Raw genomic sequence first — 144,179 nt, 5'->3', positions numbered from 1 at the left:
AGAGTCGTGGTGACAGGTGTATAGATGAAGAAGGGAGAACACATATTTAGGTTGTCAGATGGATGTGTGACTTATAGCAAGGGGATAAAATGAAAGAAAGAAAACACAGCTGACCCTCAGAAAACATTTCTTAGCAACCTCTTTTTAGTGTATTTTCATGCTTTTCTGAGCTATCTGTTGGTATAACAACCTCTGGGGAGTGCAGAATAATTCCTACGGATTATTTTTAAATTTAAGGCTGGACCGAAAACTGTAAGAAAATGCTACTGAGTGAGGATAGATTAAACAGCCTAATAGAGCATTTTCCTCTCTAATTTCCATTAAGGTGATTAGCTGGAATGTTACTTGCAGCATATTAGTGAGAAAACATTGGAAACACGGTCATATAGTGGATCCAGTATCCTAAACTAATGTTTGTAGTAATAACAGTGATATAAAAATCCATCTCAGGTATTTTATTACTCTAATTAGTGCCTTAGAGAATCACAATCTTCAGCGTATGCATATTGCAACACTCCCCAGGAGAAGAGATTTGTATCAACTCTTTAAAAGAAAAGGAGCAAATATAAACAGGGATTTGGTTGTCTGGTGTGCTAGGGCAATCAAGAAAATTAATCTGAATTAACTGAAGCATGAATTTAATTTGGATCCTTCTGCCAAGTTGCATTTTGCACATAATCCTCATTCAGAAGGAAGTGTCTTCCGTTGAGTGCAGAGTATCAGGCTCTCGCCGCGTACCTGTTGACATCGATACCCATTAGCAGTTTACAGTGGATTAGTTGCACTGTCCACTGACTATTAAACTGAGAGTTTGTTTGCATTTTCCTGTTGCTTATGGTTTGGCGGGCAGGCTGCCAAGCATTTTAGAATTAACTGCACAAAACCATCGCCACCTCGACGGTGGGGAAGGCAGAATTGAGAGGGCTCCGTTGGGTTCCCCGTCCTGGGGAACTGTAACTCTCACAGTGCGACTCGCATGGCGAGGGGCCAGCCAGCTGAGAAAACTGTGTCAGATTTGTGTGTTAAACAGATTACGGGTGTAAATTAAAATTACTACCAGCCTTGGGATGATGGGAAGAGTTAGCGCTTTCAAATAACTTCTCTTGTTAAGGTAATACTCTCAAGTAGCTGCCACATAAGCCCCGCCAGTTTACCTGCCCCCTCATTGCGGTGCTCCCTGCTCTGTGCGGCAGGAACGGCTCTTCCTCTCCCTGAATCCTGCTGAATCGAGCGCCAGCCGAAGGTACGGGGGATGCTTTAAGGAAGTGGCTCATTGGGAAAGTGTTGTTTGATGCTTGCTGTTTATAGCTTTACTTTAAACTGGGGCGAATTACAACCCGGGAAGAAAGAAAAAAGGAAAAGGAAAAGGAAAGGAAAATGGAAAAGAAAATGGAAAAGGAAGAGGAAGAGAAAAAATGAAAAGAAAAAGAAAAAAAAGAGGAAGAGAAAGAGGGGGGAAAAGAGAAAAAGAAAAAGGAAAAGGAAATGTAAAAGAAAGAAGAAAAGAAAAACAGAAAAAGAAAACGGAAAAGGAAAGGAAAGGAAAAAGAAAAAGGAAAAATTGCTGCGGGGAGGAAAAAAAAAAAAGAAAAAAGAAGGGGCTACACAAAACCCGCTGTTCTGCAGTGTTGGCGATGCCGCCGCCCGGCCTGACGCTGCTGCACCGCGGCTGCTCTCGGGGCAGGGAGAACCCCCAGCCCCAGAGCGGGATGCCAGCGGCGGGGATCCCCCCGTCCCACTCGGTCCCGGCAGCAGCTCCGCCGGCCCGGCAGGCTCCCGTCCCTCCCCGCTCCCGGCTCGGCGGGATGCAGCCCCGGCCGAGGGACAGCGGCGGCTCGGGCCGCTCCGGGACGCGCTCGGCAGGGCGCTTCACCTGCCGCACGGGCAGCAGAACCCCGGGGCTCTGCCCTGCCGCGCCTCGGCCGGCTCCGGGCACCGCGGAGGGGCTGCGGGAGGCGAGAGGGAGCCGAGCCCGGCCCCGGCACATCAGCCCCGCTCGCCCAGCCCCGGGCCGAGCACCCCGCGGGGGATGCCAGACAGCCGCACCGGTGCGCACCCCGGGGCCGCCCTGCCCTCGCTCCCACGGGGAGAGCCAGTTCCGGGACCGCTCCGTGCCCAGCCGTGCCCAGCCGTGCCCAGCCGTGCCGTCCGTCCCCACGGGGCTTTCCCGCGGCACCGCCCACGCGCGCCCCGCCCGCCCCACGCGCGCTCCTCCCCTCCCCTCGCGCGCTCCCGCCGCTCCCACGCGCGTCCCCGCGCACGTCCCGCCGCGACCCACGCGTGTCCCTCCCGCCCTCAGAACGGGACCGGCCATCCTGCCCCGCCGCGGGCACAGGCAGCCGCCGGCGGGGTTTTGCCGCCCCGCTCCCCGGGCTAGCTGGGGGGCACCGGGCCGAGCCCCCCCGCCGGCCGCCCCCGGCCCAGCCGCTGCCGGGCTGGCGGAAGCCGCAGAGATTTCTATTCAGGACGTAAGCACAATGGGGAAACAAAACCCTTTTTTCCCCCTTTTTTCGTGCGTGCCACCTCCCAGGATGGAGCGGGATTAGGGCTGCGAGTCCCCTGCACACGCGGGATGTGCTCCCCGCCTCTCCCCGGCCGGGCTCGCCCGCAGCCCCGGGTCCCCCGGTGGTCCGCAGCAACCGAGCACAGTGAGGGACGCATCTCACAGCACCTTGGGAAAACCGTGGGCTTGCCTTTTATTCAGCTGAGGGGAAACTAGGGAAGAAGAGATAAATGTCAGGTTGAGTTCCTAATTTTTCCTTTATCTCGTTGTAGAGTAAGAGTATTAAGCATATTTTTTCATGTCAGGAGAAGAAGGGAATGAGAAGGAAGAGAGAGAGAGAAAGAAAGGGAAAGAGGGGAAGAGGGGAAGAGGAGAAGAAAGAGAGAAAGAGAGAAAGAGAGAAAGAGAGAAAGAGAGAAAGAGAGAAAAAGAGAATGAAAGAGAGAAAGAAAGAGAGAAAGAGAAAAAGAGAGAAAGAGAGAAAGAGAGAAAGAAAGAGAGAAGAAAGAAAGAAAGAAAGAAAAAGAGAGACAGAAAGACAGAAAGAAAGAAAGAAAAAGAAAAGAAAAGAAAGGAAAGAAAGAAAGAAAGAAAGAAAGAAAGAAAGAAAGAAAGAAAGAAAGAAAGAAAGAAAGAAAGAAAGAAAAAGAAAGAAAGAAAGAAAGAAAGAAAGAAAACGAGAGAAATAAAGAAATAGAGAAAGAAGGAGAGAAAGAAGGAGAGAAATAGAGAAAGGGAGAGAGAGAGAGAGAGAAAGAAAGAAAGAAAGAAAGAGTGCAGGAAATGGGGCAAATGTAGAAAACGAGGAAGGATGTTTTAACGTGCTCTTTGACAACTGAAATGAATTAATTTATCTTGATCAAATACAATTTTAAGGAGATTTGCGAACCTCCATGGCACATTTATTCGCTCGATAATGTGCCTCGCACGTGGAAGCACAACTAGAATCAGTTTAGGTGATGGTCTGTTATTTGGAATACAGCCTCGCATCTAAAAACCAACTTTGAGATTAAACAGCTTAGAATCACTGAACAATTAAACGGATTTTTATTTATTTTAACAAACTTTTGAGACTTTACGGGTTGCTTTAAAATCTTTCCCCATAACAGTCGGTCGAATTTTGCCTTAACTGAGAGGGGATTTTGAAAGATTTGCGTTTGCCTTTTTTTTTTTTTAAATTTTTTTAAATTTTTTTTTTTTCATAGCCGGTGTCAGGGCTGGTTTCTGAAAAGCAACAAAAAACACTGATTTTTTTTTTATCCACATTTTGTCTGTAAATTTGGTTTCTTTTCTGTCGTCGACAGTCTTTGGGTACCACAGCAGCACAGGGAGCGGGACAGAGGATAACCAAACGGAATAACCGAATATCTTTTGGGTAAAGGAAGAAAAACTTAAATATAACAAATCGAATCGCGCCATCAAATGCTGCAGATAATTTATTTGTGATAATTCGGGAGTTCTACGGTGCCGGCCTCGGGGCTGACCAGGAGGGCAGACACACATCCTGGACACTTCCCCGGCATCTGGGCCGGTCCCAGCACCGGCTGGCTCCCGAAACAGCCTTTTGTTTCCAGGATTTTACACCGGAGCTTCGCCCACATTATTTTTTATTTTACAGGTGGAAAGCCAGAATAGAGAGCTCGTTCCACTCCCGAGAGGCTCTTAAGCACAACCTCTCCCCAGCCGCAGCTTCGTGACTCCCGTTGCAGGAAGAGAGCCTGCGAGCGGACACCCCATCAGCTCCCCAGGCAGGACCTGCCCTGCTCCACCGCTCCCCCTTCCCCTCGCCGCCTCCCGCGGAGCCTGGGGGGCGAGCGCGGTCCAGCGGGGTGCTTAGCTTCCATTTATTTTCCTTATTTTCTCCCTGGGCTCGGGCGGACATCCGTCCCTCGCATCCGCGGGCCGGCCGGGCACACACCGGGGCCGGCAGGGCACACACCGGGGCCGGGCACACATCGGGGCCGGGCACACACCGGGGCCGGCAGGGCACACACCGGGGCCGGCAGGGCACACACCGGGGTACCCCGGCGCGGGGCGGGAGCATCCCCTGGAGCTGCCCGCGGCTCCGCGCCTCTCCTCGGACACTCCCCGGCACAAGCAGCAGCCAAGTCAAGAGGCAGCAAACCCACCCTTGCGCCCTTTCCCAACCCTCAGAGCTGGAAAACTCAACCTGGGGGACCCAAAGCGGAGGGCAGGTGGGGCTCGGAGCCGCAGCACCGCCGGCACAGCGGGCAGGCGCCGAGCACCCGAAGGGTGGAGACCCTCTGCCCCGCGGCACGACCGGCCGGGGATCAGGCTGTCCCAGCTCGGAGAGAGCTCACACCGGGCAGCGGCCCCGTCCAGAGCTCCCGGGCTCCGCGGGGATGCCGGACGAGAGCTGCGGAGTCGGCGCCTTCCTCCTCTCCCGTTCCCGCGTCGCCATCCCCCCTTGGCAGGGGTGACCCTCTGGTTGCTGTTCCTTGCTCCCAGCCTCCCTGTCTCCCTCGACGTCCCCCGAGCTCGGCTCGCCCGCGGCGTTCGGCGCTCCCCGGCGGTGGATGCTGCAGACTGGGGAAGGTTCAGCATCCTCACCCCTCAGTGGGGAGTGCAGGGACGAGCGACAGCACGGCATCCCCGGGGTTACATCCTTTCCCTCTGGCTTTCAGGGATCCTTAGAAACTGCTTGCTCGGGCGTGGCAGGGAGTTTTTACTTGAGCTGCACGAGTGCCTCTCCTTTGGGCAGAGCGAGGTCCTTCCCTCACCTCTCAGGTCGGCTTCTGCGGGTCTCTGGCTGCTGGGAATGTCTAAATGCAGGAAAAGCCTCTTTCTCCCCATTAAATGCTCACTGAGGGTGGGGGAAGGAGGCTGTTCCAGAAGGGATGAAGCCAAGGCATCCAGCAGAAGGTCAAGCAGAGTGTTTTCATCCCAGCCAGCCCTTGCTCACAGCAATGAGGGTACCATGCTCCACTAGAGAAGTGGATTTGCTGCCTCGTTCCTTGTAGAAGAAGCAGCCCCCTCACTCTCAATAGGTTTGTTCCCGTTGGTCACAGCCATCTGAGAAGTGAAAAGTTTCCTTCACACCTTCATGGGAGCACTCTCAAGATTCAATGACAGCTTGGAGGAGATGGAACCCTCTTGTCCCCACCCAGGAGGACACAGAGACCCAAGCAGAGCCGCAAACAGGCCTTTCCCATGGCTTGAAGACTGTGCCCTCTTAGCTGATCCACTGGGCTTTGCAAGGAAACAGCAGCTTTCCTCCCAGGAGGGAGCACCACCCTGCCTTGCACATCTCAGCAGGAAAACGTGTGTGTGTGTGAGAGAAAGCATTCATCTCTCCAGCTAACTCCCACCCTGTATCCCATTCCATCCCCATCCCAGTTGTTGGAACGTTGTGATGTCTTTCAGTCCTTATACTCCTTGCTCCACTCTTGCCCAGGCCAAGACTGCAGGCTCAGATGCTGTTTGAAGGAGAGGAAGGAGACTTTACCTTCCACCCCCACCACTGGACCCCAGACACATTCCCTGTGGGGCCCATGGGAAAGGATCCATGGGAAGATCCATGCTAGAGCTGCCCATCTCTTGGACATCTGTATCCCAAATTCCTGTCAAAGTGCTCCTGGGCAGAGACCTCAGCAGAAAATCTTTAGGACACCTTCACTTCATATCAGGAAGGGCAGCTCCCTCCCTTCCTTCCCCAGTGGATTCTGAGTGACAAGGATAAAAGTAGGAATTGGGCTAATTCCCCAACACCACCTGTCAAAACATCCTCAAGCCCTTCCTAGCCCTTCCCACTGTTGTGACATATTGCAATGCTTCCCTGCCTGGAGCTGTGCCCGGGTCAGCGAGGAGCTCTCCAAGATTTAGTGGCAATCTGGAGTGGCACCTGGTGATTTCCATGTGCAGTGGTCAAGCCACAGTGGCCACCTCACCAGGGTCATGAGCAGCCTGGCTAAAAGCCTGTGCTGTGTGCCTGTGAGCACTGTGAGCACACAAGGGTGCTGGAGCTTAAAAGGATGCTTGGAAGAGAAACCAAGGTTGTGATGAGAGGATGGTTTATGGATTCAGGCAATTGTCCATCATAGCAATTTCTTCCTGAAAACTTCTCTACTCTTACAGGTGAGGGAGGATGCTGCAGGTACTTTCACAGCTCAGAGCTGCAGGGACTTCCAGCCTTCTGAAATGCTCACACCACTTGGCTTGGGCTTCTCTGCTTTCCTTGCATTTAACGTTTGTGAAGAGAGAGGAAGGAAAAGGGCTTGGACAGGCAGAAAACACCTGAAAAGAAGAGAAGGAACTAAAAGAATTGCCAGTGTAAGAGGGAATTGTTAAGGTGCCATTCCCAGAAGATCTTGGGTAACTGACGAAGAGCAGAGAAACCAAACCCAACTGCCTTTCCCCTCCTCCCAAAAAGTCTGAGAATTCTCACCAAGGTGACCTAAAGGAAAATTCTTCCTGACCCCAGCTCTACTGAGTCCACAGCTACCAAGGCATTATGTGAAATGCTCTGCTCATGGCTCTTCCTGGTGTTAAGCACTCATTCCTAAACATATCCAAAGGAATACAAATGAGGAAAAAAGAGCTTAATCACAAGCAAGCAAGGCTCCACCTGCTCTATTAGGCACACCGGTGTTTTTTTACTAAGCATCAACAGGTTAAGAAATAAAATGCAGGCTTTAGAGAACTGTATTTAGATTTACAAACAACATTGTAACTGGATCAACAGGCTATAATTAGAATTTAATAATCCAAATGGAGGAGTAATATGCCCGCTGCTTGAAAAATTGGAGCCTTTCTTTTGCAGTTCTGAATATTCAGCTCTGCAGATTGGACTCCAACTTGCTTGACACAATTACTGTCCTAGTGAGGCGAACATGCTACAAATAAGAACAATAAGATCAACAATAGTTTAAGTCTAATACCATAAACAAAGGAAATAATCAGAACACCTCTTGCCCCAGAGCAATGCGCACAACTGGGACGGCAAATTAGCATGGTTATTGGAAAAAAATACACCAGGAAATGCTGCATTTTATGGACTTTTGAAAAGATGTTAAGGCTGGGAAATATGTTACAGGCAATCCCATCAGGTTCATTGATGGCTGTTAGAGTCAGTCTTTGCATTTACTTCTGAAGTAAATGCAGGCCAGGGGTGACACTCAGCAGAATTGATGAATGGGGCAAAAATGACCTCTGTAAGCCAGATTCCCCTCACATTACATTCAAATATTTCACCTGAGGTGTGTAATCAAGCAAAGGTTAATCCAATGTACTCAACACATTCATGACAAAATGGATACAGTCCCTGGCCTGTGTTGGCATCACAACTGCCTCTGGCAGGACTCAGGCACAAAGCTGACCCCTGGCAAAGCTCCTGCCAGGGAGCTGAGTGCTCAGGGTTGCAGCTCAGGACAGTTTTCAGTCCCACATATTAAAAGGAGACCTCCCCTCTCATTTTGCTTGCTAAGAACACATCAAAAGCCATCACCCACCTGGCTTGAGGTTGGACCTCTCTCCAGCCATGGCCCAAGCTGGCATAAGGCAGATCTGTTCCCAACAGAGATGCTGTGCTGTTGCCATCTGTGACATCTGTGGTTTCCTGAGTGCATCTGGGATCTCTCCTAAATGAATGAAATTGTGGCTGAAGGGAAAGGGAGAACAAGCAGCTCTGATCCCTGGGCAAGAGAAGGTTGACTACAGAAAGGAAAGTGCTACTCAGACGAAGTTTTTCTCCTCCATAGATTCTGTCACAATGATGGATATATTTTCCCATTTTATTTAGATTAGGTTGAAATCCTGTTTTAAAACTCATGCCAAAATCCAAAGAGTAGTTCATGAAATATTACACCTTTGTGAAAATAAGCCATGCATTATTAACTTTCATTTTACATGGTTTCATTTCCACAGGACAGGAATAATCAGAAACAGGATTTGGCCTGGCCAGAAGGTGATTGGAAGGATAAAATAAGTAAAAAATTCAGTAGAGACGATGTGATTACCTAATCTCTAATGAAACTCTTGTTGGAAAGGATATATATTCTCTAGTTTGTTTTAAGATTGCACTTGATTTCTTTAAATGCCCTGACTCACATTTGTCTTCTTGCAAGGGCTTGAAGTTTGCCGAGAAAGTAGTGACATTGTGAAGTTTTCAAGAGACTTCAAGGTGAAAGACTGTATACCCTTTTAGCTAGAGGTGACTGAGTCAGACACAGGATGAGGATGAATGTGACCCATTGGTAAGGCTTCGAGCCCTTGGGGTGTGTCAGGAACACCCAAATTTGGGGTGCTGGAATGTACCTGCAGTCTGCCTAGCTGGCATGAAGATGTGTAAAAATCTACTGATGTGAAGAGACACATAACCCTGGTGAGGGTGAAGAAATTCAGAGATCAGGCAGGAGAGAGCGAGATCCAGATGAGATTCAGGGGAGGGATTAAAGTTATACCAATCTCTTATTTTTTACGTTCAAAATGACACTCCTCAAACTTGCTGGATAGCTTCAGGCTGTTCACCAGGTACACTTGCAAAACCCTGGAGATTTTCTTCGCTCTCTCCCCCATTGCCTGCAAAACCAGGGGCTGCTCTTTGGTGTGCTGCAAACAAGAGCTGTAGGAAAGCAGCCAGGGTGCCCAGGAGAGCAATGGTGAGCACACAAGTGGCACAGTGTCTCCAGGCTGCTGCCTGCCCTCTTGCCACTGCTCACAGCTGCTGAAGATCGAGTTCCTCAGAACATCCATCTGGTCAATTGAGCCAGCACTGACAGATCTTTAAGTGGCAGTCTATAAGGTAATGTGTAAGGGAGGTGACAAGTGATTATGTTTATGTTTGTGTGTATTTGGTGCCAAGAATTCATCAGCATATTCGTAGGAGCTCACTGCTAGCCCAGAATCTTAGAATCATAAAATGGCCTTGGTTGGAAGGGATCTTTAAGACCAGAAAGTTCCAAAACCCTGCCATGGACAGGGACACCTTTCACTACACCAGGCTGTTCAGAGCTCTATTGAACCTGGCTGTTAACTCTTGTGGGGATGGAGCATCCACAGTTTTCCTGGGAGACCTGTTCTGGGACATCACCACCCTCACAGCAACGATTTTCCCCCAGATATCTAATCTAAACCTACTCTCTTTCAGTTTGAAGTCTTGTGCTGTCACTACACGCTCTTGCGAAAAATCCCTCTCCATCCCTCCTGCATTTCCCGGCTCACTTTTCAGACGCCTTTGGACTACGGCAAAGACATGCTCCAGAGGCTGGGCGAGCTGTGCTGGGCTGCCAGAGGTGCTGGGTGTCACTCAGTGCTCCTGGCTGCTGTCGCAGAGCCCTTGGAGCTGCCTGGTGGGATGCGGGACGCAGGATGCGGGATGCAGGATGCGGGATGCGGGATGCGGGATGTGGGATGCGGGATGCGGGATGAGAGATGCGGGATGAGAGATGCGGGATGAGAGATGCGGGATGTGGGATGCGGGATGAGAGATGAGGGATGCGGGATGCGGGATGCGGGATGAAGGATGCGGGATGAGAGATGCGGGATGAGAGATGAGGGATGCGGGATGCGGGATGCGGGATGAGAGATGCGGGATGCCGGGTGCGGGATGAGGGATGAGGGATGCGGGATGAGGGATGAAGGATGCGGGATGAGGGATGCGGGATGAGAGATGCGGGATGCGGGATGAGAGATGCGGGATGCCGAATGCGGGATGAGGGATGCGGGACGTGGGATGCATGATGCGGGATGCCGGATGCGGGATGAGAGATGCGGGATGCGGGATGCAGGGTGCGGGATGCGGGATGCCGGATGCAGGATGCGGGATGAGACATGCGGGATGCGGGATGCGGGATGCGGGATGCGGGATGAAGGATGCGGGATGCGGGATGAAGGATGCGGGATGCGGGATGCGGGATGCCGGATGCGGGGTGCGCTCGGCACTGCTGCCCAGGGAGCGCCCTGCTCGGCTCGGCCCGCGGGCTCCGGGCTCTCTCTGCCGGCAGCTCCGCGGTACTGCGGCCGGCCCGGAGCACGAGCATCCCTTCCTCATCCCAGCTCCCGCTCCCTTGGCAAATTCCAGTCATCTCTCCTGGGAAACAGTACCGAAGGTGGATAACGGGCACACCAGCCGGCCCTGCCCCGGCAGGTTTGCCGGCAGGTGCCTCCCCTCGATGAACTCCTGTTCTTTCGAGGGCTTGGAAACACGTGAAATGGTTTCCTTGCCACAGAAATACAAGCTTCGGCTCAGGAAGTCCATGAACTGCAAATTGCTTGAGGGTGAAAGATTATCCTTGGAAAATACCACTCCATCTTGCCTTGCACTCCTGCCCTTTCCTGAGTAGCTGGATGGATCCTGCTCCTGCTCCTGCCCTGCCCTGGCTGTTCATACCCCTGTGGCAGGGCAGACAGCACTGGCAGACATGCTGTTTAGGAATCACTTTGCAATGGGGATCCTCAAAAAAATGATATTTTAGCCAAGGTGCATCTCTTCTTAGAATCATGGAATGGTTTGGGTTGAAAAGGACCTTAAAGGTAATCTACTTGCAACCTCCCTGCCATGGGCAAGGATATTTTCCATTATCTCATGCTGCTCAAAGCCACATCCAGCCTGGCCTTGAACACTTCCAGGGATGGAGAATCCACAGCTCTCCTGGGCAGCCTGTTCTAGTGCTTCATCATCCTCACAGTAAAGAATTTCATCCTAATATATGACCTAAACTTACCCTCCTTCAGCTTAAAGTCATTCTCGCTTATCCTATCTTCATACAAGGATTTTTGGGCTGTTTTGTTTTGGGGCGAGTTCTGGAACAGGGAAAGTAAAATTGAAGCCAAGCAGGAGAGAGAAATGTGGTGTGAGGGATGAGTCTACAGTCAGAATGTCTACAATGGCTTATAAAATAAAATAAAAAGAAAAGCTCATTCTGCTTTCATATCCATTAAACTGTGTTGCATGAGTTTAAAAGAAAGCAGAATCTGACCAAATTCGGCTACAAACCAGCTATATAAAGGCATTAAGTTGAATGCTTAATTGGTGCAAATGGCACATTTCTGCTATTAGTGTTCGACTAACTCCAGTCTCAAATTAATGAACAAAAATTCTGGTCATTTCAGAAGGGACAGAAAGATCCAAAGCTACAAAGGGCACTTCCCAAGATACTTTTGCTTTTGTAAACATCTGACTGCAAGGAAGAAGAGAGATTTTAAGGAAGAAGAAGAACAATGACAAATTTAAAGGTGGAAGGAAGAAGAGAGAAATTTTGTCCTGTTGGAACAAAATTTCAGCAAGAAAAGCCTCTCTGGCAACTCTCTCATGCATTTGGAAACAAAACCCAGTTATGCCCAGAGTTCCCAGATTTGAGATGCCCCATCCAGGCTGCAGCAATTTGACCAACAATACTAAAGCCAGTCTGTTGCCTTGGTGAGCTCTGGAGCAGTGGTTTTGCTGGCAAGCAGCAGGAGATTTGGTTTGGGCACATCTTACCAATGCAGTTACAGCAGCAATATTTTGTTGAGGGTACTCTAGTCTGACAGTTTACTGCAGCAGTTCCTGTGTGTTTCCAGCTGGGACCAATGACATGTTGAAAGGACACGATGGGGTTTGTGCCCTGGCTCTGTGCTGTGCCTCTGATGTGCTTCACCAGCCAGAGAAGCTGGTCTGCAAATGTCATGTGGTGGGGGTCAGTTTAGGGGCAGGCATTTCAGACAGGTGTTTCAGACACTGGGATGAGATAGTTCTAATGAATTGTTCAGCGTTGTGACCAGACATTTCCTCTGGAAAGTCCTGGCACACAGACTGAGAAATCCTGGCAGGTTCCATGGGATACCCAACAGCTGAAATGAGTTGATACCATGAGACTGTTGGTTAGAGATAAGAGCTGAACAACAACTCTTGAAGAGTGTGCAAGACGACAGCACAGAGTGGCTACCACTGCAGCTCTCCTTCCATCAGCAGCTAGCCTGGAAAAATGATGAAAAGGCAGCAGTGTCCATAAGGCATCCTGGCAAGAGTCTTCCTCTTGCTCCACGCTGAGGACTGCTGGCAGCTTCGTTGTTTTGGGGCACTAGTTTTCCAGCCAGACCCCGGGATGTGGACACGCCCCTCAGCTGAGATCTGGCCGCTGTGCTCCATCCCCACTTCCCCCTTGTTGGGTTAGGAGGCAGTGATGGAGGGAAGGTGCTCAGTGCTGCAGGATTCAGGAGATTCTGCTTCTCCTCCTGCCCAGCACTGCCAGCACTCATTACTTCATGAGGACATGTGGTCACCTCCAGCCCTGCCTCTGTCTTCCTCTGTGTGTGCACAACCTTCAGGGCTTGTCTGAAATCTCCTGTATCTCTCAGCTGCTCAACATTTCATTTCCGATGTGTTTCTGATGTCCTTTTGTTTATACAAAACAGAAATCCCTAAATGCTGCGACCTAAAGCCCCATCTCTTAGAATATGGTGCAACCAGCTGGCTTCGGCAGCCTGGCAGGATTCAAACAATAACCCTCACTGAATGTACATTCATCCTGCAGCTGAGCTGCTCCACCTGTCCATCTCAAACTCCCAAGTGTCTGACCCTGGAGAAGGCCAGGGACATTTAGATGGCTTTTAGCCTGCAGTCTGAGCACCAGGCAGCAGCAGCAGTGGGCAGGCTGGGTGCCAGGCAGTCTTGGGAAGAGCCTGCAGTCCCTGGGTGAATCCACAGGGCTCACTGCACATGGGGACCATGCTCCAGATGGCTCAGGTGTGCTAAATTATTTTTCTTTGTTATTGAGAAGAGTGGAAGGAGAGACTTCATTCCGCACTCGATTTTTGTAAGACATTCCTCAGAAAAGGTGGGCAGTTTTGCATGCGTTTTTTCCCAACTCAAAATATTTTGCAGAAGGTGTTTTCATGGTGTGGTTTTACCCATCAACCTAGGCAGGATCACACCACTGAGGAATTACGTCTTGAGCTAATTAAATATGTGAAGCTACACGGGCCCAGATGCTGAAAGAGTGTCCCCCACTAAGGTGGCAAAATGTTGTTTACTGATTCACTAAAAAGCATTTAAGAGCTATTTCCATGACTGCTAAAACATTTAAAGGGCCAGCATTACAAAGGGTAAGCAATTAATGGTTTATTAGCTGAAATGGGTGGGACAGGATTGGAGAAGTTTATATATTCCTGCTCAGAGCTAGAGGAAATCAACAGAACTGAAACAAATTCGAAGTGTCCACTCAACGTGTTCCCAAGGCACACCCATCTGTGAAAGTGTCTTCCATCCCTCAAATCCACAATGACTAATAAGTGGTAGGATAATGGAGTTGAAACTCTTCTAGGATTACTTTACACAAAAGGGAAAGAGAAATTGCTTCATGTCATTAGGAAAATTGGGATGCAAATAAGTGATGGAAAATTTAGCCTGGCACTCCAGAAACTGAGCCACTGACATGAAACTGTGCCCAGTCTGATTGCCAGGGAGAGGTGTCTGATTGTGGGCATCTCACAGACTCCTGCCTGTGGTTTATAAAGTGCCATGGGTGATTGAGGGTAGAAAATACTGTAAGCAGGGTGCTTTGGGGAGTTACAGTCCTTAATGACCTCAGAGCTCTTCCAGATACACACTTGACCTCAATGTTATCCATAATACTTCCCAACACTACAGCCTGCAGAGGATGTGTTTTTATCTGTGTCCTCTTTGACTGAACTTGTGTATGACATTGGAAATAAGATCAACAGGTTTGTTTTTTCACTAGTATTTTACATGTTGAGAATTGAGACGGTCTGTGCCAGTCACAGTCTCATATATGTGCTGGTGGATATTTATGGCTAAAAGTTTGTTCTCATATTTGGGGTTTTAGAATCCCTTCTGTCAAGCTGCTTATGTACACATGCTGTGACATTAATAATAATAAAGAATAAGCATTTTTTAAGTGCAAAGTAGACATGTCATCCTAAATCTACATGGGTTTTTTGCTGGTTCAAATAAGTGCAAAATTGCTCTGCTGACATGAATCATGTTGCTTAGCTTTCATGCAGCATATAATCTCACATACTCTAATGTTAATTAAATTCCTAAGAAGCAGCTTTCTGATCTCTCTACAGGGAGCTTGTTTGCCTTAAAATGAGCTACTGTGCTGAGATAGTCTCCACTATACCAACATTACGTTCACTACATTAACTCAGTAAAGACTTTGGCATAAGACTTGTAGCTGAACCTCAGTAATCCCCTCTGCTTCTCTGGAAACCCAGGGCTCCTGCCCCGTGAGGTCTCACGCTGGTGGCTCTGGTGATATCCACCTTTCTGCTCCTTACAACACCCTGAAGTTGTGTCACAGCGTTCAGAGGAGTCAAAGAAATGAGCAGAGAGGTGGCTTTGTTTGCAAAACCTTCCCCACCCTGATTGAGAATTGTTGTCCTCTATCTATCAGCACTTGGTTTTGCTTGTCTGTGGCCCTTCAGAAAGGGCCTGGGAGAGTGTTGTCTGTCTGGAGCAGCTTTCCCTCCCAGCCCCAAGTGTATTCTCACTCAGCATGTGTTTCAGAGAGCAGCAGGAGCATGAGAAGCACCTGACACAGAGCTCTGCTGGGCTGCAAACCTCAGCCTTGCAGCAACCAAACCCTCCACACGAGCTGCACCCCTGGCCACCAGGTGAAACTCTGCAGGAAATAAGTTTTTACCAGTTCCTGAGGGAGGAAAGGTAATATTTCCTCATTTGGGGGGTAGCTCTGCTCCTTCCAGGCTGCTGTGGTTGCTCAGGTTTGTGGAAGAAGAAGGCAAAGTGAAGTCTTTCTAGCCAGACAATGATTTGGGGGTGGGGGACAGAGGATCAAGTGGCTGGTTAGCTCCTGAGAGAACAAAGACTGGTCCTGTGCTTAGTTACCAGGTGAAAAAACTCCCAACAAAGGTGTTTTCTGACTGTGTGACTTCATCTTTCACAAAAAGAAAGAGGAAGAACAGAAACTAATACCCAAGCCTTGCTTGGTCCTGGGGCATGTTGAGAGTGTTTTTCTCTCATAAGTGAAGTGATGGGACCACTTTCTTGGCTTTGGTGTGAACAAAGAATGAAATAGGAAATTCTCCTATTCAGGGTGAGAGTCCTGGACATCTTTGAATCCACTTAGCATTCTGTGTAGTGTCAGGATGTTAGTCCTGAGTGCTCTCAAATATTCCCAGAGGTTACAGGCTCAAGCACTTGACTCAAGTAAAAGCTGAGACTTTCAAAGATGGATACAAAGAAAGCTAAACCTTCCCTGGAGGATCCAACACACCCTACACCGCCAGTTAGTGCATTTCTCTCTCCATCCCAGCACTGTGAGGTGTAAGGGCACAGGGGTAAGAGCAGGAGGTGTCAGGGGAGCTCATATTCCAGGGGAATATGGAATATGGGGTTGTGAGGAGAAAAATAATTGCAGGGTGCCTGAAAAGCTTGTGTGGCTCACCCAGCAGGATGTGTTTGCTCTGCACAAATGTTGTGTGTCCATGCTGGGGCTAGGCTTGGACAGCACTGCTCCCAGGCCTCACTGTGGGCTGAAATCCCACAAGGACAGGTCTCAAAGAGCCCCAGAGCTGGGAGGGAGTGGGTTAGGCATTGTGGGTGGGAGGTGGGAGGAGTCCTTCGAAAGCGCTCAGGACGCTAAATGTGAAACCTCACAGACATCACTCGCCCAGCTGACCTCGAGTGATGTGCTGGTGTGTCTTGGGATCAAATCTGATGTTTACACAGCCCTGAGATTGCTTTCTTAATGCAGCTACTGCTGCCACTCTTTTGTTGTTGTTGTTGTTGTTGCTGTTTTGGGGTGATATCACCATTACACTAAAACATTCATTTTCTTGGGGAGCTTAAGTATATTTAGTGCATTCTGGAAATTCTTTCCAGAGGCGTACAGTAGAGAAATAGATCAAATCTTCCACTATCCTTGTTAACATTCAGCCTTGAATGGAATGTTTTTAATTCTTGCAGTCATGAAGTGCTGCCAGGCTGAGGTGTCAGTCCTCTGTCAAACAGTATTCCCATCAGAATCACTGCCAGGTGTAAATAAAAGCAAACAATTTAGTCCATTGCCATTTATCTTTAAAAAGCGCAGTCATCCTTCAAGTCACTTTGATTTTCTCTGAAAAAGGAAGACATTACACTCTCTGTCAGTACGGAATGGTGAACCCAGTGGTGTTTCATAGATGAGGTAACACAGCAGGCCTGTGGCAGATGACTTAATGCAGGGAGAGTTTTACTGATTATTGAAAAACATTTCTCTCTGCCCAAACAATGACCTTCTAGGTTTAACCTATGTAATTCAGAAATATCAGATTAAAGAGGAATTTCAAAGTAAGTATATTTTTACTGGAATTATTTAACCTTGCAGCTGTGGTCAAAAACTTCCCTTTCAAGCAGTACCTTCAGAGCACTCACATTTGCCCTAATCAAAGAAATGGAAGTTAGGACAAGTGCAGGTTTTCTGTCCATTAATGTGAATAGGAAATGTGTATAGCAAAAATCTCTCTCAATACAAGTACCAGTAACTCAATTTGGAATAACTTGTGGTTAGTGGGATTTGCTTTTAAGCAACTGAGTTCAAATATGTAATACAGCAATAGTGGAAAATGGTTTAGATTAAGCAAATAATGTAAAAATCATTTCTGGTTTTATTTTTATTAAATTTTCTTGTTGTCACAAGCTCAGAGCCTGATGCTGCAAATGGCTGAGAAGCTCCTGGGAATTGCTAAATACTCTGCAATACCATGTGTAGGAGGAGGCTGAGGAGATTTTAAAGCACTTTGTAGAAAAGATGTTTATTTCTGAGATGTAGATGAAAAACTGCAGGACAAATGGTATCAGAATTACCATACTGGTCAGTGGAAACCTCTTTTAGAACATCAATGTGAATATGTTGCCTAAGACATGGGGCACATTTGGCCCAGTACAGTCTTCTTTTTACAGCTGCAAACTATTTTCAGTTCAGGGGGGTTATTGAGCCTTGTGTGGTTTGTTGTCAGTATTTATGACTTTTCTTCTAAACACCTCTCCATGCTCTTTCATGTACGGAAACAAAACCTCCTTTGGCAAAAAAATTTCCACCAATATGAGAAACAATCCTGTTCTATTTGTTTCAAAGCAGATTTCTACTTGCTTCATTTGATGGTCCTCAATTCTACTTCCAGAATAGACTACAGAGAGCTAATCCCTCCCCTGCTCTCCCCAGACCACCTGGGAGATTGAACACTGCTGTTATATAGTTCCTCAGTCAAAAAATTTTTTTTCCCAAGGCACTACTCAGTCATTCTTTATCTGAAATCTGTCCATACCTTGTTGCTTTTGAGATTTTCCCAGTTTTTAACTGAGAGCAGGGTGGCAGGACCACGTTGACTCCTCCAGGTGAGTGCAACCCTTGCATTTGGACAGCAGTAAATAGCTGAGCAATGTTTTAGTCTCTGCTGAAACTCTACTCCCACCATAAAGGACACCAAACCTATGTACATTATCTCCAAGTACACCCACTCAGGAAGTTATCTTGCTTTTGACTAATTATGAACATCAGCAGTTTTTAACCCTGTGTTTCAGGCCAGTGGGGGAGAAAAGTAAAACAGAGACTGACTGAATTAAGAAGATTTATAAATCTGCTGTCAAAGACTGAGGCAATGAGGCAGATAACCAGAAAAGTAACAAAAAAAGGCAGATAACCAGAAAAGTAAGAAGAGCACAGGCTTATTTTTGTCTCAGCCCTAGAAGCCTCTTTTTTATAGTGGAGACTTGCAGAGTGATGAACATAAAACATCTTCTGACCCAATTTGCTGAGAGTTTGACCTAGAAGAAATCAGGGTGACCATGTAGGATTTCTGTGTGCACATGTGGACATGTTTCCTATATCCAGCTCAGTAGATCTTGGCTGCACTAGACTCTTTCAATTTTTAATGAAAGGTGCCTGGAGATGAAATATTTAACACCTCTTTCTGTAAAGTCCAACTTCCCTTACTACCACTACAAACATTACAAAGGGCAGTGATACTGCTTGTTGCTCCAAGTGATTTAGAGTGATGGATGAAAAGAAAAGCTTTATTTTTAAAGTTGGATAGAGTTTGAAAAGTTCACTAATCTTCAACTGAATCTTGCAGTTCTTATTTACTAGAGTCAGTGGGAATTTCATAATCGAAACTTCTATTTATATAGGAAGATTTTATTGAAGTGAGAACTAGGCAAAACCTTCTTGACTCTTTTTATTTTGTTTTTGCTGGGGAGAAAAAGAATTTATTATTCAAAAGACCCTCTTTACAGAGCCTGCACAGTATAGAGAGATTCTTTCAGTCCTCTGAAAGAGAAATTGATTGTTCTATAGTCTGTCCAGAGGCAACAATTAGTGCCACCCCTTTCTTTTCATTAATTTTAGATTTCCCTGTTTGTTTCTGGGAGAAATCTTTAAAGAACTCCATCCCTGGCAGTGTGCATTTTCCCTTTTGGGAGCTGGGAGTGTTTCTGCTCTATCAATGGGAAACTCTTGTCCAGGAGAGGAAACTTTAGGCACAAGTTGGCTGCAGTGGGAGGCGATAGGAGCTGGTAATCCATGTGCATTACAGTGCTGGCTGATCAATAATAATTCAGGGATGGAGTGGAGTGGCGTCAACTGAGAAGTATTTCAGGGCTTGATTAGTTGTGCTCCTTTTCCGTGGGGACTGTAGTGCAATCTTCACTTATAAAGACATGTGATCTGAAAGCCTGAGGCAGAACAACCCTTGTTGTTACAGGAGAAGCTTTTCTTGGCTGCAAAAGCTTTTACATCCTCATCCTTCTTTCTAAAAGCTGTGACTTCTCCACAGAATTATATATTAAAAAAAAAAAAAAGAAAAGGGGTGAGTTTAGGATGGCATCAACATCACAGCCTCTGCGAGGTAAAAGAACATGCAAAAAGGTATTTTGGGCAGTGTTTCCTCATGCCTGCTTCATTTTGTCTCTTGTCATCTATGCTTTTCTTGGGGCTCTCATGTTTTCCCACATTGAAGGTACTCGGAGCGACACTTCAAGTGAAGAATATATGGAATTTCTGCAGAATCTGACAAACCTCGCCAGAAAATTCTCAGGTATGTACTGGAATTTCCAAATTACTTAACTGGACAGGGAGATACTCATTCTCTTGCTTTTTAAATGAGATTTCTTTCTGCTTTTGAAGGCATTCTTCAAAACTCTAACAGTTGACCCTGCAAAGAGGATTTTCCCTCTGCCAAGCTAATGACTGCTGTTTTCTTAGCTGTGATTTTTGCCTGCAAGCTTCCCCAGTCCCTATGTTACTGCCTGGAAAGACTTTTCCTGAGGTGTTCCTGAGGTGTTCTTCCTTTTGCCCAGGTTACCTCAGGTCCTTAAGGAGCAGCTGTGATTCCTGTGGTGTTTCCTTCAGTTTGCTGGGGACTAAATCCTCTCAGAAAGTTTCTCCAGTTTCCTCTTCCCTGCTCTGAGCTTCCCCACTCTGCTGATGGGATGGGTGGAAGGAGAGAGGTGCAGTTCTGCACCCCAGACCCAGTGATGCTGCTGGAGGGGGTAGAGGAGAACAGAAGGGCTAGAAATCCTCCAGGTTCTGTGATAGGGCTTACACAGGCTAGGAGTTTCACTCAGGCACAATGATCATTTTTGGGCAATTAAATAATGTGAATAACTTCCTTTCAAGCAAGGCTCAGCCACAGGGAGGAGGAATAAGGCTTGCAGGCTCTGGGGTTCACATCAGGGCACTGGGCAGTGACATCCAAGTGGTTCATATCAGTTCCCTGCTGTCAACCCCACATTTCTCAATGTCTTTGGGTGAGAAGAAGACTAATCTCCTGGGAAGTCCAAAATGAAACAGGACATTCAGGCTGGAAGCTGATTATTCAATTTTCTTGCCCTGCTTCTTTATATTTATTTGTTCCTGGTTTCTTTATTCACCGAAGCCATTGACTCCACCTCATTTTTTCAGAGAGTGAGAGGCTTGAAAGGGAAGGGTGAGAAGGTGAATATTTTTATCTTTTAAGAGAATATGAGCAAATCCTCAGCTGGAGTAAATTTCACTGGAGGAACAGGCTGGCTGCTCCCTGAGTGGTGGTCTGCAAACACTCACTGTGCCTCCTGCTGTGACTGTGACAGATAACGTGACAGAAAATGAGAAGATGTTTAAGAATGACATCCGTACGCTTTTCATCAAAGCTGACCCAGTCTGGTTTATCATTCCAGAAGAAAAATGGAGTTTCTTTGGGTCTCTCTTTTTTTGCTGCACAGTATTCACCACTGTGGGTAAGTACAGAGGTAAAGTAACACCCTTCAGAATCAATTCCTGTTGCTGCTTTCTCTAATGCATTTCTTCCAGAGAATTAATATCACCTTAAACAAACAAACAAATAAATAAACAAAAACACCCCTTCCAAACCCAAATCCCAAACCCCCTTGATTTTTTCTCCTGAGTATTGATGATGAGTCTGCAAGTGTTTCTGCAAACACAGACTGCAGAGACACAGCTGAGTCACAGAAACAGGTCAGAACATAGTAACCAGTGATAATACACTCACTAATTAGCTGCATCATTGCATAGGCTATAATATGTATTCATATAGGACATGTACACAGAACTATTGAATTAAAAGAAAGCTTGATTTTTCAGTCAAACCTTATCCTTCCCACTGTTGTGTGTCCTCTTGGGTAATGTTTTCTTCTCTGGGAAAGGTAATTCATAATGTATATATTGTTTTTTAATTGCTTCCCAGTTACTCATGTCTAATTGATGTTCATTAATCTGTGGCTCTATAATTAACCATGGTGCTGTTCACATTTCTCTGGGTTAACAGCACATGATAGTGTTTAAGTCACAACTCTGAAATCTTTCATTCTGACTTCATATTTCAAAGGAGAACCTAGATCAAACACAAATATCTACTCTGATTTTGGCTCCCTCTGCATTGCTAAATACAACTCCTCATACTCATTCCCAAAGCTACTTTTATCCCTCGGCTAATCTTTCTCAAATGCTGGCAAGTGCAGGCACTGTCTATCCAAATTTGTAGCAATCAGAGCTGGATGGGAAATATTCCCACGGCATTGTAGCAAATTGCAAAGACATTTCTCCACTGCAGTAGGATATGCTCAAGATCCCAGCATGGGTATGCATCTTACTGCAAAACAAAAACTGAACCTTAAAAAAAAGTTTTTCCAAGGGATCAGTAGAAAGCCTGGAATATTTGCTGGTAATAGATGAAATAGGTGGCTATTTCCATTGCAGTGGATTTGTTATTTGCAGAATTAGGAAATGATAAACTACCTCAGGATAAAATCAAATTATCTACCTTGAATTATGTGGGAGAATTGAGGCATCTAATCTGAAATTTGATGGTCTGAACTGCCATGTCTTCACTGCCTGGGGAGGCTGCCTATTGGCTCAGCTAGGATAGATTTCTGGATTGCTAAATCTAAACTCAGGATAAGTTTTGAGCCTTGAAACTGCACAAGGTATTTTTAATGCATGAAAATAGATTTAAAAAAGAGTAAATAACATCACTGTGTGGAGTAATTACAGTATCTTCCCCAAGTGCTTCAACAGTAAAGGTTAGCATTCCCAGTTAGCCCCTGGGAAACAGAATGACCAAGAACAAATGATATTTCAGTGCCTCACAGCAAAGCAGGGACTGAGGTTGGGTTCAGACAAAGGCTGTGGCAGCCACAAGGGGAAACATGACTAGATGAAGAACAGGAAGGAAACCATGCCTCAGCACATGAGCTGATAATCTCACAGGTTAAGTACTTGGCCTAGAAGATCATCTAGAAAAGAGCAGAATTTTTGAAGGGAGAGAAGAAATACTCTGTGTCTTCTGAAGGGCGAGGAGAAAAATGGTTGTTGCAATTTAATATAGTTATGATAATACCAATCTTTTCTCCTACTGTAATGGAAAAGTACTGACTTACAATGTAAGTTTCATATCCAATATGTTAGAGGAAAGAAATAAAAATACCCAAATTTGATTTAGGAAAATGGCATATCTTCTGCTACCATTTTATGTATCACATCTCTCTCTCTCTTTCCCTTCTCTTCCTCTTCTTGCTCTTTTCCAAGGTTATGGTAATACCTACCCTGTGACACGGATTGGGAAGTATGTCTGTATGTTGTATGCTTTGTTTGGGATCCCTCTGATGTTCTTGGTCCTGACAGACACAGGAGACATCCTTGCCACTGTCTTATCCAAGTCCTACAATGAGTTCAGAAAACTGCAGTCCAAAATTCTGGCCTCTAAACTCTGCTCTGGATCCACATGTAGCAAAAGGAATGAGCTGAAATCCAGGGCACAGTCAAAAATAGTCATCAATGAGCCCCTGACGATTATGGAAGTGCTGAGAAACCAGTCAGGTATGAAACGGAGGCCAGTCAAGTATCGCAATGTGGAGCTTTTTGAAATGCTAATTGCCAGGGAGAATGAGAACAAACAACCAGTGAGAACTAAGAGCATGGAGAGATGGAGCTCATGTCCTGAACTAACCAGGGGGAAGGCAGTGTCCAGAGTAATTGAGAATTTTGACAAAATAGGGAAAGAGTTGGAAAAATTAGATGTGCCCATTGTGTTAATGGTCCTCGTTATCTTCGTGTACATCTCCTGTGCAGCTGCTATTCTTCCAAAGTGGGAAAGTAACATGGATTTTCAGGAAGCTTTTTATTTCTGCTTTATCACATTGACCACCATTGGATTTGGAGATACACAACTAGAACACCCCAAGTTTTTCTTGTTTTTTTCCCTCTATATTATTATTGGCATGGAAATTGTCTTCATTGCTTTTAAGCTGGGCCAAGACCGTCTAATTGTTCTGTATAAGAAGGTGATTTCATTTTGTGCAGAGAAAAAGATGCCGACAAAGAAGATATATCCAAAATAAAGCAGCCATTTCTCCTTCCCTTGTCAGCATCAGCCACTGCAATGAGATGAAACTGTTTCTGTGCATTTCTGCCTTGGGCTGGCAGGTGCCATAGTTTATTCTGATTTCCTCTGAGAAATAACTGAAATGGCTGAGCACCTCTGGAGGCACTTGGTGAAGGCATCTCCAGGGAGTACTTTCCAACAGGGTCCCATTTCCTAAAAATCAAAGATGCTGCTTGATGAAGAGACTGAAGGCTCTCCCTGCCCGTTCTCCCTGACATATTTTGCAAAGCTCTGACTTTCTGCAGCCTTTCTGTTCCCCCTTCCCACAGCAAGGTGATTCAGGAATTTTGTTTTCACTGCTTGTCCAAGCAAGGCCTGGCTCACCTGGCAGGTCCTGTCCTGCCACCTTCTCTGCAGCCAGGGACAGCCTGGCTGTGTCTGTCTGTCCTGAGCTGTGTCACCCTGCTGCTGCCATCTGGGCACCATCAGAGAGGGGCAGGGAGGAGAGGCACAGACCCAGTGCTGTGCATGGCAAACATCACGCTCAGCACAGGCCAGGGAAGTGTTCAATGGAAAGCAAGGACACCACACTTTTACCTCTTTCTCTGTCACCTGTCCAGAAACCAGTGAGATAATTGTTCATCTGCTCAGGGCTGAAAGCACTCCTGTTCCATCCTGATTTATCCTGCCTGTGCTCAGCCTGCAGTCACTATGGGTCCCACAGTGTGCAGCTCCAGAGGTGCTCATGGCAAGTTGTGCTCCTGAGGTGGCATCTGGGGAAAGGACACAGCACACCTGGAGTGGCCACAGCCCTGGGATGATGCTCCATGTCTTTGCTGTTGAAGGAGCATGTGGTGAGCACTGATCCCAGAAGTGCCCACTCCTCACCCACACTTCACTCTGCACAGCCTGCTGGATTTCTGGGAGCTCCTTGACCCACCTGTGGAAGGAAAAGCCCAACCTGTTTCACTGGGATGTGAGGAGGATCCCGTAGTTGTGTAATTGTGGAGCACATTGGGATGAGAATATTGTTGTTTCTTCAAGATTCTGCCTGTATTATTAATAATCTGAATTGTCAATAATAGCTTTTCATTAAAAACAAGAATTTGGAATAAAAATATATAATTAAGGTAAAAGAAACCACTGATTTAATTAACCACCTTTTACTTGTAGATGATATGCATGCCCACTAAATGGGCACTATATCTAGATAATAAAAATGCATGATTATGACAGAATGTACAATATTCTCCGTTAGCAAATTTGCCAGTTGAAGCTGAGATTTTCAGAATATTTATATGCCATCTTATGTCTGTTGCACTCCTTGTACATGGCAATATGTATTCCATCCTTATTAATAATTAGATGCAATTAAGCATTGATAACATGCAAGATAGTTAATGACTGCTAGTATATAGAAAAGTGTTTTATAAGAATAAAAATAAAAACTACAGAAATTGGAAGAAGCTTCAGTTAACTCTGTCATTTTTGCTGGGATTTTGTCTTCATGTAGAAAGTTTGTCCATTCATATTACTACTCTCTACTCTCTCCTGGATTGCTGAATTTTATGTCTTCAGATTAAAATCAGTGTAGAACTTTATCACCATGTCCAAGTTTTCAGAAATCAGTGAAAGGACCTGGATGATTTAATGGGCTTTGGATCAGATAACTGCACTTCCTGCCCCTCAAGGTTTTCCTTGTGATATCCTAAACCTGTCAGCATTTTTAATAGCTGGTCTTTATGTAATTTCATTTGTTTCTCTCATATCACTGAGATCTGGTATGGAGAGCAGTTAATCCTGAATTTATGCCCTATAGATTTCTCACTGACACAGTACCTTAATACCTTCCATTTTGCTTTATGGATTTAGGGAATTTTGGCTGGATTTGCAATAAGGATTCTGCACCAAATCATTCTAGTTATGGCCAAGGGATGGCAGTAAACAGCTTTCTTTCCTACAGAACCTGTCAATAAAGGGGGATAAAAATGCATTTTGTAGAAGGAAAGGGAACAAATCACATCACTATTACCCTCTATAAAACAATAATGCACCTGAGGGTTGGATATAATGCACAGGTCTGGTCCTTCACCTCCCAAAGGACATGTAAATTTGGAAAAAAGTTTACAGCCCAGGCTAAAGGATGAACAAAGATAGGGAACAACTTCCATACAAAACACATACAGTAGTTCTGTAGTCTGGAAAGAGGTGAGAGAGTGATGGAGAGATGAGTAACATTTCAAGGGTACAAGAAGGGAAACAAGGAATGATGGAATGATTTTCAAACATCTTTCATTATGAGAGCTTGGGCTGACAAATGAAACCCAGATGTGACAGGTTTAAGGAAAGAAACAGAAAGAAGAGACAATGGTGCTTCACACAACACATAATTTAGCTGTAGATGCTCCTTGACATGGGAGGATGTGGCAGTTGAAAGTTCACATTAGATCAATGAGAGATGGGACTAAAACAATGAAAGAAAAACTTTAAAAGCAATTAAATCCAAAGACAACAATTTTGCCTCAATAATCACTGAGTTCTAAATCGAGAGATGAGGAAAACCCTCTCTATGGATTTTGCTGTCTTTGTTTTCTTCCTTTCCAACCTGCTATCTCTCAGATGCAGAAAGTGTTCTGTCCATCATATTCTGGCCTGATTCCCATGCCTGTAATGTATAGAAAAATATTTTTATAGAGCTAAAAAACTACTCAGCAAGTGTAATGCCTGAATAGACATTTAGTTTCATATTTGTGTGCCAGATAGGCAAACCAGTCCAGTCTGATTGTGCAAAAATTGTGACTGAGGCAACACAACACAACCAGCCTGGAGTAAAAGTAATGTGCTCTTTTGGCTTGTGTCATGAATCTAAAGGAGGGTGGAGAGTTGGACACACATTGCACTGTCAGGTTTAAAAAGGTATTTGTGTCTTCTCTCCAGGTGCACTGGAACAGTGATCCCACACAAACAGCAATGTCTGGCCCTGATTCTCTTACTCCCCAAATTGGGAGCCAGTTTCCAGATGACAGAGCAGGGCTGTGCAGCTTTGTGCTGACAGTGGCAGCAGCAGTTCACACTGCAGAGCAGGATCTGAATGTAAATACAGTAAATGTAGTCACAGAGTTAAGGAAAATGAAATGAAGTAGTGAGTAATGGCTCACTTAGTGAGCCTCAGGCATAAATATTTATGATTTGACTGTTCTTATCATGGACTAAATCCTGGAAGAATTCACAGTCTCTGCCCACAGAAGTTTTTATTCAACAACATTGACATGGAGATCAGCTTTGTTTGCTTCAAAGCTCTACAAAATATTGCTTTTCATAAATTTTTCCCACCACAATCTGCATGAGATGGTGGATTAGATGTGAAGGGCTTCATTGAAGAACTTTTCTATCAGAAAAGACGTGACTGATGGGGAAAGAGTTGCTTGATGTGTAACCCACAGAGGATATGAGTTATTACAGCCCCAGCTGGAGAGATTTGCAGATCAAATGCACTTGATGCTGAAGGCTGCTGGATCAATCACCCTTGATTGGGCCAAGATGGCAACTGTCACGAGCACTTAGGAGCAGAGAGGAGGGTATTCCTGGTGTGGGAATCACAGGGGGAACCACGGAGGAATGAGTGGAAGGAGCAGAAAGCAATCCTTGGGTGGAAGGGTTAGAGGGAGAAAATGAGAGCAACAGTGAGGAAAAAGCCATTTTCTGTGTAGACATAAATATGGTGAAGAGATGCTTGAGACGGAAAACAGAGTGGGGCTGCTGGTTCCTCTAGCTTGGGAGGGTTTGTGCAGCCAGCCTGACTGGAGAGACCTCCTCAGAGCAGCTCAGTGGTTTTGGTTGATGGGCTCAGCACAGATCTCACCACCAGGAGTCACAAGAGGGCAGAAAGCCTGTGCAAGGAATCCTCCTGAAAGATAAAGCATTGCCAGGAAGAAAATACAGAGTCTGGACTGAAAAAAACATTAATGAAACTATCAGAACCATTCATCTTATCCTCTGCTTTGTCATTCAAAGAATGACATTTCATTCAAAAGCATCTTTCGCATGAGCAGTAGGTCTGAGGGCTCAGGAAATTCTTAATGGGATGTAGGACTTGTCATCTGTGTTCCAGGGCTTCAGCTTGAGTCCAGATTTTAGTTGGGTCAACGTGAAAAACATCTGCTAGCACTTTGATGGCTTTTATGCTTTTCCAACTTGTTCCAGGTGGAGATGCACCCACATCATGAGAACACTGCCACATAATGAATGCTAATTGCAGATGTGGCAGGCTCAGCACAGGCAAAGGCTGGGATTCCAGCTCAGAGCACTCCCTGCACTCCTCTTTGCTTCCAGGTTCCCAGCATACCTTGTGATCCAGATTTCCAGACCACAGCATGCAGCAAATGTTGCATGTGTGCTGTTGCATGCAATGTTTGTGTTTTGTGAGCCCAGAGTGATGGGTCTTATCATTTTACCTGGCTTTCATCATTTAAGCACTTTAAAAAAATTTATGGTTCTTACATATAAGTAACAACAATATTTATTACTATTATTATTGTTACTATTACTAAGCAGCTTCTCAGGCTGCATTCAGCAAGTTCTGCCAGGACATGGGATGTTCTAAGACCAACTTAAAGTATTTAGCTGGTTGACCTTCCCCTTTTTTCCTTATCTTATGCATCACATATAAGGTAGAAAAAGTATTTTTCAAGCTATCTGACATGACAGCTTGCATTTACACACAGAGCAAGGGAGATCAGGTTGCTCAGGATAAATTTCAATTCTCTCTGCTGAAGTACATAGGCACAGATAGTGGCAGAAATACAAGGAATTTGCTCCATCACTCACACAGCAAATCATAGCTATGTGAAGACAGCAGATCTCTCATATATGAGGCCAATATTTTGAGGATTGCAGCCTGAGGTCTAAGTGCAAACCTTCATGAGCAATGAAGTCCATGGATGCATTGCTTCTACGTGGCAAAAACTGATTGTCTGCAGGTGGTATTCATTGGAGTTTTAGGAAGTGCTTGAACAAATGGTAGTTGGCTTGTGTGCTTATGAGTTTGCATGTGAATCTGAGCTTTCTTCTTCCTTTTTTTTTTTTTTTTTTAGTTAAAAATTCAGTCTCTGAGTAGATAAAATGGGGTTCTTTTGAGGTTAGTTCAGACTTTTTCAAACTGATGAAGCTCTTTCTGTCTGGCCAGTGACAGACTCCTTCCAACACCGAATTTTTGTGTAAAACTTTATGTCTGTGCATTTTCAGGATACACCGAAAATCAGAGGAAATGGAAAGCAGTGGGCAAAAGGGAAGGGAAAGCAAAGCAAGAAGAAAAGAGTAGAAATTTGACAGTGAAAAATGAATTGCTGTGTTAAGCACCTACTGGTGAGAAATCAGGGTAACGATGGTGTCTAACAACATTGATTCATTACATCATCTACTTCCACAAAGTCCTGTGTGAACAGGAAAACTGAGTGAGAGAACACCACCAAATCAGCATATAAAATTGCCAATGCACTTGATGTGCTGCTGGGAGAGAGTTCCTTGATGTGCTGTGCACTGCAGACTGTCATCGTGCTCTGATCTGTGCCCTGGGGGGGAAGCCACCTCCTTGCTGTCTTTTGTCACACATGTCAAAAAGATCTGAGAAACAGGACCAGAGCTGGAGGCTGGGCTTCTGACTGTGGGTATAGGACACCCACTTTCTCATATTTCCCCCATTTTATGCTTTTCTTGTGGCAAGCAATAGAAGATGTTGCTGCTAAAGGAATGTGGAAGTTTGGGGAATTCAGTTATGTATTAAACCTTCTGCTCTCCAGCTTGATAACACACTTGGTTTTGGGGTGTTTATCTCCATGTTTATCTCACACACAACCATCCAAACTACCAGGAGAGCACAGACTGCCTAGATTTCACCCATGCTTAATGGACAGTTTTCCAAATACACTTGTCAGCCAAAAGTTGTGAGTATTTTCAAAGCAAATCTAGGTGCACAGTGGGATTTTTGGCTGGACCACGAAATGTTGATGGTCAAGGGAGGGCTTCTGCAAAGGTTTTAGCAATTCCACCTGTGAATGACTCTGTGAGATGAGCCATTCATGTGAGTAAGAAGGGAAGGACCTGAAAGATAAAGCTCTTTATGATCTTCCCGTTTTCACACAGAGACATGTCAGCTCACACTGCTGATGAAAGAGGTCTGGCTTTCTGCAAGGCTCAGTCCAAGCTTTTCCATATCTCCCAGGAGAACACCAAAGAGTGGAATCATCTACTTCAGTGAAAGCAATATGTAGCCTTCTTGACAAAAAAATGTTTCTCAAAGAGTTTAGATACTCTTATGATAAGACAGCCTTGTAGTTCCTGGGAAGAGAAAATGAGAGAGCAAAGGGAGGCTCATGAATTTTCCTTGGAGTTTAAGAGCAGGACATAACTTGCTGTACTAAGAATTCTGTCTGATTTTCTGAATGGGTCTGTCAATGGTGCATGCTTGGACTAACATCTCTCAGCCAACAGCACCTCTTTTTTATCTCTCCTGTGAGAAAAGTAATGCTGCCAAATGGTTTTTACAGCAATTTTCTCTGCCAAGGAAATGAATACAATTTGTGTTCAAAGAGATTAAGGACTGGCATGTGTACATGTGTTTGCCTTCTAAAGAAGCCACTCAGAAATGTTATCTAAGGGGAAGAAGAGGGCTGAATTCTGATTGTCTTGATATCCATGGCAAAGCTCACAGTGCTTTAGAAAAATCATGTTTGGAGAGAAGTGACTAAAATAGAGTATGTTTTGCCATTAATCACTTTAATCCTGGTTTTAGAAGAGCCATTTCATGCCTAAACTGTTCTCTCATGGGGAAGTTTTTCCTATGCAAAACTGCTTGAATTACTGATGATTGTTATTTTCTTTTTTTTTTTTTTCCCCTCATGAAAGGGCTAGATATTTTTCCAGGCCAGCAGCAGTGTCCTGAAATCAGGACATGATTGCAGACTGTGGAGACTAAGAAATTTCTCAATAAATCCAAATTCTTCTTGGTCAGAGCCAGACCAACATTCAGACGTGTCTTACACCTACATGAAGCAGTCATGTGGTTATTAATTATGTTTTTCTGTGGCTATGTTTGCCATTGTCATTGAACAGAGTTCCCTGTCTCAGCTCCCATCAATGGTCCAGCATTCCCTGGATCCTCAGGCAGAGCCATGCTCCCTGGGACACCAAGGCTCACCCTGCCATGGCTCAGAGATTTACTTCTTGCTGGGAAAAACCTGGATATATTCCCTCTGTTGGCCTTGTTTTCCATTAAAAGAGAACAGGGAAGCAGCAGCATCAATAATAACAGTACTATAAACACAGCAGCTGAGGTAGTCATTACACTCAGTCTCCAGGTGACTTTAAAATAGATTTTAGGGATGATGTTCCAAACAAACACTTTGACTTGAGCTTAATTGAAGCGCAGTGTTTTTAAAGTCAGGTATTTTATTTGTTCAATTATAAGCTTTTACTGATGGGAATGGGAATGGGAAACTGTGCTCGAAACTGTTCTCAGTGTTTCTTCTGTTTGGAAAAAGGTGTCATAAAAAAAGCATTAGGGAGTCTGTTCCTGTAAAATTCTCCAGCCTACCACTTCACACAGAAGGATTTGAAGTGGCTGACTTTGGCAAATGCTGCTTTGATCTAACAATCTCACCTGCTTTTTAGTCTGAATAGCATCACCAAGGGGCTATACAACCTTTCAGAGTAGCTCAATTATGAATAAGGAAGCCAAAAGATTTGTTCCCTGATGCTGATTGCACTTTCAGCAACTTCAGAGGGAAGCAGCCCTGTTGAAGTCAGAAAAAATCATTAAATTATAAACCCAGCATGGGACTGGGGTCAGGCTCCTTGAATTCTGTTAATAATTATTATTTCTGGAGTTTATTATTTTTATGATGGCAGTTCCTTGGAGCATCTCAGATAAGGACTTTAAATCAGCATTTATCTGAGAGTTTCTAGCTGCATGCCTGCTGCAGAGTGCATCTCTGGAACTAGAGCAGCCCTTATCACTTCCTGCCTGTGCTGGCTGAGCAAGAAAGAGAAACTCCTCGTGGCATGTGCACAAATATGTGTCACTGGGTGATTGAGTAGATCTGTGAAGCAGCTGCAGTGTATTTCAAAAAAAGAAGAAACTCAGTGAAATAGGAGCCATGAATGCAGAAGCCTCCTGCAACACCACGAAATTTCATGACACAGGAAGTGTCTGCATTGCTCATCTGTCCTGCTCCAGCTGTGTCACTTCACCCCACCAGCTGTGGTCCAGCTCATGGACACTTGGCTTGGCCAATCCATCAGGGAATGCCTGACCAATGCATTGGCTTTGGGTGTTAGTGTTTATAAATATCTTTACTGATCTCTGCAGTAATCTCTTGAATGACTCTGAATACTGAGGGAAGCACGAGTTTGTCAGCCTTCAGACGTTAATTTAGCTTTCATGATGATGGATAGCTCTCGTTCAAGGTGCTTGAAGCTGCCTGGAAAGCTGGAAGAGTGATGTAATGCAACACAGCAAGAGTTTGAGAAGCACAGATCGAGGAAATCACTTTTCCCCTCTCGAGAATGGGGAAAGAAAAATGTGATAAACTTGCAAAATTGCAAATCATCAAGTACATTTAATGACACTGGAGTAGAAGGTATGTGTGTCAGAGAAGTTCTTCTAGAGAAGTGTTTATAGCCATATTATTAGTACTATATTGTCAGGATTAAGTGATTTATAGTAAGAGAATCTGTACTCAGGGGTGCATGAGCATCACTTGTTCACAGACAAGAGTTGCCCTAGGACTAAGCTGGAACAGGTACAGAGAAGAGATCAGTCAGCAAAGCAACCACACTTGAATGCTTGTTATTGTTGAGAAGGGACCAAGAGACTGATAGATCCTTAAAGGAGATGTTTTAATTCAGAGTCTTCCTGGCTCACTCCCTGAAATATTTGTCAAAATTGTACAGAGAGATGCTTAGCTGGAAGATAGCTTCATAGCAAAAAAGGCTTGAAACTGCAGGATGTAATAAAAAGAAAAGAAAATCAAAGCAAAGCAGATTATGCTGTCTGAGAGAGAGAGTTGGGCAATGCACAAATGGTCTGATAGGTGATAACTCTCAAACATGGGAGGGAGATGAACTCCTGGACATAGGATGGCCCTTCCTTCACTGCTGCAGTCCTGCATGGATCTCAGGAGCAGCAAAGCAAGGTGCATCCTTTCAGTCTCTCAGCTCTACAGAGAGGTCTCTGGGTCCCTGCAGTCTGGAGAATACACCTCTGCTTCTTCCTCCAAGACTAGTATAGGGAAAACCTCTCTGGACTAACTGCCTTTTTAAATTTCATTTTTAGTCCCAGAAAACTCAGTGAGTGAAGTTAAATTTGTATTCATAAATGGAAAGCAATATGCATAAAAACTGTCCACTCACTCTCAAGTTCTCTTAAAGTCCCAAAACCCTTTAGGCCAAATGGTGTCCTGTTGCCTCTGCAAGGTGTAGGACACTCTTCAGGAGGACACTCAAAACACTTTATGGCAAATAGCCAGTGCTCAAATTCCTAGAAAGTCTTTCCAAGTCACTGTGTACTTATGTTCTAACATGACTCGAAGGCTATTCTGTGTGAAGGACATAATTTATAAAGAATTCTGTCCAAGTGGTTTAGCAGATCATGTGTTTTGTAGTGGATGTGCTCTACTTTCTATATATATTATACTGTCTGGAGGAATGCATCATTTGTATTTGAGAAAGTTGATAAGGATCCATTAAACATAACCTGGAACTTCACATCTAAGTGCCTCTCTCTTCCTGGATGTTTTCCATCCTCTGACACATCCATGGATCTCCATGATGAGAGAAGAAGATGCTGTTTGCATAGCTCAGGTCAATTCCCAAACTCTGACTGACAGCAATTGCAAAACTCTCATTTTCTTCAGTGGAAAAACAAAGACCTTTATAAAGTGACTCTATCCCCAAAAAATGCAGCTCCTGTCATTCCAGTTGTACATTTAAAGTTTTGAGAAATGCCTTTCCTTCCATTCTTCACTCAATAAGAGTGATGAGATACTCTCTGGGTAGCTTTGCTTTCACAGTTCCACTTCCCTCTGGAGGAAAGAAAAACTGCTCTTGAACAACTGCAAAAGGAAGGATGTGTGATAACGATCACAGTCTGACCTCTGTAATATCGACCCTTGGAAGTGAGATTGCACAGATGCTTTCTTTTATAATGCTGTGGAAGAAATATCTTCCTTATTTTATTTCTTAACAATTCTGCTTTTTTTGTGCTTTGAATGGCGGTGATATTAAATAAAAATTGGGAGTAGGGGGGGCGGGGGGGGAGAACTGGTTATTAGAAAATTCTCATTTTATTCCTGCAGGTAAATTTGCTTTTTGCATATCCCGTGTTCACTTAGAGCTACCTGAAACGGCAGATTCCTCGTCTCTGTTTTTATTATCCAGGCTTGCTGTGGGTGATGGCTGGGAATAGAAAATCCCTTTGGCTCGGTTACCTGGAGCCACTAGATGGTGCAAGCAGACCTCGTTCCTTCTGGAGCCCCAGGGCCACCAGATGGCACGGCTGATATAGGGAGTCAAACCTCCCCATTTGCTCCTGAGCGTTCACCTGCCTTGGTAACCAGAGAATGCCTTAGAAAATTCTGTGCGATGTTAGGAAAAAGTTTTTTACTCAGGAATAGTGGGATTGTTAGCTGGGGGCTTTAAAAGGAGAAGCATATGAATGAAGTTTAGGAAGAAAGAATAACAAAATGCTTTACAGAGAATAGTCCATCAGTTATTTGTTTTAGAGCAAAAAGGGCCACAAAGATCATTTGATGTGATGCCCTACATTTGTGCAGATAGGGAGAGAATAGATTTTAAGATGCTCCTCAACCAGTTTCTATTTCAACAGTCATTTTAGACAAAAAATACATAGAAAGCATTGAAAAATCTTAAATTTCTTAATCATGGCCATCTGAATGGGCAAACTGAGGCACAGAGGACTTAGAGCCCTACAGCAGCTCAGGGCCAGAGCCAAAACCAGCAGCTGGGTCTGCTGATTCCACGGTGCTGCTCCCCTGCCTCTCTCCAATTCCTCTCCTGCCCCTCAGGAGGTGAGAGAGTCTTCTGCAGTGGGATCTGGAGATCACTGCCCAAAGCAGGGACAGAGGAGGTGACAAAACTTCTTCAGCCAGACCCACCCAAACCCACTGGGAGGCAGCCCCTGGAAACTGAGCCTTAGCAATCCTTGTTCATGTGCAAGGAGGGCCAGGAAGGGTAAAACTCTGCCAGCATTGCTCTGCATGCCAGCAGGACAAGCACTGCCTGGTGGCAAGAGAATATCATCTACAAAAGGACATTTTATGCTGTTTTTTTATTTTGCATCAATTTGGATAAATGACCTTAAAAAGCAAATTACAGCCTCTCTTGGCTTTATTTGCCCTCATCCATTGAAGTGTGGTAATAATACCTTTGAGGACTGAGGCAAAGCCTAATATGCTGTTTGCTCACCATAAGATAAAAGATTTAATTAATACCAGAGGAGGGGCTAGATTCTAATTCTTTGTTCCCATAATTGATCTCTACAGGCCTTTCTAGCATTAGAAAAATGAATGTCTGACACAGAAGGACTTATTTTGAAGTTTTTTGTCTTGTATTGACAAAAAATCACTGGACACACACAAAAAAAATTTAAAAAGTCAAACCACCATCCATCACACTACAATTAAATTAACGGTCAAAACAAAAATCCTAACACAGCCAGAACAATATTGACTTCAGGGTGTGTTGGAAGACAGGGGAGTTCTTGGAAGTCGTGTTACCAAACACACCCCGTGGTGGTGTGAGGTGGGAAATCACTTCAGGAACTCAATGGGAAGGTGTTTGTTACCATCTCAGGGTTAGGAACAGAGAAGGAAAATGGATCTGGTAAAAGGATACCCTGAATGCACAAGCTTTCTCTTCAGGCAGATCAGCTCCTCATCCATTTCCCACCATGTCCATGGAAACAGCCAGCAAGGAGGATGTTGTCACAACCCCCCTGTAAAGCTGGTGTCACCACTCTGAGTTGGATTTGATGATCCTTGTGAGTCCCTTCCGACTGAGGAAATTCTATTCTGTGAATAATAAATACTGCATTTCAGCCTGGAGGTGAAATTTATGTCTCCACTCATATTTCACACTGGAAAAACATCCTTCAGATATCCCCTCAATAAACACAGTGCCCTTTCTTTTTCTGCTTTGTAGCCCTGGTCTTTGTTGGAAACTTCCAAACATCATTTTTGCTTCCTGGGTTATCTCTGAAGCAAACTCTGCCATTTCCATCCCACTGCAAGCAGCGATTTTCCCTATCCTGCAGCCAGTCAATATTTGAATTAGCAGGAAGGTGGGTGTTTCAAAGGACAGATAATCTTTTATTTGTTCTCTTCCATCCTTGCTTATACTCGACCCAGACTTCTGCTTAAATGTCTCCAGTTTCTCTTATTATTGTAATTTTTAGTGGAATTTAAGTTCCAATGGCAGAGGCCACGGGACTTGAACCATTCCAGTTTCTAGTCCTGGCAGCAGGGCTGATGTAACGTGAATGTGATGTAAACACACAAAATGTCAGCTCCTGCACCACAGCCCCATCCCAGAATAACACCAACCTTTCCACCTCTCTAAATGCTGCTCCTGATGCTGAACTTTCCCTGCCCTGAATGCAGGAGGAAATATAATGCAAACAGAAAATAGAATGGCTGCCAGCAATGGCAATTAGTGCATTGGGGATCACTGATGGAGCTGTGAAGGAGAAGGAGATGTTAACCAGGGATGACATTCTCCTCAGTGTCATTCCTGGGCCAGGGAAATGACCATGTCACCTTGGGTACCTTTCTGAGAGGAGGAGGGAGAATGGGTGCAGATCTCTGCTGGTGTCCCCGAGCTGCCCCTTCTGCTGTCCCCAAGTGCTGCACCTTGCAGGAGTTTCTCTGCTCCTGAAGGAGGGGACAGGGCAGGGGCTGAGCATGCAGAGCAAACACAGCAGCCACCCTGCCCTTCCCCTGTCCTCCCTGCCTGCTCTCTTCCCTCTCCCCCTGCCTCCTCCAGGGCAATTCTCACATCAGTTCCCACAGAAATCTGGGTAGAAGCTCCTGTTGCACAGAGCAGCATGGATTTACAGTGCTGGTCCTTTCTGAGAGGGACCAGGGCAGCATCAGCACTGGAACCCTTGGGCTGCTCAGCAGATCCAGGGCTGCACAGGGGGCTGAAAACTGACCCAAATCCATCTTCCCACACAGATTTATTACCGTGGGCTCTGTCAGTGTCCTCACTTGTGTTTGCTCAAGCCGTGGCTGTGGCTCTGTGGCTTGGGGCTGCAGCAGCTTTCCCAGGCAGTGGTTATTGGCAGATAAGAAAAAGACAAAGCAGAAGGGCTGCTCACTCACAGAGGGAGATGGGGACTGTGCACGTACAGAAAATGAGCCCAAACATTCATTTCACTGTCTGCCCTATGAAAGTTGCTTCTCCTATTTGAAAGGAATGCCTGGAAAGCACTAACAAAAGGCTCAGGGTTGTATCAGAGCAAGCAAATTATTTTGGTGAGTATTGATCAACGTTTGTAGATTCATTTTTTTGAGACAAATTTTAAAAACAGCAAGATCTGTTTCATAAAAGTGCATTTTTTAACACCTATCACAAATGCAATGAGCTTTAAATAAGATCATATATACACAGGCAAATCTTGGCAAGGCTTTCAGGACCCAGAAAGGAAATGTTAACATTTAAAAGATGTCTTAGTTGCTGTTTATTGATCTTCTCTATACATTTCAATCCCTGCTCTCTTTCTGACTCTACAGGTTGTAGAGTCTGAAAAAACCCGACAAATAGAAACAGAAGCATCTTATCTGTGTAATCAAATAGGACTGAACCACACACAAAGGAGTTTCTAATATTATCAGCCTTTTACACTGAATAGCTTATTGTGTCACAAAGAAATTCAGCTGAATTACAATATTTGATAACACCAACAAGGAGTGTTCTGCTTGTGCAATATCCAAAGGAGAAGTTCCAGCTACAGGATATTGTTCTGCTTTTGTAAACATTTCAAACACAGCGCTGCTGAATGGTTGCTAGAAATGCTGTTTGGACTTAGGTGCTCCTGCTCAGTCTGCAAAGGAACAAACTGCTCAGCTTGGTGCTGTCTGATAGAGGGGTGCTTCAAAGAGTATTGATAAATACTCTGTTAGTTCCTGTCTGGAGGGAGCTGCAGTCCCAGCCCAGGACTGGAAATCCTTTATGTTATGCTCTGCATAAATAAATAATGTAAAGGCAATTTATGTTATTTTTGAATTACAAATTATTTGTAAATTTACATTATTTGTAAGTTGTGGGCTGAGAGAGAACAACAGAGATTCTTTAATTCTTCTCTGGAGAATGTTTTCAGTGTAAAGAACAGCAGAAGAGAAAGGACAATATATTTCTTAAAGACATAACAGAGCCTGAGCATCTTCAGCAGAGTGTCCTGAAGCATCCTGCTGGCCCAGAGGCACTCAAGGACACACCTGCAGCCAGGCTCTGTGTCATTTGGAGCAGCCTGGTTACTCTGGCATTCATGGACACAGCCACTGCACTTTCCAGCAGGTGCAGTAAATGCAATTAGTTGCTATGGATATTGATCCTGCCTTTAAAGTCTGATTTTGAAGTTGGTTTGGGTTATCTGAAAAACAAAGATGTAGCACCATGCTTTGCCTTGACTAGGATTGCAAATTATTTCTTTCATCCTTGAATTTTCCCTGTATTACTTTGCTTTCTCCCTTTTATTTATTCTTGTGAAGAGAGAGACTATGCAAATATTGTGATTTGAAAAGAGAGGAGATGGAGGCAGCCTATTGAAAGCTCCTTTCATGTGGATGCAGAGCTAAATCAGAGGTATTTTTTTGCAAAGAAATGGGAGTACCTGATTATTTCTGACAAAGAGAAATCATATGGAAAGAAAAACATAGAGTTTTTAATTACAGGTGAAATTCAAGAGATGTTCAAGATACAATTAGATTCAAACCGAGACTGGGGACAGCCCAGAATTCAGATGTCCAGCTCATAAAAAAATTATTAATATTTAGAAATATCTGGACTTGAATTCTGAATTTACAAAACTCCTGAAGTTTACAGGAGCTTCATTCTCAGATCCATGGTTTGGGTTGCCTGGATCTCAAACTATGAGGGATCTGCTGCAATATACTTACATGACAATCTAAGAAAAAACAGGGAAAAGATTTTACATTTTAAAAATAATTCTTTAATTTATGAAATTAGGAATATTCATTTTAGAAAATGAATCAGTTACAAATATACAATGTTGAAAAACTGCCTTCTGTTAATATTTGGGTGCTTAATATTTCTTATCAGAAGCTTTTTCTTATGATGACTCTTCACAATGTACTACTTCAAAAACTTGCTTCATTTCCCCTGAAGAAGGATTTTTAATCAGAAATCAGGAAAAGTTATTGGGAAACACATCATTACACAGAAGCCAACTGGCCCCTTCATAACTTCATCACCTTTTTTACTGCAGACAATCTACACAGTTAATTATAATTATAATAATAATTATAGTTATGGATATAATTTGCAGCTTTCAATGGATACGTCTTACCTGGAGTCCTCATGAAAAAGGCACAGAAAGAGAAGGAAAAAATGAAAGAAGATATACTCGTCTGTTAAAATCCAAAGCCTTTTTTCCCACGTCAGGGACTTAAATAATGAACTAAACCAGACTGGCAGAGGAGATATTCATCTTTAGTGCAAGTCAGTGTGATGCTCAATCCATTTCCCTCTCAATCCAGCATGTGTGGTCAAAAGGGGATTTATGCTTTAAATCTGCATAGAATTCTCATGTGAAGCATCTGTACTGCCTGGATTTCGTCCCACTAACTGCAGTCATTTCTGAAAATGCAAAGCCTGCTATCTCTGTGGAACAATTTCCTTTAATAAAAACCCCCAAAATATAGCCTGTAAATCTGGGAGTGTCTATCATTAATAAAGCTATTCTTGTCCAGAACTTCTCTCACATAATGGGAGCCCCTAGAAGCTAAAAATCAAGGAACTGTGTGCAAATATTCACCAGCATTGAGCCACAAAACTCAGTAAAGGACCTGAAAGTTGAAGGAAAGAGGCTGTGAAACTGGCTCTCCCTTAATTTAGCTGAATGAAACAAACAAACCTTTGGAAAATGAAAATGAGGAAATCAGATAATGAATAACTAGAAAGGCTCATTAGAACTTAGACGTGCTCCCCTCAAATATAATTACCCTTAATGTGATTTCATCAAATGTCACTGGAGAGCTGGAAACTCATAATGATGAAACACTTCTCAGTCTTTCTGCCCTACAGTGAGGAGGTCTCGTCAGGCTTTATAAATATTGACAATGACTGACTCTTCCTGCGGGGAGAATCTGGTGGCTGGAAAATGGGGATGTTTAATCTAATAGAGAGCCCAGGCAGCGTCACACAGTGGTGCAGGTTGAGCCCCTTGGCCCCACATGGCCCTGCTCAGCTCTGGTGCCTGTGTCCCAAAATCTGCGGGATGTTCCCCAAATATTTCCTGTGTGATTGGCTTTGTTCATGCAGAAAAACTGAAGGAAAAATGGTACAAAACTATATAGGTTAAAAATAATTATATAAAGCCAGGGTTGTATGATGCAGAAGATACTCCATGTCACAAAATCCCTATTTTACATAAGTTCTCTCCTTCCTTTTCAGGAAGGCAAAAATGTTATATAGTGGAAATTTAATACCTTTGATGTCATGCATAGAGGAATCCCTTCACTCCCTTTGTAGGAATACTCTGCTGCTCACAGCCTTGTCCCTGGATAAAGATGGATGTACTGAAGGTTTATGAATGCAGTGTTCAGCAAATCACATTTTTCCATTTCATGGCTTCTGAGGTCTTATCCATCGTGTTGCATTCTGCTATATTGAAGAAAAAAAATCTCTGGTAGCCAAACTAAGCCTTTTAAATGCTTTCAGGGAAAACTCTGGCTTCAGCTTAGTTTTCACAGTTCAGGGCTTCTCAGTTTGAAGAAATTCTTTGTTTGACTCAGGACAAGCTCTGTTATTTGTAGGTTACTTTTCAGCACCAAAGGCTGAATTGCTCTCTCCCTGGACTCTGTAAGGAAGGTTGGTGCTGCTCAGTGGCTCTCAGCGACTGAGTGGAGTTTCACCTGAGAGATGCTCCAAACTCCCATCCCCAGGATGGCCCTTGCTGATCTCTTTTCTCACCTGTGTGAAAGCTGATGGCATTTTGCTTGTTGGTACCACATATTTCACACCTACACATCCCCTTTCTACATGCCAGACAGAACCAGACAAGATTCCTTGCCATTATAATGACACTAATTGCCATTTTTTTACCCATCTGACACCAGGCCAGCTTTGCTCCTCTGTTGTTTTTCTTGGGTACAAAGGCAAAAATAAAGGTATCTGAGAAAGAACATGTGTAAAGAGGTATCTTATTGGACTGCTTTCCATGGAAGATCCATGGAAATCCTCTAGCCCATGTACCATTGAGGGCTCATCCTAGGACTCCTGTGGCCCAAAGGAACTGTCACTGTCAGCAGACCTAACACACCAGGAAGGTTTTGGTCTTTAAAAGTGGAATCTCACATGAAAATGTGCAGCAAGTTCACCAGAACTGCCTTCATTGCTTGGAGCCTGCTGGCTCATATTTGCTTCCTCTTTTTCTGAATACATTTAAAACAGCTTCATAGAATCAGAGTTTATTAATGCTTTTATTCTTTTTGTTCCCTTGGAAATTGTCCATAAAGCTCAGTCAAATATGCTGCAATATAAATGCACCATTGCAATGCATAGTTTATTTTTTAAGTAGGGTTGAAAACAAAACTGTAGAGCTCAGTTTATAGACATAATTTATCCACACATACATATAAATACATGTGTTTATATGTATTCATTCACAATTTCACATTACATGTCCATGCTCATGGACCCCTGCATGTACCATGCAAAATCATCGATCACATTTGGACTGCACAAAGCTCACAAAATCTTGAAACACTGACAGAAAGCAGGAGGGAGCACAGCCAGTTTTGATGGCTTCTGAAAAGAAATAGAAGCCTTTATTTTTCACTTACGTAGCACAGGCCAAAAATCACATGTGTGGGCAAGCCCTGCTATAGCTAAAGGAAATATATCCCTTAACAGCATCAATTTATTCTCCTTTCATTTCAGAGCTCTACAAAGAAAACTAAAATCTGAAATAAAGCAGGCTTTATACTAAATGATATTTAATTTTGAATTTGAATGCATTGATCAGGAAAGAATAATTTGCCCGTGGTTTGGGGTCATTAGTGTGGGAGATAGTGCAGTGCAGTCCAGCAGAGTCTAAGTTTAGCAGTGATATATCTCACAGAGCATGGAGCTAATTAGTCCCTCTGAAAATTCCTTCTCAATCCCTTGTGGATTTCTCTCTGAAAAACCTCAAAAAGTCAATACAGAAGTTCCTCTTAATGCTCTGCATCTCTAGTTAACTCTTTATTTTTCAGTGTAGGACCAGGATGAGTGTGGCAGTTTTGAGGATTGCTCACAGTTGTCACACTTGTAAATACACACACTACTCTGGGCTTTAGTATTGCAGCCATTAATGAGAGAAAAAAAAAAAAAAAAAAAAAAAAAGGTTTGTCCTGGTTTGATTTCCATTGCTAAAGCCACTGCTGAAGAGCAGAGGGTGTGTAAGAACCCCAGGATTTGCACCTTCAGGCCCAGGCTGTTGTTCACAAACACAAGAGCAGTGGTGATAAATACACCATGGATTCCACTGGATCCTCAAGGGAGACCAACAGCTCTGCTCACAAAAAAGCAAATGGTTGCACACCAGAGTCCTCTTTTCTGCTGTTTCTTTCCCTTATGATTGCTCCCTTCCCCTGCTCACCTTCTATCCTGCCCTGCTTCCCAAGTCCATCATTTACTTCTGCCTCCTCAAAGGCTTCTGGAGAACAAACATTGTGAAGACATTTCTGCCAAGGACAGCCCAGGACTTACACCCTGTTATAAACTCAGTCCCCACAATGATTTCCCAAGCAGACTGACATGTTTTCTCTTCAGCTGAGCAGCTGCAAAAAATTACAGGCTCTGAAATCTCTCTGTATTGTTCCCTCTGTGAGTGGTTGGGATTTGTTGGAGCCAAGTTCCCTTCCATATGTGTAAACTGCTCTCCCCAGGAATACTCTTGCTAACTCTGCTCTAACCAGCCACTGCCAGATTATTTCTAGGCATTAAAATGATTTTCTTCAACCAAACACATTTAGGATTTTCTAATAGCAATTTAAACCTAATCTGAGAATGTCTGGAAGTGGAAAATGACTTCTACATGCTGAGGATAGTGTTCCATTACCAGTAATTTATTGTCTTTAAGAGCATCACTGGAACATTTATTGACACAACAAAACACAGACATTTCTGGTTTATTGTAAAATCTCATTGTGCTCAGCCATTTGTGACTAAGCACAGCAGTGCAGTTTATACTCCCAGGCAGGGCTTCCTATTTTTCCAAGTGTGTTTAGACTCATATGAAGATTGTATGATCCAAGGGACAAAAAAAAAATCTCCTGTTGAAAACCAGTGTAAAACCACAAGTGCTATTGGTGGAAGAAAATCAATTAAGGTCTTTAAAAATGAAGAGATTTCTTCCTCTGAAGAAATTTAGTATAGCATTTCCAGTTGTATATGCTGGTATCTAACAGATTTTGACTGGTTTGCTGAAGCAAAGGGTGTCAGTCATCTTAAATCATAAATCATGTTTTTCTGTGTTAAGAATTCAACAACCTCATGTAAGATTTAAAATTAGTTTTTGTCTCTTTGATCCTAGAACAGATATTTCAGAGAAATACAATTTCTGATTAAAAGTTACACAAAAGAGAACTGTTCAGAAAGCTTTTTTGGGTTTTTTTCAAATTCTTAAACATTTGTCATTATTGCTAACACATTTTAGACTGAGTCCTGCAAAGTCACATTTTGAAGTCAGGGATTATACATGTAACTGTGAGAGCTGTCAGAGTATTAGAGCAGAAATCTTCCTTAAATTTCATCCTTTAACAGTGAGTGAGGAAGCAAAACCGTGGATGGTTCTAGGTGTCTAAGGAGATCCTGAGTCACACATGAAGCAGAGAGGTAGAGCTCATGCACCCCACATTTCACTGATGTTTTACTGCACTATTCAGAACAATCTCAGAACTGAATTTTGCAAGGATTCAGAGCTGTACAATGTCAGTTTTTTACGTTCAGATATTTTAGAGACTGTCGTGCATTTTTATTTTGAATATATTTCTTTATTGATACTTTTCACCAATCGACTTGACCTCTATCACCTCCCAAAAGAAAAACCCATTGACTTCTTAGGTTTGTCTGGGATTGCTCCTACTTGCAGATTAGGCAGCAGAAACCTTTTCTTCTGCCTTCCCATCTTTCCTGTAAGACCAAGATAACTCATGTAAGGCCTTGTCCTGTAAAACTAATGTGATTTCCTCCAGAGCAGGCAGTTAACATTTCTCATTGACTGCACTTATATCCAACATATTGCATAAAGGTCTGAAGAGATTTCATTTGTGCCAGCAATATAAACAAGCCCACACAAAAGCTTTTTGTCTCCCAGCTGATCTAGTATCTCTGCTCCTGCATTACAGTTGTTTGTTTTCTTGCAAGCTCTGAATGTTTCTTTGTGCTCTCACCCCATAATTATTTCATTAGGACCCATGGCTGCTGCATCAGCACAGCACATTCAGCCCAGGTGTTGCTAAAATGATAATCTATGGGAAGCAATCACAGTATTCAGCAGCCTGCAGGTCACACCTGCTCTGGGTGGTTGGCTTGTTTCTCATTATGAATTTTCCACAGGGTTTATTCCAGGATAATACATTTAGATGTAGGTCTGGCAGGCAATTCAAGGATTTTAGAGTGGATTCACTTTCCATGACGGATGGGATTTGCACTTAAATGTTAATTAAGCTGACTTTTTGAAGCCACTTTCACTGATGATTGTGGTTTTGAGGGACTCTACTGTAACATCATAATTCTTAACATGGCAAATTAACCTTATTTTATTTTATTGACACTTAACTTCTCCTTTTCAAAAGACAAAATTACAGCTTGGTTTAACATTCTTAAAGCCATCTTCACTAAAACTGTGTTAAAGAACAAGGAATGACCCCACCAGAATTCCCAGGGTGGGTGGGTTGTGCACCATTACCTGAGTATCTGATCTCAGACACACACACACCTCTTTATGCACACGTCTCTGTAAATACAAACTCTCACTGCATTCTTATTGCTAAACATTTTTCTCAATACAAGGAGCTCACAGTTTGTGCCTGGAGGGGGCTGTGCTTTCCTGCAGAGCCACCTAGAAAACACCAGTTTGAAAAGCCATGCAAGCAGTCAATATAAACCCAATTCACATGCAATGACTGAATTCCTCTGAGCTCCAGGGACAGGGAGGATTTTTTTGTCAGGTGCTTTTTAGTTTCAGACAGATTTCTGAAGAAAATAATTAGGTTTGTAAAAGTGAGACCAGCATGTCTTCCCATTGATCACGGAGCTGAGAGTGCCCTGGGGGTTGTGTTCACTCCCAAAGGAGCACCAGCTTGGAAAGAGCAGATACAACAAGGTGTCATTTAGCCTAGTTATTTTCCAACTTTTAAAGTGCTTGGCAGAGCCTCTTTTCTTGTCAGATGAAAAGTGTCAGAGCCAGATCTCTCCATCACTAACCTGTGGTCAGTAATACCAGAGTAGTTAGACAAAGCCTGCCACAGGAAAAATAAAAATAGCTTCCCTGGCCATCTTGCAGGGTGGTGGTTCTGCTGGACAGTTCTTGAGGACAGACACATTAAATCCTCAGTACCACCCAGCCCTTGGTAATTCTGCTCTCAGGAGTGAAGTGCGAAAAAGTTTGGTTTTCTTTCTGGGTGCAAAAAGCCAGCTGAGAAATGATGATGTTCTATGGGACTGAAGGGCAGTGCCTCTTCCTCCTCTCCTGCCTCCTGGTTTCTTTGGGTTCAATTTTCAAGCAAGTCTAAAAGGTGAGGATATACCTGGCATGCCAGGAAATCACTGCCACTGATGAAGCCTCGATGGTGTTTATTCTGCCATTACTTTACTACCATATATATGTACACAATTATTTTCCCATCTCTACCTAAACACTTTTTCATGCTGTAAAAGCACTTTTTTCATGTTAAAATATCCCAGGCTATGTGTTTTCTCCAGGGGTTTAGACAAGGAGCAGGGTTAAGTGGTGTTTTTCTACTCAAGCAGTTCTCCAAGTCCAGAACTGTCAAATGTCTTTTGTAATGTGAATAGCAGAATAGTTTTAAAAATTAATTTTAGAGATGTTTTACTGTAGAATACAATTTCCTAGTTTTGAAACACACTGAAAATTTAAAACCTTCATTGAAACCCTCACAATATTGTATTGTGAGGGTTTCAATGAAGATTTGAAATTTTGACCTCTTGGAGGTTTTTTAATTCATTTTCAGTGTGAATGGTACAGAGCAAACCTGAAGGAACAGCATCTCAGACTGCTACTACTATTTTGAGTCAAGACTTATGAGTGGACAATATTTTAGAATAAGTGCCCTAACTTGAAAAACTTTATTTTTAACAGGTTAAATTATATAGTACATATTGATAGCCTATGTTATAACGTACAGAGGCTCAGGATTTTGTCCATGACATGTACATACATGTGTAATTTTCCATAAGCATCACAACAAAGCATCACCTATTTATGTTCAAATCATCTACTCTTCCACCATAGCTCTCCTACTTCTACAAAAACCTCCTGCAAAGCTTCTTGGTGAAGGGGGAAATGTCTGCCCTGTATTCTGATACTGAACTTAGTGTTGCTGTTTCTATTTAAAGGGAGTAATTGATATTTTACTTTGTCTTAGCAGAGATGCAGGAACAGAGCAATCTCTCTTCCTCTCCCACATCCCCTTTCTGCACCCTGAGCCTTTCCAGCTTTAAAAATTACCCCCTGACAGTGTGTCAGACCTGGTTATCACACTCACAGCTGTTCAGCCAAATAAATTTAGGATTATAGATGAATTGGTCAGTGATTCTCTTAAAAGGGAAATTTCTTCTTTTTTTCTCTCTCCTCTGAACGTTACACACCATAGTGAGTAATTGTATACATAGAAATTCACATTCACACATACACTTTCTGTAGGTTGTAATTCCTGCAGATTAAAGTATAATGCACACCCTCTGTGCCTGGAGGAGATGCATTATTCAGTGGAACTAACTACCACACAGTCTCACTACAGAGTAATTAGCAGCATCACTGTTGGGCACAGAGGGGAAAAAAAGTCTGGAAAAAGCTGCAAAGAATGAAAAAGCTGACTAAGTATATTGCTTGTTATTAGTAAAACATAAGCTGCTAGGTATGCCTTCCAACTTCAATTGTAAGAATTATTTATAGCAGGAATTTTCCCCAGTAGCAATAGCTGCAAATGATTAATTCATACAGAAAAGCTAAGTTAATTATGAAGTATTGCAAATTAAAACTCCAAGCACTAGAAGTAAATGTAAATCTTAAAAAGAGACAGCTTGAAAAGGGATTACTTTTCCCAAAGAAGACAGCAAGGTAGTGCATTTCTCAGGCTGCATTCTGAGAACCAGGCGTGGTTTTTTTTCTAAATCTCAACATTTAAGGAACCTGTAGGCAAACAAGTAAAATTTCACTTCTCCCTGGTGCTTGCAATAGAATCAGAGAGCTGTTTGGGTTGGAAAGAGTCTTAAAGATCATCTAATTCCAAAACCCCTGCCATAGTTCCAAAACCTTCCACTAAACCAGGTTGCTCCAAGCCCTATTCAGCCTGGCCTTGAACACTTCCATGGATGGGAAGTCTTTATAAGTCCTAAAAATCTTTATTTCTAAATAAATATATGCTTTTGGAACTAATTTCAGATTTTGTGTATTTTTAAAAATTCTTATTAAAAGTTTATTTCATATTAATTTCTTATTAAAATTAATAAAGTGATAGCATTATTAAATATGGGTCTAATTAGCATGTGTATAGTCAAAGAAGTCAAAGCAAATAAAAAATAGAGACTTAGCAAAAGAGATGGAGCTGACCAGAATTTTTCAAAGCATGGAAACTGAATATTTTTGCTCTGCTGTTCTGTTGAAAGCTCAAATAACAAATGGGGGGAAAAAAATCCCACGGCTTTTCTTCACTTTTTTTTTTGGACCCATTTTAATTAAAAATTACAGAATAATAAAACCTTCAATAAGAAAACCAAATCATCAACAGCCGATTTGGCTGCTGTTGTTTTCCTCTTCTGCTTGTTCTTCAGCAGACACAGAGATGAGTGGTTAAAGACAAATGGATATTAGTGAAGGAATCATTATTTGGCTGAATAAGTTCACACCTGCAGAATAGAAAATGTATCAGGATTCTGCCCTGCTCCCTTCCTGGGGTTAAACCACAATTTCATCAGCTGGATTAGTAAAGCAAAAGCATCCCAGCACCAACAGGCATTTTCACATGCAAATGGATGGTTTTGAGAGCTCTTCTGCCTACCCATGCCAATGGCACAGGCACGATTCTGCATTCATATTTTAGCATTATTGATCAAACTATTAGCTGAAGGCAAGAGAAACCAGGGCAGTGGAAAAGAGGAGTGGTGTGAAAGTCCAGCAAGTGACCAGGTGTGGTCAGGGTGTTGTGGCACCAGGGAGGGATGAGGAGCAGGAATATGCCAGGAGAGAGGACTGAGAGAGGAGGCAGGAGGAAGGGAAGATTCCCCTGTTGTGTAGATGATGCTGAGAGAGAGAAACAAATTGCTTCTACAGTCATGTCCTTCTTCAGGAATGATTAGAAAAACATCTTTTTTTTCTCTCCACATCTGCTTTTTGACAGGTGACAAAACAACAGCACTGCTGTAGATTAACTCTCCTGTGAACTGTTGGGAGTACAGAATATCCAGACCCATGTTTTCCTGGTAAAATATTGCTGTTGACTGATGTGCATCCCATATCAGTGCTGCTTCTGCTGCTGACCAGAGCTGGTGTTCCCCTCCTATTGCAATCCATGCAGGTTCTCAACCAAATAATGTCATTTTCTAACTAAGGGCTTTCAGTACCTCATACTCAAAAGATGAACCATTTCTCCTCAGTTCAGTCCAGTAGATTGTATTTTTCTGTTTTCCCTGAATACAGAAGTCCTGTTTTGGAAATTCAGCTTCAAATGTGAATGTGTCCAACTTCTGAAGCTGCTGGTTGACAAAGTTTAAAAACCCCAAACCATTTATAAGACATCAAGAATCAATAGCCCATTAATAGCTTTGGGTGATGCTTGTCTGTGCTAGCATAATAAATTTTATATAAAAATAATACATGGTGGACATGTCAAATAAAATCAAAAACTGTGTGCATGCAAACAAAAGAGAGCTGAGCTGTTAGCAGATCCTCTGCCACTTTTCATTTCTTATAGAAAAATCTGTGTATGGCAAATAACCTGCTGTACTGAAAATTTACTCCCATCCCCAAGATCTGTTACACTTCACCCAGGGATGGATTAAGACCTAAGAGAGCAATTCAGACCATAAACAATTATTTTCTACTACAACAGATATTGGCAAAATTCCAGCATCTTTTGCTCTCAATCTGGGTGTTTACAGCATGAAATGACTGCTGCCACAGAGGCACCAGCAGAAGTTTAAGCATCTTTCCTGAGAAACCGGCCTTAGTAATGAAATCACATCCCACCAAAGATGGAAACCACCTAACTGATTAAAATGAACAGTATGGCAATGCAGCTACAGAAATAAATTCCTTGTGTAGTGGTGATGTCATTATCTTCAGTGTGGTGTTTGGATCTGGGGCTACTGAGCTCCTTAAGAGATTTCCCTCCCTTTCAGTGGATTTTTCCAAAAATGAAGCTCAGTGGAGCAAAGAACATTTCACAAAATTCAGTATTTGGTGACTAAAAGAAAATGGTTTGTTATGTGATATGAAAGACAGGAGTTTTACCAAAGTACAAACGTTTGTTAGGATGTGTTTCTTGGCCAGTTCAATGCGGTTAATATCTTTTCTAATATAAAGTGAGAAAGAATTGATATGGTGAGTCAAACACTCAGAATGCCATGCAGAGCAGACAAGAAAAATTGAAGGGAGACCTCACTGAGGTCTTCAACATCCTCACAAAGGGAAGCTGAGGGGCAAATACTGATCTGTGCCCTCCCGTCACTAGTCACAGGACTCAAGGAAACGGCATGAAGCCGAGTCAGGGGAGATTTAGGTTGGATATCAAGATTTTCCCCCAGAGGGTGGTCAGGCACTGGAACAGGCTCTCCATGGCAGTGCTCACAGCACCAAGAAGTGTTTGAACAACACTCTCAGGCACAGAGCGGGGTTCTTGGCATGTCCTGCGTAGGGCTGCGAGCTGGACTCGATGATCCTGATGGTTCCCTTCCAATATTCTATGATTCTACAAAACTCCTAATTTTAGGCACTCGTTCTGTGTGGCTCTCCAAAGGCCACACTGATGTGCTCCGGCGAACGAGCAGTGACTTCTCCCTGCCCTGCCCCTGGTTGGGTACATCCCGCTGGGCACACAGAGGTTCGCTGGGCACACAGAGGCTCTGGCACATCCCGCTGGGCACACGGAGGCTCTGGCACATCTCGGTGGGCACGCAGAGGCTCTGGCACACCCCGCTGGGCACGCAGAGGCTCTGGAGCAGCCCTGCAGCCCGACCCGCCCCGGCTGTCCCGCAGCATCCCCACCTCGGGCGGGGGGACAGAGAGAGGAGGGCAGGAGAGGGCAGAGGAGAGGAATCCCCCTGATCCCCGCGCCGCTGCCAGCTCTCCCCGGGCTCACACAGGGACCAGAGGTGCCGCCCCCTCTCCTCCTCCTCCTCCTCCTCCTCCTCCTGCCGTTCCTCCTCCTCCTCCCCGCTGTGGCAGCAGCTCCGGCCGGGGAGCGCAGCGCGGAGCGGGGCTGCAGGAGCGGAGCTGCCCCCGTGTCCCCGCCTGTCCCCGCCTGTCCCCGCCTGTCCCCGCGGCCCCGGCGGCCTCCGTGTGTCCGCAGCATGGCTTGGGGCGAGCTGGGGCTGCTCCGCTGGCTGCGGGAGAGCCGCCAGTCCCGCAAGCTCATCCTGCTCATCGTGTTCATCGCGCTGCTGCTGGACAACATGCTGCTCACCGTGGTCGGTAGGTGCCCTGGGTTGGTTTGGGCTGATTTCCCTCTCTCCGTGTGTGCCAGGAGTGATCTCCGGCGGCAGATGCACTCTCTGAATGCTTGATTAATGCTCTCAAACCCAACGTGTTCAAGCGCTGATTGATTTATTTATTTATCTAGTCCTGAATTGTGTTCCAGGCATTGCAAACGCTCCGCCGTGGACATCAAAGTCTCGCTTTATTTCCGTGTTAGTTGCGGGATAAGGAATAGTATAAAAATGCCTTAATAACTCTTTTTTCTCTCCTTTTATTTTTTTTTTCTTTTTCCTACTAAACGCCACTAATACTTCACAGAACGACAGATAACAATATTTTTAGCTCATCATCGTTTTTTCTCCTGTGGTCATGCAACTGAAACAACAGGCTAGATAACATTGGAGATGCCTGTTTCCTTGTGATAGGCCCTCTTTCCCCCACATTGGTCTCTAAATGATAGGTTAATAAGAAAACTATCTAACTCACTTTTCAGAAAAGCACTTCCACGAGTTAGTTTAATAAAATAATCCAAATTCAGATCAAAGTCTAACATCCAACTTTTTATGACTTCAGTGGAGGAGTGTTAAGATCCAGGAATCTACTGAAATAAAACAACCGAATATTTTTCACTGGTAGATTGAAAACTCCTCACATTCAAATGTTTATATGAATTTCAAGAAAATGTTCCAGAGAAGCCAGTGGCTCATGGGTGTGCACTCAAACACTCTTGGATGCACATGGTTCTCCTGGAAGCATCTCGGTCTGTGCAGAGCCAGCTCTCAGGTGAAGCTTCTCAGTCAGACTCCTCAATTTTTTGAGGGAGCTTCAGCTTAAAAGTTGATGCCACAAGGTAGACCTTAGCTAAAAACAAATCTATTTTTAGCAAGTTGATTTTGGAATTTTTTTTTTTTTACATTATTACACTTTCTTATAGAATTATTAATACGTAATTACTTGTTTAGTAATGTGTATGCTAGAAGCTCTAGAAATTTTTATAGTTTGCCATCTTGGGAGGGAGGGCTTTTTCAGCATGAAATGCAAGTTGTGGAGGGGTGATTCTGTCACTTGTGTTAAAATGAATGAACCTGACATCTGTTTCCACAAATTTGGAAGCCCTAATATCTGAGATCCATATTAATGCTATTAAATTGCAGCTAAGATACTGAAGTATGTAAAAATGGTTTCTTCTGGGTGATCTTTCCAATGTAAATTTTAAAAAGATTGAGATATACATATATCAGCACATTAGTTCTGATTCCTTGATATAGGACTTTTACCTTTTTTCCTTCTTATGGCTGCTACTTATCAATATTTTTGTGGTTTATTTTAGAAATGTGTTCTATTGCATTTTTTATATTTTGGTTTAATAATCATTCCAATGCTGTTCTCATTGTTCATGCTTTCACAGTCTAAAAAAAGCATTTGTGCAGCCATGAGCCACAAAGAGACTTCAGACATGGATTTTGACATTTCTAATATTTTGCTTAATGATGTCTGTATAGAAAATCTTATGGAAATCTTATGAAAAAGAATAATGTAAATGAACTTTTTTTTTACAACTGCACTTCTGAGTTATGGGTGTGTTTTTCCTGTGAGCAAACTTCTCTTTTAGTTCCATGTATCTGAATGTGCTCTGTAGGAAAAGCAAGCAAGAAAACTTGGTCATTCCATTCACAAGTAACCTGATGGTAAGATGCCAATATATTCTATTTGTTTTTCCAGTGCCAATAATTCCCAGTTACCTTTACAGCATCGAACACGAGAAAAATGCCACAGAAATCCAGACTACTAAGCCTAACCTCCCCTCAGCAACAATGGACAATTTTCAGAGCATCTTTTCCTACTACGACAATTCCACGATGGTCACTGGGAACGAATCTGACAGGACACAACCTGGGGAGCTGCATCAGACCCAGACTGAACAAATGACTGTCAGTGTGACTGCATCCCCCTCTGACTGCCCCAAGGATGACAAGGAGCTGCTGAATGAGAATGTCAGAGTTGGGCTCTTGTTTGCTTCCAAAGCCACTGTGCAGCTGATGACAAACCCCTTCATAGGGCCACTGACAAACAGGTATGGCATTGCTGCTGCCCCACCACTGAGCATTTCATACTCATGCTTTAGCCCAGGTTGGTGCCTCAAATGAATTATTCTTCGTTCTCTTTTGGCCCTGGCTTACTGCCTTCTTGCTTTATCTGGAGGAATGTTTTCGTGAACTACACTTGGTGAGCACTTTTAAACATTCACATCCTTTCCAAAATAGCTGCACATCAGCCATCAGTATCATAGACTTTTCCTCCAGCTCCTGAGATCTTGGGTTTTGATAGAAACTTTTGCTGAGGTGGTGTTGAAATGCCTCCTATGTAGTTATAGGAGGCCAAAACCCACTGTAATGTATTTACAAAGATTGTGAATTGTCAGTATTCCTGTGACACCCACATTAGGCAAAGATGGTACTGAAATTGCAGGGTTCAGGTCCCTCCCTTGCTCTCACTGAGATGAGCAGCTCTTGGTGTGATTTGGTGTGTGATGATTTCGAGTTGTCTGAGGTGAGAATCAGTGGGAAACCTGCATGGATTTTGGTGAAAAGTGAACAAGTGTCCAACTTTGCTGATGCTGTGTTCATCACCAAGCTCAGTGGGTCCCACATGTCCAGCAGTACATGACTCAGCCCAGCCTTTTAATTGTTCCCTCTAAATTCTTGCAAATATATGATGTCCTGAGCAAAATATGTTTAAATGGGACTTCAATGAATATTGGAGCCAGGACCAATTGTATTAACACTTAAATGACCTAATCTCCTCTCCAAACCCAAGAACTGGTGATGTTTGCATCAAGATTAAAAAAGTATATATAACATCATTAAAATTTTTGATGTTAATAATTAATTAGATTTCATTGTTAGCATTTTGTTCCCCACACATGCATCTTCAGTCCTTCCAAACAGACTGTGGGATCTGTGCAGGAAAAAAACTCCAAATTCTATTTAGTTGGGTCATTGATCTGCATATTTCTTGTTTAAGCAGTTTTAATAGAGAAGAATCATTCCTTTCAGAAAATAATATGCAATTTGTCTTTGTAAAACTCTTTTGTTTTAGCAGTCAATGGCCATCATATATGACAACATTTAAAATAACCAACACACTCTAAAGCTAGATATTTCAGATTTGAAGCCAAAACTACCTTGCTTAGGTTTTACAGCCTCTCTCTCTCTATATGTATATGTAGTCTGAGGGTTTTATTTCAATCTCATAAAAGAATAGGCAGCTGAGGGCTAAACAGCATTTGGGCTCACAGTGTTATGTATTCAAAACCTGTGTTTGATCTGTGGAACTGATCTGAACACAAAAGCTTTAGGTGAGAGAGACAGTCTCATTTCTCTCTCATTTCCCCTTATCTCCAATACATATCACCTAAGCAGATATAAGTATGTCACCACAAAATTACTTTTCCACAAATATTGCTGCAATAGGAGCAAAAAGGATTTTTCCTACTTGGCTTTCTCAGTTTGCTGAGATGCCCAATGAGGGTGAGAAGGAAAAACAAGGAGCATATCATCCATTTGTCCCACATGACAAACTCTTCCCTGGCACAGCAGAAGTGAGTGCCTTAATGGCAAAGTGGCCCTAAATTAGATTTAGGGTTCACTGGTTTTCTTTCATGCATTATTTGTATCTTGGTACTGCTATCTGCCTTTCTTCTGAGAAATGTTTAGTGGGAAATATCAGTTAGCACATTTATCAGTTAACTGTAGAAGTTGTTGGATATTCTCTCCTTTTAAGCTGACAAATTCTAGTAGCAATGTATACAATCAGGTAAAATTTGTGATTGTCATAAATCAAACAGAAAATATCTGTGTTATCATTAGAAAAACTCTTCCTTACCACTGAGAAGCTGTTTGGTTACTGTTAAGCTTTCTGCCATTATTACTCCTACAAAATTTCAGCAAAATATCAAATCTAAAGGAGAAATGGCTGCCTGATTCAAGATCACTGTGCACAGTTTGTTAAGATGCCCAGTAAGTTTCTTTTTCAAATAAGTAGCCCAGTGTGTACAGTGATTTCTATTTTTCAATCAAATATAGCTGTCCAAGAGTGGTTTAGGATTTTAATCAAGTGCTGTTTTTTTCCAGGCACTGGCTTTGAGTGCTTGAGTTTGTACAGCCAGCAACTGGATGCTCTACTCATATGAGTCTGTGGAAATAATTACTATTTTTTATGTTTTCTGGAAGCTTCGGGTGCCTTTTTTCCATTCATTTATAATTACTGATGGTATAGATTTTCAACAACAGGTTTCAAAATAGGTTTCGTTCAAGGAGTATGTTCTGCAAAAAAGATTCCTTATTTAAAGCCCAGCTCTTTCCATGGAATGCCAGACACACCTGGCTCAGAGGACTGGTTTGCAATTCTGAAACAATACAAGTTCCCTCTGCCCTCACAAAGTCCTAGCAGAACAAACATGGCTTTGCCATAGGATGTCAACAAGGAATGTCTCTGCCATGTGTGTTCCCGTCTTTTTTTTTTATATCAGTCTGAAAAAATACATTGTTTTAACCTTGTGCTTATTCATATTGGCCTCAAAAATCATTAAAAAATAATAGATATCTTCATTATCTTCATAATTTTTACACCATCCTGGCTGCAGCTTTGAACTTCTTTGCACAATAGAGAGAGAGAGCAGCGAGGACCACAATGTGTTTGTGCCCAAGACACACACAAAGGATGAAGCAGAGAAATAAATAACACTTGTAACTACTTATTTACAGTTCAGTTCCTGCGTAAGCTTTCCTTTGAGGTTTTGGCAGGAGATGGAAGTGACCTGTTCTGCAGGTCACTCTGTCCCTCTGCCTCCCCTGTGCTCCAGCAGGGCAGTGCAGTGACCACACGCCCTGTCCCTGCTGACCATAGGTGTTCTTCTGTGCCTTCACACACTTCCAGGGGTTCACTGGTTCAAAACCTCAAGGAACATTTTCTTCTGGCCATAAATCCTCCCCAGTTTGCCCTGCCAGTGGGGAAGAGAGCTGGACTGGCAGCCAGGACAGAGCTAGCAGGGGTGCTCACAGGGGTACCCATGGAGCTGTGGAACAGCAAGGCTGGAATCAGAGGCTTTGCAGCACTGTAATTGATAATTAGGCTTTAATAATCCACAGCTGCTCACCTGGGCAGTGTAATCTTTATTTTACTGCCACACAGAACCACCAATCTGTTGTCTTTTTCTGGGGTAATCTTGTTAATGGGTATAAATCATTTCTTGAGACTTTTACAATCTGAGGCCATTGTGACTGACATGGAGTGGCACCCTTTCCCTTCCCTCCTTCAGCTAGTGACTCAGACTTTTTCTGAGGTCAGAAATACTTGTAATAAGCACTTCTAGCTGCAGGTAGCCTCAGTGAGACATGCTGGACTTTGCTTCAGAATCACTTGGAGGGTTTTGAAAGGAGCACCCAAAAAAATTACGTGCTTGCCCATAGTAACTAGAAAAAAAAGGAGTAGACAGGCTGTAATATTCTTTGGTGTTGGATACATGCAGAGGAACAAAATACAGAGGTAACTGTGATGGAGGGTGCCATGAGGAGGAAAAACTGCTCATTCACTGTTTTCACTCTGCAAGAACATGAGTGGCCAGGACCAAGGGACAGAATCCCTGAATTGGCTGTTCCAGGCAGTGATTCTCCTTTCTGTGATTATTTATGCTCTGCAGTGCACTTGTCCAGCAAACCTCCCAGGCTGTGCTCTCTGAGATGTGCAGAACAGACCAGGGAATGCAGCTGCAGAGTGGACATTTGGGGTGGCACCACTGCCAGCTGATTATTGCTGCTATTTCAGGAAGAGGCAGGGTTTGCTAAGAGGCAGAGCTTGTTAAGATTGTGCAAGAAAGGACAATCTGCATGTCTAAGTAAATGTCAGCTGGATGTGGGCAAGACTGTCCCCTGAGATTGCCCAGACATGGCTTCTGAAGGTTCAGCAGTTCCATTCAGGAGCAGCACTCCAGGACTGTGCATCTCCACATTGTGGGGGATGCTCTGGGCAGTATTATCTATCCAGAATATTATAAGGATTTAAATTTAACTCCCACCCTCTGCTATGTATTACTTCCCACCTTGCTGTGACCCTGTTTGTCCAAGGAAAAGGAAGAGCAATATTTGTGACTGCAGAAATGAAGAACAATGCTTGAACAGTTTCTCACTGAGCGTTAGAAGTGACTTGCAAAATGCTTCTGTTTTTCTTGCCTTCAACCACCAAAAAGTTCCTGAGTGTAGAAAGGCTATTGGAAGAGTTGAAATCTCCTTTATTTAGTATGATAGCACTTCTCTGTTTTTAACTCATGAATGTTTATGGAAGATCTCTAAGCTCATGTCTCTGATGTAATAATGGAAATGTGAATGGGGGAGCCAATTTGATGGCATTTCTCTTCATGCAAATAACTGAATACTATTTCAATGTACTTGTAGCAGAAGCAAACTGCTGTCTCACAGGCATTGTGTCAAATCTATGAATTGCTTGGCTTCTGTACTGAAAGCAGAATTCTCCCCCACAGTGTCCATCCTGGATACCCCTGGGATGGCCTTGGCAGACACAACCCTACTTTGATTTGCAGTGGGAGAAGGCATAAGGACATTCACCTTCTGCTTTCATACCCCAGAAAAGGCTGATAATGCCCAGCACCAGCAGTATCCATACCTGCAGTGTTTATTTTTTTGTCTCTACTCCTATCAGTGCTTTCTGAAATAGAAAAACTCAAAATCAAAGCAATTATGATCAAACTCTCCATGGCCTGGGCACCACCTAGTCCCACTGGGAAGGGAAGGGCTCTCTTCAGCTCTGGGGCAGTGAGAAATTGGTAAGAGGTAATTTTTTATTTCCTCATGTACCTAGAAGCATCAGTGGAGATCAGCATGGCATTGTGTAATGCCTGTCATACACACAGCAAGAGAAGAGGCTGGTTAAGAAAAATCACTCACTTTAAATAAAGCAGGCAAAAAATATTCCTCTCTTATATATCACAAATGAAGATGCTGGGAGATTGAAGTTATTATCCTAAGGCCACAGAGGAAGTTTTTGATAGGGATTTAATTTGCTTTGGAGACACCAGTCCAGGTAAGTAGCACATGAATAACCAGTCTTTGCTGGATATTTACAACATCCACTTCTAAATATCAACTAGAAGAATCTGTACGCTGCATTTTTGTCATATTTTAATGTGGTGATGATATTTAAGGCAAAATTTTTCTTCTTTAGAATTTTCCTTGGCATATAGAAATGTGGGTTCTCAATTTATTTCACTCACAAGAGCAAGACAAACACTGAACATTGAACCTTGCACTTCAGAAGGTTTTCCATTATCAAAGGTCCTTGGTTGTATAAAAATATAAAGAAAAAAGCAAAGCTCAGAATAATTATTTTTGTTTGCCCATGTCATGACTACTATTATTAAAAGTTAAAAGGGCCATTTCAGACCCTTCCATTATTTGACTAACCTGCTTTAGCCAATAATGCCCATTTAAATCACAACACTGTCAAATCATTGGAAGCTGAAATCCTTTGAAAGTACTCCCCTGAAAAGCATTGTCCATTGTTGAAGAATTTGACCATTAAATAATATCCTGGAAAATACTTTTAAGATGTACAAGCCTACAAAAAAATGAAGCTGTGAACAAAGTGTGGTGAACAGGATATGCAATCTGTCTTCAGGGCTACCTAGGTTTTGACTCTAGAGTAGGTTTTTAATGGTGTGAAAAACAATATATTGTGATTTTTTTTGTTGTTGTTGAATTTTCAGTTTTAGCTGCTCAAAAAATATACTTGCTTTCCAGCCAGGAAATTCTTTATTTCCTGGAAACTTGAAAATACTTGGAGCAAGCAGGAACTTCTACAGGCTGTTCAGAGTCCTAATGAAGAAATGGGCTGATGAAGAAAGCTTTGATCAGCTCCATTTTTACTCCTAAACCCGTGGAAGGCAAAAATATTTTTCTCAGGCTCTTTGGGACTCTTCCAGTGCTCCTGGCTGAGGCAAAACTCCCAGAAAAGCTGATGGCAATTTTTTCCATTAAAAAAGCCATTGGCTTGACCATGTCTCATTATAATCATTGTCTCACGAAGATGAAAAGAGATGAGCATTGAAATACAACTGGGATATTCCAAAGTTCAGCACACTCAGGCAAATCTTCCCTTGGCATGTCTCTGGCAACCTCTCAGAGGCCCAGAGGGGTTTTGTTGGGAACAATTAAGGCAGAATGAGAACAGGGCAATCAGTTTCTAATGAGAAGGATTTCTTCCAGGGATTTCAGATACAAAGTCTGCCGTGTGAGATGAAAAGACATTTGTAGCATGGACAAATATTATCATGTGGTCCACAATAAACAGTTCAAAGCCTACCAAGAAGCTACAGCTTGGGTTTGTGCTGTGTGTGAACTCACATGAGTAAGTCTAACTCAAAACCTCAGTGGGACAACCTCAGAAATGTGAATGTTCATTTTGTTTTCCAGAATAGGCTACCAGATCCCGCTGTTTGCTGGCTTCTGCATCATGTTTGTTTCAACAATCAGTAAGTGTCTGCATCTTATTTGGTCTGACCCAGACGCAACTTTGAAATAGATGATCCATAATAATTATCATTGGGAATTCTTCTTGTTGGTGTATGGGGACTGATGTCCAAGGAGGATTTAAGGAGTCTGCTCCATGCTGATGGTGGTACTGGTGAGATTGAACAAGTACTCTCTGGTGAATGTGATCTGAGGAATCACAACCCTCCATCCCACCTCAGCAGCTCTCTTCCTTAGCTGAATCTCTCAGGTTTTTGCAATCTGAATTTTACAAAATTCAGGCAGCATCAAACACCACAGGAGGGCTGTCTTGCAAGGCCCTGAACAAGTAGATATCATGGGGATTTATCAGAAAGATCATGAGGCTGCAGTGGCCATGAGGAGAGTGTGAGTCAACAGGATCCCAGCGTTGCCAAACATCACTGTGGGATGAGCAAACAGCAGCACAGCCTGCAAGTCAGCTGAGATAATTTGCCTGCTCTAATGGCATTGATAAGGCTTCAGCTGCTGTTTTATGTTTGGTTTTGGTCTGACATTTACAGCTGTGGCCCAGGCAGAAAGAGTACAGGGAACGTCAAGGGTCATTAGAAGCCTGTGAGGTTTGGTGAAAGAACTGTTTTTGCCTCAGAAGGCTGATGTGGGATGTATTAGGGCCTATGACAGAAAAGGAAGGGGCCAAACAGTTTTCCATGTCCACTGCACATAAAAGACAGAATAATGCCAGGTTTCCCAGAGGAGATATGGGTGCCCCATCCCTGGAAGTGCTCAAGGCCAGGCTGGATGAGGCTTGGAGCAATCTGGGATAGTGGAAGGTGTTCCTGTCCATGGCAGGGGATTGGAGACAGATGGATGATCTTTAAGGTCTCTTCCAACCACAACCATTCTGTGTATCATCAAGGGGACTGGAGTGCTAGAGAAGATGACCTGGTCTTAGAGCCAAGACAGCTCTGCATTTTAGGAACATGTTAGATAAATTTTGGTTGGGATGTAGATAAGAGCAGTGAGCCTAATTCATGGCACAGGAGAGAATTGCTGATCTGCTAACAGCCTCTCTTCATTTTTCTTGATTTTTATGTGTCCACAGAGGGCACACATAAGAAAATCCATGGGGATTGTTGTCAAATCTGGTGAAAAGCCCAAGAGGCACAGCCCCACTGGGCAGGTGGGAGGAGAGCACATGGATTTTGTGTTTAGTTGGTGAATAACAGCTTCCTGCAGCTATAACATGTCCAGCAAGATTCCCTAGGTGTCCAACAGATGGGAACTGAAAAAACCTTTGCTGGGGGTGGAATTCAGCCAGGCTGAACTCAGCATCCTGATGTGGCTGAGGGGGAAGTCTGTGGTTAAATCTCTCAGGGAAAGAAAGAGTGACACCTCCTCTGGTGCAACTTCTCTGCTATTGGGAGGAGCAGGACCTTGCTGCAGGTTTGGAATGGGTGGATCTGACTTCCCTGAACCTTCAGCCAGATGTGCTGCACACAGCTGGAGTGGGGCTGGCAGCACCAGGGGAAAACCTCTCTCCTCCCACTCACTTATTGGAGGATACATTGGTGTTTTACACCCTGCCTTCCCAGAGTGCCTGGAGCTCCAGGCTGGGCAGCTTTAAATGAAGCAGTGTGGAGAGGTGAGGCTGGAAAGAAAAGTCTTATTACTCCTCCTGTGTGCAGCTGAACCAGAGCAGATGTAATCAAATCCTAAGTAATTAGTTAAAACTGCTTGGGCTCTTGCATTCTGTGTTACCTGGAGGCTTAGACACCTGAGAGCAATTCAACACTGACACATCTAAATGCAATAAGAGAAAATAATGCAGTTAGCATTGAAAGTGGTACAAGTCACTGTAAACACTTGACTAAATTGTAGGAAGTTTTTGTGATGGTTTCAAGAAATGTAACTTTTTAACCTAGTTAGAGCTAACCTAATTTAAAAATTTACCTCTGTTTTCCTCTGTAGTGTTTGCCTTCTCTGGAAGCTATGCACTTCTATTTATTGCCAGGTCCCTTCAAGGAGTGGGTTCCTCCTGTTCTTCAGTGGCAGGTAAGAGAAGAGATGATAAAGTAATTTAATACAGATCACTTTCAGTCATTTTTTCGCATTGAATTTTGTCAGCACATCCAATGATTAATACAAAAATATTCAGCTGAATCAATTTAATGTTTGGCTTTTTTTTTCTGTCCCTTTCATATAAAGTAGCTCAAAAGCAAATGTCTTTTAAGGCTTCCTTGGTATTTGGGTTGCAGCAAGGTAGAGCTCTAAATGAACTGCACTCTCCCTGGGATTTCTGCACCTGTGTCTTCAACATTTTAAATTCATTTTTAGCCATTTTAAAGGTCACTGGGAACTTATGTTGGTACTTATTACAGTTGGAACAGCAGCTCTGTCTGTTACGGAAATTTCTGTTACAAAATGTTTTCAAGGGCTTACCATGCTGGCTGCCAGTTTGGGCTCTTTTTCCCTGTACCACATTTCCCATACAAGTGTCTAATTCTTAAATGAGCAGGTGAAATGGAGCATGGGTTTTCAGCCCAAATTATTTGAGTATTCTTGAGGTTGAGGCTGGACAAAATTCGTTTCGTTCATGCTGAATATTTCAATCTTGGAAACATTTTCTGCCGTGGCAGAACTGATATCAGTTAAGCTTAAAAGCCAAGCTTTCCCAAGGGAAGACATGACAGAATCAAAATTTTTGTCCAGGTTTAACTCAGTCCCTGTGCCAGGGTGCACCTTGAGCTGTGGGCTCTTAGACGAGCACATGACTTTATTTTATTCTCATCCAAGGTAAACAAAAGAGCAGAAAAGGCCAAGGGACCATCTAGTCCACCCCTGTCCTGAAGGCAGGATCAGCTTAATGCCTGTCATTCCTCATGCACATTTGGCAGGCATGACCTCAGAATCCTCCAGAACTGCCCTCAGCATCCAGCTCTGGGCTTAAGTACCTTTGCAGTCAGGAAGTTTTTTTCTCCTGATGTCTCATCTAAGGGCTGCTTACTGCCCTGTGAGCCTATTTCTGCTTCCCATCCTGCAGAGAACACAGAGAACAGTTTCCTTTCTTTATCTTTCTGGCTCCCTTTCATATTGCAAGGCTGTTATCACCTCTCCCATCAGTTTTGTCCTCTCTGGTTTGAAATTGGAAGTCCTGCAGTTCTCCCTCACAGATATTTCTCCAAGCCCTTGCTCACCCTTTGCCATTCCCTGCATGGTCTCCAGGCACCCCCAGCTTTCTCCCAGTGCTGCACAGAGCCAGACCCAGCTCTGGGAAGAAGCTCTGACTCCTTACAGAGGCCACCAGCAGTGAGAGTCACTCCGTGTGTCTCACAGGCAGAGGAAATTTTGGGGTATTATTGCTGCCAAGCTGTCATTTGCTCCTCTGCATTTGTGTGTGCAGTCAAAACCTTGGGGTTACCTTCTTTGCATTGCCCCCTCCTTCCTTTTTTCCAGAATGTTTCCCCCAATCTCACATTCACTGTGAATTCTAATGCAGATCTCTGAGAGCTCTCCAGCTGTTCATGCAGACAATCTGATGTCATCCACTCTTTTCAATAAACATGGTAATCCACACAGGACCTCTGCTCTTTTGATGCTCATGATGGATGGCATTTACTTAATGATCAACCATGCAGTGTATTGTTTTCCTTTTCTGTGTAGCTGTGGACCTTATTTACTGAGTCCTACATAAATCTTGATTTGAAAACAGAATTTTTAATTTCTGTAAGGCCTCTTCTGCAGCATTTACGTATGCAGTGTCTGAGTGCTCCACAAAAAAACAAGCAAATTAGGCTTCATGTTCCCTTTTGTGAAATGAAGGTTCATAATCAAGTGCAGAAATAAGGCATGTGAAGATAAAGGTCAAAAGAATCCTTTAATTTGGGATGCTGAACTTGAAAAACTCATTTACAAAGTAATCAGCTCTGCATAATACCTCATGCCCAGAGCACAGGTAGTGCTGACCACAATAGGAGCTGAGTGGTCACCAGACCTTTGTGTTGAGCACTCAGAGGATAAATAAATAAATGATGGTCAATACTTATCAAAAGCTTTACTTCTGCTGAAAAGCATCATCGAAAAGCTCTGTGACAAAGAGATGAATAAAGAATCTAACAAATAAGGGCAACATTAAATTAGCTGATACTGCACAGTGGAGCATGGTCTTGCAGACCATGGAATTTGCCAAAACTATTTTTGCTTAGAAGTTAATTCTGTGGGGAGGGACTCTATAAACACACATATATATATATCTACATGCACACAAATACTTGGTCATTTCTGTGTAATGTTTACTAGGTGTGGCAAGTGATGACCATAAGCTGTAGCACACAGATGCCTAATTTTGTGCTGTGCTTTTTTCCTTTTTCTTCTTTTTTTTTTCTCCCTAGGGATGGGTTTGCTTGCCACTGTTTATACAGATGATGAAGAGAGAGGCAACGCAATGGGAATTGCACTTGGAGGCCTGGCTATGGGAGTATTAGGTCAGTGGGTTGGAGGCTCTGTTGGCAAAAGAGATCAACCCCTAGCCATCCCAAAGCATGTTCTTGGGACCTCTGAAAGCAGCAGAAGTGTCTCACAGGGTGTGGTGGGATTGTGCAGACTCCAGAGTGGATTCGTGGTCCCTGTCAAGTGCAGCTTTTCCCACAGCAGCACATTCCCTATGTGGATATACCTGTCCAGCAATAATCTCTGAGATGCTTGGGATTTTTTTACACTGCAGAGAGTTTTGGGGAATGAAGAATATGGTTATTGTCATGATCAATAAACTCTGTGGGGATTGTTAAACTGGATTTTTGGTTGCTGTGTGCCAGTAGCAGGATGCCTGGATGCTCACAGGGGTTTGTTCAGAGTCAGAGGCTTCACACCTGTGTCCTTTCCTTCTCCTGGCAGTGGGCCCACCTTTTGGGAGTGTCATGTACGAGTTTGTGGGGAAGAGCTCTCCTTTCCTGGTGCTGGCAGCCCTGGCTCTGTTCGATGGAGGTCAGTAGATCCCCTGAGGCAGTGTCATCCCTTTGCTGTTCCATCCATCCCCCTTCCTGAAGGAGAGTTACAGCACTGATTTCTTTCCACAGCTGTTCAGTTACTCATCCTGCAGCCCTCCAGAACACAGGCAGAAGTAAGTATCAAGGTAAAACACCTTAGGCAATGGGTGTCACTTTGCCTTTCCTAACCCCAAGCTTCTGCTTTGCAGAGCCAGAAGGGAACACCTTTACTGACACTTTTGAAGGACCCCTACATCATCATTGCAGCAGGTACCAGACCCCTTTTTTCCTCTTTAAAACACCATTGGTGTCATTCCTGGCATGCCTTGGGCTGAGCTGCTTTAACAGTGTCATTTGCTGGCTTACTTTACATAAAGATCAAAGGGTGTGTTGGTAATGCTGAATGAATATAACAGTAGAATCACAGTAGGCAGAAAGTTTGAAATAAATGTGTCTTTCCCACTGAGAGGCCTCTAATGGCTTGCAGGTGCTTTCTGAGGCAAGGAGAAGTGGCCAGAAAAACTCCCCATGAGGCAAGTGAGTTGGGCCAAGGCTTTCAGAGAGAGAGAGATTGCCTGCAGACCCCAGGCAGGCAGAGGGAATGACTCTGAACTTTGTTTCTGTTTGAAGAGGGAGTGAGTGAGTTTGGTCTCTGGAGCATGGATTGTATTTCAGAAAAGGTCTGGGGTGAATGATGGTTGATATTACATGTATTGTTTTTCTAATGAGCTTTTCTGTCTCGAGAGAAGTTTGCCCTCTTGCATTGCACGTTGTTGAATGTTTATTCTGAAGCCTATAATTAAGCCTGGCCCTTTCTAATGTTGATAAAATTTCTGGAAGAAGACAATTTTCACAGTTTTGTTTCTTCATCCTAACTTGCTTGTCCAACAGAGCAATTCTTCCAGGCATTTCTTGAAGTTCTCTGTTTCTTGCTGATTTTAGGGAATTATTGTAACTTTAACTCTGTGACTTGCTTGAGCTGTGACTTAAATTATGCAAACCCTTTTGCTTGAGAAATTCTTGGAGCAGTAAACAACCACTTAAAATATGATTAAAAGTATTTGAGGGAAAAGAGAAGCAAAGACAGCACTTGTCATAAGAGACCGAATTTGTCATTTAGATGATTCAGTAATTTCTCTTACAGCAGTTAAAACATGTAAATACAAGCAAGTCCCTCCCATGGGTTATCAGGATTAAGGAGAGCACTTGGGGTCTCTTTCTTCCCCCAGGACAGAGGCTGCCCAGTGCTTTGCCAGTACAGAGGATGCTGATGTTCTCTAACCTCAGCCTCTCCTCCTGCTTTATTTCCCTTGCAGATCAAATCTGGCTTTGTCAGAGCTGAATGCCAAATGCTCTGGTTTGTGTCAGAGGTGCTGCTTCACAGTCTGTGCCATCAGTACTCACTGGCCCAGGCAGGAAAAGTGTTCCTGACATGTTTTGTCACTGCTGGTGGGAGCTCAGGGAGTGAAATCAGTGTCATCCTTGCAGCCAGACTGACAGGGATCACAGCAAAGTCAGGCTGACAAAGTTGCATGGGCAGACATGTTAGTTTAAAAGATCAGATTCAAACACCAGAGCTGTGACAGATATCATCAGGAGCACACAGGTCCTTGGGAAAGGGTGTGACAGCTTTTCACTGGGTGCTGCTCTTTCACAGAAAAATGCCAGTGATCTCCATGGCATTCTGCCAAAAGCTGAGGGGTTCCTGGCTGCAGAGGTGGGATTCAGCTGGAAGGCTGTGATTTCACACCTTCTGGCCAGCATTGGACATTTAATCTAATTCAAGGAAGAAAATATGTAGGATTTATTCCCTTGAGACATGACACTTTAAGGAGAGGTCATCTCCATGGAAGACTGAATTTAAAAATAAATTATCTGCTTTTGGGGAAGCTTTGCTGAGCCAGAAGGCTCTTTGTTGGACTTTGCCCCAAGTTTGCAGAGCACCAGCTCAGGATCTCCCTTGGCTCTTGGGGTGCATCCTGTAGATCTGAAATACCTTTCTCACCATATCCCTGAGCACTTTGGGGAGCTCTGGTGATGCTTCCTGCCCTAAGGAGAAGTGGGTGCCACGAATATGTGCAAACACACCTGTTCCTCATTCCTTCATGAGGTTTGTTAAGAGTAGAATAAAACCTTTGCTATCTAAGCTGTCTCTGTTAGGATGGTCCTGCTTCCTCTGGCTGCACTTTGTGCAGCCTGGGCTGTTTTTCCAGCATGAAGGGAGCTGTTTGAGCACGGCTGGTTTTGGTTTGGAAGAGGGCAACCCCCAGGTGTTTAACTGGGGCTCCTCACAGACACACTCTGGGAGTTTGCACCCGAGTGGAAAGGTTGGCTTTTGTCTTCAGGGCAAAGCAGTGCTGAACTGTTGCTCCTTGCCCTGGGAAGGGAGTGAGCCAGCTAGCCAGTGAGTTCATTTTGGGAATTGTAGATACACAGTCTAATGTATTCTGACAGGTTTGAGCAAAGAATGACATCAGTGCTCATTTGGTTTTGAACCTTATGATAAGGAACTTGTTCTGAGGGAAATAATCGTTCTCTGACCTCAGAAAAATCCAGTTTAAAAAACAAGAGGAAAGAAAAAAAAGAGTAAAATTTGTATAGTAAATGACTGGAAGACTCTAGAATATTACCCTAAATTTCAGAGATTGTAAATATTAGGAAGAAAGATGGGAACACAAGTTTGGGGTTGTCACTTCCAGCAGTGACTTCCAAAAGCCATTTTGTAAGGGATTAGCAGAGGGGACATGTCCTGTTGCCCTGCATTAAGCTTTGACTGCCTGAGGGTCTTTTGAGTAAGCGTGAAAATCATCTTGAATCCAAAGAAATACCATGGGGTTTCATAATCCCTGTGCTCAGGCTGAAGTGCAGCACTGAGGAGAGATGAACATGACACAAACCCACTGGGTCTGCAGGGCTGGTGTAGGGCAGAGCTGAGCTGGCAGGCAAGACTGAATCAGCACTTCCACCACTTGTCATCCTTTGTGTCTGGGTTATGAAAGGTCCAGGAATTCAAAAGGGATTTGTAAGCATTTGAAATTCATAGGGCTGGGCAAGCTCAAAGGCAAACCCAGGCATTGCTACATGGGCTTGCTGGCTGCTGACTATAGGATCTCGACAGAATATTCCCATTTGTAAGGGACAGACATCCCTGTGGTTGTATCTTGGTATTTTTAGGGTCAAGACCTCCACATTCCATCATGTGATGTAGGCATGATCTCTCAGATGACAGAGGCATAGGGTCAGAGCCTGTGCCTCTTACACAACAGGGCTCTGGAATTGCCCCAGGAGAACAGGTAGAGACCAAGTGATTGTGGTTTTAGCTAATCATTTGTACAACAGTCAGACCTCATGAACTTTCCAAATGTCATCAAGCTCACTGCAAACTTTCACATTATGAAATAGCTTAACCTTTATTGCAGAATTTCTAGGATAATAGAAACATATAAAAAGTTAGTCTTCAGTGATTTTATATTGTGTTCTATTTAATGTTAATCAACATCTGACACGACAAATAGGACTGTAAAAAGTGCATTGTTTTGTGTAAAAGCATCCATTCTTTGCATGATATTCTGTTTGTAGTCAAAAGAAATAATTACTACTATTTTTCCCCCTCCCCTTCTTTCTCTAAGGATCAATCTGTTTTGCAAACATGGCTATTGCTATGCTTGAACCAGCTTTACCCATCTGGATGATGGAGACGATGTGCTCCAAAAAATGGCAGCTTGGTAAAGTACAGTATATTGTTTGCATCTCTATAATTTGTCTACTGAATGTCTCAGTTCTGGTCCTTTTAATGACTGCATGCTTCAGGGGGGGTAATTTGTTGTTTTTTTAACAAGCTTTAAAGTGTCAAACTGGCACAATAACAAGCACTGGTCTGTAAGAAAGACAGACAGTGGGCTGAAGTGATTGCAAGGGAGGCTCCTGCAGTGGGCTACACTCACATTTCAAGGAAAAATAATTGCAGACAGACTCAGAACAGGAGTTGGTCCAGCTCCTCTGGGAAACACAGCACTGCTTTGGCTGAGAGTGCTGGCTGGGGCAGCTGTGAGGTGCCTGTTGAGGTACAGAGCCCTGCAGAGCAAAACCAGTTGTTTGGCTTTTTCCCTGCTGGGAATCCCTCCCCAGTTCCCAGTTTGGGCTTCCCAGAGCAGGCAGGCACAGAAATCTGCAGCAGGTGCTCTGTGCCTGGCAGCACAGCCTCCTTCCAGGCTGCTCCTCCTAACCAGTGGGAGAAAGATGGACTTTTGCTCCAAATGTGGCCACAAGGATATGAGGAGCACTTTCCCTTGGATTTGATATATTTGACATCCTTTTAGTGGTTGTTTGATCACCCCTTTCAACAGAAAGCAACGAGGGAGCCCCAGCTTGGACCTTCTTGTAACCTGTGACAGGGACAGTCTGGGGAAACCAAGGCAAACAGGGAACTTGCCCCATGTATTCACTGATACCAGAGCCAAGCTGGGGCAGTTAATTTCTCTTTGAGGTGAACAAGAGGGGAAAAAAACCTACCAGAAAGTGGATTAAATTCGAGTGAGTGAAAAAATGTATGTGAGAGGTTGATGTGAACCTTTTCAGTGGGGGGTGCCCAGCCTTCATCGATGTCTTTGAAAAATTCAGTTATGTGTTCTGTGCTGTTTTATGAGAGTATTTTTTTATATCAGTGTATGGCATTTGAAAGAGAAATCCACCATGAAAATGATGTTCAGCTGATGTCCCTGCTCTGTGTTAATGTAGAGTTCCCTACACCCTACAGAAAGCACAAACCTTAGTTCTAATTAATGCCACTGAGATCTAGGATGGCCATAAGTGCAGTTCTTATTGTTCTGCTGTACTGCTGAACCTGGAAATAACTTTTAGCCTGTAATACAGCAAGATGAGCATTCAAACTTAGGTATTTTGAACCTCAAAAAGGAAAACTAAATATTGCTTATCTACCTCCCTCACCAGTTTCATATTATTGGTGCAATAGAAATGAGATTTATGAATCTCTTCATTGAACAGAGGTTACTAGAAGGAAAATACCTATTTTAAATTATTTTAAATTAAGACTTATTTTAGCCCTTGATGATATAAGTAATTGACTCCATTTCACTTTGAGTGATTTGGCAGCATTAATTAAAATTTTTAAGCTTCTTAAATTGCATCTTGAACAGCATGGTTTTAAGCAAATGATTATGTTATGCAATTGGAAATCCAGCTGTTTGAAGCATGATCTGAAGAAGGTATAAAGAACCTGGATTTGGCCGATGAATATTACTGTGTATAAAGCTTTTTTAGAAAATTATGGTTCTGCTTCAGCACACCACAGCTTCCAGACCAACCTGTGCAAACCTTATTTAACAAGCCTTTGCAGTATAATTTCTCTTTTACAGCTGTCAAAGTCTGCTCTGTGTGGCCATTTGGTATAACCAGATAGATCCAAGCAGTGCTGAAGTAGCTGTGGTTACACAGGTGAAAATTAAAATCTTTCCCCAGCACCACCACTGTAACCCGCAAGGATTTTAATCACAGGATATTGCTGTGCTAAAAATTACCTCCTGATTTTTTTCTTATGAATATCAGAGAGATGGGAAGGAAGATGGATGGGCAGGAAATGAGAAAATCTATGTTGTCCTGATGAAAGATGAGGAGCATGTAGACTTGGAGGCAGTGGTTGGATTGTGTACACTAATGTCATGGCAGCTTTCTGAATTTCTATTTTCCTCTGTCTGGGTCCTACCCTGGGACTTCTGTGCAAAAAGAGGATGAATCCTCCAGTACAGACTATAATAATTGGCTTTTAAACCAGAGAAGTCACCAGACAATGCCATCTGCTCCAGATGCAGCCACTACTGTGGCAACCTCAAGGGTAGGAAAACATTCCTGGTGCCAACAATCTGCTTTTCCAAGTGGACATGGGGAATGAGAGAGTCAGAAAGAATTTACTCTCTTGTCCTCATCTGCAAGCCATTACAGATTTTTTAGCTTACTTTATTTAGACTAAATATGATTTAAAAAAAAAATTAAAATATGTTGGCTAAATAATTTCAATACAATTTTTCAAAAGATTTTTCACCCTTATATTATTGATACATGCTTGACTTCAGTCACTGCTAGACTTCAGGGCCATATCATGGCACTGCAAACTTGCCTGCAACAGGGAGCTTCATGGCATTGCCAGGCTCAGAGGGGACTGTCACTGGCAGAGCCACAGCTGTCCCCTGCTCCAGGGGGGACTCTCCCACCCCTGACATCCTGGGCTGGCTGCACATGCTGAGCATATGCTCCTTAAGGGTTGCTTTCCTTCACCTACCCCACACCTTATTGTATCTGGATATAAACCTTGTGCTCTTTGTTGTTCTGTCCCTCTCCCAGACCAGTTCTTGTAGCTGATGCTGAAAACCTCTTTTCAAAGGCATCACGTTGCTCCTGCATTTCCCAGATGATGTCCTTAGATTTCATGGGAAAGCTGCAACAAACCGGATATTTGATTCTTTGGGCTGTGCACAAAGGCTCTGTTAGATGTGTCCAGATCAAAATTGCAGTGTCTGGGATTTATTAGTTTCTTCTGACACTTCACTAAAATCCTTGCTGATAAAACATCTCGTTCATATTTTTCAGGCGTTGCTTTTCTTCCAGCTAGCATCTCTTATCTCATTGGGACGAATCTTTTTGGGATACTTGCACACAAAATTGGAAGGTATGCTTAATTTAAAAACACTAATCATCTTCCAGTCTCTTCGTGTACCATTTCCAGTGTTTCCCAGGGCAGTCTGTTGATAGTGGAAATTATTAAAGTTTGTTCTATAGTAACAAAATTGCTTTTTTGAACACATTTTGCTGTTTTAACTCAGCACTTCAGACATGGCTTTGAAATATTCAGGATCAGCTTGAATATCTCATTATCACCCTTCTCTGAGTGATGTTTCTTCTTTGATAGGTGGCTTTGTGCTTTGCTTGGGATGCTAATCGTGGGAATAAGTATTTTATGTGTAAGTAGACAATCATGCACGTTTTAAATCATATGAATGTTTGTGTGCTCATCTTCAAATATGTGCTTTTCCCAGGAGATTTTTATGACACATTAATAAACAATATCTAGTTAATAGGCTCCAGATCAGAGTTTTGAGTGCTTTCCAATTTCAGTGCTCCAATTATTTTTAGAAATGATGGCTCTGAGAGGAGGATGCTGCTCTGCTGAGCTGTCACTCAGCAGTTTGTTCTTGCTGATAATAATAAGTGTGTCAGTGGTTCAATGGCACAGTTGTCTGAAATGACATCTCAGAACGAGGATCAGACTCTCAGATCTGTACAAAGTGAGCCATAACTACTTGGAGAGTCTATCTCAGAAAAAGAAACTAGCCTCATTAGCATGTGCAGTGTGACATAATTAACTGGCTGAAATTTTCTTTGTAGGTACCTTTTGCTAAAAACATTTATGGGCTCATAGCACCAACTTTTGGAGTTGGATTTGCCATAGGTAAGAAAATTTGCAATGACTTCTTACAGTCTGTTATGTAAAAATGATTTTTTATGAAATTACATGGAAAATCAGTTTTGTTGCCATTCTGATCTGATGGTAGTGAAGCCTGAGCTGTGCCCAAATAGAGGAAGAAGGATTAAAGGAGAATGCTTAGGGAGTTTGAACCAGGCTGCTTTAGCCAGGCTGGACTCCCAAGCCTGCCCAGAACTGCTCCATTGACCTAAACAGGTCTTTCAAACTGTCCATGAATGTAAACATTGCTTTCAGAAAAGCCACACACTGCCCCAAACCCACAGTCTTCCCTGCTGTGGAAAAGGATTTATATAGAGATTTCCACAGGAGGAAAAAGGCTTAAAATTTTTGTACATGAAGAGAAATCCTCTCAATGCAGGCTGCAGTGAGGACCCTGCCTTGGTGCTCAGTGCTTGGCTGGGCAGCAAATGTTCTGGGGCAGCTTCACTCATGAGGGATGTGTAGTGAGGAAAGAAATTACAGAAATTACTATAGATCCCGAGTATCTCAGCAGTTTTGTGAGCTGTCTGTGCTGTTGCTTGCCAGAAATGAGTGTGTGTATCAAAAGACATGATAAAACCCCTGTAAATAATTCTGATTGACTGGAGGCTAATGCTCTATTTTAGGCCCAAAGTAAGTGTAATTTCATACCCCAAACTTTCCCCTCATTAACAGTAATGTGAGGTGGGAGCTTTGCACAGACAATTGCTGGGAAGTATGGATTCACCCTTAGCTCACATCTCTCCTGCCCTCTGGCAGGTGTCACATGTACACCTGCATACATGTCCATACATGACCACAGGCACAGCAAAGACCATAAAAAGCAAAGCTTAGACTATTTTTACACAAATATTTCGCCTAGTTCTGAATAAGCATCCTTTTAGCTGCTTTTGCATCCCCTCTTAGCACACCAAGATGTTAAAAAAAAGGGGAAAAAAAGCAGCATTTTCCTGAGCTATGTTTTCTCCCTCCTGAGCAGGAATGGTGGACTCCTCCATGATGCCCATCATGGGTTACCTGGTGGATCTGCGCCACGTGTCAGTCTATGGCAGTGTGTATGCAATAGCTGACGTTGCCTTTTGCATGGGTTTTGCCATAGGTAAGTCCTGCAAATCACAGTTAAGAAAAAGGGAATCTGCTGCAAGGCTGGGTGTGAATCTCAGTGGCACTTGCAGGTTTTAGGAGAAGGAGTTCTGATATTCTGCAAGAAATCAGAGCAGAGGGAATTGTTTGGCATGTGTTCCCCTCCCCTGCAGCAATGCTGTGCTCACTTCATTAGCTGTAAGAGGCTTGGAGGTGTCTGAAGGCACTGAACACAAATAGGATACCCCTAGGAAAGAGGCCTTGGAACATTTAAAACTAACAGCACAGCTGTGTTCCAAAAGTCTGTGAGGGGAGTTGAGAGCATGACACAGATGCCCTTAGGAACATCTCTAATTTGCTCCAGGAATGTGGGGAATAGAGCCAGGAGTTTTATGATATAATTATAAACATGTCTTTACATTCATCAAATCAATTTATAAGATGGGGTGTTTGTATATAAAATTACTGATGTTTAAAGTGACTGCTGCAAATTCTGTGTCTGAGTGATCTCCAGAAAAGGGTTTTTTAATCTGTGCAAGGTCCCTCTGCTGGTGGTGCCATTGCCAAGGCCATTGGATTCCCATGGCTCATGACCATTATAGGAATTGTGGATATCCTCTTTGCTCCCCTGTGCTTTTTCCTTCGAAGTCCACCTGCCAAAGAGGAGAAAATGGTAAGAAAAACTTGCTTTTTTTTTTTTGTTTTGGGGTTTTTCAGTGAAACAAATGGTAACTTACATTTGCATCTTTGCCTCTAACTTCCTCAAAATGAGACCAGCACAGTATATTTCACCCTCAGGCATTAACTTTGGAACAAACTCCCCCTTCTTTTTATGTCCAAGATTTATAAAGACAAACTCCATGTTAGTTAGATGGTACAAAGTCACAAATTTTATTATCATGAAACAGCGTCCAGCAGACATTCTTGTGCAACACCACATGTATGGTGGAGTCAGTATAGAATGCATTCTGTTTTCCTTGAAGAGCCAGAACTCTATTGGCTAATTGACCAAATTATTCCTTGGTGTGCCTCAACCTGGTTTTTTTCCCCTGGTCCTCTACAGCATATTTGGCATCATCTTTATTTCCTCCTTCTCCTTCCTTCATACAGTTCACCTACCCCAAAAAACTAGTGACTTCTCTTGTCCAATCTGTACCACAGGTCTTCTCTTTATTTTTAAATATTTTTAATATAAATTTGCCAAAGACTTAGTGCTCTAGAGCACTCAGTGCTCCCCAGCTGCTGTAGGGTGTATAAGAACAGTGTCACATCTGTAGGTTTAGCTCACCCAGCACTCCATCCTTGCTCTTCCTGAACAAGGCTGACCTGGGCCCAAAATGTAGTTGCTGGTTGTTTATTTGGGTGAAAAGGGACTAATTTTGCACGGTCATGGTGTTACTCTGCAGTGGCAATCTCTGCAAGGGAAGGACAGCACCTGCTGCTTGTGCTGCTCACTTTGTACTGCAGGAGCACAGGAGGGGGAAAATTGAATCTTGCTGAAATAACGGTGTATGTAAAGGCCAGAGACCTTCTGTTTTGCTCATGTTTGGACTGCAGAATCCCAGAGATCTCACTTAATCCCTTGTCATGACCTTTGCTGACTGCACTGGTTTAGTTTGTTTTGGTTTTCTTACATTGGCTAAGGCTGAGGAACAAAAAGAAAAGAAAAAAAAAATCAGCTGCTGTTCCCTGGCAATATAAAATTTACTATGTTTCCTTGGTCCCTGACAGAGTTTCATTTTTCACATCACAATCCCTGAAGGGACAGGATCTCTCCCCATGCTCCACCTTCCAGCATCTGCCACCTTTAACAAAACTTTCAGTGGAAAGTAACTTCTGTTCCCAAAATGCCTCATGGCAGTAAACTGATGTACCAATTCTTACAGGTTGGAAGAGAGTCAAAAGGAGAGTCCCAACATTGTGGTCTTTGCATAATTAATTAAACCTCAATATTATTCCCATCCATCATGAAGAACACTACACAACAGCTCCAAAACTCCTTGGGAAAATTCAGCCCAGAGAATTTAGTATTTTATCTGGCCATCACCATGATTACCTTTGGATTGCCATGGGTGTCAAGGCACAGTATTAGCAACAACACTCTTGCCATTACACTCAGTTATGCTGTTCTGGACCTCCATGGAAAGGGGGGACAAAAGTAATAAAGGGGACTGGAATTAGTAGATATATTTCCATAATACATGATCTGAAATGATGGGAATAGAAATTTGCTGGAAATATCTTTCGGACCAAGATCCCACCTCACACAGACCTGTGGTCTCAATTTACCCTAATTGAAATAAGTTTGTGTTCTGCTTCACGGGAGGAGAGGTGAATCCCTGAATGGTGGATCAGTCCCAGACTGAGCTGGATGCTAAGCAGAAATACTCACACTCTGTTTTCTTCCAGGCAATACTCATGGATCACAACTGCCCTGTGAAAACAAAAATGTACACCCAGAACAACATCCAGTCCTACCCCATAGGTGAAGAAGAGGAATATGAAAGTGATGAATAACAGAAAAGCCATATAACATATTTAGGTGTACAAAATGCTGTGGTTCATGTGAAACATCTCATCCAGAAATAGGTTTTAGTTGTACTGTACATTTAATAGTGAAATGGTCAGAAAAACCAAAGGTATATTATTTATCACCTGTGACTATAAAGCAGACTGCAAACCGCCTTACGGGGGGGGGAAGAGCTTTTATAGACCATTTGTATAGTGTTAATCCTTGTGTATTTAATTTTATTGAATATTACACTCTATTTTTTATTAAATGTGGAGTTTAAATCTGTATAAACGTGAATTTTAACTATTTGAATTTTACAGTCACCTCCTTGACAGAATTTCATATTTTATTTGGAGTCGTAAGTTACTGTCAAAAGCTTGAGCCATTCTTATTTAATTGGAAATTAAAAGAAGCAACTCTCAAAGAAAACCTATCCAATTTGCATCTTTTTAAGTGGCACACTTGTAAGTACATTGAGAGGAGCTGAAATTCAGAGTGTGGACAGCACTATCACTTTTTTCATCAACTCCAGGTCATAATAGAATATATAAAAAATAAATAGGAGGCACAACTTCTCTGCCAGTTTACTAAGTTCTCCCTGAAGCACTAATGTTGAGGAAAACAGGTTGTGTTAAACAGATGAGTGTATTGCTACTATTAGCATAAAATGAAGTTTTAATCAAGCAGTTGTGCAATATGAAGTCCACACACACACCACCAGGTAAACAAGTAGGTATGAATATGCACTGTTCCTTTCCCTTAGCAGGGAATGCAAAAGCAGGAGGATACTTTGGCTATTTCTATCTTTTGGACCTTTTAACATATCTCAATTTTATTTTAGCAGCATCCTAAAGTGACTGGTTAGGAAAAGCTGCAGTATTACAGCATTTAGTTTTAGCATGTACTGAAGGTGAGCTGCTATGTTGAGTAGTTCAAACAACTCTTTTACATGCATTTACACACACATCTAAAAATTCAATGTATATTTATTTTTTTAAATGAATTTAAATATTCTTTGCTTTAAAAAGAAATGGAAGAAACAGCCAGTTTGTTGCTAATCTCTCTTAACATTTGGGGGCACAGTCCAATGCAGGTGAAGTACTGTATTTGGCAGTCCCTGTGTGCACTGAGAAAAAAAGACTTGGAAAGAAAATGTTTTAAAAGCAATCCCAATGTCCTTCTCAACCATTGTGTATCATTTCATTTGTAAAATGAAAATCTTTATGTGCCTTCTCTCATGTAATTGCAGATGTTCTATGTACTACAGCATAGATACTATGTTTACATATAGTTTTGTAAAGCGTATATACTACTGGTCAAAAATTATGAAAAATATAGTGGATCAAACTTCAAGTATTGCTCTGTCAATAATTATGCATTCAGAACGCATCAAAATAAAGTTATCTGACAGAAGTTCATGATCTATTGTAATAAAGTGAAAAAAAAGAATTAAAGAAAGAAAGAACTCCCCTCATGATTTGCCTTATGCAGTGTGTTTTACCAACGTGGGCAAAGCTGTCAGGTGCTGAATACTTCCTGTCACCAAGTAAGTAACAATTGTGCAGATCAATGACTGTTCACATTAGGCTCAGATTTTACTGTGATTTGGACACTTGAAACTTTGCCCCATGGGAAGTTATTTCACTTCACTGAAGTCTTTTGTTCAACATCAAATTGTTAATCCAATCAAATCTGAAGTTAAAATAGAATGCAAGAATTCTAAATTATTACATGACGTTCATTTTTTTTGCCAGCTGGTCAACCAATGTATTGCTTGAATTCACAAGTATATAATTCAAACATAGCAACTCACATAGATCTTTTTAAAAGCACAGAAAGGCTTTCTTGACATGGTGTGGTTTTGTACTTTTGAGTATCTCAAAATTAAGGAGTTTGCATTAAACTGCAACACAAGTACAAGGAGAAGACCCAAGGAGAGATTAATAGCTCACATTCCTCTCCTGCAGCTGGAGCAAGATTCCTGCTGGGCCTTAGGGAGCAGCATCTTGCCATGATTTGCTGAGCAGAACATCACAGTGCAGTGACTCCCTTGCTCTTGCTCCACTCCTGCTCCACCAGAAGAGGAAGAGAATTGAAATCCACACAGACACTCATGTCTGGAATCTCTATGCCACCTTTCCCCCCACTTGCAAATAAATACTGAGCAAGTGTTTTGGATTTCTGGAGTAATAAGTAACCAAACCCTTTTTGCTGACAGTCAGGAAGAAATGTTACTCAGAAAATACACAAAAATCCCCCTTCTGTCCTGCAAAAATGTGGATTCTTTCCTATTTTGTATACTTCGATCTGAGTCACTTTAGTTGTGATAAAGACACTTAGTTCATTTGCTCCCACTGCTTATCTTCCTCTGCACTTGGAAACTTCCACAGATGCTTTTTATTAAAATTTCTCAGCCCAATTAATCCAGAAATCAGTAGTTTTAAATAATGCAAAATGTGCTTTTCCCCTGAAGATCCTTCCTTTAAGTGGTGGCTTTAGATGATAAGCTACTGCAATAGAAATGTTTAAAAATCATTGACACAATGCAAAGAAGTTGATAATTTAGCAAAACTATTTTATTAAAGCTTATTCTCATGATAAAATAATAGCCAACAAAATCATATTAGGCAGGTCTTCTGCAAATGTGTGTAGCTGCCACCTATTCAGATATCATTAAGTCAAGATATTCTTGTTTTCTGTGGTATTCTTTATTTTCAGCTATTTACAGTCAAGCACGAAGCAAAGATTACATCAGGAATGTAGTATTACAATTTCCCCCTCGAGATTCACTGTTTATTGTAAATAATGCCAGATAGGAATTTCTGTTTTCCTTCTTCTCTCTAAAATACAACTATTTTGCCCTTTTCCCATTCGGTATATTTAAAAATATTGCACTACATTTAATTTACCTCTTACAATCATCATCATTAGCAACACTATGCGAGGAAAACGATATCCAGCTTTTCTTACCCACCGTGTCACACGGGTCAATTTAAAACCATGAATGTGTTTTTGAAATCAGTATTTGCATTGTTTTCACAGCTCCTTCATGTGCACCAGGGCTTAAATGAAGCACTTGGATATATTTGAAAACCTCTATAGTAGTCTGTAAGAGCAAAACTGATGGGATTGAACGCAGATCACCACCAATGGTAAGCTGCTGAGAAAATGGAGTGGGGAAGTCTTAATATGCATCTCAAGCAAGTACAGGTTAAATAACTTTTAGACAAGAAGGGAAGCTAATTTTGTGCGATTATTTGCTGAAGCTTAATTTCAAAGTGTGTCACATGCCTGTTTTAGCATGGATAGTGTTTTCCATACATCAACTAAGTAGTATCAACTTGCCCAGAGCTCACAAAAAAGTGCAAGTAGTTGCATGACTGGCAGTAACCATTTTGTTAAGAAGCACAAGTATGCTGTTCCATGGTGAAAACCACTGCTTCTTAATTTTGCCCAACACAAACTAAACCAAGAAGCAAATTTAAAGGAGAGGTACATTATAGATGACCTCAAAACCTAAAGGAGTTATTTTACCATCTCAAACTCCACTCCCACAAAGGCATTTTTTTTCCTACTACCAGCAATACCAGTGATAATGATACGAGTACCTAGCGCAGTACCTAAAATAAAGATGATATTTTATACAAAATTTCTATACACAGAAGATGAAACAAAGACATGTTTACAGGAAATAAATAAGAACAATGGCCTTAGCCAGGTGATGCTAAGATCCACAGTTTACACATAGCACAAGACCAGACAGTTCTTTTCAAAAGCAGCTGGCTGAACTTCTTCCTCATCTCTACTGGACTCACATATTGACTCAAATAAAACATGTTATATACACTATAAGACATTTTGCTGACAAAGGTGATCTTTCTGCTCAGACTGTATCTTCTGTCTGAGAAGCTGAATGCAACTTACCACTCTATGATTACTCAGAAGTGTTGAAAGAACGTTTAGTTATTTTGTATTTTGCACCTTAAGCTTTCCAAAATGATAGTCTGCAGCAAAATATTAATTTCTTTATATTACTTACACCATCATTACATGCTTTTTCACAGAATGCAATGAAACCTCCAACTCTTGTGAAGAACAACTTTCCTTTATCAGGCTATCAGATAATACAACATCACAAAGATTTTGTTCTGGAAGGCAACGAGCCTCTTATCTTGAAAATATTCCCAATTAAATTATTATGAGATACCAGTTTATACTTTGATATCTAACAACAGTCCAAAGTTCTAAGGAGGATTTTTTTTAGCATAGCATTACTATATTTTGTGTTAATTACAAACTACAAAAAGTTCTTGTATTTAACAAAAACATGGAAAACAAATGATATGCAATAGTAACTTCAGTAAATATGAATAACAGACAAAATGAAAGACCTTTTGTTTGCTTTCATGATATGTTTGGCAAAAAATACACAACTACCTAGAAGACATACAATAAAACTGTGATCAACACTTAAAAGCCTGGCCCCTCAGTGACTTCTGTGTCAGTCATCAGCTTAGGCATGCAACAAGCTTATAATGTTTTCATCATACAATGGAAACCAAACATTTTGAAAATCCTGCCTGTTTCCCATTGAAAACGCTAGCTGAAAAAAAAAATAATATGGGGAGGGGAAGTGGGGGCAAGTAACGCATTAAGGAAACCACACACATTGATGTGAAATGGTAAGGTTACATAATTAGAAAAAATAAAAATAAGTTATTAAAAATAAATTTCCAATATAAACCCCAAAATGTAGTTTTAACCAGCCAGTTTAACAAAATGATGGTGCTGTAGCTGGAGAAGAACCACTATTAGCAATTAACTGTGGAGAAGCAGGACACGCACATTGTACCAGTGTTTTAATTTAATTTGTGTGTGTTTGGAGTTAAGTGCAAAGTATTCTTTTAGTCCATTCCTTCAAAGACTAAATATGTAAATATCAGTTTACTCATAGAGGTGGATCAACTGGTTCTTCTGATATGATGTTCAATGTCGGAGCCTCTGTCAGACTGCCATCTTCGCTATCCACTTCTTCTGCTATAATGGATTCCTCGAAATCTTTAGTCACTTTTTTGGACTGCCTCTCTAAGAACATGTTCTCCAAGGACTCTATATCCTCAATGCCTGCCCTGTAGTGGATCATCAGCAGGGTGAGGGCCTGCAGTCTCTCACCTGACTTAGCCAGGGCAGCAGCAATCAGGGCTTTTTTCCTTACGTCGGTTGCCTCTTTTTCTTCTTTAACAAGCGAGTTATTATTTTCCAGCTCTTGGTCTATTTCATTCTGCAGCTTATCCAACATAAACTCCAATTTCTGAAAACGCTCCTCAGTGGGTAAACTTCTGTAGAGATCACGGCCGATTTCTTTCACAGCAATGAAGACACTGTCATCGAGGCCACCCTCCTTCCTGACCAGCTTGATGCCAGTGCCTGCCCGCTTGGAGGGGCTGCCTGGCCCACCCATCTCGGTGTCACTGCTCTCGTTGTCAGACGTGTTCGGGGTGTGCCGCGGCGAAGGCTCGGCCACCTCTGCCCCCTGCTCGGCCAGGCGGCTTTTGGGGACCTGCCGGAGGTTCAGCAGGCGGGTGCTCGTGTTGATGATATGCCTGGTCAGACCTGTGGTTCTGTTAGCAGACTTGGCCTCGGAATCAACCCGAGTGGATGTGGCTGGGGGGATCTCCTGGCCCTCTGCTCTGCTAGTGCCCGCAGTTCGATCGAGGCGCTTTTCAGCTCCTACGCAAAAGGGCATCTCCGTCAAACACTTTTCTTGACATTTTTTATGGCAAACGTAAGCACAGAGCATGCACTGCGAAGCTGCTTTAGTCCATACTTTCTTTTTGCAATAATCACACCAAGTCGGATTCTGAAACTGAGTATCTTGAAAGTTATGCTTGTTCTCTGTAACAACTTGTCCGAAGACAGGATCCTCTTTCTGCAGGGCACGAGCTTCTTCTTCTTCCCTCTCTTTCTCCAGAAGCATGTTTGTATCATCCACTTCACCTTCTTTTAAGTATTTGAATTGTAAAGTTACATCACCATAACAGAATTTTTCATTGAAACCTTTATGGGTTGTCAAACTCCGCAACGCTGTTCTGGTGACTGCGGCTTTCGGTGTAGGAGGATCCAGTTTAAATGTTCTAATAAACTCCATTGAGCCCGTGGCTAGACAATCTAAAGCAATTTCTTCAAGTTTTATGCTTGCATATCCTAAGCAGATAAAACCACCTGCTTTGAAAGGGTCTCTGCACCACAGTGCAACATTAAGGTACTTATGGTATTTTTCTACTTCAAATAGACAGGAGGATGTTCTTGTCATTGGCCATCGGCCGTGATGGATTTTATAAGGAATTTCTGGTGATTCCCATGTTCGATAATCATCATTATCTTTGTAACTACGTGCATTTTCTGTAAGTCCATCTTTAAATGTATCTTGCTTTGGTGCTGTTACTACTTTTGATACTGTCGGGTCTTCTATCTGATCGCTAACTTTAATTAGCTTCTCTGTAGATTTTTCTCCATTATTTGCAGGTGGAGGTGGCCTCTCTGGTTTATCAGAACATACACTTGCAGTTTCTAACGCATTTTGGCTATCATTAGTAGACAAAACAGGCTTTATTTGTGGCCTAGGTGGCACAGGAGGCTTAGTACTGGATCCTTGTGACTGTTTCCCCAACGGCTGTGATGCTTCTGAAACCTCAACAGTTTTAGCTGTTGCCACTTTAGCGCCATCTTTTTGTTGCGTTTTTGATGCTGCCTGATAATTTCCTAAATGCAGTTTTCGATTCAGGATGGGAGATATAGTTCCAAGGGGTTTAGCAGCAGCAAGAATTACCACTGACCGTTTGGGACTCGGAGTTGTTGGCAGATCTTCTTTTTGGTCAGGCGTATCGCAAGCTAACTCTTCAAATTCTGAATCAAAATCTCTGCTATCAGCATCAGCTGTTAAACTGCTCTGGTCATCTTCTGCCTGTGCCAAGAAAGCAGCGTCCTCCAGTTGTCCAAATCCATCCTGTAGTGCTGAGCCATGCTGATTATACCCAACAGGCCTTTCATAAAAGACTAAAACTCTGTCCCCAGCCTGTCTAATAAGCTTCAACACTTGGACAGTTGATGTGATTTTAACACCTATTAAAAAAAAGACAAACATTGTTAAAGTCTAATTATGATAGCAATCTAAATGAGCAAAAATAGTCAACAAACACATTGTTGCTCAGTAACAAAGGAAGTCAATTATGACAGAAGAGCTTAATTGAAATGTAAACAGATGGATTCTCTCCATTTTATTCCTACAAATATGGAGCTAGAAAAAATAATTACATAAATACTCCGGTTTGCTGCTTATAATAATACTGTAATCTTACAGAGTAGTGCTGATTTGATATGGAAACTGTTTTAGCCTTGCTCTTACTGTAAGTTTGGACTTTTCAGCAGCATACATTTAACAAAGGACTCAAAAAATTGGTATCTTTAAATACAGTTATAATTAAAACAGAAGCAAGCTAAAAAAGAAAATAGTTCCAATATGCTAATAAAATATGGGCTACATTGATGCTACATTATCAGTGTGGCTGGAGCGAGCTAAACTATCTTCCATAGCAGAACTTTCAGAGCCATTTGACAGATCTCCAAATTACATGCAAGCCTAAAATGTCTTAACGAGCACACAGTCCAAATGAAGTCATGAAGGGGATCATGTAAAAATGACTTCTCCTTTGTTCTAAATCAATCATCGATTATCTGTTTGAAGCAACTGAAAACCCTTTTAAACCACTGGAGTATTGCATTGGGGATCTATTTAGGCAGTACCCACGCAAAAGAACTTGTTGCAGTTTTTAAGCTCTGGTCTGTAAAACCTCTGTAAAAGGTTAAACTTCCTGCTAGCCCAGCCACATTAATGTTTTGGCTGGGCGTTTTACTGTTTTGTTTTATTGTTGCTTGTTTTTAATGTTGTTGCCAAATGTTTATTCAAGCTTATTTTGGCTTTCACCTACGAAGGAGTAAATGAATATGCAAGAAAATAAATCAAGCAAACAAAGACCTTAAGTGACCATAAATTCATAAATGGTAGCTTTTGAGTGCCAGGCACAACTGTAATTACTAAAAAGGGGGATTAGTTGAGCTGCATACAGACATGTCCTCCCCGTTTGCAAGACAACCCTTATTGTGAAAGCTGACATATCACTCACTGCCAATTGCCAGCAGTCTGTCTCCTCGCTGGAGGTCAGCAGCTGCAGCAGGTGAGTTTGGAGTCACAGTCTCGATGACAACGTGCCCTGCATCTTCCTCCTTGGACTGCACAAGGCGCAGCGTGAGCCCAACGCTTTGCAGATTCCCTTTCACGAGTTCTGCCTGCAGAGAAAGAAGTCAGAAGTGTCTCAGTAATGCTGACTGCAAGGATTCAAAGATACCAATGATAATTTAAATAAAATTATAGGACTTAAGCAGAATTTAAATCAATTATAAAATTTGCATTATTATAAACAAATTATTATTAAAAAAACACATTAGGACATCCACTGAGTTCACCTAACTGATTGTCTGCCAACTAAGTTTACACCTTTGGAGATCTTCACAAAAAGCCCCAGTCCTAAAAAAGCTACAACTGAACACAACCTCATTACCCATTTCATTAGGAGCACTGTACCATCTGTCTAGGTATCACCTTCAATATACCCCATTTGTGTTATAAAACCTATGAGCAGCTCTCCAGCAGTCTGTGCAAAAGGGAGTTTGGAGCAACAAAACTCTTATGTACTCACACATTGCTGAAGTATATTTAGAACAAATCTCAGTTAACAAAAACCTAAAAAGTTTCTTCAAAGACTCAAACCCTCTCCCTCCTCCTTATTTTGCAAAACAGATACAATTTAAATTTTACATCAATAATCTCAAATATCTTCTTCTAAGAAAGGGGAAGAAAAAAGAGAACTGAGGTGCAACCTCTATAGTAGAGTTTCAAATGACTCCTGCACAGATCTAGGTAGTGATCAATTGTTTGCAGACCTCAGTGTCTGAGATCTTTGGCAACTTTTTTCTTAATAAAACTGGTCCTTAATGAATTTAACAATATCCTTTTCTCCCCTACAGCAGATTCCTTCTAGACTATTTCAAATACTATCTACCATCATTCCATCAACATATATTCTATTTGAAAGGGGAGCTCATATGTTTCAGCTTCAAGGATTGAAATTTAATTTGCTTTTTTGATTCCCAAGAACAGAGAGGCAGACAGGGTAGAAACCTCCACAGGAAATTTTCTATTTGGTTTCAATTTACTGAGTTCAGGTGGACAGCCTTCTCCTCCATCCTTCTGCATTTACTTGGTTGCTATTCAATTGTGGATGTTTGAACTGTCAGGGTTGAGCCTCCTCTTTGGAGGATGTGTTAATTTATTCAGTTTGTGCAGTGGCTTTCCACAGACCAAGTGGATGACTTAGCACAGTTCTTGCCTCTCTCTTTGGCTGCAATCCTATAATCTTAATCGAACCACCTCTTGTGTTTTTGTTAATTGTAGTTCAGTTTTTACAGAAATTAAAATGCTTGGCAGTTTGCTCAAGAACAGCACAGAGTTTGAAGAAGCAGACTTGCATTAACTTTCTAAGCTTTGTCACTATCTTCTGCATTTCCCACAGGTACCTACTCTTTCTTCATAAATTTCTATTGTGAATACCCACTAATGTATGTAAGAATAACAAGACCAATACAAGCTTAATTGCAGTTCCAAGATTTAAGGTTATTCCAGAACGAAGCAAATAAATAGTTGCCTACAGAAACAACCCCGATGGGGCTTTTGGGTTGATTTTTGTTCATTTGTTTGTTTAAATGCAATCCTCATTTACAACAAAACCACTGTTACATAATTGAATTTCAAAAAATTTAAATAATAAACTCCTAAATGTTAAGAAACAAAGAAGTATTAGAAATGTCTGTGGAAGAAGACAAACTTTTTTTTTTTTTCTTTTTTTAAGAATTGCTCTTCTGCGCTTTAGTCCTTTATTTATATGCAATATAGCTTTAAGCTAGCAATTCACAAATGCTGCAATGTGCTGTATGGAAACAACATGAACAATTACTGCAATTTCAAACAACACTAATTGAATATCTGAACTGTCAAAAACACAAATGACATGAATTTGCTTTGGCAGCACACAAAGCTGCAACAAAAACAACATCCAAAGATCACAATAATATAACCGCACATTCTTATCAAACAATGAGGAAACCATTATTTCTGAGCTTTGCTCCGAGTCCAAGTACTCAAATCTCAGTATTTCTATGATGGTTCCTTTGTAAGTCTTGCTCTAAGTGATTAAGCTCAAAAAAAGATTTCCAAATCGCTGTGTTTGAATAGAAGAGGAACTATCATAATGAAGATCAGGAAGTAAACTCGCATTTAAGGAATGCTGACAAACATGAAAATTACAAAGGGCTGAAAAACAAATTATAACCACTTTTCCCCCTAATTTTTGTTAGTGCACTGAAGTAGAAAGCAGTTTAGTGAGAGAATTCCAGGAAAGAAATGGATGCTTAGACAGAACAGTGAAGGCAAAAAACCCCAACAACAACCTCAAGATGGTTTTCCTTTTAACATGATGTTATTCTGGCCATTTAATTACACTCCTTTAGGGATTCATCTATTTTGACAGTAGTTTCTTCTGAAATCTTAATTACTTCTGGACCTCTATGCCCAGAACTGGAGTTCATTAGCAAGACAAGATGTTTGAGAGTCATGGCCTGTCCAGAATGGACATCCTGTTAGCTTTGCACGGCAGCAGAAGAGACATTGCTGTAAGTTTGTTTGCAACATGAGGTAACTCTTGTCCACTCAGTCTCTGAGCAGAGCAGAAAAACACTCAACTACTGAAGGAGGGTGATCATCACAGCACTGTCAGAGGAGTTACCCCCAGGCAAACCTACTACTTTTACAGCTGGATATTATCCATTCAAGGAGCTGCCCAAAGTGGTAAGATTTCTTTAGAAAGTCACAAGGCTTGTCTGAAAAAGAATGGCAGGAGGAAAAGAAGAGCTGGTGTTGCAGCATCTGACTTTTTGAAGAAAGGTAGCTATGACCTCTAACTATTGTTGGTACTTGCCATCATGGCAAAGTGCATGATGAGCAGATAAGAAGAAAAGGAATAATTAGGCAGTAAAAAGGAAAAAAAAAAAGTTACTGAAAGTTCTTTCTTACAGAGTTAGTCAGTACAGACTCTTCCTCTTGAGCTCCCTCTGAATCCAAGGACTCCTTTGAGCAGGACTACACAGCGGATGACTTAACAGTGCAAATATTCTGTAGAGCAAAGACTAGAAACCCCTGAGGTGATCCCCAGCACTTCACCCTTCCCTCCTCCTGCAGGGAGAGACCACATGAAAGCAATGAGGGACAGCTGGGACCCAAGATCCGTAGGTATCTCGGAACATTTGGCTCCCATGCAGGGACACAGCCTGCAGATTACAACACGTATGATTCACTGATGGCAGGGAGACTTCCAATATTCCAGCAGTATCTGATGGAAAGCTGTTTTTGGAAGGAGAGCGCCTTTGAACATAACAAGCAAAGTTCATCTCCACTTTTTATTAACTTTGGCACAGGCACAAGCTTTCTCATGGAGTAAACTGGTTTTATTTATTGAACCAAACCAGATGAAAAGTTTCCTTGATTATTCTCTCCGGCAACTGCAAGTAACACCACACTATCTCAGGCTATGCTGAATGCAGGTAAAGACTATTTCAAGCTCTCAAACACCCCAACAAGTACACTCAGAAACCAAACACCTTTGTATACCCAGCACAGCAACTTTATGCCTTTTTGCCTCCCCCTCAAATTAAGACTTGATAATAAATGTGAAGAGCCAAAGACCTCTTGGAACATGAAACATGAGGAGGATGAAAATCAGCTAAATGGCACAGAGGTTAGAAGAAAAATTGTTGATAATGAAAGGACATTTATTATCAATGAATCTTGCTGCAAGGGAGAAAACTAACAGCTGTGCCTAGGAGAAAGGGAAATTTCAACCAATTAACTATACCATATTAAAGCAAGTTTATTTTAATTTGATCTAATTATAGCTCTGTTTTACTAGTTTCTGTAAACCTTAGTAGTTATTTAAATAAGGAGCAAGACAAAGCGGATACTACTACTTGCTTGTCAGTGACAGGCATTAAATTCAGTGTATTTTATATGAAAAGAGTCAGAACTAAACTGTATCATAGAATTTAGAAAATATACCTTTTTTAAAAAAAGGCAAGCAATCCCTGGACTATTTATTAAATACTGGTTGAGATTAAGATGCTAAAAAACAGGAATGACCACCCTGGGAAAAAAAAAAAAAGGAAGTAATTCCCTTAATGTTTTATTATTAAAAAAAAAGCCCCAAACCCAAAACCAAAACAAGACGACACAAGACATCCATTAACTTTAAATTAATAGAACATTTTGATATGGAGCTGTGAATGCTTGACTTTTACACGACAAAGTACATAAGCATTGATTTCACAGCACAGGCTCTAGCTCGTTTATATGCAGCAGTGCATGAGCCAGCACAGAGCACAACCCCACTGCCACTTGCAGTTCAATATTGGATGGATGCTCTGGAAACACAATGCAGGAGAAAATTATCTTGTGTCTCACAGCGTTTCCTTGCCTCAGCCTTGTTGTTCTGAAAGCCTAGCAGTTGAATGTCAGTGAAAATCAATTTTTCCAAACCTTTTTAAACATACCAATACTGAGCTCCGCAGTGATTAATCAGAAGTTTATAGCTTTTTAATACCATTTAAAGGGCCAAATATTTACATGAGTGTCAAAACACAATGCAGTTTTAATCTTCAAATGCTTCATTAAATTATCAGTCTGAAATAATTTACAATGGGATGATAAATTAACATCCCTTTTATAGGCAAAAATCTGATGCCATCTCATTTACTGTTTATTGCAAAACTGTACCTATGAAGTTATTGTTTAACTGAGAGGTAAGAATGTCACCAGTAATTCTGTAATCTCATAACTAGAAAGTAAGTCAGTATTAGACACAGCACTTCTATTCACAATTTCTAGGACAAGACATAATAAATAATGTCCATTATTAAATACGGAGATTACAACATCTGTGTGTGTATGACAATCTCTTATTGACGGTGCAACATCAATCAGCTAAACTTTAAGAACTATTAGGTGCATACAAAAATAAAAAGTCACAAAATTAAGCCACAGCAGGATACTTACAGCACAAGACTTTTGCTTTAAAACCAAATTGCAGATTTTCAGAGACGAAAAAGGAAATTGTTTTTTTTAAAGCTTAATTTTACACTGTAACTAATATTCTATATTTGCTTAACTATTCATAAGCATTAAAAAAATAAACCTTTACTAGATTTTAGTAAGCGTGTCACCGACTTTTGAATAAATGCTAAGAAAAGCTTGATTACAGGTTAGTGTTATTTTACTGACTTTACATCAGCTAAAAGAATACTGTTTTTTGAAATCCTTTTTATTCCCTATCAGGGGTATGTAACACACTCCACGTAGCAGAAACTGAACCAACGTCAGTGGTGTACTACAGATAAAAATATTTTTTTTAACCAAATCATCGGAGTTGCTGAAGAGGTTCTTAGGTATTCTTGCAAGGTATGGTCTAATGTGTTTTGAGGAAAAAGAAGTGAAAATGTCTATGAATATGTCTGTAAATTATTATACTCTCCCAGACAGCCCCGCACGCTGAGAGGAGAGGAAGGAATATTTCATGTCAAAAACCCCCAAAACATTAAAGTCCAAAACTGGGAAGCAGTTTCTTCTCCTCTGAAGACTCAGATATTTGTATTATTGAAAAAAGGTTTTTGGCAAACATCTTTAAAACATGGACTTTAGTATTATTGCTTTTTTCAACCCTATCACTGAGTGCAGTTATTATATATGACCTGCACAGCAAAGTGACTGTGAGATTATTTACAGGGGAGAAGAGGCAGTGAAAGGAAACAGCAATTGCCAAACTCACTATTTGCTCCTTAGGAACACTGGACAAAAAGAAAAAGAAAGGATTTTCTTTTAATGTTCTGGGAGTATTTCAATCTATGCTTTAGAAAAGTAGTAGATCTTTTTCTTCTCCCTGTGACACAGCCTCAAAGCCCACAAAGACTGCCAATGTAGGAGAAGTATTTTCCAACCTCTTCTCCAGCTCTCCTGTCCACGGGGCAGGAAAACCCCTGATGCGTTCTGATGTAAACCTTGACTAGGGAATCCATGACAGAAAAAGCTTTCCTTTCCCAGGTACAGAAAAAACTCCCAATTACAGAAAGAGAGAAATGTTTTCTGGGCATTCAGGAGCTAACTCTGTTCTTGGGATGCTTAAATAACTCAGTAATAAAGTATGCCCTGATTATCAATTATAAACTGTGTACTATACAAACTGTATGTTATATCTTAAGACATAGGTGTAATGATACAGATCTATGGATGTGCTTCCATCTCCAGATCTAACCTGTGTACTTCCTTTAGTGGGTTCAGAAATGTTGAAACACACTGACAGAAGGTTTAAATAAAATTAAAAGCTGTAGTAATATTTATAGAATAACTAGACTATGCAGTATGACAAACAACAAAAATGAAGGAAATAATCTCTGCAATCAAATTAAATCTACATAGAAAATTGACTTATTTTCCTCCCAACTAGAGAGAGGCATTAATTACAAATCACTCATTAGAAAACTATTGATGGAAATGTAATGTAAAAGATAATACACTGGCTATTTAAAACACCAGTATACATCACAGCTAGAAGCAATACATCATTCTAAGAAACCAACATAGAAAACACATATACAAACTTGCAAATTAATTTACTGATTTGTGAAATAATTTTTTCAAATCATTAATAAAAGACTCCTTGAATAAAAATCTGACATTAATTTTTCCCATAATTGAAGCTAAATCTTAAATCTAAAGTTGCTAATTTTCCAAAATTTGTATCAAGATTTCTATGACAATAACTAACACACTCGTGTTGTGATGTTTCCTCCAAACCAAAGATATACACATCTTTAATATCAGATTCAAGTGAATATTTTAATGTGTTTTTGCACCATTTCCTAGGTTCACATTGACTCAGTTAATTTCAACCAACATTTTGATTTGTCCCCACCGTTTTGTAATATCTTAACAGCACTTATCAGACATGCATGTTGAAAGAACATGAATTTGTTCTAGATATACTAGAATGGTGGGTGAAGGGGGTGTATGTTATTTTTTTTCCAAAATAAGTAAATTTATAAGTACATTTATATACGTGTGTGTGTGTGAGAGAGAGAGACTAGAACTTTCAATGAGAAATTAAAAGGAAACTATCTGCTGCTTATAAAAAACCCCTGTTGACAAGCAATCCGAATTACTATTTTTGCACAATTCCTTTGAAAAATATATTCTTCTGCTTATTTTGCCTGAAAGAAAAAATTTGATACCATTAAAAACTTTACATGCAAAACCAAAATAAGTTTGGAAAAGCTACTAACTGTAAAATGGACTTTCACCATAAGGATATATCACCAATAAAAATAAAATTTCATGGCAAACATGACTGAGTCACAGTGAACATAAAATACTAAAGTTTTATCAGAAATCTGTTTCCACAGGGGTAATATGGAATTTATTTAGGTGAACAACCACATTTCCTTAATTTCTCTTTCTGTTCTATGTGCTTACTTGGTAGTTAAACCATTCTTTACCTCTACCCAATGCTCACTGTAGTGTTTGTGGTGTTTCTGGACCAGGTTGATCCTTCAAAATTTTAGAAGGTTTTAAATAACTGCTGTTTACTTAACCTGGTGTTGTGCTTTCCTCCACTGCAGCTCTTACTCTGAGCTAAAACCCTAAGAGTCAGGAGGGGTTTTTTGTACTCACAGCTGTCTTCAGCAGACGTTCACTTGCTTAATCCCTGAAAAAAGTCAGCTTTTCAAACTGCTCACCTTTCACACCAAAACCTCTGAACAACACATTTTGTCCTGAAAGCAATTTTCATCAGTAAAACAAAGGAATAGGCCGACACTCAAAATCATCTTGAGACTGATTATTCATGCAATTTTTCTAGCACAAATATTTGCAAGAGCAGAAAACAAGTTCTTCAGCTTGTTTCCTTTAATTCAATATTGCCCATTTTGCAATTTCTGCATTTTTAACAAATACTTGCATTCCTTACCGTATCAGGTGAAAATGCTGGAGCAGCTTTATATAGTACTGGCTACACCTTGGTGTCTTTTTGGGTGTCACTGAATGAATACTGAAGTTCCTTTATAAAGGAATTTTATAAAATGACCCACTTCTAACACAATGGATTGACTCAGGTGTTTGTCCACCATCACAAAGATTTCTGCCAGTTTTTTGTGACTGCCATGGACTTCCCAAAGGGAGTTCTGAGAACTGATGGCAGAGGAATGACAAAGTCATTTTGAAAGGTAAAGTTTAAGTGAAAACATTAGAAATTAAAGCATTCAGAGAGAAGTTAAACAATGGAGGTGTAACAGCACTGGACCTTTTAAAAACCTTTTTTAACTTGTAAAAATACCTCAGTTCTAGAAAAGGATTTTTTTATTATTTCTTTAAAAATTGTGGCTACTCTTCTCCCACTCAGCAGATGACACACATGACCTACACACCACTTTCCCACTTCTTCTCCCCTTCACTGAGAGCAATAAAACCCAAAAGCAAGCAACCAACAATCCCCCCAAACACACACATGAGACACCTTTGCCATCTGAAGATTTGTTACATTCACTGGCATCTGCAAACAGCCAGTAAGTAACTGGTTCTCCAGTGACCAAAACAATGAAATATATATACTGACTTTAAATGTGTTGGTCTCTGTTCTGATGTCAAATTAGCACAAGATGAATTAGCTCAGTCAGAGTGTGATGTTGAGACAGGACTAAATCTTCATACAGACAAGTTTGTACTCCTCAGGTAGTTATTTCAGTTATATTAATATTGAAGTGCAGTACTTCAGTTGCTTTCAGAGCATCTCTCTAATATTTTTACTCTCTACCATTTTTAATCTCTTCTTGTCCATTTAAAGTATCTTTAAGCATAACATAGGATTTTCTCCGAGCTAGAGTAGCAGCAGTTTTTAAGAGACAGAATTTCCCATTAATGGGTATATCACATTTCAGCCATCACAATCAACTAATATTAAAAAAAAATTAAAATTAATTAACAAAATTACTTTCTCTTTAAAACCCAAACAGCATTATTGATGAAAAAGTCTGTACAGCAAACGTGTTGCAGAAAGACAAATCAGGCTTGATGGACTCTCTACCTCTGCTTTCCTACAAAGGTCTGGAATAGCCACCAGCTGTTTGTGGAATATCAGGAACAAGAGATTTTGGATTACAATACAACAGTGAAAAAAGGGAAGTGGGATGTTATACCTTTTGCTGTTAATCTTTGCAGCCTTGTGAACTGTGGTCTGTGCATGGGGAGACACAACAATCTCAGTGAATGTTGCATTTTTCCTGTTTGGTTTGTTTGACTTTTAGGAAGAAGTGTATTTACAGACAAAGGTCTTGATATTTTATTACTAGTCATCTTAAATAGCAAATCACTGGGAGTCTTTTTCTGTTCTACACGAGAACTTGTAAAACCCAAAAAAATGAGTTATAAAATATGACGGCAATTTCATTCTGAAATGAGTTACATATTGGACCAAGATCATATTTAAAATAGCAATTCATTAAGGCCACAATACTGCAAATGTTATGCACATGTCTAACTTCACCATCATAAGCTATTTGAAAATAAATGTGACAATTCATCGTAGGAAAATTAAACATCTGCATGTCTGCCTGATGAGCACTGAAAATATTTGACATCAGCAAAATCCAGAAGAGGCTTGTTACTAAACAGAATGAGGAGCTGTATCTTATTTTCCCCAGTACTTCTGACACATTGCAGGTACTCTTTGGCTAAGCTACTGCTAAAAAATTGCACCTTCCAATTGCATGGTGAAGCAGGTTAGGCGACATGCAAAAAGCAAAGTGTTTAGCAATTACCATGAATTGCTGGGGCATCCTTACAGCAATTACAGGACTTGAATGGAGGAGTTAAAGACAAACAAGGCAGCAGAAAACCTGCATTTAACTTTGAAGTGTCAAAAGCAGGTAAAATACAGGCCTTCAGTTTTAGGTGGAGCTCTTCTTTGCAGAGCAATTTAGTACAAACACCAATGTAGCTCTTCTTTAAGTGCTCTTACTGACATCCTTTTAGTCTTTATTAAACCCGACTGTGATGATTTCCTTTGGCCCTATAGAAATGGAAAAGACTGATTTTTTTTTTTCCTAATGTTATATCACCATGTAAGTCTTTGATAGGAAAAAGGCTTCTTCCAATATTGCTTAAGCATTACTTGGTCATCATATAAATATTTTGTGCAAAACTCAGGTAGTCTAACAAGAAATACTGAAATAAGGTTACTGATATTAAGTTCATTAATAGCACCATGTGTAACATCCAACCAATAAAAATTTCACCTAGTTAATGATTTTCTCTGTATAAATTTGTTATGAATCACTGCTTTGCAAATTACAGATAAAGGAGATTAAGGAGAGCCTGTGAGTTTAGGCACTGTGAATATGTGTACATGAGACAGGTCAACTCAGGGTTTTGTTCATCTCCAAGATGGAAGCAAAAAACAAAAAAGCATTCAAGTGTATATATTAAAAGTAAACCCTCTAAAACAGTTATTTCTTATATGTATCTTGAAAGTATCCAATCAACGGTGATAAACCAGCTCCTATTAATTTTCCTGCAATACACTCAAAATATTGGACTTGCAGGTAAAAATTCTTTATAGTGGAAATAATAGACAGTGTGAAGAGCTTTCTCCACACAGAGAAACTGCTTGGCAATTTTGACTATCAGCATTAACCACCTGAATACTGACACAGATACTGCCATCGAAACTGAAAATACGAAAAGTTATTATCCGCTGCAATTACAGTAATATGCATCACAGATGTTAGTCTCCATGGAAATAAGATACACAATATAATTTATATGCAGTCAAAAGTAGTAACTCTTAGATTTCAAGAATGGGCTTACAAGTCACATTTTAAAGGGTTTAGAAGTTACTTTTCTGACAGAAAAACGACATTCTCACAAACAAAGCATTACGACTGCAGGTAATACAAATGACACTCTTATCAATCACACAGTCAAAGCAACAGGGACCTCACATGCACCTAGAACCTACATAATCAACAATCTGAAACAACATAGAAGTCAAGTGAACAGTTTGTTATTCCTGCACTGCATAAACACACTGTTTTCTTGGCAACTGGTACATTTCTCATCAACATTAATGGCTACATGCTATTAAAGAAAAGCACAAGCCTGAATAACATCCTGTGTGACCCAAAGAGTGTTCAGACTCCCACATTCCCACTGAACTAGCTAAACCCAAAGGAACTAAAGCAGATGTAGTAGAATGATTCGTGATCTTAACAGCTCTTCAGAGATTAAACAGAAGATCCATCTGTATCAAAATGAAGTTCCTGTTGCACACAAACCCCAGCCCCACCCTTTGCCCGGTAAAACCAGACCAACACTTTTCTTCCGAAATGTTAGGTTACCGTGGCCAGAAGAAATAAGGATTTATATTTAACTTATTCCAAATAATTACTGCAAGAAGGCCAAGGTTTTGTATATAATAATCTTTCTGTACCTAGAAAGGCAGCCAAACCACACTGAGTTGTTTTCAATTAAATTCTGGACAAAACACTGCAGTGTAAACACACAACTATATAACCAGTAAAGATTTCCATGACCATACATCTATTTCTGGTTATTTTGTTGATCACATCACATCAAATCAATTTATTTATGGTTATAGGGCACAAGTCGCTGGCAGGCAGTGAAACAGCAGCTCAGTGTCACATCTAATTAGTAGCACTAAGACAACAGCACACCTAGAAACCAGATTTTCATTCTGTTACCAACCATCACTTATAAAAATTGCCACAACTATTAAACTGAAAATATCTTTACATCAACTCAAACACTGACAATTCACTTTGGAAAAGAAATCAATACCCAGCTCTATCTTCTCTGCACTTGAAAAATAATCCAGATTATTTTTTTATACACATAAAGATGAATTCCCAATGTATCCAAAGAATGATTTGGAAACAGAATGTTAGCTGTAAATTGGAATCAACATACCAGCCAGCTTTGCAACCGAGCTTCAAAAAATGCTTCACGAAAATCCAAACATCGGAACTTCTCACAGAAGGGATCTTCGTGTGCAGTTTTCTCTCCATGCAATCAATGTGACCAAACTGCCTAACAGAAAGCAAGATTTCCTTTCCCTATAGTTAGCCATCAGAACAACAGGAAAACAATTTGTGTAACTATGAGTACTCCAGGCATCAACTTTAGACCTCAAACCACCAACACTAAAGCATGTAAAACAGCTAAAAGAAAAATATTCTTCCAGAAACAGCTTACTGGGAGTAAAAAAAAAAAAAAAAAAAAAAAATTTACAAGAGGAGCAGAACACTACCCATAGTGGAAGCTAAAGTTCATTCTTTTTGACCTTTTTTTTTTTTTTTGAGTATCTTCTGGCTCAGGGAAGTAATATATACCATTTCCTCATCTCCCTTTTGTAAGGTAAGTGAAAGAATGAATAGGAAATTATGTCAAGCTTAAAAACTTCTTTTACTTCAGCATTCACTATAACTTCATACACTCGGGTTTTATGCTCTATTATTTTTAAATTAGCAACAGATTTTATTGATAGTTGGTGAAATATATATGAAAAATACCCACGAGATTTCATAAAGCAACATCTTTCTACTTCCCTTTTCCCCTTCTCCCCTCTGTCACCAGAAACCCAGCTTGCTTGGGACTGTGACCAATTACCTCTCCCAAAGAATTCAGAACTCACTCATTTAATTGGAAATTGAACAAAGGATTAGGCAATGCCATATAACGCTTGAGAAATAAATCTAACTTTTAAAAAAAAGTCATACTGAAAAAGGTATGAATAATTCAGCTTACTTAATTTCAATTACCTTTATTTAAAAAAAAAAAAAGGGAAAATTAGAAAATTGCATCCAAAAAGTTGATGAAAGTGTGTGAAATAATTTGAATACTTGGTTCAGACTATGGTACTCTACTTTCTTCATCATCATGGTAAGGGCATTGGTGAAACAGCCCAAAAAAAGGCCTCATTCATAAATGGCATATTCAATACTAAGCATTCAAAAGTCTGAGGTTTCTCTTTTAATGTGATATTTTTTAGAATATTTCATTTGAAAACCTACAGGTTTATAACATTAGGACTCTATAGTAAAAACAAATGTGCAATGTGATGAATGATGAAATACCACACAGTAAAAAGAAGAGCAACCCCCCAAAAAATCTAATTTCTAATAGCAAAGTTTCAGGATACAATATTACAAATTTAATCATCAGCTTGCTCCCAATGTTATACAGCCACTTTCCTCTCACTAGAGATCAGTATTTTTTATAACCTCTGCAACACACTAAAAAACCTACCAGAAAAATTATATTCAGCCAGAGTTTAGGGGAAGAAAAAAAAGGGATGGGGGTAAACAGACTGCATCATAGAGATGGGAAGGGAAAGGAGATTGGAGATGGAAAAGAAATCACATCTGGACTGGAAAACTGCAGTTTTTAAATCCATGGCTGCACTACCGTGGCAGAACACTCCTATAAACTTTAATTACTTTACATCAACTACCACGAAACCAATGGATTAAACTCAGCTTTTCAATTATTTGTGTACAATGTTACATTTTGGTAGAGACCCTCATGCATATATTACAATAGATTAAGACAAGAATTGCCTTTTTGATATGAAAAATGGGGAAAAAAGGCAGCTTTGGAGCTAAGAAAGCAACACTAATAATACTTTATTTTTTTACTTAGGAGTTTGTTAGCCTGCAATGCCAAAAGAAAATCATAATGAATAAATATGTGTGTTCATCAGGCACATCTTGCCCTTCTTCACAAACTCTTTGAAGTCCACAAAACCAGACTGTGATTTACAAACTTTCACACCGTTTGATCAAGAGCATTGCAAAGTAATCAAACCTCAGGTAAATCTACACTATTAAGCCAGACAAACATCAAAATTAACTGTAATTTAGATGTTTTCAGCAGAAGCATCATTATTTTTTGCCATTTTCATACGAGACGTTTCTGAGTCAAAACAGTATTTTGCATAGAAAGCAGTCCAAGGTTAAAAACATCATGCAAGGGTCATAATCTGACTATAATAACATCAACTAGTAAGTTGTTAATAATTAGTGAAAGAGCTATGGTTTTATTGCCCAGAGAGTAATGTGCTTGGTGCTATGGAGAGTATCAGCTTTTTTTACAGGCCCTTCTCCCCAGCAGCTGGCAGAGCTGTGCTCACAGGATGAACACAGGATGAACACAAGATCCAGCCCTGCCCAAAGGTGAGTGCAGAGGGACAGGGAGGTCCCACAGCAGCAGCTTTGAATCCACAGCAGCAGGACCCTGCTGGCAGCCAGGCTGCCCTGCTGGGGAGGTGTCCCTGCTCTGGGGGGACCTGACAGCCAATTCACCCTGCAGAAACTCAGAGCTTCTCACCTGGGCTTGCTGCAGCTCTCTGCAAAGCACCCACCAGGTTTTATAACCCAACATCTTTCCATTTCCCTTTTCCCTGTCTCTCCTGCGCCACCAGAAACACAGCCTGCTTGGGACTGTGGCCAATTACCTTCCCCAAAAAATTCACAACTCACCCACTTAACTGAAAATTGAACAAATAATTAGTCAACACCACACAATGCCTGAGAAATAAATACAACTTTAAAAAAGTCATACAAATAGCAAAGCTCTGAGGACACAGGGCCAAGGAGACTAAAAAGGACTAAAGCCAAGCTAGACCACCTTCTTGATTTAAGTCTCTGCCTGGGTAAACACGTTTTTCCAAAAGAAGGTCAGACTCTCAAATAACTGCTTTCTCAAAAAAAAAAAAAAAAAAGCATTATACAGGTATACAGACACTCAGAGGCATCAAAAAAAGGAAACTAAATTAATACAAAGATGAGATTTCTTTAATGAGCAATGAGACATTTTGAAGAGGATATCAAAGTTATGCCTCAGATTTCAGTGACACTGACTCAGCTGACATAACTACCTCAATGCAGTGTGGCTACATGTATTTTTTTGAAATTGTTAAAAAAAAATTGCAGTACTAATAACAACGAATTAAAAACAATTACCAATTAAAAATAAATCTTCACACTAGATAAGACCCCTAGCCAATATTCACATTATACAGTATTCAAGATAAATGACAGCAATACTTAACTAATGGAACTAAAGATATGCTGGAGAAGAGGTGAAGTGACAGAAACTCAAAAAAAGCTTGTCAGCATCAACAGTGCACTTATGCACATTTTGATATCAGCCAAACTCTCTCTCACAGAGAGAAGGCATTGCTTTCAAGTATTTCTGACCAACTGAGAGTTACTGGCTGCTGCTCATTCAGCATTCTCAACTGTCATTCTTTCCTTAATAAATGCTATGTAGAAATCCATGATACCTATAGATACATAAAAAAATGACTGCACACATCATGATCTATTTGCAAAATTTTCACTTTTCAGTAATGACAAATTAACCACTGCTCTCCTATTTTGGGTTTATGCTGCTGCCTCAAAAGAAATTCCACTTAAAAAATAAAATCAATCTATTCTATTGACAGTAGAAATTTATATTCCCACACTTCGCATTTGTCAATACATAACACTTGAAGCTTACCTAGTAATCTGTAGAACTGCTAGACACCAGTCATCAGGAAAGCACATAGCAAAAAAAAAAAAAAAAAAATCTAGCTTCCAAAAGGAAGAAGAATTTCTTTCAGAAGCTGGTAGGTAAAGTTACTCCCCAATAAAACGCAAAAACACAAAATAATAAAGAGTACCAAGTTTCAATGTCTAAGATTTATTTCTGATATAGACAGAAGAGAAGAAAGAGAATTTGCTTGCACCTCTCCCGTTCTACCACTGCTTTGATAAAAAGAAAATAAAATAGGATAAAACAGGATAAAATCTGTCAAGACCCACACAGCATCTTTCCCTACATGTTCTTTCTGCAGCCACAGCACCATTCCTTGAGTTTTTTCTATTGTAGACTTAAAATACGTACCTCCACATTTGAGGAGTTATACACCAGGTTGAGGATTTGGCAAAATCAAAAAAGAACACTTTGCTCCACTAAATTATTTCTGAATGTGCAGGAAAGTGTGTATTGTGTCCAGGACACATTTCCAGTGCCTTTATAGGTTACTACTTCCATCTGTTAAAACAAATTCAGAAATAAAACTAATCTCTGTAGAAGTAAACTTTTTCTTCTTAGCAAGAATCAAGTTCTTAATTTTCTGGTAAATCTCATTTATTTTCATTATGATTATGAGATACGAGGGAATATTGCTTTAATGACCTGTCATAAAATCTGTTCCTCCTAGCAGCTATTTTTAAAGCTCAGGAATTAATTACAACTCTTGGTTACCTCAATCTTAAGCAACCAAGACTGTGGTTCCTTATGCACTTCTACACACCAGCTGGCAAGAATCTGAATGCCTCTGCTCACAAGGACAGCCAAAAGTTTGTTCCTAGTTATTACAAACATTTCTAGAATATTTGCTATTTCAGATTGTCTTCCAATAGCTAAAGCTCCAAGAACTGTGGTGGAAATACAAACATTTATCAAGCTTGGCAAAAAACTTGTTTAAAAAAAAAGAATTCTTTGCTCAGATATTGTTTTGCAAGGAATAAAAATACATCATACATGTTCCCACGCTTTGGCTAAACACCCATTGCAGCCAAAATGAAGAAGTTTAGTACTACCTTCTCTCTCCAGCAGGTCTGTACCTCAGGTGGAATCTTGATGCAATTTAATTAAGAGCTTTTAGGCTAAAACTGCCTCCAGGCTGGACTGCCTGATACACAAAGAAAGTTATTCCATCTGAAGCCATCCCTACAGATATATTCTTAGGATAGCCTGAAGACTAAATCAGTCTTTTTGTGAACTCTTTTTATTTAACTAGTAAAAATCAGATAGCTCTGCTGCCCTCCCTTCCCTATGTAACTGCACAGTCTGTCATATACTATTTAGCAAAAGTGAAAATACAATTTGAAGAAAAAAGACTTTTTAATCAATGAGCACTGCCTGGCTGTGCTCAGGAAAAGGATCTGAGGTGGCTTAGCCCTGACCTGGCTGGAGCTGGGACCAGATTACTTTCAGAGGTCCCTTTCATTCTAAATTACTGACTCTGGTCTAGTAACCAAACAGACACCTTGTCCAGATACCATTTTAATCTTGTTTTCGCTTATATATATTTTTAAAAAAATGCTTGACATCAAGCCAATTTTTCTGCTGAAGCCAGCTGCTCAATGTTTCTGATAGTACAACCACATATTTCCTGGGAGTTTCCCAAACCTGTAGATAACATACATTAATCAGGTACTTTAAAGACTCCACACTAGGCAAATATTCACAGCTACTCTACGCCCATGAGCTGACCTTGCTGGCAGTGTTATTCTTGTCCTACTTCCTCTGCCCTGTTTATGCAGCAGGTATTTATCACTGCATATTTATCCTGCACCAAGCTAACAGTCACTGTTTGCTCTTCCTTACTGCTGTGCATCAGCCACAGCGTTTTAGTTCAGGTCAGCTCTTGAGGCAGAACTTCCCATGGCTCCACCTCTTGTGCTTTGATTTGCATTCAAAAGAGCTCCTGCTCCTGGAACACAAGACGTTCATTCCCTACAGAGGAAGCCACACCAGTGTGCACACAGTGGTGTCCCTAATGCTAATCCTAATGGGAGTATTCCAGGAGGACAGAGCAGAAGCAAAGCCCAGCAGGACCTGCAGGACTATGGCACAGAAGTCCTGCCCTCAGCCCTGAGGCTGTACTGCATCTGACACGGGCAGCCTAAGCACCCTACTGTCCACCTTGCTTGGGAAATGCACATCCATTTTCCAAACTCTTTAATTCATTTATATACACAGAGGGAACAACTTGATCTACAGTCTATACATAGGTCTTGAATCCAAAAATAGAGTTGTGTATTTCATATTCCCCAAGAAGAGAGTACACAGCTCTAACAGAATCGGACTCCACATTTCACGGAAATACTATGTAACTGAGCAGCAATTTGTAACTTCAGCAAGGTACTTGTTGCACATTGCACTAGTTCTATAAAATTCCAAGCTAAACGTGCATGTGATTTGAGAGCAGTGGAAACCCCTGGTTCGAAAGGGGGAGAGATCACATGGAGATGAACCACATGTTTGCTTGCATTAGGAGTTCTGAACATCGTAATCCTATGCTCCCTTCACATGTAGCTCACATTGTTATGCAAAGTGCTTGGTTTTAGTTTACAAGCTGCTGGACAAACTATTCCTGATGTATTTCCACAGATGTGTGATTTAACTACCATGGAACCTAGAAGCAGATTTCTGCAATTCCTCTCTAAACATCAACTTTGTTATTTCTTGACTCTGCCATATATCACTGGAGCTGTAAGTGCTAATGAGCTTCAGGTAAGTAAATTCCAATTTCTCAAGGGTAATTTATTTTATTTGCAAGTATCTACATTTTTTAATGTATGGTCAACTTGTTATCCTTTAGACTTCCATATACAATTAACTGAAATAGAACAACTGATGTTTTTCATTATATATATATATACATACACATATATATATTTTAAGTGCATGTAGTTATATATATGCACAACTTATACATAAAACCTGCACATGCATTATTATATGTTTTTAGATGGATTTTTAAAATTAAAATAAACAACAACCAAAACATAAAAAATATTTCTGCATATCTGCCTCAGACTTCTAAGGACTTAGGTTTTTTTTTCCTTTCCTTCAGCCAGGGAAAATCTATAGCTTCGATTAACATCAAATGGATCTGAGGGTGCACAGACATGACATTTGTTCCAAAGTAAGCACCTAAAAATAGAAAGGGATGACATAAGTATAGATCTGAATATGGTGACTTTTGGTTAAAGTATCTGTGAAGACATTCATAGTTCATAAATTCTATTTATCTCACCCAAACTCTGACAGAGGCAGCCTTTTACCACATTGCATTAAAGGAAACACTCCGTTTTCTAAAGATGATTTACTACTGATCACTGCTGATCTGCAGGTGGCCTTTGCAGAGCATCACTCTGCTCTCTCTAACTTTAATACACCAGGTGACCTTTTAGTCATTTCATTTGGATGATGGGAATCGGCAATTCCAGGTCTGATCCCCAGGGCTTTTCCAGGGCAATTGCTGCACTGCCCACTCACATTATTCTCTTATTGCTCTCTGCTGTCATTGCAGAGCTCTGGGAGAACACAGACTGCACTGGCCTGATGAAATTTTTGCTCATACGTTTTTTTAAATTACGGAAAGCATTTTTAAGACGCTTGGCAACCATTAAGAATCACTTATCTTGCACTGATAATTATCTTAATATTCACTTTTGCCTACAAAGTGAGATTTCACTCCTGCTATTCTACAGACGTAGAACAGCCACAGTAACTGGTCACGCAGTAACAAGTGAAAATTTTAACAACATAAACACACCAAACACTGCTCTCATTCACTCTGTATGGCCTCCACATATGGAGTTCCACCACTCCTACAAGCACCTAATTTCTGGTTCAGCTTGTGACTGAAGAGGGAGAAATAAAGAAAAAAATAGTTGATTTGAGATAATGTTCAGTTAAATAATTACCTTCAAGGAAGGCAAGATGTGACACGTAACAACACTTCATTACCTTGAGTCCAAGATTGTGAACTACTTAAATCATTTGACTTCATAAAAATAGTTACAATACATTGGAGTGTACTCCAAATAAGGAATTCCTCCCACAAAATTAAAGGCTTTCTTTGCAGTCACTCACTACATTTTATGCCTGGACTTTGACACTCAAACCACAAAATTCAGAATGACTAGACATCAACTACTTGTGGTGTATAAAAATACAATTCTGTTCCATTGAAGGGCATCAGATAACTGTGTTAAAGAATGGTAGGTTTACTAGTTAATATTAATAATTATTTTATAGTTATTAATTACCAATATTTTAAGAAATCTTCACTCCAAATTTCTTCCTGGTATATAACCTGAAGTTTTTGTATAATCTAATGGAATTGTTAATTTAGCCAGTGTAAACATAAAAATAGGAATCAGAACCAAGCACAGATATTTTGTACAGTCTTCTCAGCAGTTATTAATGCACTCTTAAAGTCTATAAACAGGTGAAATGTTTATACTTGGAAGCAAGGACAATATAAGATTCTTGAAGGGCAGAAGTTAAACATCAGCTATTATGTGACAACTACAAGCACTTGCCTATCCTTTGACAATCTGCAGAAACTCCAGTGCAATTTTCCTTAACTGCAAGATGAACTTCCAGATGATTACGCTCAGGTTACCACTGAGCAACTTGCACTCAGAAAAGAACAACTCTGCAACTCTGCCCCATGTCAAACCTGCACAACACTCACACAGATTTAGGAAGATGACTGGTTTTAGGAGAGCCTATGAGCACCAAGTGCCAGTACCTTGCTATTTCTTAGTACTTTTACTCACAGCCACAGGCCTCTTTTCCGGGACTTTTTACCCCCTCCCAGACTTTCTCTCTGGAAAACATTTCTGTTCAGAAAGGTTACACATTCAAACATAGACCCCTTTTCTTCATTATTTTGGGAGACTTAACTATTCACTATTGGAAGGAAAACAGCTGTCAACATGCCCAACTTGATGAGGTCCTGATTTGGTGGGGAAACACTGCAAGATCACTAAAATCCATACAGATAAGTAAATTAGCTCCAATCCAGTTACTACCTCCTTAATAAGAACAGATCCCAGTATCTCAATCTGAAAAGAAAAAACCTACGTTAGGAAGAGATTAACTATTATAAAGTTATGACAGAAAATCTATTTTTAAAGTAAATTGGAAGGCTGAAGAAGAAAACAAACTACAAACAATGAGAATAGAACCAGATTGCTTTTTCTGAAGGTTGCTCTGGATATCTGTGCTTAAGTCCCTCCTTCTACTCCAGCCGTGTGAGGCAGCCTCCAACCAAACTGCCAGCTCCTCTGGCCATGCAATTTTGCAATAGGATGCAACAAAGTAATTTGACAAGTCTTTCCAGAAACACTGAATTTCCCAGAAGCCACCTTGTGTACTTTGGTCAATAAAACACTGTTATCTCTCTTACAATAAGCCATACTGTTTATACAAACAAAGTTAGCTTTCATGCATCAGCCATCTATTTATTTAACGAGATCACCTATCACTGTAAATCAATTTCTCTGCAAATGAGAAAGACAGCTGCTGTAAAACCTACTTAAAACTCTATACTGCATTCAGGATTTGGACATGTAGCAGAATAGATGACAAGAATAGAAGAAAAAACAAAGAGTCACCAGCACCACATCTAGTGACACTACAAAAAAGGCTTCACTTTTACAAGCATTTCTAAGGAAAATATTAAGGAAATACTTAGTATTTACTTAATAGTTACATATATTTAAATATGAACATGTACATTTAAAAGTATGACAAGAAAAGTTTACAACTGCCACTCAAAATGGGTACTATAGCCAACTGAAAGGTAACTCATAGAATCTGAACTATAGGTTAGCTATTACATGCGTAAAACCACAGCAAAAATGAGTACTCTTTTCATATCACCTCTGTAAAAAACATTGAAAGAACAGAATAAATCCCTGAGTAAGTGAAGTTTCATGTAACTTTTGTCCTAGAACAGTCACAGAGAGAAGTGTTACTATGGGGAATTCACCCAACACAACCAACTGAAAGGCTTGAGCCTCTTTCATGGCTCTGCGATGAATCAGGAGGTCACTGCCATGTTTTCAGAGAGTTCAACACCTTGCAAAATATCAGCCTGGGAGACCCCAACTGGATAGACAGTAGGGCAGTGGCATCTGCAATGCCACTCAGTTACAAAATCTAATGGAGATTTCAACCGAAATTACATGGCTTCAAATCAAACTTATTTCACTATATGAGACAAGCATCTGGTTGCAGAAGAACTTCTCTTCTGAAATCTGAGCACCATGAATTAGCTTTGTTGGCAGCTCTCAGAGTAGGAGTTGGGGATGCAGAAGTGCAAGAAAACAGCACTAAGCACTGCTCAGCACAGATTCTTCTCACTCATGTTATTTTATCCATTAATCTTTTTATCTACTATTTTATATTTGAGACTCAGCGAGTCAGATTTGTTGCAAGCAGTCAATGTCTGCAGCACTCCAGGGAAAGATCACAATGTCAGATTTGGACATAAGGAGAAAAAGGTACAGTAAAGGGAAGGCCCAGACTTGGTTGCACATGATACATTCAGCACTGTCTGCTGCCAAATGCCAAAGTGTAGCAAATTCCACTTTCTGCCTGCCCCAGTGAGGCTGTGCATACCCAGGGGTGCAGCACAGAACAGCTCCTGAATGACTTCTGAGCAGGTAAGAAGTACCAGGTCAGACTGTGACTAGGATGATGACATTGGGTTCTAAAGAACTATATGAATATACTATTTTATATGAATATATGAAATAAACCCCTCTGACAGTGGTGTTTTGGGGGGGGGTGGTGTTTAATGTTCATATTCAACAGTCTCTAAGCAATAAAGAACTACAGTGCATTTTCACAGAAGGTTGTTCATTAAATCACAGTAAAGCTTTCTGAAGCCCCAAGTCAAAAAGCTTAAATGTTTAGGATGAGACCAAAAAAATCCTGATGGCCTTCAAGTTTATTTGAAAGACAGATTACAGAATATTATGTAAGGCACAAATCTCAGAACTATTCCCTATTGTATATACAAATATTACCAAGTTTTACAAGATCATGAATTTTCATAAAAAGTGACATTTTCAAAAAGCTTTTCTTGCTTTAATCCTCCTCCTTTCTTTTGATAGGATTAAATACTGAAATGGCAGGCTGTTAAATAAGCACACTGAAATGCCAACTGTGAGGCATTTAACTCCATGTATTTACAAATTAACATTTCACAGTTGCTTTAAATTTTGACATTATAGTTTAGTACCTTCAGGCAACTCATTTCAGAAGGTGCTGTATTTGATTTACATTATTTTTCATTTTAGATTCATATGTTATAGTACTGCAATACCTTTAAGTTTCCCTTAATCCCTGATAAAGGAAATTTAGTTTTATGAAAGGCTGAGAAATATTGCTCTTTTTCTTTTATAAACAGATACCAACCAGCCTGGAGATTGTGGTTTATATATCTCTATGTACACACATCAACAAATTCAAAGTGCAAGACTGAAAGATGGTGTTACAGGTCTTCCCCTTGAGTTACTCCAGTGCTGACCACAATGTTCAGAATGACCTGGAGAAAAAAAATCAAGCAGTGTTCCTAAAAAAGTATTGGGATGCTTATCTTAATTCTTTAATTATTTCTATTATTAGGTTACTTCAGAGGATATTTGTGTGCTCCTGAGACAACTGCTGCAAGAGTGAGTCCTACAGGCTACTAGATGTGGCATTTTAGATGGAAATTTTTACTTTGCAGAATATGAAATGCAGTTTCAGTATTGTTAAAGTTAATATTTACAGAAGAGATTTCCAAAAAACTCGTAATGAAAAACACTATCACCAACAAAAAAGCCCCAATACTTGCTGCCTGTAAAAATAAGAAACTGTGGAGAAATATGAACCTGTGGCTATTCTTACAGTACCACCTCGGACAACATAGTTGACACCAGAGTTTAAAGGTGTTTTATCATATTTTTGTTGGGTTAGCTAACTTGATTATTTCAAGATCAATAAAGGTTCTCTTGTGCTCCTGAATTTCTATAAGAAAGACTTTAAGATACAACTTGGAATAGATACATCTTTGGTGTGCAGTTGAGCTCCTCTCGCCATTACTTTAGATTCTCACTACCAACAAAAAGCACAAACTATTTTAAGTTTATATATGCTTTCTAAGTATAAGAGTATCAGAAGACATCAATCTCTTTGCAATAGTTTCTACAATTTCTAGAAAACTACTTTATCGTAAAAATCAGTATGTAGAAACATGGCTACAAAGATTTGCAGAACAGTTCATAAGAAACAAGATTCTCACTTCAATACAATTATACTTCTGATTCATTCTTCTCTACAGAGGTGGATCCAGAGAACAGCACCAGCACCTGCAGAGCAGGCAAGGCACTCCAGTCAGTATACAGGGTTCTTACAAAGCAGTGCACATAACCATCCACCTTTATGATACAGCCTCCATTTCATATCTACAAGCATGTGTTTCATTATTTAGACATATCTAACTATTGAACCATAGAACACCTGTCTAGTAACCTAAGCCTGCTAATGCTAATTACTACATCCTAGCCACACATCATTTTTACATAGCAATGCACTGATTAATGCTAATTCCAGCAGCATGTACTGCTAATTAACATATTTAAGAATGTTTACATGTTTCACATGGGAATGTGTCAAATTACTCTCTGAAGTCTTACTGGTGTTTCAGATTTGACAAACATAAGCCTGAGACACCTTTGTATTGTAACAGACACTTCAATAATGCTCCAGATACATTGAATAACAGCATCTTTTTTCAAAATCAATTGTGACATCTAATAATGTTCCATAAATTCTGGGATCAGATTAAAGCCTTGCCAAGATTCATTACAAAGTATTAAACCTGTCTAATCGTTTCTCACTACTACTAACACAATAAAAAGTATGAAAATGTCAGGAAGTCTAGAAAGTTATGAGGATTTTCCCCGGGAACGTTGTAGAACACAGTCTGAATCAGGTGATATATTGTCATGCTTTTGTGAGGCTTGTATAAATTAGACCCTGTTAAACCAGAAAATATCTTTTCATTTCAACTTTATCTGCCATTTCTCCTCTATAGTTTCTGAAGTTGTTACTCATTCTAGCTTAATCTCAAGTAACTGTTGAACATGTGAGCATTAAAATAAGAATTTAATACTAGAAAGATATTAAATATTGCCATCAGCTGCCTCATGGTTAATATTGCATTAGGGCTATTAATCACAATTAAGGATAGAAGTAATTTTTTCATTATACCTTGTTATTTAACTACTTACACAGTTAATATATCTGAAAAAAATGAAGTTCCAGTGCTAAATGTATCAGCAACACTTCCTATTTTGTTGAGGATCTTTGGCCATATTCTTACCACTCTGTGAGATGTACATTTTGTAACTTAGCTTGCAAATTTAACCTGATTTCCTAAGGAAATGAGATTTCTATTATTTCACTACATTGAGAAGCAAAAAGTAGTTCTGCAAGTTGCTGATTTTCAGTTTCCATAATGTACCATACCAAGACTTTCAAAAGCAGGATCTTCAAAGCAGGCCAGCATTCCAGTGGCCTGAAGTTCAAGGTGGTTGGGTACAGTGAATTCTTCAGTGCCAGCTGAGCTAGAGATGCAGGAATTCAAACCAAGGAGTCTCTGCTCTCTGCCTTAATGAAGGACTGCAACACATATGCACGGAAAACCCTCCTGTACATTGCAGGCCAGATTTCTAAGAGACTAACAAATTTTTTTAAACTGCCATTTCATTTAAAACCCTGCCATTTCATTTTAGATGCCACCACAGAAGATGAGTTTTTGACTCTGAGTACTTTTCCACAGTTCTAAAAAGCAGCCATTCCACCCTCACTCATTTACTCCTACTGCCATCTGCTGTCACAACACACCAAAGCCACAGCGTCTGCTGACAGTTTTTCCTTTCCCTCTTGTGTCGTTATAGTGTAAAAGAAGGTGTTCTAACACTGCTACTCAACATCAAAAATAATCACAAACTAATTTGTACTAGTAAATTAAGGCACTGCCACCTTCACTGCCAGAGCATCAACCCTGCACATCCATTTTAGTTTCATGCAGCTATACAACCTTTTTGGCAATACAAAGCTTACTGTATATTAGGTCTGGCAAAACATAATACACAGTAAGCTGGAAACAAGTATCACAGCATTTGTTACAAGGATTTTAGAACCAATGCAAAGCGGAATTTAATGGTGGAAAAATTAATGAGATGTTGAAATTCTGGATTCTTGCTGCTCCAGTGGAAAATGATGCTGTCTTCAAACATAGCTCCAGTCAGATGTAACAAAGGCACAGGCTTAAGCTAGTAGCACTCAGACAACAGGGGGTAAAATGCAGGACAGGGATTTTTGTTCCAGTGATTTCTTTACATGAAACCAACTGTTAACATGAAGTCTTTCTACAGCTTCAGGCGTTTTTCTTCTATAAGCACGTTACTTATTGCCCAGCACAAGCCCAATTCAATTTGATTACTAACACAATATCCCCCTAATGTAAAACTGAAAGGCTCTTTCATACATCACACCTCTTCTTTAAGAAATAAAAAAAGGTCATTCTCACCCTCACACATTAAAAAAAAAAGGCAGGAAATCTGTAGGCTGTATGCTGCTAAACTCTTGTTATCAAGTGTAATAATTAGTAAAACTCTACATTACAATACTGGCCAGGCAAAGACAGGTGAATCTTACCTTTTTCTAAACACTGCCCCAACCAAATAAAACAGGACTATAAAACACATATTTTACACTATGTTTCAGTGCAGCTGGGCAGCTGACAGTACATTCAAACCAGGTACAGTTTCAAGCACAGTTGTGATAACTGAATGTGATGTTTGTTATCTGTACATACCAGTCTGACAGTGGATTAAAAAGTGGTCAGCTATGTTTTGGGTTTTTTTTTTTTATTTTCCCTGTTATATCACCCATTTGATTGCCTAAAGACACTTTCTAGACCATGTATCAAGGGCACAAGACAAACTGCAATATGCAAAGATGACACCCTTTTTTTTTTTTACCGTTTTAATAGAACTTCTTGATTTTTCTTCCCAAACAGTATTGCTCAGCTCCATTGTGCAATGAACATTTGTTTCTCTTTCATAGGATCCAAATATCAGTAACCTGAAATAGAAAAGTCTATGGTAAGAATTGTAATACCTTTATATCTATCCCAGATATCAGATTAAACTCCCCATTTATACACTATTACCAATGTGTACACACAGAAGTCCAGACAGAACAGATTCAACAGGCACAGCCTTACACCAAAGGAAAGACACTGCCACCCTCTAGTGGAAGAACTCCAAAAACATAAAATATAACCATTTTTAGCTAAGGGATTTTATTGAGAACTTTTTGTTCCTACTATGTTTTTCTGGTTTTTTATTTGGTTTGGGCTTTTTTTGTTTGGTTGGTTTTTTGTTTTTAAATGAAGTGTTTGATTGGCATTTTTTCCATAAAGGACTTCAGTTTTATTTTAAGAAGAACAACAATAGCCACCAGCGTCTTCCACTTCAGTTCTAAACATCACAATGTGAAGCTCTTCTCAGTTTAAGAGAGCAATTGCAGATTGAACTCAGTTTATGACTACTTATATTTCACTAAACTGGCATCCTCTTACCTATGACATTTGTAACATTTATATCAAATGGAAGAGTGGCTCTTCATGCATGATACCCTATTCCAGAAGGCTACAAAGCTTTTCAGACAGATATCAGTATTAGAAAAGGAAAAAAAAACAGACTATAAACTTTAGTCTATAAAACAGAAATCAAATTGTTCACAGCTTATCTCACAATAGCTGGAAGCAGATAAACATTTTGGAATAAAAACTTCAAACAAACCCTACTCATTCAAAAGAGCTGTTAGATTTTAATTTCCCCCTCAACTTTCTATGTATATTTGACAAGAACAGTTTCTAAGCTATCACCCCAAGTATCCTGTGATTGTGATGTATTACACAGCTCTTCATATGATACAGACAAAAGCTATCAGAAAACCACGTCAATTTTCTGTTTATCTCGACATTGTTAAATAATGTTCCTAGGTAAATATTTAAAATCAAAAAGTGCCTCATCTTTCAGATGTAGATATTTGTAGTAAACATACTTGAAAATTAAGGAAAGCTATTGAAGACAACTTTCACCAATAATTATAAGTGGTAAAATTAAGCTAACCCAAGAAAACACTTTTCTGACTGTGACAGCTTTCAAACTTGCTTCTGGTCACTTAGCCTCCTAGGGAATTCTCCAGGGGTACTTACAGTCCCTCTAAAATATCAGCACAGGAACTATTTAGCTGTACTGGATAGAAAAACAAGGACATGAGATAGCTCAAAACAGGAATAAAACAATTTTCAGCCAGAACTGCAACATAAGTCACAAGGGAAACAAAGAGCTGTATTGAAATTTCACCTTACAGCAGGTTAACAGCACCTGTTAACCTGGTGTAAGGTGAAAAAACACATCACAAGACAGCCAAACGACACATTTAAATTTTAAAGAGCTCTTCATGCTGGAGTTTGGAGCTCAATTTCCAATTTCAGAAAGACAAAGGGGAAATTGTAACTGCTGCTACAATAAGAACAGTTTTGTTTGAACAATATCTCCATTAACATGCAAACAAAGGCCAGGAACCCTGCAAGACAATTGCAGATAAAGACTGACATGAAGCTTGTGCCACAACACATCAAACCCAACCATGTATTAAAGAGATACCTATGTCCTACAGATTGAAAATTGCTCACTTTATGGCACAGTTTTGGAAGCATATTCTCGCCTAAAACATTCAGAGTCTATAGGCTTTTTTACTTTCTTCACAGTGTCTCTTAAAAAACAACAACAACAACAAAAAAAAAAAACCAAAAAACAAACCCAAACCAGAATTTAACAGAATATTGTTTAGTTTTTCCATATTTCTTAAAAGTTTCAGATAATGACAGGTAACAGCATTTTTGCAACAAATACTTTCTGTGAGGGCATTGCACTTGTTGAAAATTTGAGGGTTTTGTACTGGTCAGATAAAGATTTTGTTTACACCAAAGTTCCCATCCTTTCATTAATTTAAAAAGATGTCCAAAATTTAATTTTTCTTTCAACAGCATGACAGCAGAAAATTGTTATGATCAAGCCTGCAATCAGAAAAGAAGCGAGGAAAGTGCAAGTATGTGGTCATGTGAAGAGTATAATTTAATGAAACAAGCCATTTAAAACAGGAAAAGTTTGCTAAATATTTCACCACTATAGTTTCACCACTAATGTCCAGACTTGAGCAGGAGAAGCAGATCTCTATTACCTGACTAGATGGAAGAATTCTACTCCAAATTCTGTACAGAAGTCAAGGACCAGCTACTGTACTGAGAAAACATAAAACCTTCTGGGGCACTGAGCAAAACTGAAAAATACATGGAAATTAAAGTGTTGAGGTGAAAAATGTCCAGGTCCTTATGGCAGATGTAATACAAAAGCCCTGTGTGTCAGCATACAGTGCTGCACTGGGAATTGGCCCAGCCAACCTGCATGCCAGCTCACGGAGCTGGTGAAAAAGGGAAATTTGATTATTACAATTTTTATAATTTTAATCACTTTATCATATACTTTTGTATATGCTGTATGTTTCCTCTTTTACTACCAAAATCCTCTGTGTCTTTCTACCTCATCAATATCTTCAGATGCAAAATAAGCAAGAATATTGACTCACGGAGGGACTCTATGGACAGCAGTTGTAGCTGTTGAGTTTAAAAAAAGAAGAAACTGGAAGATCTGAGGAATTACTATGGGTCCAACAGTCAGACATTTCACCTGAGAAGTGTCTGTTGAGACAATTTTCAAGTGTGTGTTGAGAAATTCCAAGCTGCATAAAACACTGGGATTAAGTCAGACCTGACAAATCAGCAACTTCATCCTCTCCCAGCCATCTTGATAAGCATCTGTGACAGCTGAAAATCCTGAGAGGACAGATGATGATGTCAAACTGAGCAATCTGGGTTCTCAATGCAAAGAAACACAAGAGTTGATGCTGCACAGTGTTTCAGATTCAGGAAAAACAACATTTAAAAGATTACTTTCCAAATCAAGAACTGCACACAGTGCAAGGTGGTCATTTTGGCCCTCTTATGGTAAAAAGAAATGTGCCACTGGGCTGAAATTGGAGAATTGCTATGATGAGAGATCAGAGTTCCCTCGCTCAGTACAGGCAAAGGGGAAATGCTCCTGGTGGCCAAGGAATGCAGTAATTCAGGATCCTTGGATCATCCACAGAAAACATCATAAAGATAGGGAGACAGGTAAGCAGGAATTTTATCACAAAAATGTAACTACTGCTGTCACCACACAACCCTTAGAAGCAGAAGAATATCTTCAGGAAATCCACAGCATTGATAAATCACATTAGTACAGCAAATACAGCTCAAATGGTTGTACAATGCTACAGAAAAAAAAGTGCAAAAAAGCTGATATCAGAATACAAGCAATGAAAAGAACAGGTTAAAAAAAGTCTCGCTGCAAAGCAGTTTAATTTATTAAGAGTAGAACTGCACATGACTAGATCAAAGCCTTGGCACTACTTGGATAAGATCTAACATAAACCAAGAGGCCTGACAAAACACCCCAACAAACCAAGGGCCCATACACCTCTCCAGCTTTGAAGAGACTAATTTTCTCTTCAGTGAATGAAGAAAACAGATTTTACTTCTTTCCATTATTTTGTTCAAGACAAAGGCAATAAATAATGCCTAACAAAAGTGATTTGGATTTATCTAAGTAAGACTGAGTGAAATAATGATTCCCCTTTGCTTACATAATACAGTAATACAATTACAATATTTATACTGTTCTGGAAAAAAGACTCATAATTTTATGTGCCAGAAAAGCAAACCAAGCAAATAAGAGGAGGCACAGATTGGCTTGTAACCAGGCAAAACTCAGAAAGGCAAAAGCTTGCACCCACACAAACCAGAAGTCCCTCAAAGTAACTGCAACCTTCATTTGTTCATTTTTACTTCAAAACACCAAAGCTGCCACTTTGTGAATCAGAACTGGCCTACAGCTATAATTACTACAAACTGAGGAAACACAAGTCCTTGCTTAGTCATGAATGAGCAAAAGTGCACAAAAATATACCTTGTACATTCAATTAATGTGACTCTTAGTCGACCTTCTGTCAATAGAAAATCCTGTACACAGAGGTCTCGATCTTCATATTCATCAGCTGGCAATCCTTGAGATGGAAAAAATGGCTTGAACCTGAAAAACATACAGAAGAAACTTCTCTTAATTCAAATTACACAAATAACATGAACACGTAAAAATATAAAAAAAGGTAGCAGGATGATAATGAATCTTTAACACTCTTTAAGAGAAATACTGCCATTACTACATAGTCATTGGACAACAGGAATGTGTAGGAGCTACTAAAGCTTTTTGAATGCAGCAGACTGGACAATACAAAGATTGCTTCACAGGAGTAGATTGATTTACAATAATCTACTAGAGCAGGTAATTTTGAGAAAGTGGAAAGCTGGTAAAAATCACACAGTATGTTTACGATTGCAAACGTGATTTAACACAACAGTCCTTTTGCAGTAAATATCTCACCAGTTTTAAATTTATCTGCATTAAACATCATGGCATAGAAAGATGAAAATATACTATGACCCTGAAGATGATAATACTCTATGACCCTAAAGCTTAAACTTTTTATGACAGTGCTGTTGGTGCACCCTAATGAACAGCTCACTTTCGTTACACAGATTGATTCTTCTCTCACTTCATAAAAAACTGTAAGTTGCTCTTCCTAGCTGGTCTTCTTCAATAATAATAAAGATACAGGTATTCTAAATATTTGCCCTTGAGCTTTATTTCCCTCACTGCAGCATGTGATTCACAGGAAAAGCAGTTCACATTCAAGATAACGTGTGTAAAACACTGCCTATCTCACCACATAATTCTGCCTCTTTGATTAGGAAACGCTGAGTTATAAATACCCGTTTGGTTTTTAAGTGGTAGTGCTCTGGTGTCAGACACAGCCCGATGGGAGGGAGGGAGGGAAGGAGGGGGAGAGGCTGCACAGCTGCAGCCCCATCACATGGCTGACACACACATGCAATCCCAGCAGCAAGGGCCACGACCCTGCACTAAGAAGATATCATAGGATCTGTACTGAAGTTTTTGGAAAAAAACCAAACCTCTTGCGGGGTATTCCTTCTTTCTGTCGTTATTTATTGTCTCATTTCCTAGCATTGCCTTGTGGCTTGGTTTCCATCCTCTGTCACTGACACAGCCTCCCAGCAATTATTTGTGTGGAGACTTACAAATAGCAGGAGAGGAGCAGCACAGCCTGCAGGATGTCTGTGCCATTTCATGAGAAAGAAGTCTTTCATAAGTCCTGTTTGCTCAACCATCAGAGGCATCTGCTTGTCACATTCAGAGATCACAATATGTTCAGGAAACAGTCACATGGAGCTGAACTGAAGAGTTTCAGAACCTCAAATAAATAATTAAGCATCCTTTAACTGTCAGCACACACTTTGGGAGGGAGCTCCATGCTCTGATTCAAGACACTTTGGTTCTGTAGGAGCAACAGCCTCGTACAGAGCCATGAGAAAGACATTTCTTTTGTTCTCTTTGTGAATAAACACAACTCAACACTCCAGCTATTTTCCTGAAATCCAATTCAACTTCTAACTTTAATTTGGTTCCAAGTTTCTCCCTCATTAACTCCTTCATGAAAAAAAAATTTTGAAATATGTCACATAAAAATATTCCGTTTTAAACACTTTATTCTTTTTTCTTTTTTTAAGTCGTGTGCATGACAAATATGAGGCTATTCAATTACTCTGGCCACGGTTTACATTTATGATTATACCACAAACAACCAATTCAAAACATGCCTTGTGCATGTACTGACTGGTCTGGTGTTTTACTCATAATCTTCCTTACTATATTAATAGCAAGCATTACAAGGGTAGGGAAAATACCACCAAGATGACCCCACTATTTTGGCTCTACAAAACTTAGTACCACTTCAGGGCCTGGCTATCTCCCCACTCAGACCCACCTCCTGTTTCTCACTTTAAGCACAAGCAAGGCTACCCTGTTAAGGTTCCTGTCAGGAATGATTTTACCCCCTCAAAATACAGACTTGGCTCAGATGTTGTTAGGCAGAAAAGGAAGAGTTAGACAAGCACACTGGAAAATAATGCCAAGTTTTGAGTGAATAGATACTTGTAGGTTTGAGGATTTTTAAAACACAAACTGCTTTTCAACTGGTACCAGCAACCACCAATACATCTTCTCATAAAATCTGTGAAAAAGATAGTTTTCCATGGGAGCATCAAACTAACAACCACCATTCTGAGCTTCAGTGACTTCCTGAAACAAGATTTCTGGCAGGGAAAACAACAAAGGAAGAGGATCCATCAGCTCTCCCAATTTCTGCAAAGACCATGCTTAAAAGTGTTGGTATTTCGAAGGTCTTTGGCTTAGGTATGCACACATCCTGCAGCCTATTTAACAAGAACACAAACCTGGATAAATCTATTTTAAATTCTAAAAATAAGAACAAACCAGAAAAAACATTCCAGTAAGGATGCAGACATACCCACCTACACATTCAAAGCAAAACCATCATCCTCAAATGACTTCAGAACAAAGTGTTAGTACGGCACACACTGCAAGCACAGAATAATGAAATAATCCTCAGAAAAAGCCATTTGCCTTGCTAGATCAAAACAATGTTTACTATATTTTTGATTTATAGTTTCAAAATCCTCTTTTCAAATTTATACAACAATTAATTAAAGAGGAATTAATTCTAAAAGACCAATACAGATATAAACAATAATATATAAAACAGTTAGCAGTGTGTGTGGAACTTTGTGCAGCACTAGTTAAATCTTCTACAAATATGGGTTTAAAAGGCAGTCTCAACATCATGTTTAATTTACAATAAGCACTTATGTTCACATTCTTATCACCACAACTAATTTGCAAAATCCTTAGCAAAAGAATGAACACATCATCTATTTCCGCTGGCACTAGCAACGTACAAAGAGCTAAATATCCCACACTAAATGCATTTTTAATGTTTGAGTGCTGCTCTGAAGCCTTCCAAATTTGTATCATAGCACTTATCTATTTAATTTACAGATAGTTTGTATATTTCCTAAATTAAACATCGGACAAACATCTATTTCCTGTAGATTTCAATTATGTACAAGGGAACTGAACTGTTATCGGAATATTTAAGTACAAGACAACACTATTTATTTGGAAAGACTTTCCCATTGGGAGTTGGTGAACTAATACAGACCTAGATGGGGACTGCTGGTAAGAGGGTGAGACCATTCCCTTGTGTTGTAAAACCAAAAGGCACAGGAACACAGGAAATCCACCTTCCAACAGGGTCAGGCATCACAGGCTCTCCCCTGTTTTCCCCCATGGTTGGAAAAGCCTTCGATCTTCCCCACCTTTTAAAAGCAGGGTGCACATCCTCACAGAGCCATCATCCCTCTCCTTTTGTTTGGCAGGGCAGCAGCAGGACAGCAATGGATGCTCTCTCTGCAGAAAGTCTTTAAAAGTGCTTTATATTAAATGCTTAAAGTGGCTTTTCAGCTTGTTTTTAAATTACCAGAGTCCCTCCACAAACTCATCTTATTTGTCCAAAGGTCTGAAATTCAGACAGCACACTGCTAAGAAAATGCTAGATAAAAACTTACAATAATATGAAGAGGAATATCCATCAATCAAACTTCATGCAAAATTTTAGTAAGTAAAAATAAAAAAAAAGCCTTACAGAAACAATATTTAAAAGAAGCTGTAGAGTAGCAAGTGTTTTTCAACAAATATGGCAAGACACAAACAGCAAAAATAAAATCACTTCACATGAAGAATTAGTTGGATGATTACACTGAAAGTAATTAAGATATAGCTAATCAATATATAGGATTAAAGGTATACAATAAAATAGCACAATACTAAGCTCTTCCACACACAAAGCACAGCAAAAATGTTTCCAGGCACTGCAGGCAGAGTCTCCTTCATGTGAAGGACTTCCACACTCCACTCATGCCAGACTTCAGCGTCACTGCAGTGGCTCATTTGCTCTTCAGTGACTCATTCCCCCTCCTCATCACCTCCCTCAAAGTCTAGATCAAAAGTGGATCCAGAAAAACCCCAAGCAAGTCAAGTTGATACCCTTCATTCTGAATGCTTTCAGCCCCTGAATAGGAGAATTCTCCCTTCCACAGCTGCCAGTTCTAGGGGCAGAACTCACCTGCTTGGAACAAGTCTGTAATTTGGTGATTTAGTATTAGACGTCTGACCTACATTCCCTTTAATTTATATTCACTGTTCTGTGATGATTGTTTTGTGGCCCTTTAGCCAATTTTAACAGAAAAGAGAACAGAAGTCTTTTACACCTTAGTTTAATTAACTTATTACCTAAATTAACTGTTCCCCTCAGTACCTACTTAACAATATTTTTAGTTCCATGAGGAAATCTACTAAGAACTAAAAAAAAAAATATTGATTTATCTGGTATGATAACCATATGCTTTTGTGTCTGCTCATTGCATCAGTTAAGAATATCCAGAATCACAGTAAAAAAAACAACCATAAATTGTTCAGAGCTAAACAGAAACAGAACAAAATTCAAAAGCTCTCAGTATTCCATCTTCTACTTGGAGAAGCAGGAAGTCTTACAGTTTCATTTATAAGTGCAGGAGGAGGTGGGATTTTGTAGAGCTTTTGTTAATAAGTAACAATATTTTTCTAGAATAAGTTATAGGAAAAGTTCTAAATTATTCTCTGGGTTTATAAAGGATGTTTGGTATCTAAAACAGTGTTTAAAATTACTGAATATCTGCATAAGAGTATATTAAACACTTTCATGATACGAATCCCAACACTACTCTATTGACATAAAGATAAAACGTTTTCAGGTTTATGAATTTGTTAAGTTACATTAACTGAACATTTGAATATTAATAAAAAGCAAAAAAAATTAATCTTAAAAGAACCCATCAACTAAAAATGCAAGTATCTTCACCATAAGGCTACTTCAAATGCATTGCAAGTCTTAATTTTTACTTAGAATTTTATTAGAGCACCAATTCAGTTTTGTAAATGCTACTGTATTTGAAGATTCTAGCATCTAAAACACTGTTGAAAGAATAACTGCGGAATTTCTTTTCAGCTTGGGGAGTAATCAAAAGGTTCAATTAACTACACAACAGAATTGAGTCATTTTTAGATTGCCTTTTTCACCTGAGTCACAGAACCACAAGGCAGGCACTTGTAAAGTGTGTAAATTTCAGAGTGATTGAGATCAGATACTTTACGATATAAAGAAGTCCTCTATTCTTACACTGTGTGTTATATAAGATGAAGTTTTACTTCTACAAAAATTCTAAAATATTACAATCCACTCCTAAAAAGACATGATCACCTTAAGAAGATTTTAAAAGTACTTATCAGCTGACATTTACCCTTGTCAGGTATTATAATGTAAACAGCTTATATCATTCTTCACAGTGAAGATATAAAAATGGAGCTCATCCTTATTTGGAACAAGAAAAAAAAAATACCAGTAGGTTATTTTATAGATTTTGTTATAGACTTTGCAAAAGCAATTCTCCAGCTTCCCCTAATTTCTCAAGGAATAAAGCTGCTGAACTGTGTCAGTATTCATAGTCAGGGAACTTTAACAATTCAAATTATAGTAGATTTTTGTAATGAATAAGACTAATTTCAGCTTTACTCATACCCATGTAAATCTGGCTTACAAGCAGCCTGAAAAAACATTGCAATAAGACAGTGTTTATTTTCTAGGAAGTTTTATAGTAAACTGCAAATCAGATCTAGTAATCCACCCACTGTTTTACAGGATATTCTGCCACACACATGTAGGAGGTTCACACACACAAGTTCTCAATACATGAACAGCCCCTTTTTTTCTTAAACCAAGACCTCAGAAGAAAATTTTAAAAAAAGGCAAGAATTTTACTATTCTCTTTTTTCTTCAAAGAATTTTCACACATTTCCAGATTCTTAAACTGCAGTCTTCTTTCTTCTCAGCAACTCGGAAATATAACTCGAATCTTACAGTTGAGACAAGACACTTTTACAACTTCAATTTCTTCCTGACTTCCACATGAACAAATAAAAGAAGAAATGCAGACAGTCTAGTAGCTTCTTCAAAAAAGAAAGTAATTTTTTCCTGCTTATGTGACAGAAACTGCAAATACAACATGGAGAGTCCTAACGATATGGTTTTGCTGCCTGTATTGAAACAGCCATAGGTGAAAAATTAATCTTTAATAAATCTTACCAAAACTTCTTTCTAATCAGCACAAGCAAGATCAACTTGACCATGTGCATACTTTTTTGCATTGCAAGAACACTAGCTTTCCTGAGTCTAAGTTCCAAAAATACTGAAAGAGCCTTGTTAACTCAGTGTAGTCAATGCCTGTTTGATCCCTGAATTTTCAGGTCCTGTTGATTCAAATTAAGAGAAAGAGATGAAAATCCTGCTGTAATTCAGACAGGATGAAGACAAAGTTTCCCTGTCTAACCAAAAAGTCTGAATTGTTGGGGCTTTCCTCCAAATGGGACAGAAAATACAGAATCTGCTTATGTTCATAGAAAGCTGAAAGAGGTGTGGTTGAGTGACCAGCTTTCAGGCATTCAAGTAAAACAGCAGCAGGAAAAAACCAAACAAATAATGAAAAATAAAAAAGCACACACACAAAAAAGCAAATAAACCCAAACCACACCAAAACTCTACCTCCTTAGCCAGCTGGATTAGGGATTGGTCCCAGTGACTGATGCTAGGCAAACATTAGCTTTTGCTCACTTCAGCAGTATGTTCTCTCATAAGGAAGTGTCAAGTCTCTACAAACATCACCTGTCTGCAATCCTGGTTAGAGCAAAAAGATAATGGTGTTTTATTAGAAGTCTAAGTTCTGAACATGACTCACTCATTGAGCTGAAGAGTTTTAATCCTCTGCTCTAAACCCTAGCCTATATCCATGTGGAAAAAAAGTGACATCTCTTAGGCTGCTTAGACAGAAAACAACTGTCTCACTGCTGAAAGCTGTCTCTGACAGCTGTAAACCAAAAGTGAAAAAATATTTGTATCTGTTGAGAATTCTAGGCAAGATAGCTTTCCAAGGTTTATCCTCACCGCTCCAGTTAGTTTCAAAAATGCTCAAACTGCAGAAGCTTCTCCTCAATCCACATTTATCCAGTCACTTCTGACAAGACAGAAGATGCTCCAGTTCACAGCCTGGGAGCTCAGGCTTAGCAGCACCATTTTCAAAGCTGAAATGACTGCCAGCTCACCACAAAGCTGTAAGCAGCACTCATTATGGTTCTGGTTTTCAAAGAGCTCAGGGACTGCAGTGGTGGGGAGGGCACAGATGGACCCAGGGACACACCATGGCCACCTACTTGCCAGCTGTCCCCCGAGCAAAGATGACACCACGGGCAAGTCCCAGCATTTTATTAATAGACCCACACTGTAAACAGGATCAAATAACACAGAAGCTCAGCCTGGACATGACCTGTGGTACCACTGTTGACAATCAAACACAGGAAGGGTTTGTCAGATTAATGAACAGGAAGGATTCCTGCACTTTCCAAACCCTGCAGCACTCATGGCAAGTTACAGTTGGGACTTGTGCTTACATTTGATGGAAGCAGCTGCTCAAATTAGTATAATCTTTTCCTACCAACCTCATCAGGAATTTGGATACTTTCTCTAATTTGCCCTTCATTCAGAGGAAAAGGAAAAAAAAAAAAAACTGAGTTTTTGTAGTATTGTTTTAAAACAATACCACTGACTAACACTGCTGTTCCCACCCCACCTCCTTTTCTAATTCACTGGGCTCTTTGCTTGGAAACATTAGGCTTCGTTTTGTTTTTTCTAACATATTGCATTAAGTTTTGTTAGCAAGCATGCAGTTATTCTTAAAATAAAAAAAAAATTTAAAAAACCCCAAAACCCACAAAACTGTTGAAGTTTTCAGTCATATCCCCTGTTTAATTACTTAGGAACTATTCACTAAACCACTTCATTCGGAGGTGATCCAAACATCACCAGGAAGCCTTGTGCATGTCACTGCAAGATTGGGATCTTCCATTTCCACTCTATTTTAGCTCAGGCAAAGAGGAGTAATGGTTTTATAATAGTTTAAGCCATTTACTACACAAATGACATTCACAAAAAAGTCCATTTTAATTCTTGCTACACAATGGTTCACCTTTAAGATACTATATATAAAACATATGTGGCAGGGTATTTTTCACAGGTTTAACCATAATTTAAAGCATTTTACATATGTGGTAGTAGTTACTACCAGTATTACTATCTTCATTTCAGTGACACTGGCAAACAACACATTACAAAAGTAGATCATAATATTTGTACACGTTTCTTTCTGAGTGAGCATTTTTCATAACAATGGTGCCATGACAACTGATGCAGGAAAATATCCTGAAGTTTAGTATTAAGTCTCAGTTAAGAAAGTGAGGAACAACGCATGGAAGGGTTATGATTTCCATTAGATATCCACAGACAATTTTGAAATATTGGACAGAAAGCAAGAAATAGTTTTTTACATTTACATCTCGAACTGTCCCTGTGAATTTTCCAGTGAGAACAAAAAAAAAAGCTAAAAATTAATTCCCAAATGATTATCCTAATCTAATTTTATGCTAGTAATTTTTAGCAATTAATTACTGTCTTTGAGTATGTGTAACAGTCTGATTAACTATCATCAGCTGATCTCTGTAATACACACTCTGTTTTAGACAGAGCTTTATGACATCTGGTAAACCTTCAAAACTGTGTGAACTGTATTGCTGCAGTAGAATTCCTGTATTTTTCATTCTATGAAACAGCTTTAATGGAGAGGGCCAGGGACACTGCTCCTCACAGGCCATTCTGCTGAACTCCAGCAGCACTGAACTACAGCAAGATGAATAGGGGAATTAAGATGTTATAAAGGTAAATTGCTCCCATATAGTTTTAAGGCTAAAATGAATTACACTAGCTGGTAGTGAAAAAAAACCCAAGAAACTAAGTAGGGCTCCAGAGCCCAGCTCAGGGTTGAACACAACTCCTGCCTTTGTTTTTACCTCACAGAATTGAAGGATTTCCCTCTTTCTGTTCTTGTCTGCAATGCCCAGCATCTCCTGGCAGTTTGCAGAGCTGTGTTTGGTCACAGACAAGTCTAAAATGCTCCAGCATGGTCCTGCAGTAAACAGATTACTGGGAGGACTTAGCAACTCAGGCAGGGATCCACAAGAGCACAAGTCCTTCCAGAGGGAAGAGTACTCAGGGAAGCAGATGCACCCAAATGGCTTTGGACAGGTGCGATGCAGATTGGATCATTGATTTCTACCAGCTGAAAGGATGGTTTTAAATCGTCATGCAAAATTTTTTGTAGTTCCATGATTCAGGGATTTTAGCAGAGTGGGGTGACACAAAATATCTATTAGCATAACCCTACCTATGTGGGTTGCTAATTTCCCTGCATACTCCTTTTAGAAAATAAAGCTTATTAATCCTAGAAGTGTTAAAAGTCTTTTACTATACTCTAAAGAAAAAGTACTGTCAAGAACACCCAAATGTTGAAACATCTAAATCAAACAAGCACGAACATGAACTGTAAACACAGGAGCATATTGGGTGACTTTAGGCAATCTCTGCAGGAATGCAGAATAAGCAGTTTCCCACAGAAAGGCAGCAACATGAAAGGACTAGCTCCAATGGTGAATCCAGCAGCTTCAGACTGAGCTTCACCAACATTCCACTGCTCTGCCCCACCAAAACCTACTGTCCTTACCCAAGCTGCTTTTAAAGGCTTTTAAGAGCTTTCTGATCAAGTGTCATTTGCCAATAAAAGATTAACTATTTCACACATTTAATATATATAAATAGGTGCTACAAAAAAGACTCATTTTTGCATCAAATGAGCTACTGAGACCTGTATTAGCTACACATCTTCACAGGTAAATTCTGTGTCTTTTTTCCTTGAAGTAATCTCCTTCAAGGATAATCCAGTGTTCAGTTGTGTGGCAGGTGGGGAACATTAATCATCCTATCTATATACAGAGTCTAAAAATCATAATACAGCCTGTAGAAGGTGATTCAGAACAGCCCAATTGCAGTGCCTGAACACACCTCCCTGTACCAGCAGACAGGCTCAGACCCAAACCAAGACATTTTTTAGGTGCCAACTGTCCAGTAAAGTGATTAACTCCTGCATGACCTATATTTACTTCGAAATACATTACCTTTCAAAAAATAAACACTACTACTGTTTATTTCATATTTTATTTAAATGCATTGAAAGCAACACAAATTAGGACTACTGAAAAAAAATACCCATATTTTCACTGAGCAGCAGGATCAGTTTAAGATCGGAGTCCAGATGAACAGAAATGTGGTCTCAATGCTGGTGCATGCAAAACACCATCAAGTACTAAATAAATCTTAGCAGATTTTTTCAGTCTTTATTCACTATCCACATGAAAGAAGATCACTGTAAGACTACAATCAAGTAATTTTAAAATACAAGCCAGCAAAGGATTAAACGAGGTTATTTTCTTTTCACTATTATTTTATGGTCTTTTATATACTGTTTCAAGGAAGAAAAGTTGAAGGAGGCCCTATTTTCATGTCAAACCAATTATGCTTATTAGATTTCTATCTGCAGCAAAGGCAGACACTGATCACCAAAACTTACTCCTTTATGTCTTCATCCATCTCTCCCTCCAATTCAGATTTTTTTCTTTGTCCCTGACTATACCTCTGGTCTCCCCATTTTTTTACTAATCCATCTCAACTCAGTGATGTGTTAGTTCCTCACCCTCGCAGGTAAGAATAGAAAATGTAAGATTTGTTGACTAACCACAGAAAAAGGCTCACTCTTAAGCTGGAAAGAATGCCACCTGTATACTGAGAAATGTCTGGTATGTAGCTGGTCACTCATTAAATCTGACTTTACAATGAACAAGTTTCAAAATGGCATTCTTTCAGAATTAAATCTTTCCAGTGTGAAAACTCATGAAGTGCTGGAGCTGGGGAAGGTGACTAAAAATGTTTCAAAATGCTTAAAACCAATGGATTTCAACTTGATAGCTACATAAGGTTTACATACATACATTGCACCATATAATTTCATACAATCTAAAGAAACTTGTACTTCTTGGCCCTCCAGAAATTATGTATGCCTGAGATGGAGCACTCCCAAAATAAAAGCAGTACAAAGCTCTACACTACAAAAAGCTTCCTTCTACACATGTAGCACCCGTGAAAAAAATGAAAATATTTGCTGTTCTGATGTTTGGTTGTGTTTATTGTGTGTCAGGTTGCCCACAGATCCATCTATTCAATTCCTGTAAGACTAAGAAAAACTGCTTGTCCATGCACTACTAAGATAATCTTCCAAGCATGCAACTGCTGTCTACAGACAGATCTACTGATTCAAATTATCACCACTTTGCCATTAGCAGAATAGTCTGTGCTGACATCATCCAGGTCAGTACCTCTGGGATAGTCTGAAAAACACAGTGCTGCTTTACCATCAATTTTTGCAGAGTGGAAAAGGACTCAGATTTAAGGGGCTTTTTAATGCTTTTGTACACTGGAAGATTTTTTGTACCTAGAATAAGCATGGTGTTAAAAACAAAAAAATACCCAACAAACAAACCACTTTTCTCTCCTTTCAGTAGCAGTAGGAATGGGAACTTCAAACAGGCATGTCTTACCGATTTAACTGGAGAGATTCATATCAACTACAGCAGAAATCCACTCAAAAAGAAAACTCTCCCTTTGCAGCAGCTACAGAGAAAGGTCTCTGATGCAAAAACATGCTCACAATCCCAAGGTCTGATTATTTCTGGTACTCCTGCATATTGCCTCATCATATGAATAATACATACTTTTTTTAATTTTATACTTTTTCCAATACTTCCATTTCCACTTTATGAAGTAATTTCTATTATAAAACACATTTCAAATCAATAGCTATTTACTCTACTTCTAGGCTCAAGTTTTGCCAAAAATAGGAAACTACTATGTAACTCTCAAATTGCTTTCTATAATAGTAAATAAAAATGTCTGTTCTTCCCAGAGAAATTCAATACAGCCCCAGCTTCCAAATAAAGCATAAAACTATTTAACATGACTAATTATATTGCAAATGATCAGTTCTGAGGATAATTCAAGTTGGAAGTGAACAGATGAGGTAATCTAAACACCCAATATAGAACAGTTAGAAGCAATGCTTTGTGAGATTACTTCTAAAGAAGAGAAAGTTATTCCCCTCTGTGGTAGCACACATCAAAGTAAAGCAAATAGAGTTGGGCAAAGCAGGCTAGTATCATTACAAAATATTAGGGTTTTTTGATGTAACAAACTAAGAAGAAAAGTGCTCCTAAAAATATACAGAACTGACCTACTGCTTAGGCAGCACCTGGTCTGCTTAGAATCTGAATGGATGAACTTGCAAGATGGGTAATTTAGGGGAGAAAGTGCATCTGACGGGATTTTTTGTATCATTGTTTAAGAAGCACCAGGAAGTTAAATTCTGGCAGAAGTACTTTACACAACAGGCTTTGTAACTTCATTGTGGCAAAGTGTACGTTTATTGCCTAGGAAGAGCCCCCAACCCAAAGCTCTGCAAAATCTAAAAGCAGGATTAGGAGCTGTTCAAAGGAGCAAAAATACACCTGACTGCTAGGACACAGCATAATCAGTGTGCTGATAAACCTGAGCTGAGAGAGGGCATTGCAAGGTTGCCACCATAAGCAGCTTCATAAAAGGTTAATGAGCAAGGTACAGCTCATTAGAGAACAGACACAGATGAACCCATGACCACTGCAACAGCACCATCAAGCAAGGAGACACACCTGAAACAGTCCTTCCTCTGTGTCTTTAAACCCCAAACATGCTATGGCAACACAAGGAACTGCAGCTTACTGCTAACCACTTTAATACCCACTATTAAAAGGATGTGATAAAGTTAAAACCTACATGAACAGTGTTACAGCATTAAGGAACTATATAGCATTGAGTGTACACAATGAAAAACCAGAGGTTCGATTCAGGTCACAAGATAAACTTCACTTTGTGCTGACAGTATTCACTGCCCTGCTCTAGTAAAGAAACCTGCATGAAAAATCCAGTGTCAAGTCAAGCTATGCAGATGCAAGACTGACTGAACACAGTTCCTGAGTGCCAGCATGAGAGATTTGGGGACAACAGGACACAGCTGGTGGGTCAGTGGCCACTGCAGAACACCAAGAGTTGACACCACAACCTACCAACAGGAAAATCAAGGCTTTCCATGCTCATTCTCAAACTCCATCCCACTGGTCAATGTATATTAGGACTAAGAAAGTGTAATTTAAATGGTTAATTCAAGTCAAAATAGAGTTTGGAATATGTAGAGGCAAATAAATGACACCTACAATTTTTCATTAGGGCTAGTAACAAAAAAGAAATAATATTAACTCACAGTTATCTTGTTTCTCGAAAGTGTGGTAGAACTCACATGTACCAGAGAAGAAAAAAAGTTGTATTAGATCTTCCCCACATCTGAACAAGACACTGCTGTGACATACCAAAATGTTTGCAGAAAAGCTGTTTGCATTTCTATTACAAAGCAACAAATACATTAACTATAACATTCGTTATAACTATATTACATTATAACATTAACTATAAAATGGTTGTTACTATTGCTATTATCAATGGAATTACACAAAATGCTTTATCAATGACGACCAAAAAAAAAGAAAACTCAGCCTACCATTCACTAGATTTTACCAGCAGCCTTACCTCCAGGGATTCACTCAAATTCTACTCTACAAGATAGCAATTCCCATTCAATGGCAGAACAGCTACAAAACCGAGTGTTTTGCCAGACACAAACACATTCATTAAAGAGCCAGTGAAAAGTGATTACATGCTATTAGAGTAAAACACAAATTACTACTTATATGTTTAGACATAACGTGCATCCCTTCTTTTTCAATTAGTAGACATTTGCTTTTATGGAGAAAAATGTGCATAAAATTCTAGACAAACTTTAAAGGCACTTGCTAGGCTGCACTGCCTTTCCCTATAGACTCTTAGGAATGCATCAGGAATGCAAGATGATTTTTTTTTCTACTTTCAAGGTACAGTTATGCATATCACACAAAGGCAGTCCTAGAAATGGATGATACAAAATATGATCTTGCTCATCACTGCTCTGCTGCATGAATTTTGTACCTAACTGGAAAGAATACAGAAATACTTGCATAGTAATCTGGCTGTCGCAACACACAGTACACATGTGAAGACACATTTTATTTTTCTAATACAGTATTTCATAACTAGATAACAGAAGAGGCAGGGATCTGCTATCCAAACTTAGCAACAGAATGTTCAAAATCTACTAGCGGCAAAAGTTCTCTTCTTATGCCATTTACTTCCAAGTAATAATCTCTAGAAGTTACCTAGTACAAAAGACAAAGGAAATGGCATATTTTTATATGCTAATTAACACAAGATAAAACTCTTTTGTGGACTTCAATGTGGAAGCCAACAGAGTAGCTAAGTGTCCCTTTTAACCAGATGAAGAGAGAACTTTCCACACCCTTTTGTTTACAAGGTTGTAATCACTACTATTCAAAGATTTACTTAACAAGTTACTTGAGCAAGAGTAGGGAGACATGAAAAAGGTTTTGGACTACACGTGGAAGCAAATACTGACTATGAATTTAAAGACATACAGGCCATAGGAAAACGTTGGGAGAGAATTATCACATTCCCTATAGAAGAGAAACACCTAAGCTTTAAGTAAGGTAACAGGTTATTAAGCAGTTGTGAAACTCCTGACTTTCTCCTATATATTCTTTGCTAAGAAATATATTAACATACTGTAATCCCAAATCCAATGGAATCTTACAATTCTGTTTAAAACACCACGTTTTGCATCTAATCAGCAAGGGACTTGATTTTCCAAACCAGTTCTCAACAACACCTAAACTTGCAGCTCTGTTACCAGCTTTGGGGATTCACCTGCCTAAACTCATCTGGGACACGCTGGTGAAGAATTTGTAGTTTTAGTCTGTATTCCACAAAACCCTGGGCTGCTCTGGACAGCTAAAGGTTCCCACCTGAAGCTTTAAAGGCTATGTTATGGACAGCTGGGACACCAGTGACACAATCTTCCTCCCTTAGGACAAGTCCATTCATATGTACTGAGCTTAGTGTCCTGCCTACCCTTCAAAACATGGGGGTTTGAAATTATATGTTCAGTATATGCCATAAAATGTAAAGGTCAAAAGCACCATATCAGAATTGGACACTATTTCACTGAATATAGTGGGCTACCAGCCACTATTCAGTGTGAAAATCAGCTATGATACTGCATTTGCCTCTGAAACATTCATAAATTCCCAACTCCTTTAACTAGAGAACGTTTTAAGACAACGTTTTAATTCTTCTTAGTTTTATTATTACTTATGCTTCCTATGTTATTATTAGTGTCAGTTACCTTCTGTCCTCACACTTCTCATTTCTGTCTTAGGCTCTGCATCTGCTTCTTTCCTTATTTTCCCTTCCAGTTGCTCTAAAGTGTCAGTGGCTCACACATGCCTCATTCATTCTCTATGGTGACAGAAAGTTTGAGAAACAAGTGGAAGATTTACAATCTCCAACTAAATTATGAGAACACCTTAATGTCCACGTGTATCTCTCAGAGACTAAGTGAAGCTGTCTGTCTTCATCTGCTGAAGGGGAGGAACACATCATCACTGCTGCACAGGAATCCTAAAAACTTGTCTAGGGAGTGCAAAGTTCACTTGCTGTAATTGCTCTTTCTAGGTATGCTGAGAGTGCTGACTGCATATCCCAGCCTCTCCTTCGGGCTCTCCTCCACAGTTTACAGCTTCACTTTTCCAAAACACCGAGAATGGAAGCAAATTTCGCCTTGACAGCTTCCCTGCTGTCCAGGAGTTGCTCTCTTCTGGAGAGCAAGTCAGTACCTCGAAATTTGAAAGAACCACTATGTTGCTCAAAGAAAATACTTATTGCACTGACAGGGCTTCCCAAATCTTGGATATTTTAAAAATCCACTTTCATGAGTGCTCTTACAAATTCAACTGCAGGGGAGCCAGCTGAAAAGGCTTTAAAACTTACATCACTACCAGGCCAATTACACTTCAAAATTCAAATAGGCATTTTCAATTACTCATCTCTCACGAATTTCAGGGAAAAGGCTTATTGCAGAAGAATGTGGTAAACAAAACTAAAATCCCTACTTAACACATAACAAAACCTCCAAAGAACAAAAGACAAAGGAAACATCGTATCCTAAAAGTGGTAAGACACAACAGAAAAAAACACAGTACCTGAACAGTGGAAAGACATTCAGTATCAGTATCAGAGGATAGAAACAAAGCAAATATGCCTCTTACCACTTCTACTACAGAAGCATCAGTGAACATTTCATTACATTCACTATACAATGCAGTCTGTGCTGCAGTGTGTGCATTTGTAAAAGAAAACATACTATAAACCAAAAAAACACTAAAAGGTCCCCCAAAGTTTTACTTAACACAACAGTGGCAATATTTATCAACTTTTATACTTCCCCCAAAATTACTGAACGAATTAAGCAAACCAGAAAAGAAGCGGACTGCCTGTATCATGGGATCTCAAAAACGCTCATTAGAGAGAACTCTACCCTTTCTTATATTAAGTAATGATCACCTCACCTCTACAGGTAAGCATAAACCACAAGTCTTGCCCTGGTGGCTCACCAGTGGCAGAGGCTTGGGAGGACACCCCAAACCCACACACTCTCCATGCAGCCAATTCTCCTACCTCTTCCAAACAGGGATATCATGGTCCTATTGTCAGACACCTGACAAGATCACAAAACTTTTGGTACCTGCTAATTTTACCACCTAGCTTCACCCAGTTCAGGGCATGTCACAGCCTCACTGTGCAATGACTTTTTCGCCTATTATAAATGGGAAATGATCCTTCCCTTCATGGAAAGCTTCTGCCAGCAGACAAATAATGTACCGTGCTAAATACCCATTAAGAACAAAGCAGCAATTCTACTGCACACCACCCAAAGGAACACTGAGGACGGAGGACAACTCACCTGATTTTATAATTGGGTAAGGTGTGCTTGCGCTTAATCACTTTCTTGAACTGGTTCACTATGATGGAAGTGAGCTGGGGCATGGGCCTCCCTTCGAACTGAGACTGCACCTCGAAGAGTACCACGGGGTCATCCATAAAAGAGAAGAACCAGTGCGTGAAGGGCAGGCGAGTGAAGACCAGCTTCAGCTTCCCCATCACCCGGGAGATCTTCACGAACAGGTAGGCCGACTTGCCGAACACCAGGTCGGCATCGATGCCCAAGTGGAAGCCACCATTGTACTCCAGGTCCACCTCAAAGCCCAGCTCCTCGGGACAGCCCTCGTCATTGCAGGCCACCGGCCGGATGAGCTTCACGGACTTGAACACCGGCAGCACATCGCCCAGAGAGACGTCCCTGAGGCTGAGCCCCTCCAGCACCTTCCCTGTCATCTTGGCCTGGAGCAGCTCCTCGAACTCCACCTTGATCTTCCTGATGACCCAGTCCCTGACCAGGGCAGTGTCCCTGAGCTCCCTGAAGAGGAAGAGGAAGATGGCATTGAGGAAGTGGCACGTCTCGTCGCGGGAGGAGGGGGCTGGCGGGGGCTCCGGCTGCGGCGGCGGCTGTTGCTTGGGGCCGGGCTCGGGGCCCGGGGCGGCGGCGGGCGCAGAGGCCGGGGCCGGGCTGGGGGCTGGCTCCGCGGACGCCGGGCCGCCGGCCGGCTCCGCGCCCTGCAGGTATTCCCTGAGGCCGTGCTCGGGCGCCACGCGGGAGTAGACGAGACCGCCGTAGGCTCTGTCCGGCCCGGGGGGCTCGGGCTTCTTCCTGTAGACGAGCAGGAGCTGGAGCAGGAGCGTGAGGAAGCAGCCGGCCAACGCCGAGAGCAGGATCACGTACAGCAGCGGCATCCTCGGCCCTCCGCGCTGCCCCGGGCGCGCCGCCCTCACCGCGCCGCCGCCATCGCGGGGGTCGCGCCCGCGCCCCGCCGGCGTTTAACGGCCGCGGCCGCCAGGGGCCGCCTCATCCGGGTTCCCCCGCCGCCGGCCGCGGGGCGGGGCGGGGCGGTGGCGGCCGCGGCAGCCAATCGGCGGCTGCAGCCCCGCCCTCCGCGCGCTCCTATTGGCGGGGCTGGTGGGCTACGTCACGGCGCCGCGCGGCGCTGTGGCGTCACGGCGAGTTGTGCGCGTGCGAGTGCGCGCCGGGGGAGTGGCGTGGGCGGGGCGGCGGCGCGCGGCGGGGTCAGCCGCGGCCGTGAGGGGCGGGGCGCGCTCCCGAGGCGATCCCGGGGCGCGCTCCCGAGACCCGCTCCGAGGGTCCATCCCAGAGACCCGAACCCGGGGAACGCTCCCGGACCCTCTCCCGGGGCGCGCTTCTCGTACTCGTTCCCGGGGCTTGCTCCCGGGGCACAGTCCCGAGGCCCTCAGCCGGCGGCCGTGCCGGTGTGGCGGTGTGGGCAGCGTGCGCGCCCCGCTGTCCCTTCACCGCCCGCGGAACGGGAGCGCTGTCGGTGGCACTCGGTCGCCCGAGGAGTACCGAGGGTCGGTGACAGAAAAAGGACATTGAGCCCCTTCAGAAACCGGCGGGTGGATGGGGATTGTTTCGGTAAAATTGCTCCGCAGAGGGGTGATGAGATAAAGTCTGTTTCCGTGGGCGTTGCGTGACTTCCTAAAACCTCTTTGTTTCTTGCTGGCGAGAGGTGCTTTCAGTTCATTTAAAAAAAACCCCTGCCTAGATGGCATTTTATCCAGCTCTGCTATTATTGGTGACAAGATATAAATCTGTTTCCGTCCCCTTCAGCTATCTACTTGTGCTTAGAAGTCGTTATTGAACACACGAGGTAAAAAAGCCCTAGAAACCTATGGAGAAAAAGAACACGAAGAAACGAAGGCTCAGAGCTTCGCATGATATTTCAGCCTGTGATGTGCATGAGATCGCTGCTGTCCTGTGGGTAGGACAATCAAGGACAAAGGTTTCTTTTAGGACAAACTGAGGCTTTTATGAGATCACAGAGGAAGGGAGAGGAGAGCAGAGGAGGGATGTCGCTGGCCAGGCTGCTCATAACCCTTTCAGGGAGGTGACAGATGTGGTACAGTGAGTGACAGCCCATCAAACTGCGGACCAGCAAGGATGGACATTACAGCAGCTGCTTTAAAAGCAGTGAGCAAGGGTAGAAGGAAGAAATAAGACGTGACAAGAAATAAGACATAAGGGTTACAGCATGCAGGAAAAATGTGACTCTTCGAAAAGAGTAACTGAGAATTTAAGAGGTCAACGCAGAAGAGCCATTATATTCAAATTTGGTTTACAGAATTGTGGTAGAAAATAGCCATATTTTTACTGGACTATGTAAACATACTTTCAAAAGAAACCCCTGTTTTTCTAATCCAGCAAACTCATTTAAAGGCCAAACTCATTTAAAGCTGAGTATACTGCTGGAGAATATACTGTGACAGCTGTATGCTGTTTTTCCAGGTGTTTCCCTTTGTCAGGGGTAGTCTTTCAGTCTTGAAATAGAAGTTTTATGATTTCTGAAAGGCAGCCACAATTGAGACAAAAGTTACTTAAATGATGAAGTTTGTTTTTTACACCATTTTTATGTTTAGCTAATACCTAGCTAAAAGTTCCTAGATTATGTTTTAGTAGAATAAAAAAAAACTCATGCTCACATTGTTGGTTGTTTTTTTTTTCCCCGCCTTCAGAACTGCTTAAAAATATAAACAAGAGGAGAAGAAAATGTGAAATTTTATTGCCAGGAAGAAGATAAAAGCTCTCTTCCCCATCCCCCTTCGTAAAGTGTGTGGGGTGGGAGGATTGGAAAGCTCTTAATGATGTAGTGCTGTGGTTTGAAACTAGAGATTCAGAGTATGAATTTTTTATAGGTCTTGTGACTGCAAGTTGAAATGCCTGGGTGTTTAACAGAGCACTTCTATAGAAATACCAGAGAGGTCATTAGTCCAACATTTGAACTGCTCTGTTACGGGCCTTTACCGTGGTTAATACAGGCATATGTGGTAATAATGGAAAGGTTTGGGATTTGCAACTAAATGGCTTTTCAGATAAGGAGTAATCTATTCAAAAAGGCAATAGCAGCCTAGCTTTTGGGTCAGGAGGAACAGCAGGAGGATAAAAAAAAAAGTCACATTGCAGATGTCTCAATTGAGTATTTTCTTCTGTTAGACAAGCAGAATGGGGAATTTGGCACATTCCATGCACCTGGTGGCAGCTTAAGAGCCTCTGAAATGTTCAGCTCAGTAATCGCTTTTCTCCTTCCCCAGGAACATTTTCAACAGGAGCTGTGTTATCTTAAAAGACACGTTATGAAGCAAGAATCGGGCGTGTTTTAGCATTTTCAATGAGAATAGGAGAATGGAGGGAAATAGAAAATGTGTTAAAATGAATGTAAAATGATTGTGCAAAAACGTTATATAACATAGGATTGAAATAAAAGAGGGAAAATAGTTTAATTTGTCAGGTAGAGGAAAAAAAGGTGATTCTTCTTAATACCATCTAAAAAGGGCCTTTAAGAGCATATTTTACTTTGGCTTCCATTTGGAAGTTCTTATTTGCATTTTCTGGAAGTCTGGATAAATAGAAAGATATATGTAATCTCACCAATTCCATCCTGGTTACACAGTGCTTTGTAAAACTGTGTAGAATGTTCTCAATTGTTCATTCATTGAATAGCTGGAAATTATTAAAAAGCTGGAAATTATTAAAAAGATGTGCAAAAAAAAAAGGCCTGTGTTTATATTGATCTTTTTAAAAAGTACTAAGAAATAATTTATTAAAAGGGATATTTTACCTGTATTTAAACAAGGAAAATGCTCTTTGTAAATCAATTTAGGACGTGATGGCAACAAATCTGTAAGTGCAGAGCTTCAAAATTAATTTTAACCTTCTGTGGGAGATTTCAACAATGTTGGTGCACAAAGCTTGCAAAATATATAGAGTTCCATAATTGAATATGAATTGAATGTGTAGAGTTCTCTTTAATAGAGAGCAAGTAATGTAAATTCAGAGAAGGGATGTGTTTGAGGAAATTCTCCTGTTGTAAGCAAAGAGTGGTGGTGCCTTGGGAACATTTGTCTCGATTCATCTCACTCATGCCTGACCCAAGGATCATTGGGGTTTAGGAGCACTTTCAGTAACCCCAGACAGCAGGACCAGTCAAAGTTGCACACTTTAAAGTTCATATTGTGGCACCAAGGAAAGAAACATCCATATCACAATCTTGGAAAGGCAATTACAGATGGAGTGGTTTTCGTTTTTTTCAAAACTGCAAAGTAGTCTAAATAGATTATTTTTCAAAGCAGGATGTGCTGGGTTGTTTTGTAATGAGTGTTTTTAGTAATTTTCTTCATCACTGGACTGGAATTGTTGCCTTCTTTTGTAATATCTGTTGGCAAAATGATTTCATTCTTTCCTGGGCCTCCTATTGTTTTTGTATTAAATCTCTTAGAGACCAAAATTAGATTATCATTCTCATGGTGCTGCATGAAACAGGATTTAGAAAGTGATTAGGTAAATTCATGAGGGAAAAACAATCCATTGAAGGCTATTAAACCCAAAGATTGCTGGAAGTTCCACTGGTGACAGAGAGCTGGTGGGTGTCTTTTCCTTTTGACTGTCCTCAGGCATCTACAAATTCAGAAAGGATATGCTGCACTGAGAGCAGCTGGTCTGCTCCAATGCTGAGGATATGTTAAAAAAAACCAAAAAAACCCCACAGTGATCAGTAAGTATTGCTTCCAGTTCTAGTTCTGAACTCTGCCAAGCACAGTGTTATCTTAGTATCAGGCAATTCTGCATTTTATTGGTGTAAACATCTTTAAAATCACTGGGACTTTAGATCAGGTGAGATTTTCTTTGATGCCATTGAAATTCCTACTTTTTTTTGGTTTTAATTCTGCCTTTGAAGGGGCAGGTTGCACTGTGAGTCTGCTCCCAGTGCTGGCAGAAAGAGATCACCCTGTTTCCAGCTGGTCCCTGGGGAGATTTGTTCAACTCACCTGGAGGAGTTTGTCTTGTGCCCCCTCTGAGCCCATTCCTTGCCAGAGGAGAATCCCTTGCTTGTGGCTTCATATTCATTTCCAAATCTCTCAAGTACATTTCACTATTATAAGTTAAGTTCCCCCACTCAGAATTTTGTGGGGAAAAAATACATTTTGGGTGACTCAATCACATTTAGGCTGTGTTGGTGCTATAGAGAACCACTGGCATTTCGTCAGCCAGAATAAATCATTGGATCCATTGCGTTAGTGCATCCATGTGTCCCACTGAAAAATATGACACATGCATCCCCCAACTTGTTATTTTTAAGGATGGCAACTGAGAATTTTAGGAGGTTTTATTCCTATCCTAGAAATGTCTCACTGGAAGACTTGTTTTTTTGAGATGGGAGTGCATATTGCATATTGGTTTTTGCTCGATCCTGCCTGAGATACCCAACCCTCAGTTTTCAGAGATAATGAGAAACTACAGCATTTACTTTGGAATTGTGAATATTGTGTGCAGCTGGAGAAAAAAACCAAAACAACTCCACTGGCTGAGTAAATATAGTAAAAAAGTAAAGTAAAGTAAAGAAGCCCCAAACTGACATTTACTTCTGAAAAAGAAGAGGTTTTTAAACTGTGTGTCTACATTTACAGATCTGGTATAATCTGTCTCACAATAGGGATAGTGTAATTTATGAACAGCTTTGCAATCATACCTGCAACAAGTAAAACACTTGAGCTGTTTGGTAATAATGGCTTAAAGCCCAACCACTTAGGATCAGAACAAGTTAAAACAAAAAGAGACAGTGACGGTTTGCATCCAAGGTTTAGTTTGGCCCAATTACAAACCCAGTATTTTCACTGGAGCTCATCTTTAATTATCTTTTAAAGTATGTTCTGCTTGTTTAATCAAGAGCTTAACATTTTGGATGTAAAGATGCTTTGGATACTTACTTCAAGAGGCTCATCATGTTCAAGCTTAAAGTATCCTGGTTCTTAATTAGGGATTCTGTTACTATCTCACACAGACCTTGCCTTTTATTATATCATGAAACAAGATCCTCCACTTAGGAACTGGAGCTCTCAGATAACTTTTCCAAGATTAAAAAGAAAATTAAAATAGCTATTTTAATTGTAAATATAACAAATTCAGGATTTTAATATTACCAGCATCTGAGGCAAACTGAAGATTTCCTTTATTCCCTGTCTGCTGTTACATCTTAAGTCCAGAAACTGTTACTTAATTCGCAGATGCGAGTGAGACTTGTCACACGTATTTCACTTCTTCCTGCATTTACTTTGCTGACTTCTGGTATTCATGTAAATGCCAGCTTGCTTAAGCTTTAGAAAGTGATATGTTTGGGACAGTTATTATCACATTTGTCATTCAGTGTTCACTCCAGTAACTTTTTCCTTACATGCTCTGAAGCAGATTCACCATCCCTATTCAGAATTGGAAGCAGCGTCCCCAAGGCCCTCTTGCACGCTCCCAAATTATCCTTTTCAGAGTGGAGATTGTTTTAGCTACTTCCCCTAATCCATTTCAAGTATAATTACACTATGGTCAATATGTTTTTGATGCTCCATAACCTCATATTATTTTTTTTTTTAAATACTTGGCTCACTTCCTGGATTAGTCCAAAGCAGCCTCTGGCCGATGCAGAGGCTTCAGGAAACCGCATTGAAAAGAATCTTTGCTTTGCACGGGGATTCGCTGGCTAAGGGGTTAATTTACATTTCAGGGATGAATATGTGCTTTGAGATGAGGGTCCCTGTGATGCTTTATGCCTCAGTTAAAAGCATCGTTCCCTGCATCAGTCCGCAGGTCGTTGGTCTGCTGCAGCAGCCGCCGGTCGGAGAGCATCTGCTGGGTCTCTTTAGCCTCCAGATCACCTCGGCCAAATCAGGCCACGGCGAGAAGCTCCCTCCGTCTGTCCCTCCCTCCTGCTGGAGGTGACCACCCCTGCGGAAGGGCCGGGCTGGACACTGGCCAGGCTGCAAGCACTGCAGTGCGGAGCAGAGGCTCTTCATCAGCCCCTGTGTCCTGCAGCAGGGAGAGCGAAAGGGCTGCGCGCTGGGGAGTGCGAAAGAACCGCCTGGCACTGCCACAGTCCCAGCCCGGGGTCATGTCCTGCTCTCGGGAGAGCGATTACTCCTGCAAATGCTCCCTAATCCAATTCCAGCAGCTCCAGTGCTGCGATCAGTGACATGCTGTGGCAGGATTTGCATTCCTGCAGCTGCTCGCACCCCCGTGTATGCTGGCGCTGGCTCAGCTGGGAAGAGAAGCTGAGGAAGGGAACAGGAAATTGGGGGGAACCTGCTCCAGTTCTCCAGGCTGGAGGGAGCATCTCAGAAAACTCAGATCTGTGGGTTTTCTTGGGAAAAGAAGATGCTGTGATTTCTCCATTATTCACCTTAGCATCTCTGCTGCTAAGTTTCATACGTGGTCTCGAGCCACTAAAAGGAAAAAAAAAAAGGGAAATTACTGTTCAGCTCATCTGCTTTATGGAGAAGATGGGTTGGTGTAAGTGCAGTGGGCAGACACATGACTGTCCTGTCACCCTGGCTCTCCTTGGGCTACTCAGGCACCTTCACAGGGCGGGACATAGAGCTGTCCATCTGAGCATATGTAAATGTGTTTGTGGAGCTTTTCACAAATGCCTGAAGAGATCCTTTCATTTCCCCTCCTGTTTGGTCAGCCCTTCCTCCCCTCAACCCACCAGTTTAAACTGAAATGAATATAATTTGTTCCAAGCAGTCGAAAGTAGACCAGGCATTTTGATGTAAATAAATCTTGGGGGGAAAGAACCCTTTTGTATTGGCAAGAAGCTCAGGGAAGGTAAATGGAAACATTTATTTGCATAGTCTAATTTCTGTTTCTTCCTACTAACAGGTTTTCACAACAGTTTTCCCCTGCCTGTATTGATGCTTCTGTATTCAGAGAATGAAAATATGCATGTGGGCTCCCATGGCTAATCTATACACATGTATTTTTATTCCCTTCACAACATATTTCTGCACAAACTCAAGTAGATTTTCTCAGAAGATGTCTCAAAGACTATATTTAATGACAAATGATAATAATTGCAACCATATCTGCACTATAATTCTAATATATTTACATATGTTTGTATTTTAATACATACACATATCATTTTGGGCTATATATTTGTAATAACATGAGTTACTTTGTTCAACTGTGTAAGACAAATAGCTATATTATTGAAATCTATGTAAATACTATTAGTAACACATTTCAGCTGAGAAAGCATAACATTACAATTCCTGCCATTCTCCCTTTAGACTTTATTTAATAGTCTGGTTTCATACCACCCTGTCTGCGCTGCTCCTGTTCAGAGCAAGACAAACACAAGCCAAATTTAAATTCACCCAGAAACACAACCTCATGTTTCACACTCATACATTTGAGAGGACAGAAGCAATTTGTAATGTCACAACCATTTTGCAAGTTGGAAATCTGTTATCTCTGTAGTAACAGTGAGATCTGGCCTTATCCTTTGACACGGAGTCTAGGCTGTAAGTTTTTAACACTTTTTTTAGCACTTTTTTTGTGCTTAAGACACTGCAGAGGAATGGGATAAGTGAACCACCTACACAAAGGAAGTAACAAAAATAAGTAAGAAAAATAATCAGGAAAATCGGTAGGTTGGGGGGGATGTTCTAGAATTTAGATTATTGGTAAAAAGAAATGGAAATCTCTGGCAGAAATGCAGTTTAAAACAAGGATCCTCATGTTCACTTTCAAACTTCTGACAAGGCAAAAAGTCCAAATCCCTCTTAACTGAAATGTCCCCTTTTTTTGACGAACTGTACTCCTGTAGCTTCACTAGGCCAGAAGGCAAAACTCACGGATTTTCATATAGTTTTGGATCTGTTTAATTTCCACCCTCGTTTCCTGGGCACTCAGTGATGCTGAAGATACTGAATTGAGTGAGAAGGTGAAATTCTGGTCTGCAGGCTAAAAGAAGTGAGCAACCTGTTTGTTGTCCTCAGCATCACAGAAGATTAGCATTTCCTCCCACTACCAGCCGACAACTTTTCAGTTATTCCAATAATTTTAGAAGCATGTCTCAAAACCCACAACTGCCTAAAATGCAGCCTATACACTTCTATTTGAATTTGCTTATTGAGCTCTATGTCTAACAAATGGAAAAACTGAAGCAAATATTTTCAATATGAAATTTAAAACTTCTCTGAAGTAAGCCCTAAAGAAGCTTGGCTTCCTGAATAATTTCTGCTAAAATTTGTCATCCATGCAAGGTTATTTAATCCGAATCAATATTAAAAGTAAAAAAAAAAAAAAAAAAAAAAAAAAAAAAAGCCAGGGAGATGAAAACTGTCGTCTAAAAAGTGAAACTGAAGTTCTGTGAGGGCTGTATTTCCAAATAATGTTATTTTTATTGGAACGGGTAAAGCTTAGAATATTGTAATAAAAACTTGGGGGTTCTTTTGCCAAGATTTTGATTTAACTGCTTTTGATGAGCAACGTTTTCTCAAAAGCTTTTAAAAAAAGCAGCCCATGTAACTACACGAGTACTAGCAATACATTTTCTGCCATTGCTGCTGTGACCTAATCAACTCAGCATAAAGACAGATAAAATCTTTAATGCAGTCAATGCAGTTTTCCTTTGAATGCCATGTGTTGAAACTACTCAGATTTAACTGAGGGAGCTCCAAATGCATGCACTGCCAGCCCTATGAATGATAACCCTTATTTTTATAATAGGATTGCTGCATTTATCACCACAATTACAATGATCCTAAGCACTGATCCTAAGCCCTTCTGCTTTAAAAAAGGCAGAACATAATGAAAAAGGGATCTCTGCAAAGGCGAGAAACTGTTAATAGATGCTGAAACTGTGCATCTGCAAATTTTTGAGGGTTGAAAAACTGAGTAAAGCTCCTCTCAAGTGCTGTTTAGTTCCACAGCCTGTGTACTCCTACCACCTTGTACAAGTGGGAGTATTGTCAGCTTCTCGTAGTCTGAGAGAGAAATGTTACCTATGAGGAATATAATCAATGCACATCACGTACAGTGGCTATAATAAAGGTCTCCGTAGCAACATTAAGAACAGATATTTTTAAATGCTTTTAGTCTTATGTTCATGTTTTTTTTAAATGCAGCTATTAACTGCTTCCACTGCAGATGCTGCTGTGAGCTAATCATCCAACAAAACTTCTTTGCTGAGGCTTGAGAGGATGATCCTTGCCTTGTTTTTCTGCAGATCACCACAGGCTTGCTTTTCCCTGCAACCAGTAAATATCCACTAAATATTGCATCATTATTTATCAACAGGCAGCTGATCTGAAAAATGAACCTGTCAGAGCTTCTTTTCCTCTGTGAGGAGTAGGAAGAGCTGTGGGAATAGAAAGAATTTTAAAAGGAAAAACTTGAGCAGGTTATGGCAGAAGATCCCCCAAATCATAGAAAACAAGAGACTGGAGAGGCTTATCATGCCTGGGAGTTGGTCTGAGGGAAGCAGAGTTAGAAGGTAAGGAGAAGAGGAGGAGGAGGAGGAAACTGGAAAGCACCTCCCCAGAGCTCTGTGAGCTGCTGCAGGTGCTGCAGTGGGGGAGCTGCTGTGGGAGCAGAGCTTGATTAAGAGAGGAAGAACAACAGAAAACAGTTGGGTTTATCTCAGGGATCAGAAATGGCTGTTTCTGGAGGAGGAGCAGGAAGAATTTTAATATTTTTCTGGGAAATGAAGCAGTGTGTGAGTATTTCTTGCATACTCCTTTGAACCAGTTTCCCCCGAGCTTCATCCCCTGCTGATTCCAGCACCAGTACTGAGCTAAGGCATGTGTGGGTTTCCAGACATCCATGTACCAAGCATTTTTCTTTGTTATCTCAGAGTAATCCTATTGCTGTCCTCTGGTTCCTCAACCCCACAGAAGGAGAAGTAGTTTAAGAGGGAAATGCAGGTTTCAAGCAGGTAAATAATGTGGAAAAAGGCTGAGCTCAGCCATCTGCCTAGAGTGGTACTAGGACTTCATTTCTGAAAAGAACAGAAAGCTCTTCCATTTCACTATTAACTTCTTAAGAGACAACCAGCAAGGACCAATAATAGGAATAATTTATACACTGCTGTACACAGGAATGATACAGGAGTGATAGAGGCATGTACTGCAAGCCTTGGACTTCATTAATTATGTATAAATAGGCATACTGGGTAAAAAAAACAACCTTCCTAAGTTTGTTAATAGACTTCTGAGATGCTAATCTTTGCTTCATCAGCTTAAATGCTTAAAACAGTCTGGCAATACTGTTTGTACCATGCAGGAATGATCTGCTTTGGAGGGAGCACAAAGCAAGGAGCATGAGAGTGTAGTCATCCATTATCCACTCTATTGTGTGCACAGGGCTCTGGTGAATCTCTGGAGCAGCTTGGACACTAAGGATGTCAAAGGCAGGGGAAGGGAATCGCAGGTGAACATGTAAAAATTGCATGTTAAGAAGGTTTGCAGGAAAAAAAATGACTGGGGTTTTAACAAAAGGTCTTGTCAAGACTAGGGTATGCAGACAGGTAGGGAAAAGGAGTGGATAGATAGCAGGATTGAATTCTGTCCTGTGCTAAAGCCCTTCAAGGGAGACCAGAGGTCTTTAATGGAGACTCACAGAGATGCATTTGTGTAGCAGAATTGCCTGGGCTGGGCAGAGCTGGCTTATTTGGGTGTTCCTTTCTCTTCCGTTAGGAAGGGAGCACAAATTCTTCAGCTAGTTACAGCTCTGTTCCTAATAGTGATTGTCTGGGAAGTTCTCCTTCTTCAGGACTAAATCCCCCCTCCACTTACACTGTTTTACTGGGAAAGCCTGGGAGAGAGCCTGTCGATGGCAATTTGGCTGAGCTGCCCATAGCTCTAGGAAAAAGGAGGCCATCAGCAGCTCTGAGAATGGATAATGCCATCAGTACAGCTCCTGGCTGGGCGGGTGGGAAGTCGCTGAAGATTTAGGACCAACTGCAAGGTCTGTTCAGGATCAGTGCCAGGGAGCAGCTGGACAGGCTGCTGGCTGAAGCCTGTTACACCACCGTGGTTCATAACCGAGGTAATTGGCTGTGTTTGATTTTACACAGGAGATTTGTGGGCATCAGTACTTCCTCCGCACCAGTTGCTCAGCAGATCTGATGCTGTAACGTGAGCTCTCCTGCTTTCTCGTTGGGCACAAGGGCACCATCAAGGACATTTTCAAAGCATAGGCCAAGTTATTTGTGAAACATGCTCAGAACAAGGAAAATATTGCTTTTCCACAAGGCCAAGTTCTTATTTGATTACTGCAGTTACCCTCATCAGCATGACTCTTCCCACAGTCATTTTCTTTTTCATGTCTTTTATTGGAAAGGTCCTTTCACTGGGGGGAATTTTCACTTGAAACAAGATAGGTGCCATTAAGAGCAAGCACAGGTTCAAATTTAGGTGAAGATGTGGTCACAGACGCAATGAAGATTTAAAAGCAAGTTATTGCTGTTCTTCTCACACCATTGATTTTTCCCTTTTGTTTCCCCTACTTTTTACATGTAGTAGAGTTAGCAGTAACAGTCTGTAGTTGGTTTACATTTTGTATTTAGTTTTGTTGTTGTTTTGGGTTTTTTTTTTGACACAAGCATTACCTACAGAAATAGATTTCAGTCAGAATTCATCAGCACAGTCCTGTCTTCCCTCCTAGCTCATCATTCTGGCTGAATATTTTATTTCTCTTTTATTCTGTGCCTGGGCTCAATATGCCCAGCTTTCAAGGTGGTTTTGCCTTGGATCTGCCCCATTCCAACATTCAAGGAGGGTATTGTAATGATTTGGATACCAAACCTGGAGAGAACAGCCCTGTTAGACAGCACTGCCTGGGTTTCTGCCTGAATTCTCACCACAAACATCAGCCAAGTTGCTTCATATCTTCAGGAGGTATTTCATCACCTGAATCCTATGAGATGCAACTTAGGTTTTCAAGCCCTGAAGTCACATCTGTAAGATCAGGAGAAATGTATTTACCAGAATTACAAGCTTGTTAGATTAGTTGGACATGCAGACACATCTGGGATAGCTGGAATAAATATCCCTCACCATTTTCCACACTAGTGAGCTAATATAGCTCTTGTTGGAGGCCAGGG

General features: G+C 40.9%; 3 protein-coding genes across 4 annotated transcripts; 2 read left to right on the top strand and 1 right to left on the bottom strand.

Annotated features, from left to right (window-relative positions):
* Window positions 1-10,368: 10,368 nt before the first annotated feature.
* Window positions 10,369-23,294, top strand: KCNK18 (potassium two pore domain channel subfamily K member 18). Its single transcript, XM_085064511.1, has 4 exons — window positions 10,369-10,738; window positions 19,418-19,495; window positions 20,529-20,675; window positions 22,483-23,294. Exons 1-4 carry the CDS (start codon window positions 10,369-10,371, stop codon window positions 23,292-23,294), a joined length of 1,407 nt encoding a protein of 468 aa, XP_084920637.1.
* A 26,894-nt stretch (window positions 23,295-50,188) lies between these two features.
* On the top strand, window positions 50,189-76,063 carry SLC18A2 (solute carrier family 18 member A2). 2 transcript variants are annotated; one of them, XM_085064736.1, is made up of 15 exons: window positions 50,190-50,450; window positions 52,176-52,527; window positions 58,940-58,998; window positions 60,947-61,030; window positions 63,367-63,459; window positions 63,869-63,958; window positions 64,051-64,094; window positions 64,170-64,230; window positions 67,590-67,685; window positions 70,564-70,642; window positions 70,883-70,934; window positions 71,359-71,422; window positions 72,417-72,536; window positions 73,060-73,193; window positions 74,930-76,063. In XM_085064736.1, the coding sequence occupies exons 1-15, from the start codon at window positions 50,330-50,332 to the stop codon at window positions 75,035-75,037; spliced, it is 1,557 nt and encodes a 518-aa protein (XP_084920862.1). In that variant the 5' UTR covers window positions 50,190-50,329; the 3' UTR covers window positions 75,038-76,063. The 2 variants fall into 2 exon arrangements, with proteins under 2 accessions (XP_084920863.1, XP_084920862.1); XM_085064737.1 differs by lacking the exon at window positions 67,590-67,685 and having other exon boundaries at window positions 50,189-50,450.
* Window positions 76,064-77,586: 1,523 nt separating this feature from the next.
* PDZD8 (PDZ domain containing 8) lies at window positions 77,587-132,105 on the bottom strand. Its single transcript, XM_085064735.1, has 5 exons — window positions 131,084-132,105; window positions 114,033-114,155; window positions 109,932-110,034; window positions 83,216-83,378; window positions 77,587-82,154 (listed from the first exon to the last, which is right to left on the bottom strand). The coding sequence occupies exons 1-5, from the start codon at window positions 131,968-131,970 to the stop codon at window positions 79,981-79,983; spliced, it is 3,450 nt and encodes a 1,149-aa protein (XP_084920861.1). The 5' UTR covers window positions 131,971-132,105; the 3' UTR covers window positions 77,587-79,980.
* Window positions 132,106-144,179: the final 12,074 nt, after the last annotated feature.

This window comes from Lichenostomus cassidix, chromosome 6 (assembly GCF_008360975.1).
Source record: "Lichenostomus cassidix isolate B80296 chromosome 6, HeHo_3.0, whole genome shotgun sequence".
NCBI classification, from domain to species: Eukaryota; Metazoa; Chordata; class Aves; order Passeriformes; family Meliphagidae; genus Lichenostomus; species Lichenostomus cassidix.
The sequence above is the reverse complement of the archived record's forward strand: the minus strand, read 5'-3'. Positions and strand labels throughout refer to the sequence as shown.

Bases quoted from the DNA above. Each gene is read 5' to 3' on its own strand.
- SLC18A2 (XM_085064736.1), top strand. From the start codon at position 50,330: ATGGCTTGGGGCGAGCTGGGGCTGCTCCGCTGGCTGCGGGAGAGCCGC. The intron at 67,686-70,563 runs GTAAAGTACAGT...CATATTTTTCAG, and splicing joins CTCCAAAAAATGGCAGCTTG to GCGTTGCTTTTCTTCCAGCT. The intron at 71,423-72,416 runs GTAAGAAAATTT...CCTCCTGAGCAG, and splicing joins TGGAGTTGGATTTGCCATAG to GAATGGTGGACTCCTCCATG.
- KCNK18 (XM_085064511.1), top strand. From the start codon at position 10,369: ATGCGGGATGCCGGATGCGGGGTGCGCTCGGCACTGCTGCCCAGGGAG. The intron at 19,496-20,528 runs GTATGTACTGGA...TGACTGTGACAG, and splicing joins CCTCGCCAGAAAATTCTCAG to ATAACGTGACAGAAAATGAG. The intron at 20,676-22,482 runs GTAAGTACAGAG...CTCTTTTCCAAG, and splicing joins CACAGTATTCACCACTGTGG to GTTATGGTAATACCTACCCT.
- PDZD8 (XM_085064735.1), bottom strand. From the start codon at position 131,970: ATGCCGCTGCTGTACGTGATCCTGCTCTCGGCGTTGGCCGGCTGCTTC. The intron at 114,156-131,083 runs GTGAGTTGTCCT...TATGTTTTTCAG, and splicing joins TTACCCAATTATAAAATCAG to GTTCAAGCCATTTTTTCCAT. The intron at 82,155-83,215 runs GTGAGTGATATG...TTTTTTTAATAG, and splicing joins CAGACTGCTGGCAATTGGCA to GTGTTAAAATCACATCAACT.